At 43.5% G+C, this 144,179-nt stretch overlaps 1 protein-coding gene across 1 annotated transcript; it reads left to right on the forward strand.

Moving 5' to 3' along the window:
- Positions 1 to 35,571: 35,571 nt before the first annotated feature.
- LOC126426505 (GA-binding protein subunit beta-1-like) lies at positions 35,572 to 102,921 on the forward strand. The gene is made up of 3 exons (XM_050088412.1): positions 35,572 to 35,735; positions 85,922 to 86,092; positions 102,540 to 102,921. The coding sequence occupies exons 1-3, from the start codon at positions 35,572 to 35,574 to the stop codon at positions 102,919 to 102,921; spliced, it is 717 nt and encodes a 238-aa protein (XP_049944369.1).
- Positions 102,922 to 144,179: the final 41,258 nt, after the last annotated feature.

A 144,179-nucleotide genomic window follows, 5' to 3' on the forward strand; every position in this document is an offset into this window, starting at 1 on the left:
GACAATGTCGTAGAATTACCGTACTTCTTGAAATCTATAATGGAATATAGATGCATCAGGAATTGGTCCCAGAATGGAAGACACAGATCATAGTCCCTATATATGAAAAAGGGAAAGATGCATTACTAGCCACTTCCTATAGATGAATTGCATTGTCTTTCATGTGTTGCTAAAATATAGTAAAGACTAACAAAGAGGCAATTCGAATCATGGGTAGAACCTTCGTCCTTACTAGCTGGGTCGCTGTTTGGGCTCCGTGAAGGAAGAAGTCACATGGAATACATGTCAAAATTTGTCTCCTCCGTATCGGCTGGTCCTGGTGAGAGCAAACATACAGCGGATATTGCGACAGTATATGATAATACTCAGACAAGTATACTATTAGGTACGTTACTACTTTTAGAAGCTCCACCTCAGTTTGTAGAAGGTATGTCGTCATTAATTATGTTAGAAAGGATACTGGACTCAAGGTCCCACACTTGATGGACCACGGCTTACCACAACGATTGGTACTCAGCCCACTAGTGCGTGCATATATACCTATGAAACGGTAGCGCCAATAGCTCAACAAGTTCGAATTATACAGTTTCAAGGCGACAATTGTGTATATACTTCCCATGTTGTATTACAGGAGGTGATGAACAATCTTACATCATCGATAAGGAACCTGAATCGATGGTTTTGTGAAAATGGCCTGATGATGACACCTGGGAAATCTTCAGTAGTCACGTTCACCAGGAATGGTTATATACCAAGAAACTGTTTAATACATGCAGATGATAAAATAGTACAAGTTAAAGCACTTGTTCGGATCTTCGGAATGGCATTGGGCAGCAAGCTTACTTGGATGACACATATTAAAATCTTAATTGAAATCAGTGAGCAAATGCTTAATATTATTCGATCACTTACTACAGCTCCCACCAATTTGGACTTAAACCCAGATTGGATTACGGATGTATATACTACAAGTACACGACATGCAGAATGTTAGAGAAACTGGGCCGATTGCAGTGCCAGAGTGTACGCACCTGCTTAGGAGTAGTGAAATACACACCAACAAATGCACTCCTGGTGGAAGCGCAGGAGATGCCCCTCCATACAAGGAGGAAGACCTTCGTGGAACGTTATGTCGTAGAGAAATTATAACGCTCACAGCATGCAATCGGTAAGATTTTACGACTGTACCGTCCTTCTCCAGGAAATTGGGGTAGAAAACCTTTTGATTTCATTCCGGCTTATAATTATTTGGCAGATGACTGCAAAGCTATTGCCACAAGTGCATGGAGGCCTGTTTACCAATATCACAATTTCATAATAAGGGATCACATCTCATTCCAAACGATAGAGGGAAAGTCTGACTTCTTGCAGACAATTACGGCACTGCAAAGATAAATAGAGGACAGAAGGCAATGGGTAATCCACACACATCCAGGTGGGTCAAAGACAGTGGTAGAGGACAACACAGGATGTGCTATATTTAATCCACAACTGCAGATGTTCCAAAAATATAAATTACCAGCAACAACTTCTACCCATATGGCAGAAACAATCGCACTGTTAAAGGCTATACAGTGGTGATAAATGAGAAATACACATTCTATGGAATATTATCAGACTCGAAAAGTGTACTTCAAGCAATATCAAATATAAAAATCTCAAAAACCACCATTGAGTACCTACATCAAGCTCGTTATTGGTATTATGAATGGCTAAGAAAGTGGAAACAAGTTGCCTTTATGTGGGTGTAAGCCCACTGTGGAATCCCAGGCAATGAAAATACAGGTGAGTTAGCAAAGCAAATGAGTTAGAAAAGCAGGCTACGAGAAACTGAACAGCACTAAACATCAAGCTTCCCTGTAACGAGAGTGGACAACTGATTCGGAACAGGGCACTCCAGTCTTGGCAGGAAGAATGGACGCAGAGTTCGCGATACAAAGGAGGCGACTATGTGCAAATACAACCACGAATTACGAAACCATCTTGGTTTGAATACGTTTGTGGACCCCACTAAGCCACGTCCACATTAAATAGAATAAGGCTTAACCATGGGACATTTTCAGAGCATTTATACCGACTGTATACAAACAAAACACCAGCTTGTGACTGTGACGATACTACACAGGGAGACAAACCAAACAACAAACAACTATAACTGAATTACGATTGAAGTTCAGTAAATATTAGAAGAAGTTTTAATCAGAATTTCATTTGACATATATAAAAAGGAATAATAACGTTCATAATTAAAAGATTATTTTAAAGTTTTAAAAAGATAAAGATAATAAAAGCGTAAGAAGAAAGTGAGATCAGAGATCATCGAAGTTAATATTATCGCAGAGGTACCTATCGCTATATCGATGGTTTATAGTAAAATTATAACTTTGATTGCTACGATCGGAATTCCCGTAAAAAGAGGCGAGTTGGTATTTAAGTTATAAGGGATTTTATTACATCGATAATTACCATAAGTGAGATTAGGCGTAGCTACGGTAAAATATTGGGTACGTGCGTTGATGTGCATTGCGCTTTTCCTACTAATTTCACGCGCTCGGCTGTAGAGCAAGTTACCCATCGATAGCTGTAGTTATCTCACATGGTGGAGTTACTAAATGTCTTAAAGAGGTGGAAATAGGGTCAACTGAAGGATGGGATGCAACCTGTCGGCTTTGACCAATGACCTCACAGTTAATTCACATATTAATGTACTTTCGAGCTGTAGATAATAAATCAGTTATCTTCCATGGCATAGCGTCACCATCGTACATTGAAGGAACTGAATGTGTTTTTAAAAGACAGGGGTAGGCACTGTATGATTTTTGTCGCTTGTATTAAGTTATTTGTTCGTTCCAATTGATTCGGTACTTACAGGGCTATTACAAATGATTGAAGCGATTTCATAAATTCACTGTAGCTCCATTCATTGACATATGGTCACGACACACTACAGATACGTAGAAAAACTCATAAAGTTTTGTTCGGCTGAAGCCGCAAATCAGGTTTCTGTCGCCAGAGCGCTAGAGAGCGCAGTGAGACATAATGGTGACAGGAGCCGAGAAAGCGTATGTCGTGCTTGAAATACACTCACATCAGTCAGTCATAACAGTGCAACGACACTTCAGGACGAAGTTCAACAAAGATCCACCAACTGCTAATTCCATTCGGCGATGGTATGCGCAGTTTAAAGCTTCTGGATGCCTCTGTAAGGGGAAATCAACGGGTCGGCCGGCAGTGAGCGAAGAAACGGTTGAACGCGTGCGGGCAAGTTTCACGCGTAGCCCGCGGAAGTCGACGAATAAAGCAAGCAGGGAGCTAAACGTACCACAACCGACGGTTTGGAAAATCTTACGGAGAAGGCTAAAGCAGAAGCCTTACCGTTTACAATTGCTACAAGCCCTGACACCCGATGACAAAAGTCAAACGCTTTGAATTTTCGGCGCGGTTGCAACAGCTCATGGAAGAGGATGCGTTCAGTGCGAAACTTGTTTTCAGTGATTAAGCAACATTTTTTCTTAATGGTGAAGTGAACAGACACAATGTAAGAATCTGGGCGGTAGAGAATCCTCACGCATTCGTGCAGGAAATTCGCAATTCACCAAAAGTTAACGTGTTTTGTGCAATCTCACGGTTTAAAGTTTACGGCCCCTTTTTCTTCTGCGAAAAAAATGTTACAGGACACGTGTATCTGGACATGCTGGAAAATTGGCTCAGGCCACAACTGGAGACCGACAGCGCCGACTTCATCTTTCAACAGGATGGTGCTCCACCACACTTCCATCATGATGTTCGGCATTTCTTAAACAGGAGATTGGAAAACCGATGGATCGGTCGTGGTGGAGTTCATGATCAGCAATTCATGTCATGGCCTCCACGCTCTCCCGACTTAACCCCATGCGATTTCTTTCTGTGGGGTTATGTGAAAGATTCAGTGTTTAAACCTCCTCTACCAAGAAACGTGCCAGAACTGCGAGCTCGCATCAACGATGCTTTCGAACTCATTGATGGGGACATGCTGCGCTGAGTGTGGGTGAAACGTCCCCTTTCAACAATTCTACACGACTGTGCTTAAACTGACACACAATATTTTGTTAGCGCAACGCAATCTGACTTTCAAAATTCCCTACAAAAGAATGGCCCTGACTAACATTAAACTATACCTTTCACAAATCACTTACCTCACAAAAATCTTCGCTGCTCAAGCTACTGCAATACAGCGAGAGCCACTACTGCCAGCTAAATAAAAGATTCAAACTACTGAAGGCACTAACTACTGATAGGGATAGTTAGCAAATGAAAGATATTAATAGAGAACAAACAATGTATTTACCTTAATATCATCACAAGTCATAATATATATATCAGTTCATGGCAAATTACAAACCTCCGCCATCTCTCTCCCCACATCCACCACTGCTGGCGGCTCACCTCCAACTGCGCAACGCTACGCGCTGTTCACATCCAGCTGCCGCTGCCCAACACTACAATGGCAGACAACAATGCAAACTAGCCACAGACTGCACACAGCACAGCCAGTGATTTTCATATTGAGCGCTACATAACGTTGCCAATAAGAAAACATAAACAGCCTACTTACATAGAGAAAACATAAACAGCCTACTTACATAGAGAAAACATAAACAGCCTACTTACATAGCCCCCATGCTCCCCCACAAAAATTTTTACAAATGGTGTTGGGCACTGGCCAATACAGATTTGACAAAAATTTTTCACAATTACAGTAACAAAGATATAAAATGCACACACTTATTAATATTATGTTGGTCAAAAGATCAAAATTTCTCACAGTCCATAAAGACAGTCCTAATCGTACATAACAGTAGAATAGCAGTGTTTTTTCTCAAAGTCTGAGCAGTAAAAGAAAATGCACACGGAAGTAGTGGATTTCCATGCAGTCTTGAAGAAGTAGTGTTGTCCTTCCAATGGAAAGACAGTGCTGACTCTCGACATGCAGACAGGTAATGGGCCACAACAGAGCAAACCCACAGCAGAGTCAGTCGAAATTTTGAAGAGTATTGGTAGGTAGGTCATCACAGAGCAGACCCACTGTAGTCCTGGTAGAGATTACGGTATTGGTGGGCCACCAGAGGTGCAGACCCACTGCAGTCCTTGTAGAAATGGCCAGCAGCCATCTGTTGCGACTGTGCAGGTGCACAATCACCATCGAAGAGTCTTGCGGACAATATAGCAAGTCCATAAACCACCACTTGTGCACTCACAAAGTTTCTGGAATTGTCCTTAGATCCAGCAATGCTGTTATCCAGTCCCTTGCTGAATTAGTTACACTCGTGCAAACACTAACAGTCCCTACTTCTCACATATTGTCCACATACTATGAGCAACAGAAACGTGTGCAGTGAAATGTAACTAACAAGTTAATAATATCATGAACTGGTGACAATTACAATTTTATAACATGAGAATACAATTACAAAGGTACACAATACATCATTAAAAACATAACAATATACATAACATTTGTAGTAATAGGGGCTTTACAAAAGAATAGAAATAACATATACGTCAGTGTTACAGGAATTATGACATAAGTACATACATAAAAGATCAGAGTAACTTTCGAAACATCAACTTCACACATGAGCATTAAACAGAACAGAATAATGTCTAACATCTTTACAAAGTAAATAACATATTATTAATGCCAATTATATTTGAGGATAACAGTATTCCTCATCATAGTGAATGTAGCTTAATATTAAAAGAAGAAAAAATTCTATGAAACTACACAGAGACAGGAAGAAAACAAATACACAAGGGTACACAAACACGTACTGGGATAACACAAAAGGAAAGGACAGGGTTCGTTTTCAGTGTAACATTTGGTACTGCAGTCCATCCCAAAACTTCACACTATAGATCTTTCGTCTTATTTCAACCTTTACTTCCACCAAAAAAATCTTATCCAAGCATGCTTTCTGTATTCTGTTCATATTTCTTTCAAAATAATTATTTCTGATTGTACAATACTCATTTGGGCCCAAATCCTTTTTATATAACTTCGCAATGCATTCTTTACCTATTCTCCATAGTCAGTTTCTCATATAGTCTACCCCCTCTTAAGCTAACTTAAATCTACTGAGCTCAGATGCTAAACTAAGGGACGAGGCAATGCAGCAGCACATAAAACAATTATTATAAACAGCAATGAAAAAAATGGAAATAAATTAGCAAAAGTCAAATTCAATAACACTATGCCTGGCAAACAGCAGCAACTTATACCTAAACATGACATAGCGCAAGCAGAAAAAATATTACACTAAAATGGCCATGTCTAATACCTATGTCACATCTTAACATTAGAGTGATGCATCACAATTTATTCTACAAAAGAAATTACCAAGTACTTGAAAAGAAAATTATGTGTTACTGTTATTAGTTCCTTCTTATTGTTCTTTCCTTTCCAAGTGCTCCTTTTTTTAAAGAATGTGGATCATAAAATAATTATTTAATAGATCTGTTGACAGAAAGTGTTCACATTAGCAAATGCATTTCATTTTATAAAAGCAATGCTGCAACACAGCTGAAAAACAGGTATCAAATGAAATAAGCAATTACGCAAACCAAAGCATAAAAATATCATTCAATAGTCATGTGACATTTCATAAGTTAGTAGAAATTCTCTCAACTCTCGTAGAAAGACGCTTGTCGTAATCAGGTGTGCAGATGTACGAATATTTCCCATCAATTCATAAGCATTTCAGTAATTAGCACAAAGTGCGAGTAATCATATGTTTTCAAGTAACGAGGGTGTCGCATTAGCGATGAAAGGCACACCCTAATGGCTTGTTCTCCAGGTGTTTGACACAGCTGTGTGCCCACAACGCATTACAAAAATCATATGTGGTTAATGGCGTCCCCTTTTTTTTCTACCTGTGCCGCTGAAAAGGGCTCGCAATAATGGCTTTTTCTCCAGGCGTCTGACACAGCTGGGTGCCCGCGACGCATTACGTGCAGGTGGTCACTTAACTTTCGTACGGAAATATTTACGACAGCACTACCGTGGTAGTCTCATATAAAAATATTTCACAGGTCAAGAATTAGCGTTGCAAATCTGTAGAAACAAAATCCTATGAATATAACAGTGTCCAAAAAAAATTTTCAGTGGCATTGTGATACATTCACACATGACTCACACATTTCATAACTCTTAAAGTACGATTCTTGGTTTCCAACAACCTTTTCCACAAATCAGAGTCCCTAAACACTACTCATTATTCCTTACCTTATTCGTCGACACTTCTTCAGTATTGCATCATAACAGATAAGTATCATAATCAAATAACTCATATAGCATCAGCCTATTAATCATAAACATACCTCAGCAGCATAATACACATCGTCGTCGTAAAAATAACATCATAACACCTCAGTCAAATCTCAAAATCGTCGTAGCTTCCTCCAATAATTAAAAAAATTCTCTGCTCATGTCAAAAGTGTCAGCTGCCTCAAACGTACTTTAAAAATCATGATCTCATACCAAATACATCATTCAAAGCTCTCATAGTATCACAATGATTCCGAAAAAATATGAACAGTTTACAAAGTACAGACAAAATACAGTTTCATAAGTGTGAAGTTATCCAACTGTGTAATTACGTAAACATCTGTCACTGATATAGTAAAAATAAATGTTTGTCTCTCTCAGTTAAATGATCAGATAGCTGTGTAAATTGTGTGTTAGAGAAATATGGTACCGATGTGTAAAGTTGGATAAGCAAATACCATATTAGCTAGGGCTCCTTGTGGTTGCCACACACATGGTACACAAAGTAAGCGTGTACCCCCCTGAGGATTAATGTAATTATACCCTCAGGTGTTACAGATTACAGCAATGGAATGAAATGTATCATGGAAAACTTTCTTTGTAATTCAAAAATCGTTAAAAATAAATGTTTTAAGTATAAGATTAATCACTCAAATGCGTGTCCTGTAGCGCTAAATGCGCGTCTTGCTGTAAGATAATTCTGTGGAACTGTCGTAGTTATCGTCCTCTGTAAGCAAAGTTCTGCTAAAGTCAATGTACTTACCTCATAATACACAAAAGTGAAATGGTTTGCGTATAGATATCTTAGTTATTACGCTTATTGCCGTGATGAGGAAAGTACTGTACAGTAACGTATTGTTATGCCACGAAAAAGGCTGTCTCATTGTTGCTATACCACCAAAGTTACTACTAAAACATGTTTTTCTTCCTAGAAGAATTCAGAAAACTGTGCAGATATAAAACAGAAACACCGCAAAAGCAACATTGTAAATTGTCACTCATTAGTAGCGTCGTGATAAAAATCGTGTAGCTGTCACATAAACCAACCACTCTGTCGTCTGGTATCTCACAGAAAGTACTTTAAACCCAGAATGTATTTTCAAGTAAACCAAAATGTTGCATTAAAATCTCATTAGCAGTACTGGTAAATGTTCTAAGTATGTGAGCCTTATAGTCGTTACGTAATCGTGCAACAAACAAGCAAGAATGTACACACACAATACCACTGTGACGTCTGTTCACTATAACAATGCATTCGTCATTTCTGTTTAAATAAGTTCTCTTGGTTCTTGATTGGATATTTAACTTCAAACATTGTTGTATGTTAACAGATTCTAAGTCTGACAAAGCGTATTAGTAATGTGGAGCGAAAAATTTTATGACAAAGACTAAGTTAAAAAGCAGATTATCTTTCAGTAAGCGGTTTTACATGTGAAGTGTGGTGCAATCCTTTACTCTTCCTAGTACGCAGACTTTCAACTTCAAAGCAATTATCATGTTGTTTACATCGGTAAAGACTGCTAAATCTTTTCTCAAGGCTAGCGTCTTTGTTATTTTTCCCTGAGCCAGCGGCCGCACGCAGCTGCCTGCTGTGCGAGTCATTGTCTGTCTCTTTGTTGGCGCGCGTCGTTATTGGGATTAGGAGGCCTAACTTCCACAAATTCGTCTCTCCGAGAGGGCCCAGCTCTGTGAGAATCCCGCCAGTTCTGATGAAATTCACGTCTGTCGTTTTGTCGGTAGTTTACATAGTTTCTTGTTTGTCGGTCATGTGGTGGAGAATTTCTCCCTGAATCGTAACTCTGCGCCGAACTGTTGCGTCTGAAGTTATTCTGCCTCCCTTGATAATACTTGTTTTGGTTCCCATATTGTCTGTTCCTCTGATTGTCTCTGTGATAGTCATTACTGCGGAAATGCGATCTTTCTCTGTAACTATTATTACTCTGCCAACGGTTGTCGTACGGGTGGTGTCTATTTTGGTCACGATTTGCGTTGTAAGAATAGACCAGTCGTGTCCGGTTATTGTTTCTGTCGTCACGGAATTGTGACGGATGTGACCTGTAATTGTTGTGTCCTTGTTTTCGCGTTCCGCGATTGTCAGTGTCACTTTCCAGTTCTTGTAACAGTCCCTGAAAAGCTTCAATGTCGTCTTTGCAACGTCCTGCCAAAATAATATGTCGTAAATGTTCAGGCAATTTGAGTAAGCAAATGCGGATGAGTTCTGAGGGGCTGTATGGGTTTGAAAGATATTGATTCTTATGCAACATGTCTTCAAAATATTTGACAAGACTGGAAAATTCAGATTGTTCAAAGTGTTTCATCATCATGATGCTATGTTTTACACGGTCTTGTGTCGCTTGAGACCAATACGCTGAGAGGAAGGCATGATAAAAATCTCCTTCACTGTGACAATCGTGAATGACCGATCGCATTCTTACACCTGGTTCATTCTCTAAGTAGCCACACATAAATTCTAACCTGTGCTCCAATGACCAGTTGGGAGGGAAACAATGAGAGAATTGATGGAGCCACGCTTGTGGATGAATGTCGTTGGCAGAATTCTTAAACGTTTTGAATTTACGTGTAGTAATGAACAGCTTATAGTCAAAATCATCGTGTCGGCGAGTAGCATCTCGGTCATAGTTACGTCGTGTCGGCGGTTCCATCTCAAAATTCGGTGTACCTTGCCAATTTCTTTCATAATTACCGAAATGCCCTGTGTTATTATTTTGTGGCTTTTGCGTATTTCTAAGTTCCTCTTCCCGTGTTGGAGCGCGAGTGTCTTCTTAAATACGTAATTCTTGTATTACCTGTGTCAGCTGATCTTGTACTTCCCGGATTTCTCTTTGGTGTTGCGTATCAATTTGATTCAGATTTTGTTTCAGTTTCCTAATTTGTTCGCTCTGTTCTGTGTCATTAAAGACTACCGGTTTTGCGTCATTCAGATTATCATCTACCTTCGTAGATAAATTATTTAGCTGATCCGAAAGTTCAACTACTTTCTCTGATAATGAACACATTTCCTCAGTGTGTTTTTCTGAACCAAGTTTCAGAGTGTCCATTTGTGTTGAAATCGAATCTACTGTGTCCTTTAAGTTATCCTGAGTTTTTGCAAGTTGCGTAACCGAATCGGTAGATGCAACTGAGTCAAATTTAGCTTGCAAGGTGTCGTGATTTTCATGAACAATAATTTGCAGTTCTTTTATGGCTGCTTCGTGATTCTGTAATGCATTTTCATGCCGCGAAAAAATAGGTTGAAAATGCTCACAAATTTGTGTTTTTACGTCATTACAGACTTTTTGACATTTCGATTCAATGTTATGTAACTCAGTAGTTAAGTCTTCACGTGTTTGTTCAAGAGTTTGTTCCAATGAGTCTAATTTTTTAAGATTTTGTTCCACTGTGTCTAACTTTCGAAGATTTTGTTCCATTGTGTCTAACTTTTGAAGCTTTTGCTGTGTTTGTCCCATTTGCTGTATTAATTGTAATAACAATGCACTGGTGTCTGGAACATGTTCCTCAGTGCTTTTCGGCAGTGAATTTGCACCGGCAACATTCACATTTTGACAAGCAGAAAATGTGTCTTGACTTATTTGAGAAAACGGTGAGGAACCAAAACCTGAATCTACAGTATTTGCGAGATTGTTTCCTGTCATTTCGGATTCCTGAGGCGAGCTGTTGCCGACCGATCGTTCGATAATGCGTCCCTCTTCACTAATTGTTTCACTGTCCACGCCATTGTTTGCCGCCCGCTCCATTTCCCTATGCACAGTTACCAAATTACTACTTTGAACATCAGTTAATTCATTACTCGGTGGCGCTAACACACTGCTTTCATTTTCACTGTCATTTCTCAGTTTACTTTGGAGCCTAGTATTACGTTTTTCACACGCCATTATTGTCACAATATTTCACACGACAACACAGAAAAGCACAATTTGAAGAGCAAAAATAAGAGAACACATTAACATAACACTGAAAAAATATCTAGTTAATTGCACGCGCTGCTGAGAAATACTTGGTGTAAAACTGCATGCATGCTACAACTGTTTTACTGTACCACAATGAAAGACTGCAACTACAAAGGAGATTCTCTCTACAGTTACGCGCTAGCAATAAACAAAATCTACACTAATTACATAAACTACAAGAAAAAAATCAGAAGATTCCAGTGAGGTATCCTCGGCTAAGGGTCGACATATGAAACGTCCCCTTTCAACAATTCTACACGACTGTGCTTAAACTGACACACAATATTTTGTTAGCGCAACGCAATCTGACTTTCAAAATTCCCTACAAAAGAATGGCCCTGACTAACATTAAACTATACCTTTCACAAATCACTTACCTCACAAAAATCTTCGCTGCTCAAGCTACTGCAATACAGCGAGAGCCACTACTGCCAGCTAAATAAAAGATTCAAACTACTGAAGGCACTAACTACTGATAGGGATAGTTAGCAAATGAAAGATATTAATAGAGAACAAACAATGTATTTACCTTAATATCATCACAAGTCATAATATATATATCAGTTCATGGCAAATTACAAACCTCCGCCATCTCTCTCCCCACATCCACCACTGCTGGCGGCTCACCTCCAACTGCGCAACGCTACGCGCTGTTCACATCCAGCTGCCGCTGCCCAACACTACAATGGCAGACAACAATGCAAACTAGCCACAGACTGCACACAGCACAGCCAGTGATTTTCATATTGAGCGCTACATAACGTTGCCAATAAGAAAACATAAACAGCCTACTTACATAGAGAAAACACAAACAGCCTACTTACATAGAGAAAACATAAACAGCCTACTTACATGGGAGGAACTTGATTATCGGCTTGATGTCTGACGAATCACTAAAGGGGCACATATCGAACATTTGTGAATGCCTAAAAAAACTTTTTGAGTGTTTGTATGTGTGTGCAAAGCATTGTGAAAATATCTCAAATAATAAAGTTATTGTAGAGCTGTGAAATCGCTTCAATCATTTGTAATAACCCTGTATTTTCATTTTTAGTGAGCTTGAGATATTTTGGAAGAATTGTTTTTCATTTAGGACGACTTGAAAGGAGGATATAAGATGAACATCAACAAAAACAAAACGAGGATAATGGAATGTAGTCGAATTAAATCGGGTCATGCTGAGGGAAGTAGATTAGGAAATGAGATACTTAAAGTAATAAATGAGTTTTGCTATTTGGGGAGCAAAGTAACTGCTTATGGTCGAAGTAGAGAGGATATAAAATGTAGACAGGCAATGGCAAGGAATGCGTTTCGGAAGAAGAGAAATTTGTTAACATCAAGTAAAGATTAAAGTGTCAGGAAGTCGTTTCTGAAAGTATTTGTATGGAGTGTAGCCATGTATGGAAGTGAAACATGAACGATAAATAGGTTAGGTAAGAAGAGAATAGAAGCTTTCGAAATGTGGTGCTACAGAAGAATGCTGAAAATTTGGTGGGTAGATCACATAACTAATGAGGAGGTACTGAATAGAATTGGGGAAAAGAGAGATTTGTGACACAACTTGAGTAGAAAAAGGGATCAGTTGGTAGGACATGTTCTGAGGCATCAACGGATCACCATTTAGTATTGAAGGGCAGTGTGGAGGGTAAAAATCATAGAGGGAGGCTGAGACATGAATACACTGAGTAGATTCAGAAGGATCTAGGTTGAATTAGGTACTGGGAGATGAAGAAGCTTGCACAGGATAGAGTAGCATGGAGAGCTGCATCAAACCAGTCTCTGGACTGAAGACCACAACAACAACACAGTAAAAAAACAATTTCAACACTAGAAAGCCATTCAAATTATCATTAAAATAATAACAATTTAAAAAGTCGAGAGTGATGACGTGCATCCAAAAGGCAAGTAGCTGCATAAAGGTGCTTTATTCGCAACTACCGGTTTCATGTCAGCATAGACGCATTTTTTTTTTTTTTTTTTTTTTTTTTGGTCATCAGTCTACTGACTGGTTTGATGCGGTCCGCCACGAATTCCTTTCCTGTGCTAACCTCTTCATCTCAGAGTAGCACTTGCACAACCTACGTCCTCAATCATTTGCTTGATGTATTCCAATCTCTGTCTTCCTCTACAGTTTTTGCCCTCTACAGCTCCCTCTAGTACCATGGAAGTCATTCCCTCATGTCTTAGCAGATGTCCTATCATCCTGTCCCTTCTCCTTGTCAGTGTTTTCCACATATTCCTTTCCTCTCCGATTCTGCGTAGAACCACCTCATTCCTTACCTTATCAGTCCACCTAATTTTCAACATTCGTCTATAGCACCACATCTCATATGCTTCGATTCTCTTCTGTTCCGGTTTTCCCACAGTCCATGTTTCACTATCATACAATGCTATGCTGCAGACGTACATCCTCAGAATCTTCTTCCTCAAATTAAGGTCGGTATTTGATATTAGTAGACTTCTCTTGGCCAGAAGTGCCTTTTTTGCCATAGCGAGTCTGCTTTTGATGTCCTCCTTGCTCCGTCCGTCATTGGTTATTTTACTGCCTAGGTAGCAGAATTCCTTAACTTCATTGACTTCGTGACCATCAATCCTGATGTTAAGTTTCTCGCTGTTCTCATTTCTACTACTTCTCATTACCTTCGTCTTTCTCTGATTTACTCTCGAACCATACTGTGTACCCATTAGACTGTTCTTTCTGTTCAGCAGATCATTTAATTCTTCTTCGCTTTCACTCACGATAGCAATGTGATCAGCGAATCGTATCATTGATATCCTTTCACCTTGTATTTTAATTCCACTCCTGAACCTTTCTTTTATTTCCATCATTGCTTCCTCGATGTACAGATTGAAGGGTAGGGGCGAAAGGCTACAGCCTTGTCTTACACCCTTCTTAATACGTGCACTTCGTTCTTGATCGTCCACTCTTATTATTCCCTCTGGGTTGTTGTACATATTGTATATGACCCGTCTCTCCCTATAGCTTACGCCTACTTTTTTCAGAATCTCGAACAGCTTGCACCATTTTATATTGTCGAACGCTTTTTCCAGGTCGACAAATCCTGTGAAAGTGTCTTGATTTTTCTTTAGCCTTGCTTCCATTATTAGCCGTAACGTCAGAATTGCCTCTCTCGTCCCTTTACTTTTCCTAAAGCCAAACTGATCGTCACCTAGCGCATTCTCAATTTTCTTTTCCATTCCTCTGTATATTATTCTTGTAAGCAGCTTCGATGCATGAGCTGTTAAGCTGATTGTGCGATAATTCTCGCACTTGTCAGCTCTTGCCGTCTTCGGAATTGTGTGGATGATGCTTTCCGAAAGTCAGATGGTATATCGCCAGACTCATATATTCTACACACCAACGTGAATAGTCGTTTTGTTGCCACTTCCCCCAATGATTTTAGAAATTCTGATGGAATGTTATCTATCCCTTCTGCCGTATTTGACCGTAAGTCCTCCAAAGCTCTTTTAAATTACGATTCTAATACTGGATCCCCTATCTCTTCTAAATCGACTCCTGTTTCTTCTTCTATCACATAAGACAAATCTTCACCGTCATAGAGGCTTTCAATGTATTCTTTCCACCTATCTGCCCTCTCCTCTGCATTTAACAGTGGAATTCCCGTTGCACTCTTAATGTTACCACCATTGCTTTTAATGTCACCAAAGGTTGTTTTGACTTTCCTGTATGCTGAGTCTGTCCTTCCGACACTCATATCTTTTTCGATGTCTTCACATTTTTCCTGCAGCCATTTCGTCTTAGCTTCCCTGCACTTCCTATTTATTTCATTCCTCAGCGACTTGTACTTCTGTATTCCTGATTTTCCCGGAACATGTTTGTACTTCCTCCTTTCACCAATCAATTGAAGTATTTCTTCTGTTACCCATGGTTTCTTCGCAGCTACCTTCTTTGTACCTATGTTTTCCTTCCCAACTTCTGTGATGGCCCTTTTTAGAGATGTCCATTCCTCTTCAACTGTACTGCCTACTGCGCTATTCCTTATTGCTGTATCTATAGCGTTAGAGAACTTCAAACGTATCTCGTCATTCCTTAGTACTTCCGTATCCCACTTCTTTGCGTATTGATTCTTCCTGACTAATGTCTTGAACTTCAGCCTACTCTTCATCACTACTATATTGTGGTCTGAGTCTATATCTGCTCCTGGGTACGCCTTACAATCCAGTATCTGACTTCGGAATCTCTGTCTGACCATGATGTAATCTAATTGAAAGCTTCCCGTATCTCCCGGCCTTTTCCAAGTATACCTCCTCCTCTTGTGATTCTTGAACGGGGTATTCGCTATTACTAGCTGAAACTTGTTACAGAACTCAATTAGTCTTTCTCCTCTTTCATTCCTTGTCCCAAGGCCATATTCTCCTGTAACCTTTTCTTCTACTATTTCCCCTACAACTGCATTCCACTCGCCCATGACTATTAGATTTTCTTCCCCCTTTACATACTGCATTACCCTTTCAATATCCTCATACACTTTCTCTATCTGTTCATCTTCAGCTATAGACGCATATTCAGGTTTAAATAGTTATATTTTCATAATGTACATCGACAGTAACGGAGTCCCAGCATTCAGGGAGTTATCCACGTTACGAGTCAAAGAACACTGTGAATTGTCGTAATAAAATTGGGCGCACCTCAAAAGATCGTTCTCAGAATGTACAAAGAATAACTTTTGAATGAGCCAGGCCAGATAGTGCCTCATACATTATATTACATGGTTTGGTAGACACCAGCTGTATAAAAAGCAATGTAAGTAAAATCCTGTGGGGTGTGAGCAACCTGTTGAGGCTAGCAGTATGTATACTGCGTTTCTTACCTATGGTTTCCCTCTCCATACAATTGTCAGTTACGGCTATTATAACCGTGAACCCATCGGTAGGAGCAGAATCGAATGCCCCGACCGACCTGATGAGAATATTCCTGTGCACTCGGTGAAGAACCGCATACAGCCTGACCGGTCTGAGTCTGTCAGCGAACAGGTCATCGACCTGGGCACGGTTGAGTACGATCCTCTGGATCTGGTGGACGAACGGAGGAAGCAGAGATTAGCGAGTCCTCTGTTTACATTGTTCACCTCAGGGACGACCGGTAGGCAAGAGGAGCGCAGCCTGCACCTCGCCTAGACTCGTCTGGCTGCCACACAGTCCTGCAGTGAAGGGAGGGAGCGAGGGAGGGGGGGGGGGAGGCAGGGCAGCGTGGCGTAGACTGCAGGGTCGCTAGAGGTGCAGGAGGGCCTCGGATTTGATAAGCTTTGAATGGAGATCTGCTGTCTCCTTTTCAAAGGAAGCATCCCAGCGTTCATCTCAAGTGATTTAAGAAAACCACAAACAGCTATGCCTGGATGGCCAGATGGGGATCTTAACTGCCATCCTCGTGAACGTAAGTCCATTGGGCCCCCTCCCCTCTCCTCCCCTCCACACTCCCCTCCGACCACTCCCACCACACACATGGTGGCCACAGTGCTGACAGAGGAGAGACACGCAGCTGGCAGGACCGTGCATGGGCTGGGAGGGGAGGAGTTGGTTCCACCTCCAGCTTTGACACAAGTGACGTCCAAGGAACGAGTCACTCGCTGCGACCACAATGCTCTGTACCAGCTGGCTCAGAAAGCTCTGGGCTCTTCGAAATAGCAATATATTGGCAAACAAGCAGCCAAATATTTGTGGCAAGTAAGAATATGCACTGATGAGCGAAAACTCCTCATGACAATCTGCTTGTTTGTCCGTCTTTGGAACGGAAATTGTCAGTGATTCCGCATATCAGAGAGCCAACACTTTGTTCGTAGGTTTGTGAGGGTATGTGATATTAGATGACTTCACACAGGTCCTGTAATTCGGGTAAATAACGGGCCACTGATCTGCGAACGCGGTGAGGGCGATCGATAGCGACCCTGATGGATTTACATCAGGCGAATTTCGTCTCCAAGAAATCAGCCGCAGTTCACTATAAAGCTCCTGAAACCACCGTAGCACGGTTCTGGCTCCGAGATACGGACAGCTACACTGCTGAAAGATGATAACGCCACAGGGCAACACTTCAAGCACGAACGGTTGCAGGTGGATTTGAGCTGTCAGCGTGTCTTGGATCACTATCACAGGTCCCATGCAAGCGCAGGAGTGAATGCCTGCCGTAGCATAATACTGCCCCCACCAGCCTGTGCCAGTGGCGCGCCGCACGTTCCGAGCCGCCGCGCCGTCCACCTCGATGACGACGTTTGTGGAGACTACCAGCGACCTAGTGTAGGAAAAGTGTGATCCACCCAAAGAGCTAACGGGTTTCCGTTGATCGACGACCGAATCGCGATTGTCCCGTGCCCACTGCAGCCATATTGACGATGGCGTCAGGTCAACATGCGAACACGTAGAGGTTGTCTGTTGCGGACCTCCATGTTCGACAATGTACGATGGACTGTGTGCTCCGAAACACTTGTGCGTGCGCGAAGATTGCGCTCTTTTGTCGGAGATGCTGCAGATCACCATCTACCCTACTTTACAGAGCAGACCGGCCTGCGAAGTTTACGTTCTGTGAAGTGTCGAGGACGTCCAACCATTTAGCGCGTAGTGCTAGTTTCACCATCCTTACACCTCTTTCCAGTAGATGCTCAGGACAGTAGCAGGTGAACATTCGATCAGCCTTACTCGTTCACAGGCCCTGCGTAATATTAATGTGCCCTTTGTCAGAGTCGCTTACCTCAACGGATTTCCCCATGTGAGGCCCACGTCTTCGCTAGGACGATGCCCCACCCGTGTCTGCTCTGCTGACATACGTTTGTTGCCCCGTCACGTTCCCACAACGCCGCCAGGCGGCATCCATCGCCCCGCTGTGCAGTGGCCGCAATGGTTAGGCTTGTCAGTGTAAACCACATCCTTGGAAGTCACGATAAATTCAGAAACAGGCAAATGTTTGTCACAAGTAATAATGTAGTTGCTGTTGCTGCTGGTTTCACTCCCACCGATTTAATCTTTCGTTTTTTTAATCATACTAGTCACAAAATATAAAAGAAGAACTCATTCCAGAGAGAGAAATGTCTTTCGTGTAAGCAACAGCGAATATTGCAAACATACTTCAGTCACACGAATAGGAAAGTTGCACATGGTGTTGGAAATGCGAATGTACTCCTTCAGACAGCATAACTTACGTCCGTAACCACTACCCCACAGCGAAGACACAGAACGTGCAACAACAGTGTCACTCATCTTAAGATATACTGAAGACTTTCACGATCGATGTGTAATTAACTCACATTTAATTATAACAGAATATTATCAAGTATTATGTGTTTCCGCCAGATATTCAGATCACCATTCCCTGGAAACGGCATACTGTCCTAACACTCTACGAAATGTGCTGAAACCCAGTACGGCGTCTCTGCAGCTCTCCGTTTCTCGAGTACCGTGGCAGCCCTGAGCGAGGCGCCGTTTTGCCTCGACTGCCGCGCAGGCCGGTGATTGGCTGACAGCTCGCGGAGCCGCGTGTTTACCTGAGCTTCGTCCGCTAGCGCCATGCCTGTGCTGACGCGGCACCTGCACCTACGTCTGCGTGGCTGCTTTGCCAATCACACTTAAGTGCCTGGCAGAGGGTTCATCGAACCGCCTTCACAGTAATTCTCCATTATTCCACTCTCGAACAACGCGCGGAAGAAACAACACCTGTATCTTTCTGTTCGAGCTCTGATTTCCCTTCCCTTATTTTATTACGATCATCTTTACTATCTCTGTAGATCGGCGTCCACAAAAAATTTTCGATTTCGGAGGAGGAAGTTGGTGATTGAAATTTGGCGAGAAAATCTCTCCCAAACAGAAAACGGCTTTGTTTTAATGGTGTCTATCCCAAATCCAATATCATGTCTGTGACACTCTCTCCCCTATTTCGCGATAATACCAGGATGCTTTGAAAAGTTCTCGGAATTGAATAGAAAAAAAGTAATTACATCACTGAAACTTTTTTATTTTTCAGTGTAGTCTCCTTGTAGATTAATGTACTTGGTCGGACGATGTTCCAGTGGCTTGATCCCACCTCGAAAATGAGTTTCCTCCAGGCCTACGAACAGTTGTCAACTCTGGCCATCAAGTCTTCGTTTGAAGTGAATCTTCGTGTACCAAGAAAAATTTTCAGTTTTGGGAAGAGATGGAAGTCTGACGGAGCCATATCAAGTGAGTAAGGCGGGTGTGGCAACTGTTGATGCCTTACGGTGCGTTCGAAATCAGCGGCGGCTGTCGTCAGTTGAGCGCAGTGGCCAGCGCGTGCTGGGCTGGCCGGCCTGCGGCACTTCCCAGACCGCCGGCTCACAGCACGCCACCCTCGCACACCTTACCGGCTGGCTCGCCGCCTTCTTGACGAACTGCGTAGCATTTCGCTAATGCTCCCAGTTATTGCGATACTTCGATATTAGTAAACTACTGCAAGAAACTCTTCAAGTTTGCAGTGGAAAGTCAGAGCCGCTATGGATTTGCGTTGCGTGCATGTAATTTCATATGGTTGCTTCGTACGAAATGTAGAAAACATACTGAATTATTCTTTAAACTGGAGGGGATCCGTCTGCAGTCTCGAGAAAGTGGAAAGTACCTAAACCACTCCGTCATGAAAGCATGCGCCAGCGAAAAAGCCAGAAAGAAAGTAAAAAATCCCAAATATCTCATAAATTGTTCCGGGTAGCGAATCAAGATTTTGGCAAATGATAGCACACAAAGAGCAGAGTATTTTGGTATATTATTAGTATGCGAAACTTTCGTACCTGCCGTGATAATCAAGCAATTACAGTTTTTTTCAATTCAATCATGTAATTTTTAAGGACCATCGATAGCTGGTGAAACGAGAATTGCTGTGGATTTTGTGAAAATATAAGTGAAGAGGTTGCACTTTTATTTTATTCTGAGAATGGGGGTGTTTCATAAACTATTGACCTGACTTGCCCACATTTACTTGCCACACACTATTCTACATCTACATCTACATCTACATCCATACTCCGCAAGCCACCTGACGGTGTGTGGCGGAGGGTACCTTGAGTACCTCTATCGATTCTCCCTGCTATTCGAGTCTCGTATTGTTCGTGGAAAGAAGGATTGTCGGTATGCTTCTGTGTCGGCTCTAATCTCTCTGATTTTATCCTCACGGTCTCTTCGCGAGATATCCGTAGGAGGGAGCAATATACTGCTTGACTCTTCGGTGAAGGTATGTTCTCGAAACTTTAACAAAAGCCCGTACCGAGCTACTGAGCGTGTCTCCTGCAGAGTATTCCACTGGAATTTACCTATCATCTCCGTAACGCTTTCGCGATTACTAAATGATCCTGTAACGAAGCGTGCTGCTCTCCGTTGGATCTTCTGTATCTCTTCTATCAACCCTATGTGGTACGGATCCCACACTGCTGAGCAGTATTCGAGCAGTGGGCGAACAAGTGTACTGTAGCCTACTTCCTCTGTTTTCGGACTGCATTTCCTTAGGATTTTTCCAATGAATCTCAGTCTGGCATCTGCTTTACCGACGATCAACTTTGTATGATCATTCCATTTTAAATCACTCCTAATGCGTACTCCCAGATAATTTATGGACTTAACTGCTTCCAGTTGCTGACCTGCTATTTTGTAGTTAAATGATAAGGGATCTATCTTTCTATGTAATCGCAGCACATTACACTTGTCTACATTGAGATTCAATTGCCATTCCCTGCACCATGCGTCAATTCGCTGCACATCCTCCTGCATTTCAGTACAATTTCCCATTGTTACAACCGCTTGATACACCACAGCATCATCTGCAAAAAGCCTCAGTGAACTTCCGATGTCATCCACCAGGTCATTTATGTAGATTGTGAATAGCAACGGTCCTACGACACTCCCCTGCGGCACACCTGAAATCACTCTTACTTCGGAAGACTTCTCTCCATTGAGAATGACATGCTGCGTTCTGTTATCTAGGAACTCTTCAGTCCAATCACACAATTGGTCTGATAGTCCATATGCTCTTACTTTGTTCATTAAACGACTGTGGGGAACTGTATCGAATGCCTTGCGGAGGTCAAGAAACACATCTACCTGGGAACCCGTGTCTATGGCCCTCTGAGTCTCGTGGGCGAATAGCGCGAGCTGCGTTTCACACGACCGTCTTTTTCGAAACCCATGCTGACTCCTACAGAGTAGATTTCTAATCTCCAGAAAACTCATTATACTCGAACATAATACGTGTTCCAAAATTCTACAACTGATCGACGTTAGAGATATAGGTCTATAGTTCTGCACATCTGTTCGATGTCCCTTCTTGAAAACGGGGATTACCTGTGCCATATTCCATGATTATGTCGAAATTTCAGCTGCATCATAATGTTAATGAGATGAATATTTGTAATGCTCTGTTTTGACACAAGTAGGAGATTTTAACACGGCAACAAGAGAAGTTACGTATTAATCAATACTCGCCATACTCCTTTGTGAATTCATCTCTCGTCAACTCCCTTCTTGGTCTGGCTGACAACTCGAAACCTGTCCTGTGGTGTGACATTTCCAACGGCTTCTTCTTTCAGAAATTTAGATTCACTGCGCATATTCTCAGTCGGATTTAAATCAGCGTGATACGAACCAAGTCTGATTGAACTATGTCCTTTAGTGTCGGCAAGTTTGTCTACCTGGTACCGTGGGGTTTTTCTTTTGTACAGCGCTTCAATCTCCAATAACTTGGCCTTATACATGCTACGTTCAGCTTTATTCGCTGGAACCTTTTTGTACCCAGAGGCGAATGTCCACTTCCATCCACCGCATTATACATCACAACAGAGTGGTGTGGCGCAATTTCCATTATTATTGTCGAATTAGGAGGAATATTTTGTAGCATAATACAATTTTCACAGCCGATGAATCTGTTCCTCAACCTCCACTTTGATTGTCAATCTTGTGTTTCAAGAGGTGCTGCACTGTTATTATTACCGCAGCGCCCACGCGAAACACTCGTTCACAGCACCCGACTACTGCAGAACACTTCAACGCCAGAAAATTTCGCTTCTCAACGAGGGCGAATGAACGCAGACGCCTCTGACGCCCGACACCACGACGCTCTGTCTACCCACGGCGCGGCGACAGCGTCGCTTTACCAGCCGAACCGCTGGCGGCCTGGGAGGGAGAGCCGGCTCGCCACAGGTGTTACCTGGGCGCCGGCCTCACGTGCCCTGCCGTGGGCCACACGTCGAAAGCGGCGACTAATTTTAAACGCACTATAGTTCGTGTAATTTTGCAATGGCGGCGGCAAATGTGTGCGAGCGTGCGTCAGGAGTCGCGGCACGCATCTTGCAGACAAGTTTTCCATTTCTAATTCTTCAGTTAAAATATGATATACCCTTTCAGATGACATCTGGCAACCGCGAGCAATTTCACGCACTTTCAATGGCCTATCCTCCGTGACCGGTTTGTGCACTTTTGCAACGATTTCTGGAGTAGAGGCACATCTTGGCCGACCACTGCGCATATCTTCAGCTAATGCCTCTCGACCAAATTAAATTCATTTGTCCACTTGGCAGCAGTTGAATACGAAGGAGTAGAGTCCCCCAATTTATTCTGGAAATCGGCGTGAATGTCCTTTGCTTCCATACATTTCTTTATGAAGTACTTAATCACTGCTCGAATCTCGATTTTTTCCATCTGCGCAAATCTCTACACGGGAACGACAACAGAGCCACGTCACCTCCCGCCACAGCTCTCTTCCGAGAGCACTGACGTGGCACGTGTTTGCAGGCAACAGTAACGCTAGCGCTGACCTCTCGTGGTGGTGACGAGAACTTTTCAAACCACCCTCGTGCAAAAACGTGCTGCTCTCCTTTGAACTTTATCGATTTACTCCATTAGTCCTGCCCGGTAAGGATCCCAGTCAGCGCAGTAGTACTCCAGAAGAGAAGAGACAAACATAGTGTAGCCAGCCTCTTCACTAGATCCGTCGCATTTTCTAAGTGCTCTGCCAATGAATCGCTGATTTGCCTTCTCCACAACATTTTCTGTGCGTCCTTTCCAGTTGATATTGTTCGTAATCGTAATTCATAGGTACTTAGTTGAAATTACGGCCCTTGAATTAGATTGATTTATCGTGTAACTGAAGCTTAACATAGATTTTTTAGCACTCATGTTGATGAACTCACACTTCTCATTATTTAGGGTCAATTGCGAATTTTCACACCATTCAGAAATCTTTTCTAGATCCTTTTGCCATTTGTTTTGATGTTCAGATGCGTTTATTAGACCATAAATGACAGCATCATCTGCAAACAACCTAAGACAGCTGCTCAGGTTTTCTCCTAAATCGTTTACAAGCATGTAGGTAAGGAACAGCAGACGGCCTATGACACTACCTTGGGGAACGCCAGAAACCACTTCTGTTCTACTGGATGGCTTTCCGTCAGTTACCACTAACTGTGACCTGTCTGACAGGAAATCACGAATCCAGGCACATAAATGAGACGATATTCAATAAGCACGCAATTTCGCTACAAGCCGCTTGTGTGGCACAGTGTCAAAAGCCTTTTGGTAATCTAGAAGTACGGAATCAATTTGAAAACCCCTTGTCAATAGCACTCAACACTTCGTCTGTGGAAAGGTTTAGTTGTGTTAGACGTTTTCTACATGCGTGTTGAATGTGTGTCAATAGACTGTTCCCTTCGATGTAATTAATAATGTTTGAGCGCAAAATATGCTCCCAAATCCTGCTACATATCGACGTTAATGATATGGGCCTGTAATTTACTGGATTACTCCTACTACCTTCCTTGAATATTGGTGTGATCTCTGCAACTTTCCAGTCTTTGGGTACGGATCTTTCGCCGAGCGAGCCGTTGTCTATGATCGTAAAGTTTGAATCTATTGCATCAGCATACTCTGAAAGGTACGTAATTGGTATACAGTCTGCACCAGAAGACTTGCTCTTATTAAGTGATTAAGTTGCTTCACTACTCCGAGGGTATCTACTACTAAGTTACTCATGTTCGCAGCCGTTAATGTTTCGAATTCTGGAATATTTACTTCGTGCTACTTGGTGAAGGAATTTCGGAAGGATGTGTTTAGTAACTCTGCTTTCGCAGCACTGTCGTCGATAGTACTTCCATCGCTTGACTCTGCCTTACCGCTAGCATACTTTACATACGCCCAAAATCTCTTTGGTTTTCTACCAGGTTTCGAGATAAAGTTTCGTTGTGGAAACTATCATAAGTATCTCACATTGAAGCGCACGCAAAATTTCAAGCTTCTGTAAGAGATCGCCAATCTAGGGGATTTTGCATTCATTTGAATTTGGCATGCTTTTTTCGTTGGTTGTGCAACAGTGTTATGACTCGTTTTGTGCGACAAGGGGGATCAGCTGCGTATTTTGCTATATTATTTGGTATTAATCTCTCAATTGCTGTCGATACTATTTCTTTGAATTTAAGCCACATCTGTTCTACAATTACGTTGTTAATTTGAAAGGCGAGGAAATTGTCTCTCAGGAAAATGTTAAGTGACTACAGAAAAGCTCAGAATGCCAATTACGTAGTAGATAATTTGTGTACGGTGACGCGACGTGTTTCGTTCTGCTACTGCTTGTCATTTGTCATTCCACTTTAAATAACTTAAGAGCGATGAACCGGGTCTCTGGCAATAGTTTCCGAGTCGTATCTTCACTGCAGTGTTTTTAGGCCAGACATTTACTGAAGGTCATTCACTCGTTCTCAGTGGAGCCGCTTACGCAATTCTGAATGTCAATCTAGAATCTAGACAAATTGTAGGCGTCGGCGCCGTTGTCTGTAAAAGAATAAGCGGAAATGTGTCAACTAAACAAGTGTTCAGGAAATGGAAGTCAAGGGGGTAGACAGGAATAGCAAAGCCGTCTTGGGGAATGTAACAGACAGTTCCTTTGTGTGCAAATATTACGTCCTGCGGTACGGCTTTAGTTACGTACATCAGTATTATTTCGTGGCATCCACTGTTAAGAGAGACAGTGTTGGAACGAAAAACTTGTATTTCGGTAACGCGAGAACAAGAAATACAGGGCGACACAGAATGTTTGTAGTGTGTAGTGGCAGCCATGGGCAGGTGGCAGCACTGCGGGTTCGTGACAGTTGGCGAGTAAACAGTCCGCCATCTCAGTAGTCATGGATCTGTGGAAAGGACGACAGCGTGCGTTAGGCATAGAAATGTTTGATAAAAACAATGATAGTTCGGTAGCGGACCTGAGTGAGTTTCGACGTTTTTATAATTTAGGACGCATGATGCCATTCCGTCGAAACACGCGATAAAATGTTGGATTAATAATTGAGGGACCGGATCCGCCCTCAAGAAGAAACCAACAGGACGACCAGGGAGTGGGCGTTCTCCAGCGGACGTTGATGTTGTGCGCGAGTCTGTGACACGGAGCCCACGGCGTTCAATTCGAAAGCAAGCAGCAGTGGTCGGAATGTCCCAGGATAGTGTTCGCAGAATTCTTCATGTCGATTTAAAATTTCATCTGTACAAACTACAGATGGTGCAACAATTGAAGGACAACGATTACGGATTACGATTAGGATTCTGTCAACAAATGACAACAAAAATAAACAATGACGATAAATTTCTAAACAAATTGTGGGTGTCATCTCACAGGTTATGTGAATAAACAGAACTACCGTTACTGGGAAAACACAAATGCTAATGACATTTATGAGAGCCCCTTGTACGCTATTAAAGTGACAGTATGGTGTGGTGTTTGATCACATAGGATTATCCGACCGTATTTTTTCACAAATGAACAGGGAAGCACAATAATTGTAACTGCCGATCGTTTCGTGGAGACGTTACGAAGTTTAGTTACACCTGCATTGAACAACTTTCCAAACGTTTCAGAAGCCTGGTTTCAACAGGACGGAGCGACATCACACACTGCACGGTAATCGACGGCATGTGCGCGATAACTGTTTGGTAACCGTGTGATGTCACGACTCAGTAACATACCCTGGCCCCCTAGCTCTCCAGATTTATCCGTTTGTGAATTTTTCTTGTGGGGTTACCTCAAGAGTAAAGTTTGCACGACTTGACCAAGAACCCTGGATGAGTTCAAACAGAGAATTCGGGATGCAGTTCACAGTATCCCAGTGGTCAAGGAGGAATCTCAACGGCAGATTTCGCGAATGGGTTCGTTCAGAAGGACGCCATCCAAAGGACGTAATTTTTTTTTATAAAAATGATAAATGCCGTCAATGTTTCGTAAATGGCAAAATTTTAAGGTTTCAATTACTTCTAGTTTTATTGGATTGCGGAAATTTTCCCGTTTTCCTGTGTCACACTGTACCATATTGTTATCGCCAGACAGTCATCATAATGCAATCTTACTTTGTTTTACCCAGATAGTTATGCAGTAAGCTAACGTAATCTTGCTTACTCCATGACGGACTGCAGGTACCTGAAAATTAGCTCTGTATTGCTGGATAGAGTTGTCAGACTACACTTATATCTTTGTTTTTGTTCTGTTGGTCATCATATACAGGGTAGGTCTCGGCTGGAAGGACCCACATGTTTCCCACAAGCCTGGGATAGGGATAGGTGGGATACTATCCGATAATAATAATATGTACAACATATTAACTTTCAGTGATACAATGTATTACTAGGTAAATATAGTTCCAATTACTTATAATATAACAAATCAGAAGCTAGCCAACCAAAAACTGTTTTTAAAAGAGTAGAAGCTTCAGTTAAGCTGTCAGTAACTCGATCACGAAAGCTTCCACTCACGTAATCCCTGATTAGATCCGATGCTCTTTTCAGATAATCAACGAATCCAACAGTTCTCGTCGCACTAATGACCTAAATCTCGTCTTAACGCGCTCCAGTGCACAGAAAATGGTCTCTCACAAGTCACTTGCGTGACCGACATTGTCAGGATCAGAACGTACCGATGTGCTGTGTTATACTGTGACGAAAGTACTCACGCACATCGTATGCAACTTCGCCAGGCGTCCGAACCGCTTCGGGAAAAACAAATGACATCCTTTGCAGTTCGGTCCGAGACATCTTCGTTAGTTCGCCGTCTTTTGCCCCACTCTGAGAATACGCGCCATTCACGTCTTGTTGCCTCAGTGGAATGTGTACTTCACGAAGAGTTTTAGACAATTCATTAAAGCTTTTTGGGAAAGTTTCTAATTCTATTGATAGAAATTCTCGATCGACGTTTGCAACTCATGAGAGAAAATTTAATGCGGCATTAGAAATCCAATTTTTTTAAATTTCATCGAAGTTTTTCGGGTCCAAACAAGATCCTTCTTTAAATGTTCGTTGCAATTGAATTTTGCACCTGTTTTAACTAAAGTTGCTTTAATAATGACTTTGTAGACGGAAATAGAACAGATTCCCTTTCGGTCCGCAGATACTAATGTCACTTCGTTTTGGCATAGCTAACAATGTTTTTCGTTTTTTTTTTTAAGATATTCTTCGTAATGGCAGCGTGGCGTGTATGTCGATACCAATATCTTCAGCTTGCATTAGTCATAGAAGTTGGGATATAAACGGAACTGTAACTCTGAAAAGTCTTCAAAATTACCTGATTCCTTTCGCTAAACATTTGATACGACACCAAGCTTTACGATAGTCTAATGAAGGAATTTGGAGATATTGGCTTGCCGGGGTTGATAGGTCAAAACGTTTTGAACGAGAAGGCTGTTAGAACAGTTTTGTGTTTCAAAAAGGGATCCATCAGCCCACCATCCCGTATTTCCGATGTTCTGCAATCGTTTCAGTTTGTCTTGATCAGCTGTTATTTCCGAAATTTTGACCACGCGTCAGTATATGTGCTTAAATGATTCGTGCATAAATACACTGGTAGACACCAAGGACCGAAGCAAACTCTTCGCTTCAGTGAGACTTGAAGTCGCGCCTACCAGCACTAAATTTAAAACATGCGCGTGACAACGCGCAAGAATTAATTCTGGTGCTCCCTCCTTCAATGCTGCTGAAGACCAATATACTTGCTGTCATCTTCCCAGCGCCATCAAAATATGCGCCAATTAGGCCATGCAAATTTAAGCCTAACCGGGCTAATTCGTAAGTTACAAGAGCTCGGTAAGCTTCTCAAATCGATTTCCGAACAGGGAACATATTGATCGCTCGTTCTTGTGGGATTCCATTGCTAACATAGCGCACGCAATTTACAGCATGATCAACAACGCCAACATCTTGGCAATAATCTGCATTGAAACTGAAAGATTTCGCTGTCTGGATTTGTTTGGAGATCTCTTCTTTAACTTGAAGTACACATATATTTATTAATTTATTTATAATGAGTTTTGACCAAAAGGTAATAAGACTATCTCTACCCTTACGTTTTCCTTACTTTTTTCTTTTCTTTTTGCTTTCAATAACTGCCTCGAACATGTGGCTTTTAGGAACTGGATCTGACTTCAATAATAGGAGAAGTACACTTAGAAACTCACAAAGGAGTTGCAGATATTGTCTGCGAGTGGGCATTGACTAAAATCAATGTGGGATGTTGAAAATTTGTGCCGGACAGAGATACGAACCCAAGTCTGCTGCTTGCCGGGACATATTGTCCTTTAGAACAGACACCACATGTTCGCAGTTAAGGCGAAAACGGCCAGGGATCTCTTCAGTTCGAATGCACACCAGCCTCGAACTCATACGGTAGTCTGCAAGATGTGTAGCCCCTTTCGCATTTTCGTCGGTTGTAGGTGACATATTTTAATCTGACTTTATTGTTTTTTTAGCAATTAAAAGAAACATTTAGGTTCATTACTATTTAAATACAAAGTGATCTCCAAGAGTAGCAAGTAAAGGGAAAAAAAGAATGTTGTTTTGTAGATTGTTTCGGTCTACACAGGCTGCTGTACGACATTGTTAGCTCTCTTCTGTTTCTCGCTTGCTGCTTGTTGCTTTTGTTGCCATTTACGGTTACTGATTTGATCTCTGCCGTTTTTATTGAGATTGAAGTAAAATTTTTATTAATTTGTGCTGTGTAAAAGAAGTATTAAAAATACAACAAAGATTATGTTAAACAGTGTAAGACCTATAACCAGAGATAGCCCTGCGGCAAGTCGGTGCTAATTACATCCTACGAAATAATTACTTCTTAATTCTGAAACTTGGATACAGGGAGAGAAATATTAACTGTTCCTTAAATGAGAATTCATTAAGAAGTGACTTTTTACTAAATAGGCAGCGAGAATTTTAAAAGTGATTTTAATCAGAAATTTTTAGAGTGAACAGTTTGCTACGAACCACAAAGATATTAACAGTGTCAGTCGTATGTTATCTTTAAACTTCAATAGGACGCAGAGAATAAAATCTCCGGTCTAGCCGGAACTTTTTCTTGTAATTCGTTAAATCACATTTTTGGCCCCTGCATGTTAGGAAAGATTAGAAAGTTTAACGTAACAAAATTATTTAACTGTACCTTAACACAGGTCGTCTTAAATAATCGATGTAGTCCGTTACATAGCGTGTGAATAAACAGTGCATAATTTACGTATCCCAAGCAGTGCGTATTAAAAGCTATTTAAAATATATATAACAAGGAACTGTATTGCTCTGGGGCAGAGGTGTATCTTGCCAATGTCTAAATACGACCAGAGAAAAATATTTCCAAGACAGCATCGTCGTTACCAAGTGGGTCGTAAGCCAGGGGGCAGGCGTAGTATGGGGGCCGCGCAGGCTGGGACCCGGCTGCCAAACGCCACCCCCACTACATGGCCTGTCCGACCCTGATTATGCACATACGTACATTGCTTCTGTCCCTCGTTGCCTTCGGCTATGCATGAGTGTGCCATAGAAGTGCACCAAGATTTCAGTTATTCGAAATGTAGCTACAAACAAAACGATTTCTCAAGTACTCCAGTACAACGAAGAGGTGCTGGAACTTGAGGGATTATCACACTATGTCATCGCAATTAAGCGGACATCTGGCTGAAAGTGACCTGTAAGTTCGTGGCGCCCTCCATTGGTAATGGTGGCATTCAGTACGGTGTTGGCCCACCCTTAGCCTTGATGACAGCTACCACTCTTCCAGGCATACTTTCAGTTAGGTGCTGGAACGTTTTTTGGCGAATGGTACCCCATTCTTCACGGAGTGCTCCACTGAAGGGAGGTGTCGATGTCGGTCGGTGAGTCCTGGCACGAAGTCGGCGTTTCAAAACATCCCAAAGTTGCTGTTGGTGCAGGCCAGTCCATTACAGGGATGTTATGGTCGTGTACCCACTCCGCCACAGGCCGTGCATTATGAAAAGGTGGTCTATCGTGTTGAAAGATGCAGTCGCCATCCCCAAATTGCTCTTCAACAGTGGGAGGAAAGAAGGTGCTTAAAACATCAATGCCGGCCGAAGTGGCCGTGCGGTTAAAGGCGCTGCAATCTGGAACCGCAAGACCGCTACGGTCGCAGGTTCGAATCCTGCCTCGGGCATGGATGTTTCTGATGTCCTTAGGTTAGTTAGGTTTAACTAGTTCTAAGTTCTTGGGGACTAATGACCTCAGCCGTTGAGTCCCATAGTGCTCAGAGCCATTTGAACCCTTTGAGCCAAAACATCAATGTAGGCTTGTGATAATGCCCCAAAAAACAAGTGTTGCAAGCCCCCTCCATGAAAAACATAACCACACGGCAACACCACCGCCTCCGAATTTTACTGTTGCCACTACAGACGCTCTCAGATGACGTCCTCCAGGCATTCGCCATACCTACACCCAGCCATCGGATCGCCACCTTGTGTACCGTGATTCGTCGCTCCACACAACGTTTCTCCACCGTTCAATCGTGCAACGTCTACGCTCCTTACACTGAGCGAAGCGTCGTTTGGCATTTAATAGCGTGATGTGTGGCTCACGAGCAGCTGGTCGACATGAAATCCTAGTCTTCTCACCTCCCGCCTAACTGTCATAGTACTTGCAGAGTTTGGAATCGCTGTGAGATGGCCTGGATTCATGTCTGCCTGTTACAGATTACGACGCTCTTAGTTGGCGTTGTCTGTCAGTCAACAAACCAGGTCGGCCTGTACGCTTTTGTGCTGTACGTGTCCGTTCACTTTTCCACTTCACTGTCACATCGGAAACAATGGACCTAGGGATGTTTATGAGTGTGAAAATCTCGCGTACCGACGTATTACACAGGTGACACCGAATCACCTGACCACGTTCGAAGTCCGTTAGTTCCGCGGAGCGCCCCATTCTGCTCTCTCACGATGTCTAATGACTACTGAGGTCGCTGACATTGAGTACCTGGCAGTAGGTGGCAGCACAATGGACCTAATATGAAAAACCGTATGTTCTTGGGGATGTGCAGATACTTTTGTTCACATAGTGTATATCGATCATATACAGTGCGTGAATATGAAAAGATTTTGAAAGGTTGTTGGTTGTGATTAACTACAATGGTGAATATCGATGTAGAAAAAATAAAATCGTTCTCGTCTCTCTGAAATGAAACAAAACACACATTTTCTTCCTGTACCGTTTTCGTTGCTTGCAAGACATCGAAGTATGTGAATTATCTTTCATTAGTTCTGCCGATAGTTGGATACAGACATGGTTTTGCACGAGACTGTTGTTTCCTATTACGTGATTTACATATGCAACCTTATATTAATGGCGTTCGTTTTGCGCTATTAAAACACAATGCAAGCGTCCCTTTAGCGGGACTTATGAAATCCACAGCCTGGCAAAAGCACTGCAGCCGATTTCTTTATTGTGGCCGTCATTCGCTGCTGATGTATATAAAGTGTAGTAGTTTATATGGTGTTTTTCGTTGTTACATACTGCTTATAGACTTAAAACAGCTCACGGAAATTTTTCTGCTGAGCGAGTGTTTTGTAAGCCACCTTTCTCGTGGGTGAATTATCTTTTCTCCTTATTTTTATCCCACTCAGCCTGGTAACTATTTTCGCCGCAGACTCTTTTATGCCGTCATTCCATCTCAGATTTATCCGGACGGCTACTCCAGGCTACAGATAAGACTTGGGACAGCGTGCTGAACAGCGGTCAGTCGGTGAGCGCGAGGGGCGCCGTCTGCGTCAGTGTCGTTACTGCCGGCGGGGCAACACGTCGCCTCTGCCGCCGGCACGCCTCGCTCACAGCCGCGTGAGACTGACTGCTCTGGCCAGTTCACTTAATAGCTGTGCGACAGTTTCAAATGAATTGTGTGTACGATTTTGTTATATGTTCCCCACTCGTAATTCATGTCCTTTGTGCCAGTTGTTAATTCCGTTCATTTGTGTTTGTACGACGTTGAGAAGAAAATTCAGGTGAAAGGGGGAGGGTGTGACTGGTTTGGACGCCAGCAAGTAGCGTAGAGTTGTCCCGCTGGGACGTCGTACTTCGGTGACGATGCGGGAACACAATCTGAATGGGCATTATTCGCGCACTCACTTCAAAATTCTCGCATCTTACCCGGAACTAAGGGAAACTGGCCAGCTCGAAGGCCAGTTCCCGTCAACGTTCTGGTAGCACAAGCTGAATCGGCGTTATTCGCGCAGTCCACTTCAGTTTCTCCTCAGCGCAAGCAGAGCTCTTCTTAGGCGACACTCCCCACAACACAGTGTCAGAGGGCGGTCACGGGTCAAGCCGGAGGGAAGCTGAGACAGACAAGAAGTGGCCCAGCTGGATAATGACATGAGTAAGGCACGGGGATTTGCCCAGTTGGAAGATAATGACCTAGTGATTTTCTATCAACGGAGCGTGAAGCCTCATCCATCCTGCTCACTTTAATATTTCATAAAGAAGGTCAAATATTATTCTAGAGCACTACTCCTCAGATCTGGACGTCTAAAGACAGCCGGGAGACCAGTTCACACTGATGTTTTGGGAACGGAGTCTGAATGGGAATTACTCGAGCTACCCACTTCATTACTCCCACAACACGCCCAGAGGTCATCTTATGCCATGTCGCGTGCAACGTGATACCAGAAGGTGGCCTCGCATATCACTACAGGGGACCTGCGAAAGATAAGGAAAGGCTGAACTGAATAACTGCTTAAGGAACGGGTCCCTGTCCAGCTACAAGATTATGACCTAAAAATGTTGTGTACTGTGTGAACGAAACACAAACAAGACTTAATCGTGCTACTCACATTAATGTTCCCTTAAAAATCCCGTATGTTATTTTACAGCACTTCCCTCTCAAAATAATACCACAAGGCCACCTTCTATGTGACTCTACGTAGCCTCTGAAAGCTAAGGAATGGCCCTGATAAATGTGTCCATAAGTTAGGGAAGTGATTTTGTCTACCTCTTATACTGCGTCTGATAACGTGTAGGAACGGAATCTGAATAAGCGTTATTCAGGCTGCTCACTTCAATGTTACCTCGCAATATCCAAGTAAACATTTTACACTACCATTACTTACAACATGATTCAGAAAGGAGATCCAGTATGTCACCACCAGAGAACTGAAGAACACAGGGAAATGATCAGGTGGGTAACGTAGTAGGTTGGTTGGTTGGTTTGGGGAAGGAGACCAGACAGCGTGGTCATCGGTCTCATCGGATTAGGGAAGGATGGGGAAGGAAGTCGGCCGTGCCCTTTCAGAGAAACCATCCCGGCATTTGCCTGGAGTGATTTAGGGAAATCACGGAAAACCTAAAGCAGGATGGCCGGACGCGGGATTGAACCGTCGTCCTTCCGAATGCGAGTCCAGTGTCTAACCACTGAGCCACCTCGCTCGGTAACGTAGTAGGGGAGGAAGAATGTGTTCTGCAGCTGGAAAACCGATTCCCACTGATGTCGTAGGACCGACATCACTCATGCTGTCCACATCAATATTCTCTCAACACATCCAGATCATTCTTGGCCACTTTACTTACAACATGATCCCAGAAAGTGACCTTCCGTTTTACTGCAGATAAGTTGGAGGGGATGCGGAATGAGTGAGCTCAATCAATTTTTCTCGACTCCTTGTGTTGCCATTGTCCGGTATCTACGCGGGGTCGGCGCGGTTATTCTTGGGAAGCGGCCTTGTTGATCTGACTGGTGGCGGGATGCCTTTGCTGTCGCCACCTCGTTCTCCCCCCAAAGGGGCATCTGCGTACCCAGCTGCCTGCACGTTAGAAAGTAAACGAATGTTCCTTACGTAGCGTTAACTTGGGTACTGTCCTGGCATTCACCCAGTCGGATGTGGAAAACCGCCTAAAAACTATATCCAGGCTGGCCAGAAAGCCGACCCCCTTCGTTAATCCTCCAGGCTGATTCGAACTGGGGCCAATGCGCACTCCATCCTGGAAGCGGTCACAGCTATTTGGGCAGGCAACGGTTGAGGTGAATAAAACTTACAAAACGCTTTGGGTAAAATCCGGCTGGAAGGTCACGTCTCGATAATATTGTAGGAATGGAATCTCAATGGGCCATTCTCCACGCTACAGTTTTCAACGTTCTCCCAACAACCCCAGAAGTTATTAGGTTGGTGCGTCGGTTCGTAGTGTTTTTGTTTTGCATGTTTGTATTCCAGTTGCTATGGGCTTATTTCACGATTTGCAGCTTTTATTTGTAGTTCACTTTTGGTATTCGAATTTACATACTGTCATGTTTTGTAATTTGGAGATAGTGACTGGAGCTGTGGGCGCTACGGAATATAAAGTCGAGTGGAGAAATCGGAACATATCCGACATATTCTTCTGTTTGAGTCCAACAGAAGGGTGAGGGCAGGGGAGGCGGCCAGAAACATTTGCGCCGTGTCTGCGGATGACGATACTGGACAGAGCACGGCAATAAAATGGTTGCCTCGCTCCAAGGAGGATCGTTTCGACATTAGTGACACTCCATACCCAGGAAGATCTTCGGGGTTTGATGAAAATAGTTTAGGCGCATTAATCCAAATGATCAGCGCCATTGCACTCGAGAACTGGTTGTTTTGACTTTCCTGCCTGCTAAACCAGTCATTCCGACAATTGTATTGTTTCCGATTTCTTTGCACATTTTCATTGTCATTTAGTCTTGGTTTCTTTGCGCTTCCTATATACTGCATTCCAAAACGACTTCTATTGCCGTATTCCTGTCCTTTCCTGAACAGTTTTGTAGTTTCTTCTTTCGTCGCTCGTTAGAAATAATTCTTGTATTTCATGCCTTTATACATAAAGAGCCATAATTACGTCTGTCGCCTTTACTTTAGGCACAGAAAGTCTCCAGAGACACCACCCATATATCAAGTGACAGTTTAGTGTTGTATTTACTAGCGTGGTCCTACTATTTGCTTTATTTGCAAATAGTATTTGTTTTTGGTTCAAGTTAGTATCGAAAACCTTGGATTACTGATTTGTTATGTCACCTTGACAAGGCGTGGGGGGCATGAGGGGGTGGGGGGTGCGGGGGATATGGGGGCCGTGGGGGGCATGAGGATCGTGGGGGCCGTGGGGGCCATGGGGGGCGTGTGGGGCGCCGCCCCTGGGACCGACCCCCATCCTGATGCCTTCCTCCCGGATTTTGCCCCGACATCGAAATTAACGAGACTGGCTAAAGAGTCCAGAAAGTTACCTGGGTGAGCCCATTCCTGTTCTGAACAAGAAATAAACTTTCTTTTAGGACCTTATAATTGAAAGGCCCCCAAAGAATGGCCACACAGCCTCTATCCTGTCTAGCTCCCTTCTCCATCCGTACTGAATTAAATTCATCTTTATTTTGAAGTAGCACTGAATTACTGCATACGTGCTATTCAATTTCGTGTCGTTCGTACATCTTTGTGATATGCTTCTCAGTTTCTTACCACTCTCCAAGATGTTCCTCAGCTTTTATGGTTCTGACGTACAATACTAAGATATGTCTTTACCATGTTATGGTGAATGTGAGAGCATGCATGATACACTCAAGCCATTTCGGTATTGTTCTGACGACATTATCAGCACATATCTTCCAGTAGGACAACGCTCTGTTACTGCGCCATTAAGCTCCTCTCCTGCTCTCATTTTACAGTGGCGCACCGGAACAGCTTCAGTTATGGTATGGTGGCGAACTGAATTGTAAAATAAACAGTGTGTGCCGAGTGGACGGTTATGGCAGACTCGTGGCTGCAGGGAACGCGTTCCCCGTTGTGCAGCCGACCTGTCGTAAGGGCGGGATTTCTTTGAAACGGGCATCGCCTCACTCGTCACTACAGCACTGCTTCCTGTGGCGCTCGCCCAGAAACTTTGCGTCTGCTGGACAGGGTAACCGTGCTGAGCTGCCGCAGCAGTGTCCAGGGGTCGTCCAACACGGTCTGCCACCTCGTGTACAGCACGACAGATGTTTGACCTCAGGGTGCAGGCAGAGTGTCGTTACTCACCACGAGTGTTACACAGCTCCATCCCTCCATGAGGAGCCCGGCTTCGTTATCAGCAGCATACTGAACGTTACCCATTTTGTCGTTCATGTTTAGGGGAGTTTTCGTTTGTTGAGGATAAACTGAAATGTGGAGGATGTACCCAACCCAGTCTTCTATTGCCTCTGCAACTCTGTAATTACGTTACGTACCAGCAAGACCACGTGCATCACACACTGTCTTATACAGCTCCACTACCGCTGACGTACCTCACCTCACCTCACCTCACCTCACCTGGCCATGACACACAGGGGCACACTTCTATGTCACGTTGTGTCAAACTGCAGCCCAAGATACCCCCACCTGTTCCGTAATGGAGCAATAAATCTTGCTAGATAATTCACCTGGGAAGTGCCTGGCAGAGGGTTCATTGAACCACATTCACACTAATACCCTATTACTCCACTCTCGCACAGAGCGCCGAAAAAACTATCACTTATATCTCTCCGTGCGATCTCTGATTTCCCTTATTTTATTGTGATGATCGTTTCTCCCTAAGTAGGTCGGCGTCAACAGAATATTTTCGTATTCGGCGTAGACAGTTGGTGAATGAAATTACGTGAGAAGGTCTCGCCGCAACGAGAAACGCCCTTTCTTTTAATGTCTCCCACTCCAAATCCTGTATCACACGCACGACACTCTTTGCCCTTTCTCTCGGCAGTACAAAACGTGCTTGTCTTCTTTGAACTTTCTCTACGTCCTCCGTTAATCCTACCTGGTAACGGTCCCACACTGTGCAGCAGTACTCCAAAAGAGGACGCACAACCGTAGTGTGGGCAGTCTCCTTAGTAGATCTGTTGCATCTTCCAAGTATTCCGCCAATAAAACACACTCTTTGGTGTGCCTTCCCCGCAACGTTTTTTGTGTGTACGTAATTGTAAGTCTTACGTATGTAGTTAAATTTACGGGCTTCACATCTTACACTGAAGTCCGTGCTACATTTCGAGCTTCTGCAAAAGATCGCCAATCTTGCCAATTTTGCGTTCGTTTAAATTTGCAAAAACATACATAATGTCTTATGGGATAACAGCAATCAGTGATTTTATAATGTTGCATAAAATCCGTCTTGATTGCAAAAACATTTTTTTTTGTTTTATTATTCATATGACCGGTTTCGGTTCATTCGGAACCATCTTCAGATCTGTAAAAATAATTATACTAATTTACCATTCCACGGAAGCAAATGTTTTTCATCCTATCTAATCAACATCAAATGCACCAGAACGTACCTGATATTTCACTTACAGGAGTAACCCGTCCAAATCCAGCAACTTTCACATGTTACGTCACATAAAATTGGTTGGCAGAGTGCACGTCATTTATATTAATTGTAGCACTATTACCGACAGGTGGCGTCTGGTACATTTGTTACATTCCATTTATACATACTGTATTCAGCAGATCTTTTTTATATTAAAAATATTGGGATAAAATATGTAGATGTCAAAGTTAAAATCTGTACTTGTCAGGATTAAAAAACAGTAAAATTATCATTTTTATACGATCTAAAAGCATAGGGCGATTTATATATCTATGGTGCTGATGTGAACTTGTTTTCCTCTACGGTCTGCTTCCGTGGTTCCCGCCATTTTGGTGTTGTTCCGCGGTGCGCTCAGTCGTCTGATGTCCATCGCCGCGGGCAAGAGGGCCGCACAGGAGGGCCCCGTCAACGACGCCAGGCGCTGCACGCGTCTTCCGGCTTCTCCACCGCGCACCATCTCTCATCCCTCGGCCTGGATCTCCACACGCAACGGTTGTCATCTTAGTAGGTCGGCATAAATGCTAAAATAGGCGTTATGATTGAATTCGTTTTGTTCATTGAGGATTAAATCCGGATCTTTATTTTTTGTGGGTGTATATTTCGATCTCTTCAAAAATGTTAAGAAAACGCCCCTTATGAGCTCTATGCAGGATTTCTAAATTATTTTCAATATTCGTGACTGAGTGCTTTATCGCAGCCATATGCGCCCCAAAAGCTGTTTTGTTTTGAGAGTAGGTGTGCTCCCTGAATCTGGTTTCAAAGTTCCTACCAGTCTGTCCTATATATTGTTTACAGCAGTCATTACATTTGATCTTATATACACCTGAATCCTGAAATTTATTCCTACTATTACATATTCTATGCCGGAGCTTCAATTTTAACGTGTTATTTGCTCGGAACCCTATTTTAACGTCAGATTTACGAAAGCATCTTTCAATTTTGTCTGCAATTCTTCCATTGTAAGTGAGAGCTACATATTTTTTCTTGTGAAGTGCCCAGACGTTGCTCAGCTTGCAGGGCAGTCACAGCACCCACGTACAGTCTTAACCTAAACGTTACTGCCCTCGGGGAACTGTACAGTGAGTGGAATACACCCACTTCTTCTGAGGCCGGCAGCACTTCATTAACTCGGCGTGTTCTCCCAGGTGGACAACGCCCACTTTGTCTCTGGCCGGGTTACACAGCGCCACACTCTTATGCACGCCCCAGTTCTCCTGTGCAGCGACAAGCATCACCAGTTGGGTACCATGTTTCGGCGAAACGTAAGCTGTGGAAACATCTAGTGTTTGATGAGGCAACGGTGAACCGTGGAAAATTAATCCTGCTGTTTCTGCAGCGCTTCTTAGAAGTTCAATGGGACATTTTCTTCTGTTCTTCCAGCACGGCAATGCACCTTAATTCATTACTGCGTCACAGAGATGCAGAAACCCAGATTCACTTCAGCGGCATAATCTGCGACATAGGACATCACGTCACTCTGTTTTTCATTGTTAGCAGCCCCTTGGCAGCTCCTCTCAGAGGTCCAAATGCAGAACCAATCCGGATGTCGACACAGATATCGGCATGACGCTTTTTCAATTATTCGTTCCTTGTTCGGAGGGCGCCAGTGTCTTACTCATCTCTGCTGTCAGTAAAAGCAGTAAGCGGTGCGACATTTGCAGTTTAAAGGCACGCACTGTTTTCTTACACACCACTGGACCACCTCTACTGTTCTAGTGCCTCTCGCAAGAGGAGTGTTGGGTGGTGTTTTGTACGCAGCATCTTCGTGTTTCAGAAGACTACCTCCGCAAGATCGCTTCGGAAGTGGCCACACCCTGAGTTCACGTCATCGTCCTGCAGTGTGTTTTGTGTTAAGATATCTGCCATATTTCTGCTGCACGTGAACAAGTAAACAAGAGATAAAATCCATCAGTATGAAGATCCATAGCGATTAACACTTTGATCTCGGGCCTGAAATGTTATCGTTTAGTACTCGAGGTACAAGATTAAACTGAAACACAGTTGGGTAATCAGTTAGGCGTGTCATACCTTACGGCGGAGCGGTGCAGTAGCGAGGGTGCTGTTGACGCAGCCACGATACAATAACAGCGTCAATTCATTTATTCTCATTTCGTGTAAACATCCCCTCTACACCAGAGCGGCAGAGAGTCTTCGTCACCGCGAGCTGCTGGATGCTTGTCTGGACACGGCCACAGGGGCAGAGGGGCGCAGCTTAGGTGGACACGTAGTGTACGTACAGGGAGAAAGAACCACCTGGGACTGAACCACATACACTGTGTTCAGTTCCAACAAAAAGGCGTTCCATCCAGTTTCCTCCGATAACCTTCATCATTAAAATTCTGCAACCAGCATCACTCCACAAACTCCAAAACATGACCGAATAATTGATTTCATCTTACTTTAGAACTGAGTGTTGTCATGGGATACCATTTAAAGCACAAAAAAATAGTGAAAATCATGTTAATGCTGGAAAACATGGAAAATACTCAGGCCAATGGCACGGTAAGGTCAGTAAGCCCCTGGACACAGTAGTTTGGTTTCTGCAGCTCTCAGAAGATGGCGTCACCACTAAATGTGAAGGCCTTGTCGTACAGAAGACAGTACACTCACGTCACGGGGTGGCAGTCTGACGTCATGAGTGGCCTTCACGTTCTTCGTGGATGTCACGCTCTCGACAGCGAACTTCTGGAAGCGATTTAGGTCACTTCATGAAGCTGGCAGCATGTCGACCAAAACGATTCCCGTCAAACCAGTAAGGAGACACTCCTCATTGCTGTGTAGGCCGTGCTCTCCGAAAAGCTTTATTTAATGCCGAACAGCATTATCATTTGTTAAGCCACCTTCAAATGTCATACGTGTCGCGGCTAAAATTATTTGATGGACGTAAACAGTCTTACAAATAAACGTCGAGAACACAATTTATTCTTTGGGCTAACGAAATCTTCCGTTAATAAGGATGACGAAGTTTTCGTCTCACGGTTACATAAATACTTATATTTCCAGACATATCCTACGACGACTTTTACTGCGGATTTGTTCATACAAAATAGCAGTTTCTGTGGCGGGAGCATTTGGCACTGTTTCCTGCTGTCTTTCATGCAATTGTCAAAAATGGTTCAAATGGCTCTGAGCACTATGGGACTTGACATCTAAGGTCATCAGTCCCCTAGAACTTAGAACTACTTAAACCTAACTAACCTAAGTACATCACACACATCCGTGCCCGAGGCAGGATTCGAACCTGTGACCGTAGCGGTCACGCGGTTCCAGACTGAAGCGCCTGGAATCGCTCGGCCACAATGCAACTGTCAAATCTTCTAGCGGAGCGTCAGTTTGTCGTTGTGGCCGTACAGCTGACACAGTTCGTAGTTTCTCTCCTAATGCTTACACTCGTACGGTACTGGTCAGATGACACGTGGCCACTGCAGACTATCCACAAAACGCGAGTGTCGTGTTTGGCCAGCCCTACTGTCCAGTCTCCAACTCTCTCTCAGCAGACGTCAGCCACCTGCCACCAGACTTCAGAGTACCCGTGGTACACCAGCACAACTGTGTGGCAGTCTGTCGCCACAGTCCTCCGTTTGTCCATTCAGCACGTCGTCAAACCGCCTGCTCTGGTTCGCAGTCTTTTAATTCCTCCTACATCCGCTGCTTGCACCTTTTACGTTCCACCCTTAAATCTATTAAACTTTTTTTCGGTTCCTCGGAGAGGATGGTTGTGTACGCGTGTTTAGCGACGTATAACTTCTCGTAATTAGAGAGCTCCTTGAAGCTTGTCGTGTATGTTTTAAAAGGTTCACCCAGGGTCTGGAACGTACTCAGCATCGAATTTTAATATTACTGGCATTTAAAAAAGAATGCAATATTAAATTTATTGCTTTTACTGGTGGAAAGCTTCTAAAATGATAAAATGATGCATAGAAAATTTTTACTTGTGGATAACAAAATTATACATTCCGCCAACCAGCATCAGACCGACGAGAACGTAGGCCGACGGCATTGTTTAGAGGCCAGTGATCGATCTAAAAATTAGGCAGTTTGCGTAAGTACGCTGCTCGGATACTGATAAGAAAGACCGGTAAAAGAGATCTCAGGGATGCTGAAATAAAAATTTTCTAAAGTAGTAGCCAACTGAACACAAATTTCTAAAATGTGGCATAATAATTTGATAAGTGGAATTAATGATAAAGGAAAGTACATTCTTAATTAAAACATGGCTTTTGAAATTAAATTAGCGTAATTATTTGCCAAACGTCACAGAGCAACACTTACATTTTCGAAACAGCCATTGAAAACCAACGAGAGAGAGAGAGAGAAAGAGGGCTCACAGATCCTGCTTTTATGTTCAAATGTGTGTCAAATCTTATGGGACTTAACTGCTAAGGTCATCAGTCCCTAAGCTTACACACTACTTACACACTACTTAACCTAAATTATCCTAAGGACAAACACACACACCCATGCCCGTGGGAGGAGTCGAACCTCCGCCGGGACCAGCCGCACAGTCCATGACTGCAGCGCCTCAGACCGCTCGGCTAATCCCGCGCGGCCCTGCTTTCATGTAATCCAAAAACCAATTACGGCGAGTGCCTTCAACTTGCTTTACAGTTTCGATAGATAAACATTTCTCTGGAACTTTGCCTACCAGAACAGCAAAAAAATACATCCCTTACATCAAATCGTGACCTTTTTTTTACTTTACAGATTTACTTACGCAGAAAAATATAAATGTTGTGTCTAGACAAGACAGCCTAGACACATGAGAGGAAGCCGAAAGGCACGCGCTTAAACTCACGCAGGCTGGCGTGAGGTCTGAAACAGGATACGTAATGAATGCTATAAAGAAAAGTACGTACCTGCTGGAATACTTAACTTTAATCCATAATTGTAGAACATCGCTCTTGATGATACATGCTTCACAATATTAATTATCAAAGCTATGGCGCCTTGCTAGGTCGTAGCAAATGTAGCTGAAGGCTATGCTAACTATCGTCTCGGCAAATGAGAGCTTATTTGTCAGTGAACCATTGCTATGAACGTCGGCTGTACAACTGGGGCGAGTGCTAGCACGTCTCTCTAGACCTGCCGTGTGGTGGCGCTCGGTCTGCTATCACTGACAGTGGCGACACGTGGGTCCGTCGTATACTAGCGGACCGCGGCCGATTTAAAAGCTAGCAAGTGTGGTGTCTGGCGGTGACACCACAATAAATTCTTAGTGTATTATAGCCTTAATTAAAAAATTGGGGCACAGTCTATTAAGTATTCAAAAAAGCAACATTTCAGAAAGCACTACAGTTCTCGATTTTCTCCAGGCACTGAAGCCCCGGCCACTATCTTGCTCTCCAGTGTTTAGATCAACACACCCATCGATATTACTAATCTCATCCTCAACTGGAAATTCTCTCTCCAGTGCGACGCGCCGCATTACTTAACGACATTATGTTGTCATCGGCCGCATGTAATAACAACGTATTTTCGTCCACATAACTAATTTATTCATTAGGTTGAATATAAGCGCAAATAGCTTTCCTCCATCCCATAAACTTAGATCTGTATAACCCTCAATATATTGGACCACATGAACAGTCCCCCTCATTTAAATGTGAAATCAGCTATTACAAGCAATTCATTAAAATTTATAACTACCTCTAGCACCTCGGCAAATCTGGTGGTTTCACACAAGTTCGAGAAAGTTTACTTTTTTAATTTCATTCCTTTCTGTGTGAAGCAAATATTACGTCCCACGGTAGGGCTTCAGTTACGTGCATGAGTATTATTTCATAGCATCCACTGTTATAAAACCTTCTCAGGGTCGGAAAGTAAAACTTGTGCGTCGCTAACGTGAGATCAAGAAATACCGTACTGCTATTGCCACACAATCATCGCAATGCAATCTCACTTAGTGGTGCACAGACGGTTATACGGTAATGTAGTCTTGATTACTGCATGGCGCACTGCAGTTACCAGAAAAGTAGCTCTGTATTGCTGGATAATGACTTACAGACCACATTTAGATCTTTCTTTTTGTCTTGTTGGTCATCACATCCTGGGCTGGAAGGACCCGGGTGATTCCCCGCAAGCCTGGGATAAGGGTAGGTGCGATACTATGGGATAATAATAACATGTGCAAAATATTAACTTTCAGTGATTTATTTGTATTATTAGGTAAATATAGTTCCAATATCACTTCTAACAACTCAAAAGCTAACTAATGAAAAAAATTTTTTTAAAGAGCAGAAGTTTCAGCTAAGCTGTCAACAACTCGATCCTGAAAGATTCGGTTCCCATTATCCTTGATCAGGTCTAATTTAAATAATCAACGAATTCAGCAGTTCTCCCCCCCAGTAAAGACCTAAATCTCGTCTTAAAGCGCTACAGTGGACTGAAAATCGACTTTCAGAAGTCACTTGCGTCAACGAAATTGTCAGTATTACACAGTAAAGAAACGTACAGGTTGGACAACGTACCGCTGTGCTGTGTCATACTGTGGCAAAAGTTTACATGCACGTCGTACGCAACTTCGCCAGGCGTCAGAACCGCTTCGGGAAAAGCAAATGACGTCCTTTGCAGTTTGGTCCAAGCCGTTTTCGATCGGCGTCTTGTTCCTCTGAGAATATGAACCATTCACGTCTTGTTTCCTCGGTGGAACGTGTTGATCCCAAAGAGTTTCAGACGGTTCATTAAAACTTTTGTCGAAATATTGTAATTCTTTTCACAGAAATTCTCGATAGGCATTTGCAGCAGATGTGAGAGACTTTAATGCGGCAGTAGGAAACCCATTTTTGCTAATTTCATCGAAGTTTTTCGGGTACAAAAAAGCGAGCGTCTTCATTAAATGTTAGTTGCAATTTACAACCTGATCAACAACGCCAACATCTTGGCAAGAATCCGCATTGAAGCTGAAAGATTTCGCCGTCTGGATATATTTCACGATATCTACTTTAACTTGAAGTGCATATATATTTATTAATTTATTGATAATGAGTTTTGACCAAAAGGTAATACTTTTCCTTTTTTTCTTTTTACTTTGAATAATTGCTTTTAACAACTGGATCTTACTTCAATAATAGGACAACTACATTTAGAAACAAATGAACTGCAAGTACTGTCTGCGAGAGGGCATTGATTTAAATCAATGTAGAATGTTCAAAATTTTTGCCGGGCAGATATTCGAACCAAAGTCTCCTGCTTGCCAGCACACGTTTTCCGAAAGAACAGACACCACATATACGAAGTTAAGGCGAAACGGCCAGTGATGTCTTCAGTTCGAATACACACCAGGCTGGAACTCCTACGGGAACCTGCAAGATGTGTAGTCCCTCTCGTTTTCCGTCAGTTGTAGGTGACATATTTTAAAGTGCCTTTATTATTTTTTAGGTTCAACATTATTTAAACACAAAGTGATCTCTAAGAGTAGCAAGTAAAGGAATAAAAGAATGATGTGCTGTAGATTATTTCGGTCTATGTAGTCTACTACACTACATTGTTAGATCTCTTTTGTTGCTCGCTTGCTGGTTGCTGCTTTTGTTGCAAATTTACGCTTACTGATTTGATTTCTGCCGTTATCACTAAAACTGCAGTTAAAGTTTTATTTATTTGTGCTGTGTAAAGAAAGTATTAAAAATACAACAAAGTTTATTTTAAACAGTGTAAGTCCTTTAACCGGAGATATTCCTGGTCAAGTCGGCGATAATTACATCCTACGAAATAAGTGCTGCTGAAATAATTACTTCTCGAGGCTGAAACTGTTTCTGACAAGCGCTGCCCTGCACAGTCTAACACTGCCCTTCAGCAGGACGGCTGCCGCCCTTTTATAGTCCCGCTTCGATCCTCCGTGAAAAATTCAACTTGTACATCACGTAACGAGCTTCGCAGTCCCGCCAGCCTAATTTACATCTTTTGATACTTAAATAACACTTCAATTCTGAGTACATCATTCTCATCCTCTTCGTGCCGTCAAATATTACAACAATTGCAGATACATACACGCCTGTGCGGTTAAGAAGAGCGAATGTTCCTTCGGAGATGTACGTACGTCCAAAAGAACGTTGCATCGTTCTCCTCGAAAACACAGCCGCTGCAGGATCGCATTCACACGCCAATACCAGGCAGCGACTTTCGATTGAAACGTGCCCCTCCCCTGCTGTATGGGAAACTTACGCAATGTGTCTACCAGCACAGGTTGTGGCGCAGGAACGACGACGTGTGATACGGAAGATCGGGTGTGGCCGTGCGCAGCGCATGGGCGGCCAAAGCGGCGGCGCTGGTGTAAAGCTGGGGACCCGGGTTCGAGTCCCGGCGCTGCAGATATCCTCACTGTCGTCAGTCTATTACACAGCTGACGAGTGTTCCGTACCGGCAGCTGCGAGTACACTCCGTGTATCTCATTACGCCTCCGCTGTGGCCGTTCGTCTGGAGTCGCGCGCATCTCCGAAGCAATGTTGCGTCATACGTCTCAACAGCACTGTGGTGTTGAACCTTGTGTTTCAGGAAGAGAACGAGGTAATCGAAGCAGCAACGCGAATTGAAACAGCTTAACGAATACAGCCACATGGAACCACCAAAACATAACAGAGATAAAAGTGTAACATTCTGTGCGTTGGCAGAGTCAATATATGCGGTGCTTATTTGGCATCCTAAACTAAACATGCACAAATATGTCAGAACAATATCTTAAAACTACGTCGAACAACAACAACAAAAAAATAGCTCTGAGCACTATGGGACTCAACTGCTGAGGTCATTAGTCCCCTAGAACTTAGAACTAGTTAAACCTAACCAACCTAAGGACATCACACACATCCATGCCCGAGGCAGGATTCGAACCTGCGACCGTAGCGGTCTCGCGGTTCCAGACTGCAGCGCCAGAACCGCACGGCCACTTCGGCCGGCTTCGAACAACATATTTACGAATTAAAGACATATTAAATAGACTAGACTACTTTCGCATCTCAGATTGAAGTAGTCTTTTGAAGTAGTCCACAATTCGTACTCCTTCATAGATTCACTTAAATTGAATGCACATTTCCACACCACACCATGATATCAAGTGCCACCCCCATCTACGGTGAAATAATCCATAGGATTGATTTCAGTAAAATTTTACATAATAAGCACACGTACGAATAAAAGCTTCAACAACTTCTACCCATATACGAACTGGCTACCAGCTTCTCACCAGCAAGTGAATCTTTCAAACGCATGTGCTTCTTATTTGCGCCAGCGTTCAATACCTGCAACGGTCGTTACCCTAATCTTCATCTTTCCACAAAGGTAGCAGCGGGCCTTGACTTATCGTGGTGTTTCTTCAACGGACATAACATTTCTTTTGTATGTGAAAAACCTTAAGGATTCGTTTACAATCCTAGGTAGGCATATGATTTTAGCTCTTGAGAGTAGACGGAGCTCCAGTAATCCCAAACTCAGACGTTTTCAGAATTCTCAGTGACACCTGGACGTGGAAAACTGTATGTGATCTGGCCACTGATTCCTGCTGTGTTCAATATCTGGAAAAAAAATGAGGGCCATCTTCTGGTTCTTCTGGAAATGGAATAATTACTGGCTTACTGGACAACTGTGTCCACGGCACCTTTGGCGGTATTAAAAAAATTTATTAAGTCCGACGTCTGCGTGTTTCTCGATCCAAAATACATCACTCTACATTGTTGATAGCAGCAAATCCCACTTCCCATTCTTTGGTAAACAGGATGCAACAACAATAACATTTCGAAATCCAAAAGCAGAGAACCGGACGGCTTTGCTTGCTCTTATTCATAGATCCTTTGAATGTCAGTTTCTGCTTCAGCAAACAATCAGCACTAGAGTAAAAGATTTCACAAGCGAAATATCTGTTTTTCGTATTACGTTTTCCAACTATGCATGTACAGCTTATGGGGGTGTACCTGGCTTAATGTACTGTCCTGACTGCATACGCAATAACTTCGCACGTTACCTGTGTAAAAGGATTTTGCGTCACGGAAAGCAAACACCTTCAGGGCACACTTGGCAGGCGAGTTCGGCCGGTACTGAATGAACCCACAGTTTTCTCTGAACTTCACTTGGACGATACGATTCTTTGCAGTTATTCACAAATTGCTCTACAACAAATCGAACTGCTGCGAGTTCGCCAAAACATTTTCTGCCATTTCTCGTTTCCTTTTCATCAACTCTGGTGCAGGTCACAATAAACAGAAGAAATCGTGTAGCTCATACAAGCTCGAAATATTTCTATTCCAGTGTCATGAGTGGCCCGTAGCTCGACCAAGTGTTGCGTTTTTGCCTGTGTTCAACACTCGGCTCGTTTAAAGTACAAAAAATACGACGCTCTTCGCAGGACTTGCCACGCATTTACCTAGTACACGTCACATCTCTGGAGCGTTTGTACGTGACTTGTATCAGCTCTCTGTGGCAACCAGAACAACTTTATCGGGCCATCGATCAAGTATGTCGAGTACGCGGAAGGTGGAATTTTATCTTAAGGGACCTTTGCTCGCGCCACAAGGACAGCAGTACGTGGAAAAGTTTGCCGAAGCTTCTGTGCGCTGTAAACTCTTTAGCTGTGTAAGCGTGTTTGATTGTAATTTTTTTTTTGTGTAGCAAATGACGTTGAATGAGTATGAGGCGCGATTTTAAACAAATCAAAATCAAACGAAAAACTAAAATTTTTAACGTCGTGAATAAGGTCGCTGAAGTGTCAGTACTAGCTCTTTGAAGTTAATATACCTCCTACGTGTAACTGGAAGAAACGGGAAAAAGAATAACGAGGTAACAAGTGGCCACAGTGGGATTCAAACCGGGGACCGCTCCCTGAGAAGCGACCGCACCTCACAGCTACTGGCCGTTTGCTGCTTCTGTAACCAGCAGCCGGCAGGTCACTGCCGATAAATGGCGCAGGTGGTTTTATCGGAACCAAAGTCGGGGTCGGAGGTTGCTTAAGAATTCTGATGGAAAGCAGTAAACGTAATTATCACCTATGATTAACGAAGCCCAGTATAGGAAATACTCTGGTTATTTATTTGAATAAAAATTTGGTTTTATTCTAAGCTATTTATGTAACTGACGACTGTAAGGTATAATGCAAAACAAAAACGAATGGCATACTGCAAAGTGATAGCACGGCGTCATTAATTTATTAAGCGTTACAAGCCGACATCTTTCGCGAAATTAATGGCAGTCAGTTCAGTAATAAGATAGTCAATGTCTTTCGATTTACGTTCATCGTATACTGCTGTTCGTTTCTTACCGAAAAATGTAATCAAATTACCAGTTCTTTAGTTCCCCTTAGCGTAGCTGAGCTGGATGACGGGGAAGCGTGACTTCATGCTTGACCTGTCTGGTTCTCTGTATCCAGCAGTGTCTACATATTTTGCGTGGCGTGTCAAAGTAGTAGTTGTACTTCCTGTGGCTGAATAGATTTTTTTGGAGAATTTTACACCTTTTCAGTATTGCCGTGACCTTCACTCGAGTGTTTCCAAATGGCACTCGCCGTATAGTTGGTCGCTGCGCTTACTTTGCAGCCTGGCCAGCGGCTGCCGAGCCGCAGGCAGCCTGACACAGGGTGCAGCTGAGCGACACGGGGGATGCAAAGTTCACCGGACTTGGATACGATGTGACGTCATTATGACTTATACACGCTACATCGAAAACGATAGAAACCGTATATCGACTTTTGTGAACTTTCGAGAGGTTGTGACGGGGTAGCGCTGTGCTCTGCGCCATTCGTTTAAATGTGTTTTGCGTTCCTTACGTTTAAATCGTGTATTGTACTGTGTTTGTGTCCTGTGCGATGTTTTTCATTTCTTCGTCTCTAATTATTGTGGCTATCCGCTCATGTTGTGATGCAATTCGTATTTTGCATAATCTTGTCTTAGCAAATTATACTGCTGACATAAACCACATTGACATGGCCAGGTACATGCTAAAACTATTGTGGCTGTATACATGACATAATATACAGTACATCTGGTTTATCATACCACCGTGGAATGCTTTGACACTGCATTCAATCATTTCATACGTCAATCAGTACTAGACACTAACCTTTGGTTAAGATTACATTGAGAAATCCACTTCCCCTCGTATTTCATCTCCGGTCGACGATTTTTCTTCAACAATGCCTCATATTTTTCTTTTTAAGTTCGAAATTCAATCATTCTACACACCAGTCATTACTGGACACTAAGGTACCTGTCTCTGCGGTCCAAGTGTAAAATTACTTGGAATTATGGTTGATAAAAGACTCTCTTGGGATGGGCATGTAAATTACTTAGCTAACAAACTTGCACGAGTTCTCTTTCAGCTATATAAATTAAGAAAAAAAAGTCAGCAAGAGTATGCTGCTAGAATCTAATATGTACTGACAAGACCAATTGTATGAAACCATACTAAAATGTTGATGATAAATAAGTATTATTTTCGGCGTAAGCGTTCAGTACAACAATCACACAATCTAATCTGGTCGGGACATAAGAAGACTTCACTTTTTTACGAAACGTGTTGTCCATGGTGTTTTCAAGGCCACGGTCAGGGAATATTTCTATTAATATCCAGCTCTTTTAATTTTATTTTGGCGGAACACATATACGCTGCCACACTGAGCTGTTTTCAGAATCGCACGTGTCAAAACAAACCACTAGCTGACGACAGTTTAGAATCTGGAACGTTCGTAAAAGTCGATAGGTGTGTTAATCGACTAAAGCGTATATACGTCATAATGACGTCACATCGTATCCAGGTTGCGTGAACTTAGCATCCCCCCTGAGCGATACGGGGGGGGGGGGGGGGCTGCCCCCCGCGTGCCCCACGGGGGGACTCTCCTGGCCCGTAGCCGGCAGCCGCCAGCTCCCAGCTGGGCCGCTCACACTTCCCACTCACCGAACGCTCTTCTCCGTTGCAGGCGGTACGCACATACTGGGACTGCTATATATACAGAGTGATCCATTGATATAGTGACCGGGCCCAATACCTTACGCAGTAAGCATCAAACGAAAAAACTACAAAGAATGAAACTCCTCTAGCTTGAAGTGGGAAACCAGAAGGCGCTATGGTTGGCCCGCTAGATGGCGCTGGCATAGGTCAAACGGATATCAACTGCGTATGGGAACCCCCATTTTTATTACATATTCGTGTAGTACATAAACAAATATGAATGTTTTAGTTGGACCACTTTTTTCGCTTTGTCATAGGTGGCGCTGTAATAGTCACAAACATATGGCTCACAATTTTAGACGAACAGTTGGTAACAGGTAGGCTTTTTAAATTAAAATACCGGACGTAAGTACGTTTGAACATTTTATTTCGGTTGTTCCTATGTGATACATGTACCTTTGTGATCATTTCTGAGAACGCATGATGTTACAGCTTGATTACTTTTAAATACCACATTAATGCAATAGATTCTCAAAATGATGTCCGTCAACCTCAATGCATTTGGCAATACGTGTAACGACATTCCTCGCAACAGCGAGTAGTTATCCTTCCGTAATGTTCGCACATGCATTGACAATGCCCTGACGCATGTTGTCAGACGTTTTCGGTGGATCACGATAGCAAATATCCTTCAACTTCCCCCACAAAATGAAATTCGGGGACGTCAGATCCGGTGAACGTGCGGGCCATGGTATGGTGCTTCGACGACCAACCGACCTGTCATGAAATATGCTATTCAGTACCGCTTCAACCGCACGCGAGCTATGTGCCGGACATACATCAAGTTGGCAGTACATCGCCATTCTGTCACACAGTGAAACATCTTGTAGTAACATCGGTAGAACATTACATAGGAAATCAGCATACACTGCACCATTTAGATTGCCATCGATAAAATGGCGTCCAATTATCCTTCCTCCCATAATGCTGCACCAGACATTAATCCGCCAAGGTCGCTGTCGTTCCACTTGTCGCAGCCATCGTGTATTTTGCGTTGCCCAATAGTGCATATTATGCCGGTTTACGTTACCGCTGTCGGTAAATGACGCTTCGTCGCTAAATAGGACACATGCAAAATATCTGTCATCGTCCCGTAATTTCTCTTGTGCCCAGTGGCAGAACTGTACACGACGTTCAAAGTCGTCGCCATGCCATTCCTGGTGCATAGAAATATGGTACGGGTGCAATCGATGTTGATGTAGCATTCTCAACGCCGACGTTTTTGAGATTCCCGATTCTCGCGCAATTTGTCTGCTACTGATGTGCGGATTAGCCGCGACAGCAGCTAAAACACCTACTTGGGCATCATCATTTGTTCCAGGTGATGGTTGACGTTTCACATGTGGCTGAACACTTCCTGTTTCCTTAAATAACGTAACTATCCGGTGAAATGGTCCGGACACCTGGATGATGTCGTCCAGGATACCGAGCAGCATACATAGCACACGCCCGTTGGGCATTTTGATCACAATAGCCATAGATCAACACCGTATTACCCTTTTCCGCAATTGATAAACGGTCCATTTTAACACGGGTAATGTATGACGAAGCAAATACCGTACGCACTGGCGGAATATGACGTGATACTACGTACTTATACGTTTGTGACTATTAGAGCGCTACCTATCACAGAGCGAAAAAAGTGGTTCAACTAAAACATTCATATTTCTTTACGTACTACACGAAGATGTAATAAAAAAGGGGGTTCCTATTTTCAAAAACGCAGTTGATATCCGTTTGACATATGGCAGCGGCATCTAGCGGGCCAACCATAGCACCAACTGGTTTCCGCCTTCAAGCTAGACGAGTTTCCTTCTTCGTAGTTTTTTCGTTTGATGCGTATTTCGTGAGATATTTGGCGCGGTCACTATCATTGGACCACCCTGTATACTTACGCGAAATTTCTCGAAATGGTTTAATTTGTAATAAATGTACGGCCCGCTGAGGTACGTTTATATTTGACAGTTCTTGCATGATATATACAAATGTGTCCTGCCTCGCACGACTGTTTCATTCGGCGTGCCGTGTCGAAAACATCGAAACCCAGACTCGCGGCCTGTGCAGTTACTGTGAAGACGTCAGAAAAGAAGACAAAAACCCTCTGTCTGGGTTTTCGCGACTGGATTTTGAGACGTGAAGACTTCAGTACCCACAGTCAATGTCGCAAATAGGACACTTGTGTACTGCTGGAGGCTTTGGGATCCCTACCAGGTCGGACTGAAAGAAGACATGGAAGCAATTCAGAGGCGGGCTGCTAGGTTTGTCACCGCTAGGTTCGAACTACACGTGTTACGGAGATGCTCCGGGGACACAAATGGGAATCCCAGGAGGGAAAGCGACGTTATTTTCGAGAAATACTATTTGGAGAACCGGTATTTGAAGCTGACTGCCTATCGAATCTAGAGCCACCACTACACACTGCACGTAAGGACCACAAAGATAAATTGCGAGAAGTCAGGGCTCACAGGCAGTCGTGTTTCCCTCGCTCTCTGTGCGAGTGGAACTGGAAAGGAAACGACAAGTAGTGGTACATAGTACCCTCCGCCACGCACCGTACGTTGGCTTGCGGAGTATCTGTGTAGATGTAGGTGTACGCTGTGAACTACATAGCGGACAGACACGGGAAACCATAGCACTTTCAAGCATTTCTCATTCCGAATTTTGCCTCTCGATCACTTCGAGGAGCGAATTTAAAGTGATTAGAGAAAATGGTTCAAATGGCTGTGAGCACCATGGGACTTAACTTCTGAGGTCATCAGTCCCCTAGAACTTAGAACTACTTAAACCTAACTAACCTAAGGACATCACACACGTCCATGCCCGAGGCAGGATTCGAACCTGCGACCGTAGCTGCCTCGCGGTTCCAGACCGTAGCGCCTAGAACCGCTCGGTCAGTCCGGCCGGCGCGTATTCAGTCTCACACCTCCAACGTGTGAACGGCCAGTGAAAGCATTCCGACATTTCGCATTCCTAGAAACGAGAGGTGGTCTAGGGCTGCGATACGTGGGTGGGATGACATGCGACAATAAATTGGTAAATACTTAAGATTTCGATCTTAGTGTGAAAACGTTCTACATTATTTATACGTAAAGAGAGTCGCATTCTTTGCAGGTCGCAGAGACCTTGATCTCAAGCTGAGCGGCCGGCACTTATCTGGAAACGTGAATGGGCACCTGGCAGTCAACACTCCAGACCTGTGATGAGCTGATAAGCGAGTCGCCGTTATCGGGTGTCGACACTTGCGCAATGGGGCCAGTGATTTGCGATTCTGCGCCGTTCGGAAATAGTGAGGGCCCAACTGCAGAGAAACGGCTCCATTTCGGGAGGTTTGGAGACGGAGCAGCTGAGAGGTGTGTGCGTGCAGGAGGGCTGCGTGTGGAGCAGCCTGGCTTTGGGGGGCGGGAGGGGGTGGGATATGCGGGCTGGGGGGAGGCTCTGCAGGGGAGTCTGCAGTCTGACGTGGAGACCCTCCGGCGGGACTAAATCCCTCTCTGAAACATGGCAAACGTCAACAGAGTAACAGTCACGTGAGACATCGTCCCCTTGTACCACACACGACGGGTGGCTAATAACACACGCAGGTCAACGTGTACACCTTGTTACACTACAGAAATGTATTAGCTAGGGTAGCTCATTGTAGGTTGTTTATTATCAGAAAGTAATACGGTGTATTTTCTCAGGCATGGGCCTGGCTCAGAGAATTTTCGACTTGCTGAACACAGCACGATGTGCTGAAGGCGAAAACTCTATAGAAACTACAGTGTCCACGTGTCCTCCCCAAGAAGGCACAATAGGACGCTGATATCGTCGACACACTAAACACTCTAGCGGAGAACACCGGCTGCATTCTCAGACGATGAAGTGACCTACAGGGAAGGGCAACTTCACGATGACTGCAAGGAAACCTGGAACAAATCTGACGGTATTTTTTTGCTTCATTTGCAAACAGAAACCTCTCTTTAAATAGGTATCAATGCAATAAAAATATCTAGTAATTAGATAAAGAGTGTCATGTTGGCCTGTTGCTGAATTCCACATTTGCATGAGATGCGAAAGTATGTGTAGAGATACATTATAAAACTACGCGTACATCACTAGTTGGCAAGCCACGTGACTCCGTGCGCTGGAGAGAGTTTCTGGGCGCACGAACTGACCCGCCCCTCCCCTCTTCCAGTCGCGGATGCCGCATGGGAAGAGCGGTCGTGGCTAAGACATGCACTGGCTCTGATTTCCAGAATTTTCGGATGCGCTGACATCGCGAAATGTACGTGACAGGCAGTGAGGCATTGTCCGACTCTTCCCAGAAACTACTCTCTCGACATGTCAGTAGTAAACCTCTGCGAGATAGACAACACCTCTCCTGTAGCGTCTGCCCCTGGAGTCTGTTGATGATATCTGTAGCTCTCTTGCGCCGACTAAACGATCACGTGGCGAAACACACCGCTGCTCGTTGCATACTCTCTCTCTCGTCTCTCAGACCTACCTCGTAAGCGCAGCAGACTAACAACACTCAACAATGGGCCAAACAAGCGCCTTATAAGCCTGGTTCTTCGTGTATGAGTTACACTTCCTTAAGATTCTTCCTTTCAATCTGCCGTCTGCTGTTCAAAAAATGTTCAAAAGTGTGTGAAATCTTATGTGACTTAACTGCTAAAGTCATCAGTCCCTAAGCTTACACTCTACTTAACCTAAATTATCCTAAGGTCAAACACACACACCCATGCCCGAGGGAGGACTCGAACCTCCGCCGGGATCAGCCGCACAGTCCATGACTGCAGCGCCTCTGGCCGCTCGGCTAATCCCACGTGGCTTGGTGTCTGCTTTTCCTGCTATTTGTTTCGTGCGGTCGTTCCACTCAAGGCCGTTCTGAATAGTTACGCCTACATGCTGCTCACAGTAGCTGTACAGTAGTGCACTTGGTCTCCTACGTACGCGCGATGTCGTACATTTATTTACGTTCAGGGTCAACCGCCAGAGCCTGCACCATTCATCAGTGCTCTGCAGGTCGTTGTGGAAATAGACACTGCGTTGCTACTTTCTTACAGACAACTGCACTACCTGCGAACAGTGTCAAAGAGCTTCCGTCGCTTTCTACTAGATCATTCATGTACACTGCAAACAGTTACGAAACTAACACTCTTCCTCAGTGTATTGCTTACATTACCTATACATCTCAGGATTATGTTCCATTGAGAGTGATAACTTGAGCTCTGAGAAACTCTGGAATTCACTCGCAAATGTAGTCTCGATACTCGACGATCCGGTATTTTTTCCACTAGGCCGCAGTGCAGAACAGTGTCAGATGCCTTCCTTAAGTCGGGGAACGCTGCACCAACCTGAGCCCCGTTGCCTACAGTGCTATGGAGCTGACGGAAGAACAGGACGAGCTTGGGAGTAACACTGTGCATTGGTTCACATGGCTCTGAGCACAATGGGACTTAACTGCTGAGGTCATCAGTCCCCTAGAACTTAGAACTACTTAAACCTAACTAACCTAATGACATCACACACATCCGTGCCCGAGGCAGGATTCGAACCTGCGACCGTAGCCGTCGCGCGGTTCCAGACTGTAGCGCCTAGAACCGCTCGGCCACCCCGGCCACTATGGAGTATTATACGCCGATTTTTTTATCACAGTATATATATATATATATATATATATATATATATATATATATATATATATATACTCCTGGAAATGGAAAAAAGAACACATTGACACCGGTGTGTCAGACCCACCATACTTGCTCCGGACACTGCGAGAGGGCTGTACAAGCAATGATCACACGCACGGCACAGCGGACACACCAGGAACCGCGGTATTGGCCGTCGAATGGCGCTAGCTGCGCAGCATTTGTGCACCGCCGCCGTCAGTGTCAGCCAGTTTGCCGTGGCATACGGAGCTCCATCGCAGTCTTTAACACTGGTAGCATGCCGCGACAGCGTGGACGTGAACCGTATGTGCAGTTGACGGACTTTGAGCGAGGGCGTATAGTGGGCATGCGGGAGGCCGGGTGGACGTACCGCCGAATTGCTCAACACGTGGGGCGTGAGGTCTCCACAGTACATCGATGTTGTCGCCAGTGGTCGGCGGAAGGTGCACGTGCCCGTCGACCTGGGACCGGACCGCAGCGACGCACGGATGCACGCCAAGACCGTAGGATCCTACGCAGTGCCGTAGGGGACCGCACCGCCACTTCCCAGCAAATTAGGGACACTGTTGCTCCTGGGGTATCGGCGAGGACCATTCGCAACCGTCTCCATGAAGCTGGGCTACGGTCCCGCACACCGTTAGGCCGTCTTCCGCTCACGCCCCAACATCGTGCAGCCCGCCTCCAGTGGTGTCGCGACAGGCGTGAATGGAGGGACGAATGGAGACGTGTCGTCTTCAGCGATGAGAGTCGCTTCTGCCTTGGTGCCAATGATGGTCGTATGCGTGTTTGGCGCCGTGCAGGTGAGCGCCACAATCAGGACTGCATACGACCGATGCACACAGGGCCAACACTCGGCATCATGGTGTGGAGAGCGATCTCCTACACTGGCCGTACACCACTGGTGATCGTCGAGGGGACACTGAATAGTGCACGGTACATCCAAACCGTCATCGAACCCATCGTTCTACCATTCCTAGACCGGCAAGGGAACTTGCTGTTCCAACAGGACAATGCACGTCCGCATGTATCCCGTGCCACCCAACGTGCTCTAGAAGGTGTAAGTCAACTACCCTGGCCAGCTAGATCTCCGGATCTGTCCCCCATTGAGCATGTTTGGAACTGGATGAAGCGTCGTCTCACGCGGTCTGCACGTCCAGCACGAACGCTGGTCCAACTGAGGCGCCAGGTGGAAATGGCATGGCAAGCCGTTCCACAGGACTACATCCAGCATCTCTACGATCGTCTCCATGGGAGAATAGCAGCCTGCATTGCTGCGAAAGGTGGATATACACTGTACTAGTGCCGACATTGTGCATGCTCTGTTGCCTGTGTCTATGTGCCTGTGGTTCTGTCAGTGTGATCATGTGATGTATCTGACCCCAGGAATGTGTCAATAAAGTTTCCCCTTCCTGGGACAATGAATTCACGGTGTTCTTATTTCAATTTCCAGGAGTGTATATATACATATACATGTAGTGTTGTTATTGTTGGAGAATTCTCTTCAGAAATTGAAAACGTTGAGTAAATAACTCGATTAATTATTCTTTGAGTTCTTCTTTTTCTTCCAATACGCATTCATTCTTTCCGAGAAGACCTGTTTACGCACAACCGATCGCTTTGGTCTGTACTGTTTTTCTTTTGGTTTCTCTGATATAACTTCCTATTTGTCTTCTTTGAGTCTGAAAGTGTCTCTTTCTTGAAGTCAGCTAGTCTTATGTTTGCATTATTTAGGTCCTTTCAAATTTCGTCCAGCCAAGCTGTGGAATACCTTAGTGTGGCTGCATAATCTATTATTCTCCTCGTCAATCGATTTTCTGGTAGTCGGCTGAGATGACCAAAAACTTTCACTCTCCTTTTGCTGATATCATTTTCGAGGTTTGAAAACTTTTCTGTTGTATTAATCGATTGTAGCATGTAACCACCTTTGTTACGTCTTCCTGCTAGAATTTTGCTGATTATCTTTCTCTTTTCTTTTCTGGTGTCTTCAAGTTGTTGTTTCCTGATAAGAGTTAGTGTTTCGCTTGCATAGCGGATTGCTGGTTTTATGACAGTATTGTAGTGTCGAATTTTTGTCCCTCTTGACATTGATTTTTAGTTGCAGAGGTTTTGGATTAACCCTAATCCTTTTTTAATTTTGTTGAGGCGATGTTGATGTGAACTGTTTCAACACCTGTCGGTTCAATGAATTCTCTAAGGTATTTAAAATGTCGGGCCCCGTTAAATTTTACAAAATTTTGTTTTCAAGCTTGCAATTTCTGTTTTTCAACAAAAGAATTCAGTTTTCTCAAATGAAACTTGTAAACCTACTTTTTCTGCACATTCTTTGAGTATTTCCAGCTGTTTCACTGCACTCTGCTCATTCTTTGTTAGTGTTGCCAGGTATTCCGCAAATGCGAGACCTAGTATGTAGATATTGTCTTTGGCAACGCCCAGTCGTATTGGCTTCCAAACCCCACATTTCTTGAGTTCTTTCTCGCATTCTTCCATAACTTTGTCCAGAAATACGTTGAACAGAACAGGAGAGAGTCTCTCACCTTGTCTCACACCTGTTTGAATGTCGAAGGGTTCTGAGATCTCCTCCATATACGTTACTTTAGATTTCGTGCCAATGAGTGTTTGTTTTATGATTTCTCGTGTTTTGGGATCTAATCACCTCTCTTGTAAAATCTGGAGTAGTGAGGGCGTGTCTCCTGAATTGTATGCTGTTTGAAATGTACAAATGTGCTTACTACACTTTTTGTCTGAGACCTCGCTTTTTCAGCATGATTTTGAGGTTGAAAATTTGCTCCAGACATGATCTGTTTGATCTAAATCCTGCTTGATATTCTGATACTTTGAGTTGTAATTGCTGTTGTGTTCTGTTCAAGAGACAGAGGATCGACACTTGCTTGCAGGGAGCGGCCATTGACCCTCAAGATAAGCAGATGTAATTTATTACGCATAAATAGGCATAATGACTGACTACTGGATGATTGTAGGATTGCAGAACAACCAGTGGAAGCAATTACATCCATAAAATATCTACATGTGTGTGTACAGAGCGATCTGAAACTAATGGCAGGTAAAAGCCATGCATGGTAATTGGAAGGACTGTCTGGAAGTGTAGTCCACCCACAAAGGAGGCAGCTCACAAAACACTCGTTCGACCAATACTTGACTATTGGTCGTCAGTCTGGCATCCGGAGCAGATAGGATTGATAGAGGAATTAACGGAGATCCAAAGAAGAGCAGCGCGTTCCGTTAAGGCCGGTTCCCACTAGAGCGCGGCAGCGCGGCGTGAGGAAACGGCAGCGGCAAGCGTTTTCCGCGCGGAATTGGCGTTCCCATCTGAAAGCGGCAGACGTTAGCGGTAGCCAATGACGGAAAGCCACTGAGGTACGGGGCAGGACCTACTGAAACGCGCGGTGCGTTTGATTAACTATATCTTACAGCTACATGAAGGAAAGACGAAGTTGGGTGAAGACATACCAATTTTTCATTTTCTGTACAATATACTCTTTCACATATTTCATTATTCATGTTTTCTCATTTCACCATAAACAGATTTCATGACTACCATTCACGATTGTTCACTATCTCCTAACACATTGAAACAATGTACAACAAGAGAGATTATTCAGATAGTTAAGCGAGACAAAAATTTAAAATGTGGTACGGTAGCAGGTACACGAAAACAGTAAGAACACAAAGGCTAGGTGGAAGGGATGAAAGTGGAAGCCACCTCATAGAATTTCCCACAGAGCATAATGTAATCATCGCCAGCACCTTGCTTAAGAATCACGAAAGAATAATATATATTTGGAACAGTTTCCGAAACCAGATTTTAAATTGTAAGGCATTTCCTTGTGCAGACGCAAACCTGACTGAAGACTGTCAATAGCAAGAAAAGCGTTCTGAAAAAGAAAATTTGTTCACACCGAATATAAATGCTAATGGTTGGATACTATTTTACAAAGGTATTTGTGTGGAGTGCAGCCTTGTATGTAAGTGAAACGTGGACGATGAACAGTTCTGTCAAGAAGACAATGGACGCTTTCAAAACGTGGTGATTCATAAGAATGCTGAACATTAGATACGAGGATCGCGTGACTAAAGAAGAGGTACGGAATTAAATAGAGGAGGAAGAGGAAATTACGGCACAACTTTGACAACAATAGGGGTTAGTTGACAGGATGTATTATGGGGCGTCAAAGAGTGAGGACAAAGGGGTTGGGTGATAGTATTCTGATAATAATCATCTGTTGAAATACTATTCTACTATTTTATCTATTAATGTAAGCAGTGAATTTACACTTCCATGCACTCTTTAAAACATTTAAACCAAAACTGAAATCAGCTGAACACCAAATCTTTCAACCACTGTCTAACAACTACTGGATTCACTTTCAACTTTCTATAACTATCACTGGCTAGCCACACACACATACAGATATAAGGAGAACAAAAATAAACAAACATTAGTTTTCAGCATATAATTCTGCAGGTTGGCAACATGGAAACAAACAAACCAGACAGAAAGAGACATGAGGTGAACACACTGTAGTTACGACTTTAAATCAGAGTTTTCGGTAAAACGTCTACTGCTAGTGACAGAAGAAAAAAGAGCGAACATGAAGATGTGCTTATGTTCCATAATCTAAGTTTTAGTTCAACCTCCAGCATGTGACCAGGTGAGGGAAAACGTATATGTCCGCCAAAAACTCAATTCACTGTTAGTAATCAGTCATTCACGTAAAAAAAGATGTGAACTGTTTTATAATCTGCAAGTATCACAGATCAAAACAAAACTGTGTCATTCTAGATTCCACCAAAGATGCCTTAAAGTAAAAGGCGAAACGCGTCTTGAATCAGTAAAGTACACTGGATAGAAAAAAAAGAAAGGAAATAATCAATAGCTCTACATATTTAGTAAATTACATCTTATGACATACCAGCAAATTAGTTTCGGTTTAACTTCTCATTCGACATGCTATTAATGCCATTTAAAAATATTCATCTATCCCTTCTGAAAAACTGTAGTTACTTTCATATCTCGGTAGATAAACAGATTTAGGATATTTATCATGCGACGAAATACATGACTTTTCACAAGTTATCGTTCGCAAAAAAACACGTTTCTTGAACCGTTTACGAAATTTGCGGTTGATACAACCACATGGTTTACGACAAGCAGGACGAAGTACCGGTCGCGTCGAGAGCAACTCGCGCGCGGTCACGGCACAGCCCGTCCGCCGACGTATCAGTCAATATCTCGAGAACGGTGATAGCTATCGATCTGCTCTCAGCTTTAAAAACAATTTCGATATGTTGACTAAATTTCATACGCAATAATGTATTACCTAAAATGAACTGTAGGCAAAGTCCACGCATTGCGTTTTTACCCCTGCACACTCATTAAAATTTCGTGTAAAGGTTTACATAAATGCGATACAGCAAGTAACCACCACGAATAACGAAAAGAAATTCGGTTCTTTATCGAGAGAAGATATCAGGCTGTAACATGCCCAAGAATAAAATTTTTCTACCGAATAGTTTCCTTGGAATCGGATTATAAGTATTTCATAGCTGCCGCCGCGTCCGCGCCAGCGGTTCGGCGAAAGTTCGCGTGGCCCGGCGTTCCGTACCTGACGTCACACTCAGCGCGGTCTGTGATTGGCGGCGCGCACCTGGGGCGCGTCACGCGGCAGCGGAAGCGGTTCGACGTGGTCAAACCGCGACGCAGAGCCCGCCGCGCCGTGCCGCTGACGCCGTTTCCATGGCAACCACGCCGCTGACGCGCGGCAGCCCTAGTGGGAACCGGCCTTTACGCAAGCATCACGGAGACGCTCAGGCAGGTGTGCTGGCAGACGCTGCAGGAGACGCACTCCACAGCACTGTGTGGTTTACTGTCGAAGTCCCTAGAATGTACAAACAGTCATCTCGCAAAAGACTGTGAAGGCAGAATCGGAGAGTCGAACATGCATGGAGGCCTACTCACAGCCATTGCTCCCTTGAAGCATTCTCGAGTGGAACAGGAAGAGGGGAATGGTCAGTGATGGACAATGTATCGTCCACCAGGTACCATAATGTTGCTGTGAGGCTGGGACGCCACCACCTGGCAGCCACTGCGGCGGCCTCTGGCTCACAGCTGCAGCACCGTGGAGGCAAGTGCTGCACCTGTCGCCTGAGCAGGGTTCAGCTTGCTGGCCAGCCACAGTAGAGCGACTGCTGACGGCAGAGGTGGCAGCTCCGTGTACTGAATGTGGCGCCCTGCACACCCCAAATCACCTACAAACTTTAATCGTATATCCTCGTTATCACGCAGTAGATCAACAAGAAGTGTCCTTAATCGCTATTCTTGCAGCTGCAGAAATTCCATTACCAGGCAGTGCCAAAGTATTCAGTCTCGTGTCAAAAAAACTATAATAGATTTCGGGAGTTCGTTTCGTGGCATGATACTCACTGGAATGAGGCAGAGCGGACTGACAATCATTTCTGATACAATCGCGGCCGGCCATTCTACATCTAGTCTCCGGCCGGAATGGCTGAGTGGTTCTAGACGCTACAGTCAGGAACTGCGCGACTCCTCCGGTCGCAGGTTCGAATCCTGCCTCGGGCATGGATGTGTGTGATGTCCTTAGGTCGGTCAGGTTTAAGTAGTTCAAAGTTCTAGTGGACTGATGACCTCAGAAGTTAAGTCCCATAGTGGTCAGAGCCATTTGAACCATTTTCTACATCGAGTGGCGAACGGTTCTGTTTGACGACGTTCAAACTGAAATCGAAACAAAATTTTCAGTCTCGAGGGTGTCTAGTTTAATCCAGTTGTCGAGTGTATTGCGACATATCACACCCCGTGGGAATGGAGCGTGCCTCTGGGATCCGAAGGGCGGATTGCGCAAGCGTGCTCCCGCGGCAGATAAGCCGGCCGGCGTGACGTCACGCGGCAGGTGTATAAGAGCGGCTGCCGCCAGCTGCGCTGCCTCGCCTCGCGTCGCTCTGCTCCGCTCCGCCTGCAGGGTGAGTAGCGGCGCTGCTGCCGCCTGCCAGCGGGTCGCGCGTCTGCAGAAATGTCCAAATGTGTGTCAAATCTTACGTGACTTAACGGCTAAGGTCGTCAGTCCATAAGCTTACACTCTACTTCACCTAAGTTATCCTAAGGACAAACACACACACCCACGCCCGAGGGAGACTTCGAACATCCGCCGGGACCAGCCGCACAGTCCACGACTGCAGCGTCCCAGACCGCTCGGCTAATCCCGCGCGGCGGTGCGCCTGCCGGTGTGCGGACGTTTGCCACGGCGGACATTTGCCACGATTTTACCTGCTCCGAAGGTTTTGGTCTCTTGTCTCCCTCTCCTCCTCCTCCCCATCGCTTACTGACCCTTTCCACTGGTTTACTTAACATAGAACCAGAATCTGTCGGCAATTTCCGCCACATTTCTAGAGAGAGTTTCGTTGTGCAAACTATTAAATGCCTCTCGCATTGAAATGGACACCGAATTTCGAGCCTCAGTAAAACTTCGCCAATCTTGTAGATTTTCCGTTCGTCTAAATTATACTTGCCTTTTTCGGTGCTCCTGGAGCAGCATTCTGTCGTGTTTTGTGTACCATGTGGGATCAATTCCGTCTCTTATTAATTTATTTGGTATGAATCTCTCGAGTGCTGTTGATAATATTTTTTCCAACTTCAGCCATATATGGTCTTCACTTACATAGTTTGGAAGGATTGGAGACTGTCTCTAAGAAGTCAACCGAATGTTTAGTGGCTTTTATAAATAGATATATCTCGCGTTTTGTTTTGGTGAATTTCTTTGTTACGGAATTGAGCCTCGCTACGACTGTGTGTTCACTAATTCCTGTATCCGTCGTGATGCTCGGGATTATTTGTAGCTAAGAGTTCAAGTGTGTTTTCGTAACCATTTACAATTTGAATGGCCTCGTGAACTAATTGTTCAAAATAATTTTAAAAAAGCATTTAGAACAGTTACGGAAGTTGTTTTATATCTACAATGTGGTCTGGAAATGTATTTTTGTCAACATACGGAAGGTAGATTGAAGTCACTGCCAACTATAATTGTATGATATGAGTAGCGTACCTGTTTGTGATGAGACTCAAGTTTTCTTCGAACTCTTCAGCAACTGTTTCATCTGTGACCGGCGGTCAGTAAAAGGAGCCAGTTACTAATTTATTCCGGTTCTCGAATATAACCTCTGTCCATACTAAGTCACAGGAACTACTGCTTCAATGTCACTTGTGAGCTGGAACGTACATTACATTATTTTTCCTTAAGTTGTGCTTCTTGTTTCTGTTGTAGTGGAGATCATTACAATTACGGCTTTTCCCTCCAAAACCTAGGATGCTTTCTCTGTGACCCTGTAAATACCAGAGCTAAAGAATGTAGAACAACAATGTACGTTACAAGCATAGCGTTCTGTATTACTTCATTTCCTTCAAAAATGGTTCAAATGGCTCTGAGCACTATGGGACTTAACATCTGAGGTCATCAGTCCCCTAGAACTTAGAACTACTTAAACCTAACCAACCTGAGGACATCACACACATCCATGCCCGAGGCAGGATTCGAACCTGCGACCGGAGGAGTCGCGCAGTTCCAGACCGACGCGCCTAGAACTGCTCGGCCACACCGGCCGGCTCATTTCCTTATTTCTAACATTTTAAAAATGTACGTCGGCTTTAGATGACATGTCAATCATAGACTTTCTTATCTCTATTTAATGAACGTATTTTCAGTCATGTTTTGAACTTTGTCCCCCTACACTTTATTAACTAATGTTTCACCGCAAGGGATATCGCATTTTAGAGAGTAAATTAATATGGAGTATGTCGTTCTACTTTTCCCACATTCACATACCCATTTCTTCTTTACTTATTGTCTTTTGGGCATGCAGTTGTAGTAATGAAAGTAGGCACAAATGCAGTGATAAAAAAGAAATGATTAGCATAAATTCGCATTCTCTTTACATCGTTCCTTTCTTGTTGCTCGCCTGCCGATGGACTGTTTCTATCGCGATCAGTAAGCGTGAAAGGAACCTACCGTACAGGCAGAGGAATCTATATTTATACTAGGCACAACTAATTACATACTGGCATAATCGTCGGTATTGCTTTCGTTTCCCTAAAGTTTTAAATATTTCGATTTCGGAAAAGGAGCTCTGTATTCCGCCAAGATGTCGAAGAAGAAGGTCCCTTACGTGCTGGTTGTATCGAGTAAGATGTGGAGGCGGCGGTTTGAAAGCGGACAGAAGAGGGACGAGGAAGGGCGTCCCTTACCTGAGGGGTCGCTACCTGGCGAAGCGGCAAGTGTGGCAAATGGCCGGCGTGGCAAATGTCAGGCATTCGCGCCTCCCAGCGCCGCGCTGGAGCCCTCTACACGGGAGAGTACCGCCAACCTGCCGGCCGCCGCCATTTTAGGTCTACTGCGCAAGGGCAGCCCTGTCGACGGAACTGTAAAATTCACCTCAATACGATAGTACGTTAAGTCAACAAATAACTATCGTTATTAATCGTTACATCCTTGATAACTCGGCGTCTACTGAGAAAATTAGTGAAAGTTCCCTACTCTGTCACTGACAAGGGAACCTCCCCATCATACCCCACTCAGATTTAGTCATAAGTTGGCACAGTGGATAGGCCTTGAAAAATTGAACACACATCAATCGAGAAAACAGGAAGAAGTTTGTGGAACTATGAAAAAATAAGCAAAATATACAAACTGAGTAGTCCATGCGCCAGATAGGCAACATCAAGGAGATTGTGAGCTCAGGCGCGCAGTGGTCCCGTGGTTAGCGTCAGCAAATGCGGAACGAGAGGTCCTTGGTTCAAGTCTTCCCTCGAGTGAAAACTTTAATTTTTTATTTTCTGACAATTATCAGAGTACAGGCACTCACACATAATCAAATTCGCTCTCCAAAATTCCAGGACATGTTCAGATTTGCTTGGACATATGCAGGATTTGACGGCCTACACACGGAAAAATTTGAAAACGTTAAAAACATATGTTTTGACAGAGCACAGAGAAAACTGTGCGACTGTGAAACTATTGCATTCATTTGTTGCAGCTTATGTGACAAACCCTTATGTTTTCATCACTTTTTTCGAAGTGATTATCACATCCACATGAAAACCTAAATCGGGCAAGGTAGAAGAATCTTTTTACCCGTTCGCCAAGTGTGCAAGTTAGGTGGGTCGACAACATATTCCTGTCATGTGACGCACATGCCGTCACCAGTGTCGTATAGAATATATCAGACGTGTTTTTCTGTGGAGGAATCGGTTGACTTATGACCTTGCGATCAAATGTTTTCGGTTCCCATTGGAGAGGCACGTCCTTTCGTCTACTAATCGCACGGTTTTGCGGTGCGGTCGCAACACACAGACACTAAACTTATTACAGTCAACAGAGACGTAAATGAACGAACGGACAGATCATAACTTTGCGAAAATAAAGAAAGTAAACTTTTCACTCGAGGGAAGACTTGAACTAAGAAACTCTCGTTCCGCTGCTGCTCACGCTAACCACAGGACCACGGCGCTCCGGGGCTCGCATTATCCTTGATGTTGCCTACCTTGCTTGCCCATGCACTACTCAGTTTGTATATTGTGCTTATTTTTTTCATAGTTCCACACAACTTCTTCCTGTTTTCTCGATTGATCTGTGTTCAGTTTTTCAAGGCCTAGCCACTGTGCCAAATTATAGCTAAATCTGAGGGGGGTGCGATGGGAAGGTTCCCTTGTGAGATATAGACGCTTATAAATATAGCTAGCAGTAATTTCTTTCTCACGATGACCTTTGTGAAAAGTATTACATGCTTAAACGATAGAGTCCAGTCAAGGTCTTTGAGGTACACACATGACTTACAGTACATATTAAATTACAAATGCATACTTCGATTTGCATATTTCCTTTTTTAATGCTTGTTTGTTACAAATGATGGTAGTTATTTGTAATTAAAAATAAAAAAATCACAAAATTACAAATTACCAGTGCATCAATTTAGCTAAAACATGTGAAAGACAATGAATTTCTTCTTCTTAAAATACCTTTGCTGCATATCTCATACCAATATTTCTACTACTGCTCTTTGCTGTGGCTTCCTTCAGTACCTGGCAGTTATATTTCCTCCGAAGAACGTAAATTCGAGTCTTCAAAAATTCATCTACAGCTCTGTCCACAACACTGTGAGGAGAAGGAATATTCTGAATGAGTTCCTCGAATGACTTCTGTGCAACTGCCTCCAGTGCTTGGAGGGACAACTTAGCTTACAGGAACAGTTTTTCATCCACACGAAAGACTTTATCTGTCATCTCAATAATGCGAAATATATCTTGGGAAATGCATTCCAAGCTGTCTTCAGTTGTGTAATTTTTTAGTTCAGTGAGTCTTCGAACTGCTTCACATTCAGACTTCTCCTTTGGTGAAAGTGGTTCTCGGCACGCTTCACAAAGCAAATACTTTTTCTGCACTTGCTTTGTTGTTCTGCCTGCTAAATAATGTAGAGACTGTGCTTCCTCAGGTGGCATTTCTTCAACATCGCTTACGTCTGAATTCGCACTTGAAGCAAGCCTGCATCGTCTGTGCCTTCTGCTTCGTCGTACGTCCGTCTGTGTTCCAAGTAGTCGACAAGAAATTCACCATCTTCTGTCTGATAACTTCCATGGCGACTGGGACGAAAATACTGTGACACAGCAATAAGCCGCAGTATCATCTTCAAACTCAGACAATCTGGAACAGGATTACTGGCTCGAACCATACTGAAAAGGTTTTCCAGAGCATCCTGTGATAGCCTGCACAACAGAACACACTGGAAACCTGTTTCGTTCAGAAGATAATCCTGGACATTAATAGCTGTGCATGTTGCTAGAATAACTCCAGATTGTACAGGTTTCCAGGTACCCCTGTTTCCAATTTTCAAATTTTCAAACAGCGAGATGACACTCTTAAGGAACTGTACAACATCATTGTGTATGTCCTCAACGGTTCTACTCATGGCAGTTTTCCTGTTCCTTGAGGTCATTAATTTAAACCAACGGAAAATTGTGGCTATGAAAAACGCTGTTGACGTGGCAGAATCTTCAAGTACATGTTCCTCTATTGCATAATGTAACACTGCTTCAAGGCTGTGATTTAAAAGTGCGTAAGCAGGACCAACCTTAATTTTATCATAATGGTCTGGCCTTATGACATTATCTTTTAAATCCCAAGCAATATTTAATTTCTTTTCCTTGTCAAACTCGTACAGTTTCTTGATAGGCTCAATCGAGACTACCGGTCCCATCAAATTATTGTCTGCAATTGCTTGCCGTGGTAGGATAAATTGGTCGGAATTAGTTAGGTGTTCCTCACATTCTTCAAGATATGAGCTACGTCAGGCATGAAGTACAGATTCCGCTCTGGAGTAAATGGATGTTGGCAGAAATTCTTTGTTTCATTATGACGACCAGCAATAACACCACATTCACCCCACAGTGGCTGATTTTGTCCACCCATATCTGATACAATAACTTCTACCATCAGACCAATCGCTTCACACTTTAGTTCTTTACCTGAAATTGAGTTTCTGGTGAAATGGTAACCAATTATTTGTTTCCACCGCGTACTTAGACCACCAAGCATAAATACCAAGGCGTGACAAGCATGTTTTCCATACGAACCATTATCTGCTGGAAGTATTGGATAGCCAATTACGAATTTCGATGAAATGTCGTAATTTAGGCCTGGCGTGAGACTCATCTCATCCATCATTATTGCAACATGTCTTTCAAAAGGATTCGTGGTGTCTACCTTCACTTTAAGAGCGGATACGAAATCCTCCAAAATACCTGGGCTGATTGCCAGAGACTCAGGTTTCCTTTGTAGAGTTCATTCGCTTGGTAATGGTTGTCGCAGTTCTCTTACCAGATTGTATTCAACGCTTCCACAAGCTAATCGAATTTTCAAAGCCTTCTTAATAGTTTCTGGTGAGCACTTTGTCCCTCGCATAGTTTTTTTTCTGCAGTGCCAAGATCTGATCGTCGTATAAAAAAGGTTTCACAGATGCAGCCATCATATCAATTTTACCATTTGCACTGTGTAGTTGTTCTGCAATAAGTGGATTTTCCTTTTCAGTGTCATTCTCAGGAGGCAATCCCACGTCAGAACTGTGAACATCCGGCAAAACGTCTTCAGGAAGTACGCAAACTTGATCATTACCTGAAAAGAAATAATATTAATAATAATAACATAAAAATGTTTTCAAATGGTTCAAATGGCTCTGAGCACTATGGGACTCAACTGCTGAGGTCATTAGTCCCCTAGAACTTAGAACTAGTTAAACCTAACTAACCTAAGGACATCACAAACATCCATGCCCGAGGCAGGATTCGAACCTGCGACCGTAGCGGATAAAAATGTTTTGTCGAACTACAATGCGACAAATATAAATTTCATAAAAAGTTAGTAGTGAATAAGATAGATAAGTTACTCTTTAGTTACATGTATTTAAACTGTACCTGGCTCTGTCTGTGTAGTGAAAGTGCACTCAAGTTCCCTTTGCACACCCCTGTCCTTTGGTGGCTTTCGTCCCTTAATTTGAGAACGATGGCTAAATATATTGGGTACCGCATTAGGTTTCAGTTTTTAACACCATCTTTACAATTTCCTTCAAACTGATCAGGTGTGAAGTGAAGCTAAAAATGACAATCCAAATTACACTGTTAAATAAAGTTCAAAACTAATACCAGTAAAGAAGTAAAGATGGCATTATGAATAACTAACAAAATAAAGCTTTTCAAATTTCATATACATGAAGTACATCTGTATTTGAAGATTTGATTTTCAGGTTCTGTCTCTTATTCAATGGTGATCGTAGGCATTATTGTAAAAATGATGTGGATGTAGCTTTATTAATACTATCAATAACTTTGTTAATGCATTTAGAGTTATTTCTACATAAATACTACTAGAAAAATGTATAAAGTGAAAAAATCTTTTTTGGTTTTCAGGTGGAACTGAACCCAGGACCCACATATCATAAATCAAACGCTATACCGACTTTTTTTGTTAGATCTCTTTTTTCTTTTGTTCGTCTTCGTTCGGTGCATCTGTTCGGGGTGGACGTCCTAAAACACCCGTTTATGTTCGTCGTTGATCCATTAACTCAGTTTTTTCTTATTACAGAGGGGAGCTAACCCTCTGACCGAACACACTGAGTTACCATGCCGGCGACTGAGGTATACTTGCACTCTTCCATTGTGCTTTGCAATATGTAATTCACATAATTATCTGCTGCAAAGATAAGTTTCCTTATCTCACACAATTTAGCTGTTTCGTATGGAAATGTATCTTTTCTTCCAATACGGTGTAGCCACAGTTCGCCTCTTTTCGCATTCCTTTCGAGCCCTGTGGAATGCAGAAAAGCTTGCTACCTCGGACTGGTTTCGTATAACAATTTACAGGTCAGGACTGCGGCATTTTCACTATAGAACAGTGGAACTTGCCACGTTAAGCTCTTAATTTAATACACAAAGAGTATATATATATTTCCAACACCTGTAAATACTTAAAAAATATCGGCTAGTTGATTCAGATTTGCCACTTATGCTCACGTATTGGTTAGGCTCAAACGGCTGCCTCCCTCCGCTCGCCTCACCCGACCAATAGCAGCCGCCGATTGTCGGCAATCCGCACATAAAAGGTTGGTGGCGCTCTCTCGCATACCCAAGGTGGCTTCCGCCGACTCCCCCTCCCTGATGATGCCTTCCACCCCTCCATCTACCCCCCCTCCTACCAACTTTGAAAATCCCCATCCTCCCCCCACCCCCGCCCGCCGGGGTGGCCGAGCGGTTCTAGGCGCTTCAGTCCGGAACCCCTCACTGTTATGGTCGCAGGTTCGAATGCTCCCTCAGGCATGGATGTGTGTGATGTCCTTAGGTTAGTTAGGTTTAAGTAGTTCTAAGTTCTAGGGGCTGATGACCTCAGATGTTAAGTCCCATAGTGCTCAGAGCCCGTCCCCCCCCCCCTACCCCGCTTTTTCCCCAAGGGCACACTCTCTCCCTTCCCTCAGTACTCCCTTCCTCCCTCCCTCCTCTACCCCGGGCCTCCCCTCCCCTCTACCTTGTTTCCTCCCCCTCCCATCTCCTCTGCACTGGCATCTACACTCTCCCCTCTCCCTCCTCCCCCGCCTTTTCCCCTTTCTGGCAGCTCCCCAGACCCGTACATGTATAGAGAACTTTCGCTGGCCGGAGATCGTCGCCTAGTGTTTATGTGTGCTGTCGTGTTTGTGTTTCATCGTTTGTGCTCCATAGTTCGTGTGTGTCATCTCTGTCTCCTCTGTGTGTGTCCACGTTTCTGAACATTTTTATTTTGGACACTGTGGCCGTGTACGGCTCCATGTGTTTTAATTTTGTATGCCTACGTTTTTTATATCCACCATGTCTGTTCTGCAATTGTCTCCTTCTGTATCATTAGTCATGTGTGTGGCCGAAGAGCGGCGTAGTATGCCGCTGCTGGCCTACCTGTATCAGGTGTCAAAATAACAATAAAGGGAAAAAAAAAACCACTCTCATACAGGGCTCTATCCAACGCTCACGAGGGCGGCTCGCCTGCCCGTCGACACCGACTCCCTCCACATTTAAAGTCTGTGCGGGGCTCGGCCGCAAGTGAAAGTGACATAAATAGGGGCTGCAGACGCCAAGCGTTTAGCAAACGTTAGGTTTTATGGCGCGGGTCGGACGACCAAAATTATGTCAGCAAAATTCCCAGAAAGCAATTGGCGCAGCAGAAAGAGGCCAGAGAGATAATCCGAAGGTCCTGTTGTCGAGTCTCTACGTCCAATCTTTTTAGTTTTGTTCATTTTGTATGTCGCTTACACTGCAAATAGACCGGGATAATACTCCAGACATTGTATTTATTAATATATTAATAAAACGCATGAAAACGAATGGGAAAGTAAAATTTGAAATTGCGAATATTAGTGCTAGCCGCAAGCCGGTCCCAAGCCCGGGCCCATCTAAAAACAAGAGGATGGGGAAGTGTGGAGGGGGAGGAGTAACAACCTCGTAAAAAAACCAGGGTCCGTCCGGCTCCAGATGGTAGCACCCTGTCATAGGGCCCCTGCCTAGGGTTACTAGGTGAAACCCAGCCAACGGTCTCAATGGCGGAAGAGGAACAATTTCCCAACGGCAGAGAGAGCGGAAGAGCTAACTCCAGGGCTTACTACCTTGGTTTTAATTTCGGATTCGGGGCAACCCGATCCCCCAATTTATTATCCAACAATTACTGCTAAGCATGATGGGAACGTCGTCAAAGATAGACACTACTCCAAGAGGTAGACCGAATGGCAAATCCTCCGTTGTTCGTAGAAACAATGCAAGGGGGTCAAAGGATTTTGGAGGACCCCAACCAACATGTATGCAGCCCTCAACACTGAAATTTAAGAAAGCAACTATGTTTGCAACCCTAAATGTAAACTCTCTAATTAAAGTAGGAAAATTGAAATTATTGATTGAAAAGCTGAACCAGAAAGAAATTTTAATATGTGCATTACAAGAAACAAGGTTTTTAGATGAAACTGCTTTAGATTTTGAAAACTATCGTTTATTTAAAGGAAAACCAGGTAAAATCTTAATGAAACAAATGCCATACCTGGGAACAGCATTTCTGGTACATCACTCAATTTTAGATTCAGTTACTAACTTCTACTCGAGTTCTGAGAGACTATCCATTCTTGAGATTAAATGTAAAAACAAAGGATACTCTATAATCAACTGCCATGCACCCATAAACCAGGACAACAAAAATAACCCGGAGAAAGTTGAAGAATTTTGGGAGATACTTGAAATGGAACTGGATAGATGCTCAAAGAAGAACATAAAAATGTTAGTAGGCGATTTTAACGCACAAATAGGAAGGGAGAAAAAATACCATGGAACAGTAGGCCTCTTCCCAGGTCACAAAAGAACTTCAAAAAATGGAGAAAGGCTTATAGAGGTATGTAGGCATTTCAACTTGAAAATAATGACAACACATTTCAAAAAGCTGAGCCGAAAAACTAAAACATGGAGATCACCAAATCCACTTCTCGGAGAATTCCAAATTGACCATGTGGCTATCTCACTTCATTGTCAAGAAGAAATTCAAAACACTAAAGTGCTGAAAAGCCTTGATGTTGATTCAGACCACTATTTGACTACGATTAAATTCAGACCACTCCCATTTCGAAAAGAGAAGAAAACCTTTTACAAAATTCCAAAATATAACACAGAAACGTTAAAAAATGAAGAAATTAAACAACGGTTTCAAAGAGCATTGCAAAAAGATAGCGATGGCATATCCACAATAAATAAGGAAGCGGGATGGGAGGAGATCAAAAACGAAATAGTTGAAATAGCAAAAGAAAATTGTCTCGTGAAAAGAGTAAGAAGACATCCATGGTGGGACAATGAATGTGATGAGAACCTGGAGAAGAGACAGAAATTGTGGCAGAAATGGAACTCCACAAAAGATCCTCAAGATCTTGACAATTTTAAAATCCAGAGAAGAGAAACAGCTAAGCTTTTCCGTAATAAAAAAAGAAGACAATTTCAGGATAACCTAGAACAGATTGAGGAAGACTTTAAAAGAAATAATTCTAGAGATTTCTACAAAACTTTTAGAAAACAGCTAACCAAATACCAATCCCCAAATTTATGTTTTAAAGATGAAGAGAACAAGCTAGGTTTGACAAACAAGACTAATTGTGAAATATTAGCAAAATATTTCGAGAATCTACTAAATTGTGAACCACCAAAAGATAAAATGAGTTTTGAAAACCACCGAAATACTAATACCGAGTCAAAACCTCCAGACGCTGAAGAAATAAAACACATAATACACAGTCTAAAAAACAATAAAGCCCCAGGTGAAGACTCCATAGTACCAGAAATCCTAAAAATAATGGATACCAACCTCCCACAAGTTTTGGAACATATGTTTAAGAAGATCTGGGACGAAGAAAGAATTCCTGAAGACTGGCAGTGTGCCCTGATACACCCACTACACAAAAAGGGGGATAAGATGAATGTTAATAATTATAGAGGGATCTCGCTACTACCAGTAGGATACAAAATTTTGTCAAGGAAATTACTTCAAATCGTGGAGCCAGTTCTGGATAAAAAAATAGGTGAATATCAAGCAGGTTTTAGACAAGGTAGATCCTGTGTTGAACAAATATTTAACCTGAAAACACTAATTCGTTACAGAATCTCAAGAGGCCAGAGATTTGCAATAGTATTTGTAGATTTCAAAAAAGCATACGATTCGGTAGATAGAGAAACATTACTGAAAGTATTGGAAGAATTTGGGGTCGATACGAAAACAATTCAAATTATCAAACAGACGCTAACAAACAGTAAGGCCAAAGTTAAATTTATGGGTGAAATTTCAAGGAAGTTCGAAATTAAAACAGGTGTTAGACAAGGTGATGGTTTATCCCCAATCCTCTTCAACTGCGTACTGGAAAAGATATTGAGAATATGGAAAGAAGAACTCAAAGGCACCAAGAATGACATCAGAATTGGAACAAAAAAAGAAAAAATAGAAGTGGACTGTTTAGCTTTTGCAGACGATCTGGCAATAATTACAGAAAACGAAGAAATAGCTCAGAACTACCTGGAGAAACTACAAGAAGTTTCGGCCAGAGCTGGACTGCAGATTTCATTTGAAAAAACCGTGTATATGTCTAATCATAGAAATAACAAGAAAAATCTTATTACTAAATACGGCAATATTAAGAGAGTAGAAAAATTTAAGTATTTAGGTGAAATAATTCAAGTGAATGGTTTAGACAAGAGTGCAAACCAGGCGAGAGCAAGAAAAATGGAATTTGCTTTTCAAAAAACCAAAGACATATATAACAAAAAAAACATTTCGATTCAAGCTAAATTAAGACATTATAAAACTGTCATTAGACCAGAATGCCTGTATGCATCGGAGTGCCTAACTCTTAACAAAAAGGGGGAAATAGAAAACATGGAAAAGAAAGAAAGGAAAATTTTGAGAAAAATATTAGGACCGAGAAAGATTGGAGAAGAGTACAAGCTAAAGAGTAATAAGGAAATATACAAAACTATTGAGAAAGTGAGTGAGGCAATGCGTAAACGCAGACTAACGTTTTATGGTCACCTGTTGAGGATGGATGGAAACAGACTAACAAGAAAAGTGTTTGAACATAGTAACAGGAACGAAAAAACCAACAATAAATGGATACAGATGGTGAAAAAGGATTTGGCCTATTTTAATGTCACCCGTGAGTCAATCAGGGACAGGGAAAAGTTTAGACAAATAGTGAACGAAATTAAGTGTTTTCCAGAAGAAACGAAACTAAAGAATAATAACAGGAAATGGTCGGAAGAGCGGAGGAGGAACCACTCGAAAATGATGAGGAAATATTGGGAAGAGAGAAAAAAAGATCAAAAAGCCAGGCAAGTGAATTGTTGAACGTGGTCCAAAGATGGCCGAAATCGAAAGAAGAAGAAGAAGAAGTGCTAGCGAAAGGTAATGCATCTGAATTTTTATTTATCTGAAAACTATTAAAGCGCTTTAAGTAAATCAAAACTTTATTAACATTCTACATATCTACATACATGTCTACGTATCTATTGGTCAACACGGCCGCCCTTGTGACGAATACATTTCTCCCAACAAGAGACCAGTTTCTCGATGCCGTCACTGTAGAATGTTTGAGTTTCTTGACGAACCCACAACCTCACCTCTCCACGCACTGCTTCACCACTATCAGAGTCCGCACCTTGTGGTCTAGTGGCTAGCGTTGCTGCCTCTGGATCACGGGGACCCGGGCTCGATTCCCGACCGGGTTGGGAATTTCCTCTGCCTGGGGACTTTGTATTCGTGTTGTCCTCGTCACTTCATAATCAACATCAGTCGTGACAGTGGCTGAGTAAAGGAATTGGACTGTGTGAAATGTTGGGACTTTGCAAGGGCGCTGATGACCGAGCAGTTGAGGGCCCAACACAACCCAACCTCAACACCAAACGCCGTTTCTTTAAATTTCGCCAACAGCTGAAAATCGGATGGCGCCAAGTCGGGACTGTACGGAGTAAACTCGTGGCGTCGGCTGGTCGCAAACGTCGCAGCGCCCGTGTGAGGTCTGGCGTCGCCACTCTGCAGGAGAGCTCGCTCCGCGTGTGGGCAGACTCTTCTGCAGTCAGACACTGAACCACAGCACACCGTCTCTCACGCACTGCGCCGTGTCACACGCTGCAAGTCAGAGCCCTCTACCGCTAGAGGCCTGTAACATTCAGTGAATATAAAGAATCCGCCTCGATTGCAAACAGACACCGGATTCTATTTGCCTTCGAGGCGCATTTTTTATAATCATTAAATTATTCACGATTGCTGACGCGCTGCAGTGTTAAAAGTTCGAAAGTTGTCACGTTGCTCAGCGAGGTGGGAAAGTCGACCGAGGGACATCTTTGTCGTGTCATACCTCAGCCGATGTTGAAAACAGATGAAAAAATTCGGAGGTGTTGCTTTTCAGCACGGTCTCAAAAATTATCTGGAATTGATTGTAAGGCATGCGCGAGAAATTTTTATATAAAATTACATACCTTTATCGTTTTACAGTTGATGATTTATACGGGCTGGGGTGATATTAATCAGTGATAGTCTCAGCGTCTTACAAATGCTGCAAACACAGAACTTTTTCAATTGCATAATTGTTTTAAGGATTCCCGAGAAAAACAAGCTTGATTTAGATACTGTGCCTTACACACATTGTCGAAATAAGTCTGGACTGTAGAATGACTCACACTGTAGAACAGTCGAAAAGTGACACCAAATCGATAAGACAGCTCACAATCACTCTGTCAGTTTACCCACTTGCAAACATTCCAGTGTTCCAGATACATATGTGGGTTGTCTTGGTGTAATCACAATCCTAGATCGAAGCATTAACTGTGCAAGTGTAGAAAAAAAAGAAAATGTCGAACATAAACAAACCCCTCAGGTAACATGACTTTGACTCTGTGAAGGAAGTCACACGAGATGGACAGCAATGTTATAAACTGGTACAATACCTGCTAGTCATCTCTCAGAACTACTTTCGTTTGTGTGTAATGTCTATGTGACACAATTATCTTAATTGGAAATTAGTACAACATGGCATTAAACGCCAACGTCCTGTGCTAATAGAGCTAATGGTACCTCCAGTAAACTAAACCGCACGTTCTAACGTCCAGTCGATCAACTGGGTCCTTCGTTACAGCAGTAGTGTTGCTGAACAGGCATAGCCCGTCACTGGAAACTATGAGATATTGAGTCAGAAAATTATCATTGGTCGCAAGTTTGCGAGTTCCTTATGAGTGTCTTGAAGAACATGTGATCTGACACTGAGACAGAAACAGTTTCCTATGTTTATAATTTTTTTGCTGTTATGTTAATTACCCATATGGAGAACAAGAAAGCAGCGTCCATTTAATATATATATATATATATATATATATATATATATATATATATATATATGTGTGTGTGTGTGTGTGTGTGTGTGTGTTATGTGCAGTCCAGAGATTGTTTGACAGTGGATCTCCAGTCTACATGTCTCTCTCATTCCAACCGCTGTGTTTCTCTGGTTCTTTCCCCATTGACAGATTCGCCAGTTATGGTTTCCAGGAGCCCTTTATGTCTCAACAGATAAGAGAACTAACATTCCTCCTGAGATTCTGTTTTGTTTGCAGCTATAGGAGGTGGTTACCAGGTCGACGATTTAAACCTAAGGCACAAAGACAAGCAGTTGCGTGGGTAAAATTCACACACTTGTCTTTCCAGTGATCGTGTAGTCAAGTTGGCAGAGCTACCGACGTAAGGTATTTATCGTCATCCCCTGTCAAGTTGACATTTGCTCATCTACCTGAACAAATCAGCAGATTGACAGCCTCATAGCTTCTTGTACCCTGATGATGTGGTGCCTTTGTGGGGCTTCGACGGCAGTCTTCCTGCATTTGTCGCACCTCCTCTGTCTAGTTTTCCGCGTCCGTCGACGTTTAAACAGTCACGGATGAACACTTTCGGCTGTGTTAAGGGCGTGGCCGCTTCTGGCGACCCCTGTTTGCGTACGTGGCAGCTGCTGTTCTCCAGTCTGGAGGTACTCTGCTGTCGCTGGAGCAGTGTGATGGCAGCGTGGTGTGTGTGTGTGTGTGTGTGTGTGTGTGTGTCTGTGTGTGTGTGTGTGTGTGTGTGTGTGTGTGTGTGTGTGTGCTCCATGTAACCACCACCAGCCCCACACTTTTTTATAAATCCAGACTGAGTTTCTTAAAATGTGGCTTGGCCTTTTTGAGGAAATGAAGTTAATATTTCCGCTGGACAACTACCTTAAATGTTCATTACTTTCTCTCTTTTTAAGTCATTCTTCTATTGATGGAAATTCAAATGTCTGTTTTAAGATTTGTGGACAGTTTCCCTCGTTCACTTGTACAACACATAAGAGTATCGAGCCAAACTTTCACATTCATTGCTCCCACAGAAGATCAGCAAAAACATTGTCGGTACCTGGCTCATGTTAATTCTCGACTTCTACAAAACTATTTCGAATTGCTGTTTTAAAATCGATTCTTCAGCGACTGTTACTAATGAAACAACGTAAATCCAATAAGCAGATAGGGATATCCCATTTTATTCAAATGTCCAGTCTCGGGATCTAATGCACACAGTCTACACAGTCAGTGTAAGGACGAACTGAGAAATTCTTCAGCGAAAATTAGACCTCGTTGTCCAGAAACTGTATCATCGAGTGGTTATCTACTATTATCAGTACCATCTGCAATGCGGAGGTTCAGTGACCTCTGCTACAAAATGATAGTATACGTGTTAGTTGAAAACAAATGGTTCAAATGGCTCTGAGCACTATGGGATGTAATATCTGAGGTCATCAGTCCCCTAGAACTTAAAACTACTTAAACCTAAAGACATCACACAAATCCATGCCCGAGGCAGGATTCGAACCTGCGACTGTAGCAGTCGCGCGGTTCCGGACTGTAGCGCCTAGAACCGCTCGGCCACCGCGGCCGGCTGTTAGTTGAAGGGAAAGTATATTCTCTGCGGCTGGCTCTGACATATCGTGCTGTGTGTGGTTGTCGGATGTCGTCCTGTTGGACTATTTGAGAAGTGTTGAGAATGAGTTGCACGCTGAGTAGGCCTGGTTCCCAATGTTTCGCAGAAATACCCTCTAGGTTGTAATAGATGGTGGATTCCCTGTGTGAAACAACTCCTGCAAGGCTACATGCACAACTATTGGTTAAATGACGAATAATATAGATTCCTGCAATATAATAATGTTGTTTTCTTGAAGAACAGAAGTGAAGAGAATATCTAGTTGAATAATGTACTGCTCACAGTTCTTCACAACCTTCTTGACATCTGGGTAGATGTCCACTTCGAACGATTGCCGGTTCAAGTAAAATCGCCGTGTAGAAAAAATTATGGAAATGAAGCCTCCCCCCCTTCTGGAGCTTATCGCGCAAATAAAATGTGCTGAAAGAAAACCGTAACTATTTAAAAAGGTATTATTAAAGATATGCAGGTATTCACCAATGGCATCAGTCTAACACAGCAAAGATGTAACGATACTGCCACTGGCTGGTGATGGACCACTTTTTATGAACCGTCACTCGAGAAGTATCAGTAAGCAACCAATTGTAAGCAACCAGTTTGTAGACATTTATCTGTCGAACTACACGTGTAGGAAAAGTTGTTCTTTAGGTTTTGGCATCAAGTGTCAGGAGAATAGGATACATTCACTGTGTGAATGCAGCATCACGCATTCTGCTGTGCACACAAAGCTGTATTGCCCAACCCGGCCTCAAACACAGTGATGTGTGTAGTTTGCAGCCGTCAGCTCTTATGGGTCGCTGTGAGCCTGTTCGCATAGAGCAGCGTTTAAAGTTGTTCAGTGCCTCTGTGGCTGATGCCAATGAGACACCTCTGAATAGTGTCACGCTGCATGAAGATGACGACCAAGTACGTCACTTCTGGCCGACACCTCGAGCAAGGAAGCGTACTGCACAACGGTTCGAGGAGGGCGGCAACATATTTACAGTTTTCGACAGCTGATGTTGATCTGCGGAATTTTCTTCGTGTAGTAAAGGAGAATATCAGAGTAATCGCTGTTCACACCTCAGTACTACAGCTTTGTTCTCTGTCACTTTCTTTCTTCATGCAAGCCATATGCCAGTAACCTCCCCAACATAATTCTTTGTTCTCTCCAAATCTAGGCAGTACATGGAAGATTTTGAATTGCTCTAAAGGAACATTATATGACAGAATAATGGTTCGCTGTCAGGTCTTGTATGGAACATGATCAGAAAACCTGGTGAAGTAAGCATCGGTGCTCCAGTGTACGGCTGCTCACACCTCTCGCAGCCTGGGACCACCTCACAGGAACACAAACCAGTCCTCGTGGTGGTTCCAGTTCGTTCCATAAAACTGAGACTTCCCACCTCATTTCCTTCTCCTCTCTATTCAGCCACTATATGAAGCTCACACAGTACTTGGATACATTCCCTTCTGTGTCATGCTTTACTGAGTCTTTGATGAATCGGTACCCCACGCCTCTCTGCCTGTTTCAGTTGCTCTATGGATTTCTATAGCCACCCAGTGAACACCATAGACTTGCATTCCACTGTGGCACTACCTATGATATTATCTACCCCAACTATTACTGTTGCTATTCCACCTTTCATAGTCTGAACATGAAAGAGTTTCTGAGACCAACAATCCCTTTTTTCTGCACCATCTTACAGTTACATGTGTCCATACAAGTCTAGTAGCCATTAACACTGATAAACTGTCATTTATTTTTCAGCTAGATTCTAGTACTTAGGTAATATTTTGTGTGGTATTTGACACACTGGTAACCTTGTGTTTGAGATGACGCTACTTGCATTCCCTCAACCAACTCCAATGAACTTATAGCCTGTACTGTAAAACATTCAGTGTGTTTATCTTTTGTTCAATAGACATCAACATGAAAATTCATGTTTGAAACATCGATCATGTTACAGTCATTAATTACGTTCTTGAAAAAAAAAATTTAACACATCGCAGCTAAATATATTTTTCTACATTACTCCAAACTGCTCCTGCACACTATGGGAAATGACAGGAGGTCTATAAAGTTTTTATTAACAGTAATCTTTTTAGTAACAGTAATCTTTGTGTACAGTGTCTGATGATCGATGTGTCCTGTTAATTAAGTTAAAATGTCCTTCACAACCAGAAGAGTGCCGTGCCTGTCCAGTTGGTTTGCTGCACCACTAGCGAGATATGCTCGTCTCTGAACTAGAAGTTATGCGAGGAAAAGTTCTGTGCTGACTGGGATTCTAACAACGTACTTACTGTCACCGCTGATGACTACACATGAATTGACGTTCACTGTGAAATAGTTTTTCACCAGTAATTAGAAGTGCAATTTATAAACCGCAAATGATATTATAAAAACTTCTGTGCCTGATTGAGAGTCAAAACCGGTACGAATCGTTATTGTTGACAATGAATGTAGAAATGTAAAAAAATTATTATTGCCTTTCACCGATGATTTGCAGTGCAAATGCTACGACTTGAAGTCACCTGATGAAAATTTTTGCACCCACCCACTATTTAAAACCACACCTGCGTCTTTCATGGAAACGCTGAAGAATTTGTATAGCTGGGGAAACAACAAAAGGACGGAACTGTATAGTCCAGAAAGGGTCAAAAACAGCGGAAAGGGATACCTGAGTTGAACTCCCTGCTCATCACCAACACTCTCCAACATCTCAAGCTGAAATACGTACGCTGTGACGTTACATGGCGATTGGTCCACTAGTGAAATGCGTACTTTCGACTTGATTTTGTAATCGCTGAAATGAAATCACATAACAGTCAGCTACACTATTGACATTATGGAATGATGCAGAAATTTCAGGAATGTTGGCCCCTAGATGAGCAGCTGTGATTTTGTACGAGTCTATGGTTACACTAATACTGGATCATACAAAATAAACTCGGCGACAGGTATCAATCAAATTTCCAGAAAGTTCTCCGGGTAGTGTTGTCGCATTTATTGCTGCAGTAGTGTGTCATTGTGTCAAGACCAGTTAATTATTTTGTACTGCTTAATTATTGCGCTAGAGGTTTATATCTTTACTAAAAGAAGAGATGTATTTGGTTTATGAGGATGTCATTCATGTTGTTTGTTGTGGTCTTCAGTCCTGAGACTGGTTTGACGCAGCTCTCCATGCTACTCTATCCTGTGCAAGCTTCATCATCTCCCAGTATCTACTGCAGCCTACATCCTTCTGAATCTGCTTAGTGTATTCATCTCTTGGTCTCCCTCTACAATTTTTACCCTCCACGCTGCCCTCCAATACTAAATTGGTGATCCCTCGATGTCTCAGAACATGTCCTATCAACCGTTCCCTTCTTCTAGTCAAGTTGTGCCTCAAGCTCCTTTTCTCTCCAATTCTATTCAATACCTCCTCATCAGTTACATGATCTACCCATCTAATCTTCAGCATTCTTCTGTAGCACCACATTTCGGAAGCTTCTATTCTCTTCTTGTCTAAACTATTTATCGTCCACGTTTCACTTCCATACATGGCTACACTCCATATAAATACTTTCAGAAACGACTTCCTGACATTTAAATCTATACTCGATGTTAGCAAATTTTTCTTCTTCAGAAACGCTTTCCTTGCCATTGCCAGTCTGCATTTTATATCCTCTCAACTTCGACCATCATCAGTTATTTTGCTACCCAAATAGCAGAACTCCTTTACTACTTTAAGTGTCTCATTTCCTATTCTAATTCCCTCAGCATCACCCGACTTAACTCGACTACATTCCATTATCCTCGTTTTGCTTTTGTTCGCGTTCATCTCATACCCTCCTTTCAAGACACTGTCCATTCCGTTCAACTGTTCTTCCAAGTCCTTTGCTGTCATTCTTAGACAGTCATTTATAGACAGTCATTATTATGTTCAGACACTGGGCCCATTTTTATGCTGGAAGTATCGTTCTTTTACTGCAATTTCAAAAGTAATGTATTTTTTTTACCATGAGGTGATATTAAGCTACAAAGCAGCTTTGTTTATCCAATAAAATTGTTTTTTGAGGAGGTCATTCGTTGTTATTCTGTTATTATTCACACCATTGATCTTGGCAAAGACGAGGCATGTCTTCAGTAAATGCAGCACAGGGGATCCCCCTGGATAAATTCCGTGTGGAAAAATTTACCAAAGGCTGTAGGGGAGTGGAAGGAGGCCTAAAAAAAAGTGTCACTCAACTGCGTAAGGAAGTGCATACTTTTTCCTCGTGTTGCAGTCAACATTGATGCATATAGCCTGAAAGGGCATTATTAACTGAAACAAGTAGAGTCATGTATAAGGTCGTAGAGATTTTGTTTGATGTGTTGTGATACAGGCTGCTATAAGTACATTTATCAGTCGTCATTCCTTATTTGAATTTATAAACTGTTTTTGCAGTGATGTATTGAATGTTGTACATTTGAAGGTTACAAGGATGATTGTTTCAACATTCAAAAACGGTGCATTAAACATTTTGTGAGTGTATGTGGTTTTTGCAGTGGTGTATTGAATGTTGTACATTTGAAGGTTACAAGGATGATGGTTTCAACATTCAAAAACGGTGCATTAAACATTTTGTGAGTGTATGTGGTAAGTGCAGCGAAGAATTCACATCAGAAAACAGTTTTCTCATTTCGAATAGTATTCCTCTGATGTGACAGTTTACCAGTACGGTCCAATCGATTACTGGCAAATGTATTGAAATACGACCGTTTAACCTTCGTGCAATACTTGAATTTAATAGGAAATGTTGAGGAAGAAAAAAGAGATTAACTTAGGGTCAAACGTCCCATCGACTGCAAGACCATTAGAGTCAAAGCAGAATCTACAGCTCCCAAATGCGGGGAAGGAAATCTACAGTTCCCTTTCAAAGGAAAGGTCTCAGCATTTGCGTTCATCGATTTAAGGAAATAAAGCAGAACGCAAATTAGGATGGTCAGATGGACATTTCAACCACTGGGCTTTAACTTCATAAAAGTAAATTTTGTGGCCCTGAGGAAAAATGTACAATCAAAGGTTAATCTGTGTCCTCAGAATGTAACATCATGCATACGGTGTGACGAAAGTGTTCTGTAGTAAGAAATCCTTCCAAGCAGTATGCCCTTAGTAATTAGCATCTTTCGTAATCGTGGCTGGCTGCAAAGATTTTCATCGAGTCATTTAAACTGCTAGTACGTGCACATCAAACCAAAAGAGAAAAGTAATTGTGATTTTATCGTCTGCGTATGTCTTGTCATCAAAGACGGTTGGTGTTCGTTTCGACTTGATCACTTACCAAAGTTTTCAAGGCATCATTTCAGGTTAAAAATGTCACTCCTAGCAACCGTCGAAACAGAATTCGATAATCACGTCTCCTTATTTGCAGTAAGCAACGATGCTGCGAGCGGGCTTACATTCCCGCCCCTCACAGAACTTTTCGTCGCGTTATTTCCAGTTCAGAGATGTGCACATGTCGCTACAGGTCAACTAAGCAGATGCTTAACGTGTGTTTGTGGCTAGGAAACAATGATACGTACTTGATTCAAATCCCAGTAAAGGAACAAAATTACTTGCCTCACCGTTTCAGGTTGTCATCTCGCTAACAACGAAAAATTTGATATATAACGTGTTATTGTGCCTAGTTAACAATCCTATTAAGTGCTGGGTTCAAATTGCCATCCAACCCAAAACTTAGTGAAACTTCAAGATTTCAGCGCTTAGATACGTGCACGCTAGCTTACCTGTGACTGAAACGATATCTAAGACCTTTGGTATTTAGTTAACAGAGACAACGGTTGTTCGATTTGAGTCCTGGATGTCAGTGTGAACAAACGTTTTCGTCACGTAATTTCAAGGTGAAAGTTAGTTTCTAAAATGTCATTTATTGCAGTAAACTTGAGTTTTGCAGGCGCTAAAGACTGTCATCTAATAATAACTCTTTTTCTGGTATTGACATTATTGAGATATTAGTCTGATTGTGGACTGACAGCCTTACAGATCAGTTTTCTCAAGTGGTCTCTTGCAGTAACCATTTTGAACAGTGAAACGCCCATACCAGAAAAGAGAGCAGAGGGATGGCAAGACAGTAACACTAAGTAGGTGCATACAAATCAGGTGGAGTGGAATTCAGGCTGTTTGGATAATTTGGAGGGTGATAGTACATGAGCTGACCTGTCCACTAATTCTGTATGTATCTTAATCCTGCACTTGATTTTGAACTACCTGTTGTATGGTGTTGTCATCAACTGCTGTAGGGAGCTCAGGCGTGCATCTGAATGTCATTAACTCAACGGCAATTTATCTGTATAAACTGTACCGCTATCGCAGCATTCGGCACCTGTCGTCTGCCAGTTGCCAGTGTGTGCACGGCCCCTCAGCAGGGCTGGCTGTAGTGAGCCACCCCCACATCCTCACATGGATACGCCAGCTAGCTCACACTCTGCTCTATGTGCAGCACACCAGCCGTCACCGCCACTACCGCCATTGCCACCACCGCCACCACCGCCACTACCGCCACCATGGCCACCGCCACCACCACCACTGCCAACGCACCCCGCCAGACACCTGCTGCAGCTGCACTTCCCACATCTCCTCCACCTGGAGAAGCCACTGTCTCTCGTATGCAGTGAGTTCCCTCACTACACACACACGCACACACACATTGGCACTACATTGTACAGAAGGTAGAAAAACAGAGAAAGGAAATGTAAAGGATCAGTCTACATTCAGTGAGGGTTAGCAAAATGAAATGGAAAGAAAATCATAACATATGGTCAGATGAATAATGGGCAGTATCCACAGAATGAGGAAGTTGTATTATGAAAGAAAGGTCAAATAAAATGGTTTGGTAGGGAAAGCAGTGATCTATTGTGAACATTTCAGTGATATATTCCCATCAGAACCAGTAAACCAATCCAACAATAACTCTGGCATGTAAGGCGACGTCACACACGGAAAATCCAGTCACAGAGAGGGATTATAAGAGCACTTGATGCATAACACTGTATTTAAAGAGACATAAACATCTAAAAATCATGGTGTATTGGAAACTGTAGCAGGGGACAAGTAAAGACAGATTTATTTAAGAGAAAATTTAGGGTCGTTGGTAGAAACAAAGGAGGAGAAAGGATCCTAGACCCCTCTATTAAGCTTGTGCTAACAACAAGAATTACTCTGATCAAGAATCAAAACAAAAGCAGTAGTTGGCAGAGGTGGTCTCTTAAGCCTAAGCTCCTCAGGGTTTGGACCAACATGATTGTACCATTTTATTTTGCTATAACAGGTAGTCAAAGTAACAACAGACATGCAAAGCAGAAACTGTCTACTGTAGATCATATTTCTGTCTGTCAACACACTTAGAGTGCTGAGATCCCATCATTTATTTCTGGGAAGAGGGGGTGCAGGGTCGGACTCTTCACCACAGAGCAGCATTTTCATCCAAAGTCTCCAGTTATTTGTTGGATGTAGTACAATCTTGGTCTTTGTCTACAGTTTTTACTCTCTGCTGCTTCCACCAGTACCATGGCAGTTATTCCCTGATGTCTTCAGATATATCCCACTTTCCACAGTTCCTTTCTTATCAATTCACCTAATTCTCAACATCCTTTTATTGCATCCCAATTTGAATGCTCCAAGTCACTTCTCTTCCTGTTATCTCCCATAATCCATTATTTATTTTCATACAATACTGTGCTCCAAATGTACATTTTCAGATATTCTATCACAAAATTGAGGCCTATCTTTGGCTGCAGTAGCGTTGTTTTGCCTGGAATGATCTGTTTTCCTCTGTTACATTACTTCATATAACAATCTCGCTCTGTCCCTCAGTGTACATTGGCTTCCCAGGTAGCAGAATCACTCAAATTCATTTACTTTGTGGTCCCTAATTTTGATGTTAAGTTTGACACTGATGTTATTTCTGTTACTCCCCAATATTTCCGTCTTTCTTTAGTTTAAATCATAATGCTGTGCTCATCCAACTGTTTATTGTATTCAACCACTTGGGTACTTCTTTCTCACTTTCAGTGAACATGGTAATAACACCAGTGAATTTTATCAATGAAATACATTCACCCTCAATTTTAATTAAATTCCTGGAGGTTTATTCAATTCCACGAACGATTCGTTGATGTTCAAACTGAACCCTTGGCGATACTAATTCGGTCCTTGTTTTGCACCTTTTTAATGACAGTATTCCTTGCTTCAGTTTTTGCTGTTCCGTGTTGATTATTGTACATATAGTAATTTATATAATCTGCTTGTATTCTATATCTCACTCGTTTTTTCGAGATTTCACACATGTCGCATTACTTTACATTGTCAATCTTTTTAAAGGTGGCCTAATGCAATGAAGGCTGCATGATTTTCTTTAAACTTTGCTTCCCTTTTGAAGTGTATGATTAGATCTATCTCTCTGGTGCTTTTACCTTTGTTAAATCCAAACTTACTTTCTTGTACATATTAATCGTGTCAGCAATTAGTATTCATAAGCTGTTAAGCTCATTGTGCGAAATCGTTCGTATTTAATGGTCCTTACTCGCATGTGGAGTGTGTAGATGATATTTTTCTGTAAATTTGTTGCTATGTCTATAGTCCCATAGATTCTACAGATGAATTTGAATAGTTGAAACTTCCTGGCAGATTAAAACTGTGTGCCCGACCGAGACTCGTACTCGGCACCTTTGCCTTTTGCGGGCAAGTGCTCTACCATCTGAGCTACCGAAGCACGACTCACGCCCGGTACTGACAGCTTCACTTCTGCCATTCTGGAATTTGAATAGTTGTTTCATTGCAGCCTCCTGCAAGCATCATATAAACTGCAAGGGAATGTTATTTAACCATTCGCTTTGTTTTTGCACAAATCGTCCAGAGCTTTGTTAAACTCTATGTCTAATGACCAGTCCGCTATGTTTTCCAGCTCGACTTTCAGTTTCCCTTCCATCATGTCATTCAATAGTCCCTCACCTCATGGAGGTGCTCAGTGTACTTTTGTCAGCCATTTCTTTCACTCCCCCCCTTCCCTCCCTCTCTCTCTCTCTCTCTCTCTCCTTCTTTCTCCCCCCTCCCTGTACTTAGCAGCGGAATTCTTTTCGAACTCTTACACCCAAACCTGCAGATGTCAGACACTCAGATCAGTACCAAAAGTTGCAGGTCGATAGCTTATCAACAAAAACTGCGATTTAGTTCAAGCTGTCTGCTGTTGTCCAGCAGAGAGTACATAAACGTTAATTAAAAGTAACACCAGGACTACAGAGCACTTCACAAGCCTAACAGTGAGTATGTAAAGTATGGTGCTTTCATGTGGAAGTTGATAGAGCCTAAGATTCCTGTATCAAAGATCATGGGTTCACAACCCAACGACCCTAAATTTTTACCGTATTATGTGTGAAAGTGCTATATGGGACGACGCGCTTTTTTTTTGGGTCATCAATCTTCTAACTGGTTTGATGCGGTCCATCACTAATTCCTCTCTTGTGCCAACAACCTCTTCATGACAGAGTAGCACTTGCAATCCATGTCCTCAATTGTTCGCTGTATGTATCCCAATCTCTGTCTTTCTCTGCAGTCCTTAGCCTCTGTAACTCCCTTTGCTACCATGGAAGTCATTCGCCGATTTCTTAGCAGATGTGCTATCATCCTGTCCCTTCAACTTGTCAGTATATTCCACATATTCCTTTCCTCTCCGATTCTACACAGAATCACTTCATTGCTTACCTCGTCAGTCCACCTAGTTTTCAACATTCGCCTGTAGCACCACATCTGAAATGCTTAGATTCTCTATTCCAGTTTTGCCACAGTCAATGTTTCACTACCATGCAGTCCTGTACTCCATATGTACATTCTTACAAGTTTCTTCCTCAAATTAAGGCCTATGTTTTATATCAGTAGAATTCTCTTGGTCAGGGCTAGTCTGCTTTTGATGTCCTCCTTCGTCCATCCGTCTTTGGTTATTTTGCTGCCCAGGTAGCAGAATTCTTTAACTTCATCTGCTTCATGACCATCAATTCTGATGCTAATTCAGTTTCACTCAGGATAGGAATGTCAGCAGCATATCATATCCTTGATATCCTTTCATCTTGAATTTTAATTCCACTCCTGATCCTTTCCTTTATTTCATTCCTTCTTTGTACAGATTGAACAGTAGGGTGGAAGACTACATCCCCACCTTACACTCTTTTTAATCCAAGCACTTTGTTCTTGGTCGTTCACTCTTATTATTCCTTCTTGGCTCTTGTACATATTGTATACCACACATCTCTAGCTATAGCTTAGCCCTATTTTTCTCAGAATTTCGAACACCTTGCACCACTTTACATTGTCGAACACTTTGTCCAAGTCATCAAATCCTATGAACGTGTCTTGATTTTTCTTTAGTCTTGCTTCCATTGTCAACCATAATGTCAAAATTGCCTCTCTAGTGCCTCTACCTTTTCTAAAGCCAAACTAAGTGTCATCTACCACATCCTCAATTTTCTTTTCCATTCTTCTGTATATTATTCTTGTCAGGAACTTGGATGCATGAGCTGCTGAGCTGATTGTGCGGTAATTCTCGCACTTGTCAGCTCTAACAGTCTTTGTATTGGGTTGATGGTATTTTTCCGAAGTCCTAAGACACATACATTCTATGCACCAACGTGAATAGTCGTTTTGTTGCCATTTCTCCCAATAATTTTAGAAATTATGATGGAATTTTATCTATATGATCTGCCTTATTGGATCTTAAGCCTTCCAAAGCTCTCTTATATTATGATTCTAATACTGGACGTGCTCATGACATGTAAAATGGCTGTTTGGAGTTCACAGCAATGTTCTCTTGGTGGTCCGCTTTCGGTTCGTTTCACTGAAAGCAGTAAAGCTGTAGAGTGCTTTAGTAGTTTCACAGAATATACAACCAGAACAGAAAAATAAAGAAACAGTTGCATCGCACATGTGGAAATAACAGCAATAACAATAATCAATAATACACAACATAATAAGATCAATGATAAGTACATGATGTTCAACTAACGAAGCAAAAGAAGCAGACTGTCAAAAGAACATTGTTTCAAACTCCGAAAAGTCTTTGTACATGTCAGGAAAATCTCGTTCCATGTAACAGCTTCGCCCCAACACAGTTAAAAAAAATGTTGTCACCAGTGGGATTTGAACGTTATACCTCCTCATCCATGCGAGATCTAGGATGCAGTTACTCACAGATGCGCTTTTCCCATGCTTAGTAGCTCTCGTGATACTTTTAATTACCCTTTACACGTCCTGTTTTGGTTCATACTCCATCGACATAACGGCTTTTGGCACCGATCTGAGAGTCTGACATCTGGAAGGTTGGGTGTTGGTGTTGTCATCCTTGCATTTAATTTCACAGAAGGATCTTTAGGCTTTTCCATGTGCTGATTGCGTGCATCCTACGATCACTTTTTATTTATTTACCTGAAACTTATTGCAGTCATTCTACTTCATCGTCCCTCGAACTTAGAATTACATTCTTTAGCGACCTGTAATACTTTATTCCTGGCTTTCCCTGACTATTTTAGTACTTCTGTCTTTCATCAAACATTTTATGTATTTTTTCGTTTGCTCAGATTTCTTCAGAGTTGCCTTCCTTGCTCCAACATTTCTCTGTTCAATTTTCGTGTTTCGCGTTGTCAGTGACACCAGCTGCTGAAATTCCAGCTGAGACATTCATTATCGCGTTACCTACAGTCTCACAGAAGTTGAAAAACCCATTTCATTCGTCAGCTCTTCAGTATCCCATTTATCTACACATTGATTGCTCCTAACAGTTCTTTTCAGTTTGTTCACCACCATAACTAACTGACCCTAGGTCTGCTCGTGCGTACCTCTTACAGTTCATCGGATTCTCTATCTGGGAATGATATAATACAGCTGGAACCTTCCAATTCTTCCAGGTCTGTCTTATACACCAAATATACACCACCACCTTCCTCCTTAACATTCTTGATAGCCAGGGACGCTGAGGCGCTGAAGCAATCATACAAATATCACAGAACAGAGAGTGTAGACTTGCAGTAATTCCGCCACACAGAGCAGGGGGTCTCTCACACAGGGAGCGGTGTGGACAGAGCCAGCTGCGAACTGATGAGCAAGTCCCACAGAGGACAGTTCAGTAATGACTGCACATGGTAAGACAAACGTCTTGAAATTTTTCTGGAGCTGCTGTCCTACAGGTCATACATATTTCAAAAGTGGTTGTTAAATAACGAAATTGAGAAGTAGCTCAAAGTGTTAATCACGTTTTTTTTTCAAAGTTTGGAAGGGCGACTTCTCCTTAACATTTGACTGTCTGTTACCATTATAACAGCTACAAAGACAGACAGACGTACAAATGCCTCTACCTGAAGCACATACTTTGGTCTGTACTGGTCTCAGATGCCACACTTCAGGGATTAGTACCCAACCAGTCCTACGACGTTTATTATGTATAGTAAAACGACAATATCTAAAAGGGTGCACATGAAATGCGAGGTAGTTAAGTTATGTGGGTCACGTACAAAGAGGCACAATCCAGTTCAGATCATTCGGATACCTTTGAGAACGATAGTACCAGAGCTGGCCTGTACAGTGGCTCTGTAATTAAGTTTCGTGTAAGTGTCAGGCACTGTATGTACGTTTTCTTCATGCTTGATTTTGAACTACCTGTTGTGTGGTATGGTGAGCAACTGCTGTGGGGAACTCAGGTGGTGCAACTAAATGTGATTACCGCACTGGTAATTAATTTGTATTTACTGGACCGCTACTCCTGTTGTCGGCGTGTATGAGTGTGTGTGTGCGCTGCAGTGGGCCGTCCCCAGGACCCCACGAGGACACGCCTGCTCACACTGTGCCTCTCTCTCTGTGTGTGCAGCCCACCACCCGCTACACAGATGAGGCCCACCACCACCACCACCGCCGCCGTCGCCACCGCCGCCACCACCTCCACCACCTCCACCACGACCACTGTCACCACCACCACTGCCGGCACAACCCGCCAGATTCCTGCTGCTGCTGCTGCTGCTGCTGCACTGCCCACGACTCCTGCACCTGATGACGCCACTGTCTCTCGCTTGCGGTGAGTTCCCTCACCACACACGCACACACGCATACACACACACACACACACACACACACACACACACACACACACACGAGTATTATGTGGTAGATAAGATATAAATACCGAAAAGCGAAGTGTAAATGCTGAGTCTACATTTAATGACCGTCAGCAAAGCGAACTAGGAATAAAATCAGAACAATACAGTCACATGAATAACGGGGCTGTATCGACATGATAGGAGGTTGTATCGTGAGAGAGAGAGTCATTAAGAATAGGTTGGTAGGGAAAATAGTGAGTTACTGTCAACAGTTCAGTGATTTATTCTCATGCAACGAATGTCAGCGATAATTCAGGCACATACGCCAACGTCATACACAGAAAATCTGGTGGCAGGGAGCGACTGTGACTGCCCTGAATGTGTGACTCTTTTGTCAAAAGAGATAAACGTCCAGTACTCTTGGCATATTGGAATGGTCTAGCAGGGGTCAGATAAACACATGTTTGTGAGACCATCTGGGGTGGTTGGCAGGACTGAGACAGGACAAATAGAAAAACAATTATTTGCCATAAAATTTCCGCTAATAACAACAAATATGCTCGTCAAGCAGCAAAGAGTAGCAAATGTCGGCAGAGCGTCAGCTCGTCAGGGTGTGGACGACTTTGGTCGACCCGCCGCAGTATGGAGTAACAGCCAGTCCCAGTAACAACACACATGCGAAGCAGAAACTCTGCCTGCTGTTGACCATGTTTCTGTCTGTGTGAACAACAAGTTTAGAGTGCTGTGGGCACCCAGAGTCCACAATTATTTGTGCTGTGCACTCCTATCTCTGTCCTGCCCTACAGGTTTTACCCTCTACAGCTACCTCTAGCACCATGGCACTTGTTCTCTGATGACTTCACATGCAACCCATTATGCTGACCCTTGTACACGTCACGGTTTTCCAAATATTGTTATCCTCACCTATTCTGGAGGGACGTTTCAGGGTTCCTCTGGTATGAGTTCATCTAATTTCAGCATCCTCCAATAGCACCGATGTAGGATGCTTCGATTTCCTTCTCGTTTTTTCCCGTAATCCACGATTCATTTTCATACAGTACTTTGTTACAAACATACATTCACAGGTTTCTTCCCCAGTTAAGGACTATCTTTTGTACCAGTAGCCTTGTTTTGCGAGGAATGTCCTGTTTTCGTGTGCTAGATAACTTTTTATAACAACCTCGCCTTGTCCCTAAGTGTAAATACGCTTCGCACATAGCAGAATCCCTGCAATTTGTCAGCTTCGTGGTCCTTAATTCTGATGTAAACTTTGCCATCAATGTTATTTCCGCCACTCCCCAATACTTTCCTCTTTCTTCTGTTCATTAATCTTAATTCAGTGATCATTCGACTATTTATTACATTCACCAACTCCAGTGATTCTTTCTCACTTTCAGTGAAAGAAATATCGCCAGGAAATTTTATCAATGAAATGCTATTTACCCTCAGTTTTAATTAAATTCCTGGAAGTTTCTTCAGTTCCACCAACGATTCTTTAGTCTTCAGACTGAATATTTGTGGAGACTACCAGCATCGCTGTCTTCCACCATCTTTAATCAAAGCACCAATCCTTCCTGATTACTGTACATATTCTGTGTTATTTGCTGTTCCCTATGTCTTATACCTATTTTTTTAAAAGTTTCGTATACTTTCACTATTTCACATTGTCAAACGTCATTTAAAGATCTGCAAATCCAATAAAGATCTCCATTTTTCTTACACATTTCTTCCACTATCAGGTCGAAGGTCTGATAGGCCTCTCTCGAACCTTTACTCCAAATTTAGTGTGCTCAAACAGATCCTCAGTTTTATCTTCGATTCTTCTGTGTGTTATAATTATTCTTGTTAGTAATTTGGATTAATGAGCTGTTTAGCTCACTGGGCGAAAGCTATCGCAATATCGACCCTTGCTCGCCTCTGTAGTGTCTGGATGGTGTGTTTCTGGCAGTCTGTTGTTATGACTCCTGTCTCATGGATCCTACAGACAAAATTGAATTGTCGTCTGATTTTCACCTTCCCAAATGATCATGTAAGTTTCGAGGGAATGTTAACTAACCGTTCCACCTTGTTTGTGTGCAAGTTTTCCAGAGCTTTGTGAAATTATAAGTGTAATGGCCAGTCCCCCACGTTTTCCAATTCGGCTTCCATCTCTTCTTCTGTCACATCATCTGATAGTTCCTCCCACTCATAGAGGTCTCTTGCGCGTTTAACACACTCTTTGTGTAGTCATCCTTGCATTTAATTTCACTGAAGGTTGTTCCGACTGTTGCGTGTGCTGAATGTGTCCTTTCTATGTTCCTTTCCTTTTCGATTTCTTCTAATTCTTCCTGCAGTCATCCTACTTTTCCTTCCCTCAAATTTCCGACTGATTTAATTTCAACACTGTGACCTCAGACTTAGTTCCTGGAGTGGCAGAGAATCGTCCTGACGCATTTACTTGATATTTTCCTGTCGTTACCATTGAACATTCTGAATGGTCGTTAAATAAGGGATGGTATAGATTAGAAGATTTATGTTTCCGAGTGCAGAAAGCTCGTTCCAAGCTGAAACTACAGCCACTTTAACCTTTTACACCGAAAATTATCCAACTTGACCCCCACAGGGTCAAGGAGCGAGCTACATGTGATGGTTGTCCGATAGCTCGGGGGTCAAGCATTAACCCTTCAAAGGGCTGACTGTGTTAGATGTAGGCTGAAATCTCGCTGGAAAGAATTTTTTATTTCTTCTGTAACAAAGTTATCCTCAGGCAGACCCACAAGCAGTTAAGAAGCTCTTAGAAAACGTCTCCACATAAGTTTTTTCCTAAATTGATTCAGTGCACTGTAGGTCTAAAAGTGAAAAAACTTATGGATTTGGAAACGTAGTTGCTGCTGTTTCGTCTTCTCCAGAGATAATTTCTAGTTTTTTTTTAATGCAGAAACAAGTGTAGTCACTCAATTGGGGCACTGAATGACTTGTTAACTTGAGTTCGTTATATGTGTGCACACACTGCTACTTTTCCACACATACTTTCGTGGTAGTCCTGTGACACAACTTCATTATGACTGTGGGGTGCACATTGTCAAAGCCTCTTTTTGTGCAGGAAGGGCACAACATCTCGCCAACTCACGACTATTTATGGGCGTTTGTGTTATGGGAACATTGTTTTACTCTAGAATATTTTTCTTGTAAGGTTAACATGGTAAGTTGCAATACGTTCGCGTTACTACAGCGTATACCTCATTGTTTTCTTTTCTAGGTTTACTGAATACTACAGCTAAATGTAAGAAATAGCATTAGGAATGTAATCTCCCAAATTATCTAACGTTATCGAACTTGCATAGTATTCATTAGATTGTTTCATTTTCTTAACACATTTTTAATGCTTTTTCTTTGGTCATTGATAAGATTTCCTTGTACTGTTTGTTTTTCTGATTGGAAACATTGTGTTATTCGCACTTTATGAAAAATCTTTAGTAATCGGTGTTACACTGTCTTTGGTGATGCCAAGGAACGTATCTGTAAGGGAAAGCGCTTTAAGTGAATAGTATTAAAAATAAAGTTATTAAGTCATAATGTAAATAGTGTCTACATCTACATCTACATCCATACTCCGCAAGCCACCTGACGGTGTGTGACGGAGGGTACCTCAAGTCCCTCTATCGGTTCTCAATTCTATTCCAGTCTCGTATTGTTCGTGTAAAGAAAGATTTTCAGTATGCCTCTGTGTGGGCTCTAATCTCTCTGATTTTATCCTCATGGTCTCTTCGCGAAATATATGTGGGAGGGAGCAATATACTGCTTGACTCTTCGGTGAAGGTTATGTTCTCGAAACTCCAACAAAAGCCTGTACCGAGCTACTGAGCGTCTCTCTTGCAGAGTCTTCCACTGGAGTTTATCTGTCATTTCCGTAACGCTTTCGCGATTACTAAATGATCCTGTAACGAAGCGCGCTGCTCTCCGTTGGATCCTCTCTATATCTTCTATCAACGCTATCTGGTACGGATCCCACACCAGTTAGCAGTATTCAAGCAGTGGGCGAACTAGCGTACTGTAACCTACTTCCTTTGTTTTCGGATTGCATTTCCTTAGGATTCTTCCAATGAATCTCAGTCTGGCATCTGCTCCACCGGCGATTACTTTTATATGGTCATTCCATTTTAAATCACTCCTAATGCATACTCCCAGATAATTTATGGAATTAACTGCTTCCAGTTGCTGACCTGCTATATTGTAGCTAAATGATAAGGGATCTTTCTTTCTACGTATTCGCAGCACATTACACTTGTCTACATTGAGATTCAATTGCCATTCCCTGCACCATGCGTCAATTCATTGTACTAAAAAAGCGAGTCACTCCTGGTGAATGAGCTGCATCTCCACAGCACAAGTTTTACCCATACCACGTGAAACAGCAGCAAGATTTCCGTCAGCTACGAGTCATTTTCTAACTCGTGGTAATATTTTTAAGATAAAGTTTGACACGTTGACCATCTCAGGCGGAAACTGGGGGGGGGGGGGGGGGGATTAAACCTCACCTACTTTGGGAGAAAGTGAGAAACTATATTCGTGTGTTCCACACACGACATGCTGAAGAAGACACACACGGCCCTCACGCCGCACTTACCAGACGAAATTACTCCCACTGTCTCGAATCCACCCACAGATGTACGGCACGTCGCCAATGGCTTTTATCATTTTTAACAATTCTGATTCGAACTCAGTTATACTCAAACCAGAGCTGTCTGCTGAATATGGTAAAAATCAAGAACATGTACGTGGAATTAATGAGAAGCAAAAGCGGAAATGTTACTGAACAAAAATAGCCACACTACAGCTCGAGGTCCATTTGGATAAACATCAGCACCCCACAGCTACCAACAAGTGTGAAAACTACTCAGTAGAGGGCAGTAAACAGGAAAGTAGCAACCAAAGCGAAACTTGAGGCAGTCCACCTGGGTGGTCGGCAGGACGTGAGAGAATTACGACCTGATAGCAGGCGAGGTTCGTACGCGCTCAAGTGAAGGACATCTGGTGAGTTATCACATAATTGTTAGCCGCAATAACACGAACTCTACTCCCAGTACCTTGCCTTGCAGTTTTTTTGAATCGTAGCGACGTGTCGTGTGAATAAAGGAATGCTGTAAACTGGCTAAGAGGACAAACAACGTTCCACCTGCCAGCAGAGGCAAACGAGATGGGCGGACGCTGGGTGGGTCGCCGCACGCACGCCGGGCACAAGCGGACCACGGGGCGGCGTGTGCGTCGCTGAGGCGGGAAACTGCGAGAGGAATTTCGCAACATGTTTCAGTACATACAGTTACGTGGTACAGTGTGCAAAGTGAATAGAAAAAGGCATAAAAGCTATAACATCATAATAAATCGTCCTTAAGCTCTTTTGTGTTAAACGGTGTTTCTTACTGACTTATTTATTTTTAAGGAAACAGAAATCTAATTTGAAATACGTAGGTCAGAAGCACTCTATATTATGTTGAAGGAATCTCGGAGCAAAAGCTGGTCCTCACGACAGAACACATGGTACTTTTTAGTACACTTTATTTCACTTCATTCTGTATGTTAAAACTCCTTTTAACCAGAAGCGACTGCACTGATTTCTGCTGTTCTGCGTTACATTCATCGTCACCCGCTGTATCAGGAATCGCAACACGGAGCTTCCAGCGCGTGCAGTACTCAGGGATGGCAGAAGACCAACTTTCCAAACGAGCCTCGACAACCGAGGCATTGGGCGAGTTACAAGATGTTGAGAAATAAATCGGAAAGCAAACCATCGTGAACACAGAAGTTGGAAGGCGTCGCTCTCAGCTGAGTTAGTTTGTGTGCAAACATGGTCTTTCAGATGAAGTGCTAAAAATAAAAAAAATTAGAAATAAAAAAAATAAAAAAATTATGCGCGAAAATAGCGCAGCGACTCTGTGACAGGTATGGGGGAGGCATCGTGGCCAGACCTCGGAATGGTTAAAAAATTAAATGAAAGAAAAGGGGTTAAGGGCGCGAGTTACTAGTCTGCAAGTACTGGATTCGAATACCGCAACTTGGATGAATTTTAATTCGTGGTAATAGTTGCTAGTTAAGAAAAAGTTGAAATGATTCTTGCTACATATGCTGAAGGTCTGGGTTCGTTTCTCACATCCGGCAATCATTTTTAACAAGCATAAGCAGCATCTCTCCCACCTCTGGTAGCCTGGAGGAGAGTCGCTACAGGTTGGGCCCTGACAGAGGCGGAAGTGATGCCGGGTCGAAACTCTGTCACCAGTCACCTTTCTTAAGCGATATTTTTTTAAATCAATGAGCCAATTGCTGTACAAGGCCGCAGCGCACTTGACTCTTACTGTATTCGAGCCTGATACGTGGAAAATATTGACGATGGACTGGAATTTGAACTCAGATCTCCCTTTTCGTCACGTTTGATCACTTTCAGATGATGCATTTCCACTGCTTCATTGTCTCCACTTGTCTGCAAAGTCATAAAAACATTCACAAGAGACACATCCCTGGGTTCGAATCCTGGCATGTCACTTTAAGTTGCAGCATGAGCTCAGCAAAATACATGTGAGAAATTATTCTGATTTTACCGATTCTCTGGGCTTTGTTAACAATAATGGTGGTACTGGTTTCGAGTCCCAAGTCAGATGGGCAGCTTTTCGTCCTGTCATGTCAGTTTGAAACATGCCACTCCTAGCTACTAGTGAAAGAGAATATAGTACAGTCAACGTATCTTTGTATGTAGTCAACAAGGATGTGTCTAGGGTTCCATTCCTAGTCGGCACAAAATTTTCATCATGGTATTTAAAATTATGACATGTCCACATTTCGCTGCTCAACGTCTACGCGTGACTAGAAGTCAGTGTGGATAGGTGTTGGTTTCGAATGCCCATTACGCAAAACACTTTCGTCTCCTGGTTTCAGTTTGTCATCTCATTGCTGGTTAAAAATGACGGTTTCTGACGTTTCATTGTGCTTAGTTAACCATCCAATCAAGTGCTGCGTTCAAATATCCGGGAAACACAAAACTTTATGGCAGATCATTTCGAGTTTCAACTTGCACACTCTTTGTTACTTGTGACTGAAACCGTACTTGAGATATTCCTTCTTTACTTGTTAGATTGCATTCCCGGATAGTAGCGCAGTAAGAAAAGTTTCGTCGTGTCTAAATGACGCTGCTTTGTGAGGTTTCATTTACTGGAATAAATTTGAATATGCAAGCGTAATGGCTGTGTAGCGTCCAATAACACGTTTCCTGGTATTTGCATCATCGAAGTGTCAGTTTCCATCTAAACTGATGGTCGCACAGAGCAGTTGTCTCTTGTGGCCTCATGCAGTGAACATTTTGTACCGGCAAAGACTGTACCGAAAACAGAGCAGAGGAACAATGTTATGAGGACGCATTACAAATCAGGCGAAACACAATTCAGATCGTTCCATAAAGATTCTGGCGTGCAGCCGCATAAATTCAGCCTCTTCTGCTAATATTTCGGCCGAACACCGTCCCGCCATCCCCAGAGCGAGCCGAAGTGACTGACGCTGGCGCACTTGGTCCGTCCTTTTAAACCCGAGGACCGAACCACTGAATTTATGCGGCTGCACGCCAGAAACTTCATGGAACAGTCCTTACGCCGCAAAAACATCAAGAAGGACGACAACTGAGGTCGTTCAGATGATTTTGAGCATGATAGCACATGTTAAATACACTCCTGGAAATGGAAAAAAGAACACATTGACACCGGTGTGTCAGACCCACCATACTTGCTCCGGACACCGCGAGAGGGCTGTACAAGCAATGATCACACGCACGGCACAGCGGACACACCAGGAACCGCGGTGTTGGCCGTCGAATGGCGCTAGCTGCGCAGCATTTGTGCACCGCCGCCGTCAGTGTCAGCCAGTTTGCCGTGGCATACGGAGCTCCATCGCAGTCTTTAACACTGGTAGCTTGCCGCGACAGCGTGGACGTGAACCGTATGTGCAGTTGACGGACTTTGAGCGAGGGCATATAGTGGGCATGCGGGAGGCCGGGTGGACGTACCGCCGAATTGCTCAACACGTGGGGCGTGAGGTCTCCACGTTACATCGATGTTGTCGCCAGTGGTCGGCGGAAGGTGCACGTGCCCGTCGACCTGGGACCGGACCGCAGCGACGCACGGATGCACGCCAAGACCGTAGGATCCTACGCAGTGCCGTAGGGGACCGCACCGCCACTTCCCAGCAAATTAGGGACACTGTTGCTCCTGGGGTATCGGCGAGGACCATTCGCAACCGTCTCCATGAAGCTGGGCTACGGTCCCGCACACCGTTAGGCCGTCTTCCGCTCACGCCCCAACATCGTGCAGCCCGCCTCCAGTGGTGTCGCGACAGGCGTGAATGGAGGGACGAATGGAGACGTGTCGTCTTCAGCGATGAGAGTCGCTTCTGCCTTGGTGCCAATGATGGTCGTATGCGTGTTTGGCGCCGTGCAGGTGAGCGCCACAATCAGGACTGCATACGACCGAGGCACACAGGGCCAACACCCGGCATCATGGTGTGGGGAGCGATCTCCTACACTGGCCGTACACCACTGGTGATCGTCGAGGGGACACTGAATAGTGCACAGTACATCCAAACCGTCATCGAACCCATCGTTCTACCATTCCTAGACCGGCAAGGGAACTTGCTGTTCCAACAGGACAATGCACGTCCGCATGTATCCCGTGCCACCCAACGTGCTCTAGAAGGTGTAAGTCAACTACCCTGGCCAGCAAGATCTCCGGATCTGTCCCCCCATTGAGCATGTTTGGGACTGGATGAAGCGTCGTCTCACGCGGTCTGCACGTCCAGCACGAACGCTGGTCCAACTGAGGCGCCAGGCGGAAATGGCATGGCAAGCCGTTCCACAGGACTACATCCAGCATCTCTACGATCGTCTCCATGGGAGAATAGCAGCCTGCATTGCTGCGAAAGGTGGATATACACTGTACTAGTGCCGACATTGTGCATGCTCTGTTGCCTGTGTCTATGTGCCTGTGGTTCTGTCAGTGTGATCATGTGATGTATCTGACCCCAGGAATGTGTCAATAAAGTTTCCCCTTCCTGGGACAATGAATTCACGGTGTTCTTATTTCAATTTCCAGGAGTGTACATGTGCGTATGCTATGAGGCCACAAAATGTCACACACACACACACACACACACAGTTTTTTTATAGGGGTGGTGTTGCCGAGTTGGTGTTTATCTCTCACATGTTTTGAATAAATTGTTGTCTATGTGTCAGAAAGTTTGTGTCTGGTGAGGCTGAATGAAGAAAACTGCCGGTAACTGCAGTGAAATTTTTTTGCCTGCATAGCAGGAAAGTGTCTGTTTGAAAACCAGGAGATGGGATTCTTCTTGTGTGTGACGTCTGGCAGTGAAGCTGCAGACAGAGACCAGTATCAGCTGCAAGAAGCCTGTTCTGTAGTGGAGGTGAGCGACTGGTTAGGTGTTGCGTCCCGAGAGCAAAATAGCTGACTTGCAGGAATGAGTGTGACAAAATGTGGTAATGAAATTCTTTCAGAGGTTGTATAATGCTATTTGTAATGGACGATGAATGAAGATTTTCTTATGAGGGGGAGAGAACAGATTTGCTGTAATTTAATACATACACACAACTGCGCACTGTTTTGTACTGTGGGAGGGGGAATAAAGTAGGTTTGTTTCAGGACAGATTTGCCCGCATCTCGTAGTCGTGCGGTAGCGTTCTCGCTTCCCACGCCCGGGTTCCCGGGTTCGATTCCCGGCGGGGTCAGGGATTTTCTCCGCCTCGTGATGGCTGGGTGTTGTGTGATGTCCTTAGGTTAGTTAGGTTTAAGTAGTTCTAAGTTCTAGGGGACTGATGACCATAGATGTTAAGTCCCATAGTGCTCAGATCCAGGACAGATTTGTATTCGCAACAGTTGTTTCCTCGTGTGGCTGTTTTCCCCATTCTGTGTGTTGTGTGTTTGTAGCAGAGAGTGGCAGTTTGTGTGTTTTGTGGAGGAGCCTCTCTGTAGAGGAGAGGGGCTGGAGGCTGCTCCTGGCGGCTGACGACGGGGCAGTGGGGGAGCTGAGGGCGCTGATCGCCGCAGGGGCCGACGTGGCGTCGAGGGGCTGGGGTGGGCAGACCGCCCTGCACTGGGCAGCGTACAGGGGAGACGTCGAGGCGGTGAGGCTGCTGGTGGGGGCGGGGGCGGCGGCGGACGCCAGGAGTGACGCTGGGTGGACGCCGCTGCACTGGGCGGCATTCAATGGCCACGCAGAAGTGGCGGCTGCGCTGCTCGTCGCGGGGGCCGACAGGGGGGCCACAACTGTTGGTGGGCAGACAGCGCTGGACCTCGCCAGGCAGTGGAACAGGTGGCGGCTGGTGGAGATGCTGTCATGAGGCAGACAGTCCAGCGAAGTCTGTGCAAAAAAACAGGAACTGAAACAATTTGTAGAAAAGCAGTTGTCATATTTTTTAAAATAAAGAAGCAAAAAACTCAATCCTATTGTGACTCACTAATTTCAGCCCTCCTCAAGTAACATAAACAACACAAATACTTTAAGCAATGCTGTAGCAAAACCCAGACAACGCCAGATAAAAGTAAAATAATTCATATAACAATGGACAATCCTCCTCTCAACAAAAATGTCTCGAGTACACTTCCAGACTAAACTTGGTAAAAGTCAACAGTTCATTGTGAACAAACACAACTGCTGTATAATATCTGATCGCTGAAAAGTATTTCACACCAGTCAGCAAGGTGCTACATCAGACTATTCTAATTTGCAACATACAGAGATTAACGCTATATCACTTCTATCACCAGAATTTTCGCTCCTGATATCAGACTCAATTTACTTCTCCACATTCAGCAAACATTCTACTCTACCGTACCTGCTGTGTTCAATAACAATGACATAGTAGTAGCAGTATTCACACCACATAATGCGACTATCATCTGGAACCATACAGTCAGTCTACATTGAACTAAACACAATGAGACCACAACGTGACACGCATACAAAATGTCAAGGAAATCCTCTCTATCTGGTACTGTTGTCTCTACTTGACGTAAAAGATTGCAACAAACAAAGTAATTCTAGCTGTATTCGAGACAGAACACCGAGGCCCGAGTTTCAGCTGACGAAAGCAATTTCGCAACGACGCACACGAGTCTCGACACTCATCGGTCACAACGGCACAGCTGAGACGGTGACGCAAGTCGTGGAGCTACAGGTAATGAAATTACACTTACTTTGACTGGCACATCGAGTAAATAAGTGTAGTGGAGAGTGTACGCCTGTCAGCTCAGCTGCTGTCACCTCACTTCATTCCCTGTGGCCGTGCTGCGGCCGCAGCTGACGCAGCTCGCCGCTCCCTGCCAGTCCGTGGCTCCTGCCACAACTGTCAGCGGCCTCTCTGCTTGTGAGGCGCCAGCAGGCAAGCGGCAGAACAGTCCGTGAGGCCGTCACTCAAACTTCACTCACAAGGTGCAGAAGAAATGCTCAGACACAACATTGCCTTCACGAATCCTTTCAACAGTAAAATTTCTTCTCCCAGACCTTCGTTATTAACGTCTACACTGTAGCAAGATTCGTCGTTTCCCACAAGCTCTTGGACCGGAGAATCGTGTTCGCTTACGTAGTTCCACGGGAAACGGAATGTCTCTGTGTTGCGTGTGGCTACACGCGGTACAGTCAAGTTCCCGTGGCAAACATTTAGCTGAAAACTGTTCCTGGAGCTATGGTTTAAATCGTCCCCTGCTGCTTCATCAACAAAGCGTTTTCTTCTGCCGTGTCGTTTCTCTCCGTCATCAATCATTACATTCAGTCACACCAATATTTTCTGCTACTTTGCAACTTCCTGCGTAAATAGTATCCCAACATTTCTCAGCTGATTTAATTCTTCCGTGAGACTCTTATTACTACTACTTGAAACATACGTTTCTCCAGTTTGAAGTACAACTTTACGTATGTTTATTGCAGCTAATAATTTAAAATACTTCTGAATGCTCCTTAGTTCAATGTGTTGCTCCCGCAGTCCAGGTTATTAGCAAGTTCAATAGTCAAATTTAATCCTGGCAAATCCTCGGCAAATGGATGCGTGGCACCTACCCACACAGACCCTCTCGTTGCCGATATTTTCTTTTAAAACTTTCCATAGCTGCCACTTTCGTTTTAAATGAGTTTCTTAGAAACAGCAGTTGTACTGGAGACAGAGGAGAAACGTCATGGGGAAGTATCGCAGTTAACTCGAGTGCTTCTTTTTGCCGCGTCTTCCCCACATGTGGCACATGTAAGCTGACGTTTCGTTGCTCTGTGTGCAACTATGACTTCCACATCAGACACAATCTTACACGCCTCCGCCGTGATATTAAACGCTCTTTGTGGAGGTAACAGAGAGCCATGTTATGCATCTCGCCGAAAGGTCGGGACGCGCCTGACGCCCTCCACCTGGCGTTGCCTGCTACTGCGGCTCACTGGAACGGCACAGCACGCTACAGCAGAGGGGAAACAGCCCAGAACTCCGTCCCCTTTCCTCGCATCGTCAAACACGCCGGAATTCACTGCTCATATCACTCAATAACCGGACGCCAAATAGTCTGAAACGTGTTCCTGTTTCAACTCGTGTATGTAAATGTCTGGTTGGTATCTGAGAAACTGGTAAAATTTATGTTGATATGTAAATGGGTTAATCTCAGAGCAGGGCAGCAGAACTGTTTAAAAATTAAATGTTGATCGGAAGTATGTGAAGCACGCTACACGATGCGAAATCACCATGCAGGAACTGGAGAATTTATTGTGATTTCGCACGCTGCGTTGATAGCTACAGTGCTGTGCTATAATGCAAAACACATTGTCCACCTTGGCACCATGATTGTTACATCGTTTCATATTTGAAATATTTTGTGGTATGTTATTAGTTTTGGGGTAATTTCTACATTTCGTGTTTTTACTGATATGTCTGTGGCTGACAGACTCCAGCTGTTCCAGCACAATATCTCTCCAGAACTGAGTCTGAATGCAGCGCTGCACGGCCCAGACCGTACATGAGAAAATCATTACGAAATATTATCTGCGCTGTACATGTTTACTTACAGCTGCACAGTAAAGGCTGATATTAGGAAAAATACTTTGTTTTTCTCGCATCTCCAGTTATAGAACAGTTCTTACAGGTAGCGACAATCTGTAGGAGACTAGAGAACAATCAGGTGAAGAAAGGTTCAACCGTAATTTCGAAAATGTAATTCAAATGACGCAACGGATATCTAATTGTGCAAAAAATGTCTTAGAGCTGAAGTGGAAAAATAAACGTAATCGATGTTGAGCGCACCGCCATCGAAGAAAATGGAAAAATTTACAAAGTAATAGAGCTAAATAACTACAAATATTCCAAAGTTTAGTTTTAGACCTCTTTCCTTTGGCAGATTCTTAAAATACAACGTTGTATGTATGTCTGTTTTCACCCCTGCAACTGAATGTAGCCCAGTCAACTGGTTGTTGTCCCATAACGAAACTGCAGAAGATCTTTTAATTACGTGTTTTGGCCTACTAAATAATAATTTCGTGGTTGCTGCCTTGTAGCAGACTGGCTTCACAACGAGAGATCCAGAAAGCCTCAAAATTTTCACTCTCTTCTCAGATTTTCGTTCGTTTCACGAAGACTATGCATTTCTCGGAGTTGAAAACCCTGAACAAAATTACAGTAGCCAAACTCTTCTACAAAACGCACCAATCAGGTCTGATTTTGTGACAATAGAGCGCGCTGAAAAACGGCGACTGCCGAAAATTCGGAACGCTCCTTTAACGGCCTTCGTCTGTTGTTCTCTGATATTACGGCGCACTGCAACGGTACGGCACGCTTCAGCAGAGGGGAAACAGCCCAGAACTCCGTTGCGTTCTTCCCATCACCAAACACAACGGCATTCACCGTATATATCTGGCGATGAAACTAAAGTGATATCTTTTGAAACGTGTTCGTATTTATTTATACTCGTCGTTTAAAGTGTCTGTCTGGTGTCTGAGAAATTATTGAAATTTATTTTGATACCGAAATATGTAAATCTCAGTGCAGAGCATCAGAAATGTGTAAAAATAAAATTTTGAACAGAAGTATGTGAAGAACACGCTACACGATGCGAAACCCAGGCTAGCCAGTACATGAAACAATTCGCCTGCGAGAGCGCAGGCGGTTTTCGATGTAATTTATATACGTTAATTGTCTACAAAACAAATGACTCAGATTAAAATGTTGGCCCTGGACACTGTTAATCTTTATCTTTAGACTTGCAAACAATAACTGTACCAAAAGTGTTTTTGTATTTATAGTCCAAGTGAACACAAAATTTAACAGATCTGAGTTTGTGTCAAACGGCTTAAAAAATTGACAAATAACACCTTTCTGAAACAATTTACCGATCTGAAACGTCTCAAATGATGTGATATCTTCACAGATGGATTCTGGTGTGTGACGGAGGATACTCTGAGTACCACAGGAGTTTCAGCCTTTTCCTGTTCCAGTCGCCAATGTGTTGTACTCTCTTAAAAAAAAGTTTGAAATCGAGTGAAAAACTTCACGTCCACAAGAGTAAACAGCTTTCATAAGTTTTAGCTCAAAGTATCAGTTCCCATTACGATTAGCAGAAGTGCCGAGCGTATCCTTCACGTACTTCCGTTCAAAATTTAATTTTTATACAGTTCTGTTGAACTGTATTGACATTATGAAATTGCATTGTCCTCCTTTTCCTAAAAGCTCCTTCACAACTGTAGTGGACAAGGTTCATTCTGACGCTAGGCTTACTGTAACTGAGGAACCAATCGAGAACGGAGCTGAAATTCTGCCGTTTCTACTGACATGCTTTCCAAGTGTGAATGATTTTGGAACGGAGGACTCTAGAATATTCGGTTAGTAAAAGGCCGTGCCAGGTTAGTCCTCAGGGACGGTGCGAGAAATATCTTTGGACTAGTCGTCTGTTAAGAGCTCTGTCTGGTTTTTCGTCCTTTGGCGACAGACCGACGTTGGGCGGCCATTGCTCCCAGAATCCACTCAACTCGTGACGTGTTTATTACAATCGGTCCAGCGCCGTCACGCATGCAGCACGCTATAATCTGGAGAACTTGGTCTTGAATTGTTCCCACTGTCTCAACGTGGTATTAGTTAACTGCAGGAGCGTCTACGGAAAGTTCTCAGAACTAATCTCGCTTATAAGAAGTAACAATGGTCACACAGCAGTAGGGACGGAAAGCTGGGTGAAACGCGAAGTCAGTAGCAACGAGAATCTAAATTCCGGTCGAAACGTAGGTCTTAAAGAGAGGTCGACCGCTGGTGTTTAAAGCAGTGAAAAGTAGGATTACATTAGAGAGATCAGTGGAGATCCCGAATGTAAAATGATTTGTGTCAAGACAAGCGTTAAAACTGGATCAAACGTGGTGATCGGACGCTTCTATAGTCTCAGCAGCAACAGCGGCGCAACAGTTTGAGGGGAACCTGGAGAATATTTCGCGCGAATTTGCTGGCAATGTTACGGTTTTAGGTGGAAACTTTATCCTGCCATCTATACAGGGAGACTGACGTGGCTAAGAATGGTGGTAGGGCCACAGAATCATAATAAATTGATCCAAGTGCTTTACCCAAAAACTACCTCGAGCCATTAATCTGAGAAGCGACTGGTGAAGATAACATCTTAGGCCTGCCGGTAACAAAGAGACCCGAACTTTTCGAATGTGTTAGGGTAGAACTGGGAATCGGCGATCACAAGGCCGTTATAGCATCACTGAAGACGACTGTAAACAGGAATACAAAGAAAGGTGTGAAGGTCGTTGTGCTCAGCAAGAGCGACGAGAAACAGGCTTCAGACTACCTGAGCAGTCAGCACCAAAATTTCCTCTGCAGTACTAAAAGCGTGGGTGTCAGTGGAAGAAGTTGAAGAGTATCGTACAGTACGCTGTAGGATCACAGCGATGAGTATAAGGCACTGATTTCCATACAAGTGCGCCTCGGCGCACGCCGGAACACGAGAGAACAGTACAGAAATGACAGCGATCCGAATGTCAACAATGGAACTCGAGCCAAAGAAAGTGTTCTTTGTGGGAAGCGATCCACACCTGTAACATGCTGCGTTACTCTCTACGTGACGAAAACCTGCGTAAACATTCGGTCTGGTGGTTTAGGCAAAAATGCTTACGGCACTTTTATCCACGTACAAGTAGCTTCAGGGGGCGACATTTACGCCGCGGGGAAAGTCGTAGGTGGGGGCGCGACGCGGAATGTGGGCAGCGAATCCGGCCGAGGGCCGCGCATGCGCAGAAGCGGCGGGCGGGGCGGGAACAGGCGGTAGGGGCGCTGCGAGCAGAGAGAGAGAGAGAGAGAGAGAGAGAGAGAGAGAGAGAGACCGGCCACGCGACGGGAAGGCCGAAACTAAATCGGGATTATCACTTAGCATATAAAATCTGCAACAGTGTTTGGCGATTCGAGCTCCAGTTCTACTCAACAATTCAAAATTCAGCCGTGATCGCAGACACCAGCGTCCGGCTCGATGTTAATGTCACGATATTACAAAGATATTTTCCCCCGATCTACCAATAATTTCGCAGTTGTATCTCAGCAGGTTACATCTACCTAATGGCCGTATACGGTGTACTAACACTAAACGCTATTTTGATAACAGTTGTTTCACTTACGAGACAAAACGTTATGTTGCAATATGAAATTTCTTCTGCAAACGTCAGCCATACGCAGTGTCATAACAATAACAAACTACACAGTTACAAGTATGTGACATACGGACATGTTTTCATTACTCGAAGTATGTCGGTACAAAATCCCCCTGATCTCTAACGCTGTGTCCAGCACACGGCAGGCCAGCTTCCAGTCGAGTACACAGCCAGACCGCCCGACACACACAGTGCCTGCTGCTGCCGTGAAAGGAAGCAACACCTGTGCTGTCGGCAACAGACCTACAACGAATATGATTACAACGATACTACAGAAGTTGAGTGCAATTGTCAAATTCACGACTTCGTTCAGATTTGTGGCCCAGACTTCTAGAAAATTGACACAGAAAATAGGACACCCCGTTTCCATTTCTGATTTAAGTGCCAACACGAGATATTTCTGCATTATGGGCATTTTCCAATAAGCGTGAGCGTCCAGTTTAGTGGCAGTATCAACTCCTGAATCCAATCGGGGGTGGAACCGAGTGGAGTACAGTAGAAACAGACCAACACTTCACCACCACTTGCACACGTAATTTCATTGCCGCATCCTACACAATGCAGGGCGGCCATCCCTGCATAAAATATTGCCCGGTTTCGGCCGACAGTTGTGAATTCTGTATGTCTGGAGAGACGCCCACACGGCCGTACCTCTTTGAATACACCGATTCTCGTCCGCCCACCCAAGTTAAGCTACTCTGGATGGCGAGCGCCAGTTGGCTTTAGTTTTGTTTTTTCGCGTCCTCTGCTATTTCTACCCAACATTGCGGTAGGAACTGCATTACACATTTAGCATCATGTCGCACGCAATCTTCCACACCGTCGCCGTGGTGCTGAACACCATGTGTAGAGGTGACACAGCGCACTCCTGTACCCAGTTGCTGGTTGTAGCGAGGTGTGAGAGGTTACGGCAAAACACACACCGTGTTCTCCAGAACTCAAAGTAGTGCCGTTAAGTCGATCTCGTGTCGTACACAATTCGAGCCACGCTCACTGCTTACACATTACGTTATTTATCCATAGCCACAGCTACACTACGCCCAGCAAAGAATAAATCCTTACCATCACCTCATGAGCGTAATTCATGTTAAAAAAATTCTTCGCATTCAGTCTCGACACACAGGTCATGGGTAGCGCTGTGGAAGTTTCACGGCTTGCTACGGAGACTTAGTCTAGACGCCAACTGAATGCATCAAAATGAAACACGCATCAATGGTAAACACCTGTAAGGACTGTGTGAAGAACAAAATTGTTGTTAACATCCCAGATGAGCGTTTAAGTGGTGCAGTTTGTGGTTCGTTGGGACTGAAATGCTCGATAAAACAGACTGCTGGTTCTCCGAAGTGAAGAAATCGCAGGCAGTTACTCTCATAAAGAAACGGCCAACGATAGTGACGTACATGACCAGCAAATGTTTCCGAAATAAATTTAAGAGTTAAAATTTCCATGGCGCAAGTACAGCAAGTGTTGGTGTATGAGATGAAAGAACGTGTTGAGAAGTGTGTGGTAATGAATGCTTACTTATTGGTAGCCCTGATGGAAAGCAATCCGTTGAATAGGAAGATGCAGAATAACGTGAAATCCGGCCGTTAATAATCACGACGTTTAATGTACACACTTTGGACCTATTTCTATGAAGCAATAGAAAAGTCAATCAGTGACAGAAACACCATCTTGCAGGACATGGTTTCCGATATTGCTAACGATATAAGGAGCGAAAGAATTTGTGCTTCACCAAGTTGGACTACCCGCTTCGAAAACATCGCAGAAAATCAGGTCTAGAAAGATAATAAAGAAGTTAGCGAGAAGAAGGTCTTAAAAGTATATAATTCATGTTTAGGTGTTGGTACATTTTGTCTGATATGTAAAGAATAGGACCGCTGTTCACAGTGACTCTACCGTGAACAATGAAATCAGTCTCTGAATTTGCGATAAAAGGACGCTTTCATTGAGAGGCGTGAAGAGGCGGATTTGCAGTCAGTATCTGCACCCACATTTCTATACAGGGTAATACACATTATCGCTCTGGGTGGCTCAATGTCCATTGTTACCTGTGTCAATCGGCTGGAAAGTGCAGGACTTGTGGAAAGGTCAACGTTACCCACAGACAAAGTAGTGACAGACTCATCGACATCTGGAAAAATGGCAACATGAGTGTTGTCACAGTTGTAATGCGTCACGCTTTCCTTCCGTTTTCAGGAAGCAAATCCCTCTTCTTTCTAGATTTGTGTTCAGCTGAACGGAATGAAACTAAAAGGCTACAGTCTTTCCCAACCGGAATTAACCATCGAAGTGTTGCCAGAAAACAGTTCCACTCTTCCGCTAAACAGCTACTTTGTACAATCCGCGTCCTACGCTGATAACAATTAAATTAAGTTCAGCCTGTGTCACATCTGTAACGAAAAAAGTGTTTTCTATTTCTGGCGACAATTCTTTGGGGCCTTTCGTCTTGCTACGGCTGCTTACGTCCGTCTGAGCAGCTGCCAGGGAGCGCCAGGAAACAGGCGTCACTGCGCACGCGCGGCGGCGACTGCGTAGGAAGCCCGAGGTTCCTGTGAGCAGTTGCCAGCGCGTTCGTGCGCATGCGCAGAGCTGAATTCGCGTATGAGCAGTGCCTTCTCCCGCTCCTGACCACTTGAGACGCGGCTGTTAGCCGTATGAGCAGCAGCAGCGAGTAGCCAGATGGTACCCAGAAATTTTTTTTAATAATGTCAGATTCGCCCATGCGCAGAGCAAGCTGAGTTACAGTGGGGGGTCATTCTCCACTTGACCCGTGTGTATGTTTCGTGATATTGCCGGTCTCTCTTCCTTTACAGCTCCCACGTCAAATGAAAACAAAACACATTTCTGTGGCTGAGAGCCATAAAGTGAATTAACATGCATTCTCATAATCATGAAAGGATAAAATACGATAGTAGTTTCAATGTTCTGATTTTCTATTATTTCCACGTTATTAACAATCAACCATTAATGTCTTAATGAAGCTATTTCTGTCAGTTCTGTGCAGAACTTTGCTTCTATTAATTTTTTTTCCGTTGAGGCAGTTAGTTTATTCGAAACGAAGTCTTTCGTTCCGCACTATTGGCAATAACAGGTGTGAAGCTGACTAAGCAGGCAAATTTGGTCAGTAGTTTTGAACTAAATGTTTTGTTTCAAATACACACATCAAAAAAAGTTTTGCGTCACCCCGGTTCCCAGATCTCCTGAAGACAGACGTCGACTGTGGATATTGTATCACAGACACGGTCCCTTTGACTGTTCAGAGACGTCACTAAACCGTCCCAAACATGTAAACAACGATGCATGAGCAGCGCCAATTAGATGGAGCGGGTCCTACAGCTGATCAGTTTGTAATGTCTCTTGCAGCGGTCTCTCCGCGATATTTTCAGAAATTTTATAAATTATGTAACTCAGTACATATCTCGAAATATCTCTTCTTATCTTACCGATTCCTAAACTCTAATATACGATGATTATCAAAGCAAAGTAGTTTCAAGTGCATTTGGAGCGTGCATTTACTCCACGGAATAGCTCCTCTGCTGTCTACGTTTTCTCTTATGAAAAGGAGGATTCAGATCTTGCCCATCAGCCCTGAAAGAACGAAGATGTATATGTATGTATTGTTGAGCTAGTCGCCATCTTGATGAGATTCTGTATGAGAAGGAATTTAATACACGAGCTAAACTAAAGTAAGTGTGTTCGCGTGTTATTTAACTGATTATTATTGACAGCGTCTGCTTACTACGCTGTGTTGCACGGGATCAGTGGGGAACGTCTGAGTTACACTGGACGAACCTGCCGTTTTGTACGCTCAAGATATCCAGTTTATTACTTTCAATAAATGGGCTAACACCGTCTTACCAGCAGATCTCCGGTCTTCCCCATGTGGTCACCGAAAGTTAATAATTATTACAAATGTTTTCAGGAGATCGACTGACAATTTTCTTCGCACCGAGACTTCGAAATTGCTTCCCTGCGTTATACAATTTAAGTTAAGCTCAATTTAATCAGGATAGAACAGTATTGAAATGTGTGAATGTGATAAGCCTGCTTTGTGAATGAAAATTCCCTTAATATACGCATGTTTTTTACTATCCTGGTCAGTGAAGCTAAATCAGGCCGGTGTGAGAGAGGTTCTTAAATTTCAGATCCCACAAAAAATACACTCCTGGAAATGGAAAAAAGAACACATTGACACCGGTGTGTCAGACCCACCATACTTGCTCCGGACACTGCGAGAGGGCTGTACAAGCAATGATCACACGCACGGCGCAGCGGACACACCAGGAACCGCGGTGTTGGCCGTCGAATGGCGCCAGCTGCGCAGCATTTATGCACCGCCGCCGTCAGTGTCAGCCAGTTTGCCGTGGCATACGGAGCTCCATCGCAGTCTTTAACACTGGTAGCATGCCGCGACAGCGTGGACGTGAACCGTATGTGCAGTTGACGGACTTTGAGCGAGGGCGTATAGTGGGCATGCGGGAGGCCGGGTGGACGTACCGCCGAATTGCTCAACACGTGGGGCGTGAGGTCTCCACAGTACATCGATGTTGTCGCCAGTGGTCGGCGGAAGGTGCACGTGCCCGTCGACCTGGGACCGGACCGCAGCGACGCACGGATGCACGCCAAGACCGTAGGATCCTACGCAGTGCCGTAGGGGACCGCACCGCCACTTCCCAGCAAATTAGGGACACTGTTGCTCCTGGGGTATCGGCGAGGACCATTCGCAACCGTCTCCATGAAGCGGGGCTACGGTCCCGCACACCGTTAGGCCGTCTTCCGCTCACGCCCCAACATCGTGCAGCCCGCCTCCAGTGGTGTCGCGACAGGCGTGAATGGAGGGACGAATGGAGACGTGTCGTCTTCAGCGATGAGAGTCGCTTCTGCCTTGGTGCCAATGATGGTCGTATGCGTGTTTGGCGCCGTGCAGGTGAGCGCCACAATCAGGACTGCATACGACCGAGGCACACAGGGCCAACACCCGGCATCATGGTGTGGGGAGCGATCTCCTACACTGGCCGTACACCACTGGTGATCGTCGAGGGGACACTGAATAGTGCACGGTACATCCAAACCGTCATCGAACCCATCGTTCTACCATTCCTAGACCGGCAAGGGAACTTGCTGTTCCAACAGGACAATGCACGTCCGCATGTATCCCGTGCCACCCAACGTGCTCTAGAAGGTATAAGTCAACTACCTTGGCCGGCAAGATCTCCGGATCTGTCCCCCATTGAGCATGTTTGGGACTGGATGAAGCGTCGTCTCACGCGGTCTGCACGTCCAGCACGAACGCTGGTCCAACTGAGGCGCCAGGTGGAAATGGCATGGCAAGCCGTTCCACAGGACTACATCCAGCATCTCTACGATCGTCTCCATGGGAGAATAGCAGCCAGCATTGCTGCGAAAGGTGGATATACACTGTACTAGTGCCGACATTGTGCATTCTCTATTGCCTGTGTCTATGTGCCTGTGGTTCTGTCAGTGTGATCATGTGATGTATCTGACCCCAGGAATGTGTCAATAAAGTTTCCCCTTCCTGGGACAATGAATTCACGGTGTTCTTATTTCAATTTCCAGGAGTGTATTAAAAGTTCCAGTCATTCCACCAGCAAGGAGGTACACGGCTCGTGTTGTCTGTAGTTCAACCACGCCTAGACGGTCAGTACCGCGGTTCGATCGCGTCCGCATTGTTACTTTGTGCCAGGAAGGGCTCTCAACAAGGTAAGTGTCAAGGCGTCTCGGAGTGAACCAAAGCGATGTTGTTCTGACATGGAGGAGATACAGAGAGACAGGAGCTGTCGATGACATGCCTCGCTCAGGCCGCGCAAGGGCTACTACTGCAGTGGAAGACCGCTGTCTATGAATTTTGGCTCTGAGGAAACCCTGACAGCAATGCCACCATGGTGAATAATGCTTTTCGTGCAGCCACAGGACGTTGTGTTACGACTCAAACTGTGCGCAATAGGCTGCATGATGCGAAACTTCTGTCCCGACTTCCCTGGCGATGTCCATCTTTGCAACCACGATACCATGCAGCGCGGTACAGATGGGCCCGACAACATGCCGAATGGACCGCTCAGGATTGGCAACACGTTCTCTTCACCGATGAGTGTCGCATATGCCTTTAATCAGACAATCGTCTGAGAGGTGTTTGGAGGCAACCCAGTCAGGCTGAACGCCTTAGACACACTGTCCAGCGAGTGCAGCAAGGTGGAGGTTCCCTGCTGTTTTGGGGTGGCATTATGTGGGGCCGACGTACGCCACTGATTGTCACGGAAGACGTCGTAACGGATGTACGAAACGTGAATGCCGTCCTCCGACCGACAGTGCAACAATATCGGCGGCATATTGGCGAGGCATTCGTCTTCATGGACGACAATTCGCGCCCCCGTCGTGCACATCTTGTGAATGCCTTCCTTCAGCATAACGACATCACTCGACTAGAGTGGCCAGCGTGTTCTCCAGACATGAACCCTATCGGACATACCTGGCATAGATTGAAAAGGTTCTTTATGGACGACGTGACCCACCAACCACTCTGAGGGATCTACGCCGAATTGCCGTTGAGGAGTGCGACAATCTGGACCAACACCTCTGCAGGTCTCGCTGTATGGTGGTACAACATGCAATATGTGGTTTTCGTGAGCAATAGAAAGGGCGGAAATGTACAGTTTCCGGAACTCTCGGAACCGAGGTGATGCTTTCAATATATAGAACGTAATAGTAAATATGTTAACCAGATGTAATTACTTACCGAATGAAAGAAGGAGGTACTGATTTCTGTGTGTTTAAAAGCGTTCTTTCGGGCAGAGCATCTTCATTTTGCAAATAAAACGCAGTTGTGGACAGAAAAAATAGTGGCAGCGAGAAGAAATTCATAAATGTGCTGAAAAACAACAGGAGAACAATGCTATTAGTGCAGTTCATGAAGGAATCTGTAGACAGCATTGGAAATAGCAGAATGTAATGTTAAAAATGTAGCCAGTTGTAATTACTTACCAGAGTAAAAAAGGCCCTAATCAGTTCTCTACATCTGAAAGCCAGCTTTACAGCAGCGCGTCTTCCCTTTGCAAATAAAACGCAGTCGATGGCAGAGTAAGTGGCGGCACCCATAAGATGCTCATTAACCTGCTGATAAAAAGAAGGCGAACAAACCCATTGCTACATTTCATATAGGACTCTGTAGACAGCATTCGAGGTTCCAGGATGTAATATTAAAATCGTTAATAAGATGTAATCGCTTAGCAGATGAAAGACGGAAGTACTTATTTGGCCATATGTCAACACCAGTTTTCCAGTAGCTCATCTTTATTTGGAGTTAAAACCCAGCAGGTGGCAGAGTAAATGGTGGCAGCCAGAATACACAGCTTAACCTGCCGAGAAAGAGCAGGAGAACAAACCTGACACTGAACAGGTCTACTGGGAGTCTGTTATTTGCACTTCTGGGTTTTGTACGTACTACGTGTGTCTCGGACGCTGAGAGACACTTCTGAATCGCTTATTATTCGCTCGCAGTCTTTGCTCAGAGCAACTGTGTCGCTGGAAGGTGTGCTCGTTTTTGTCATCGCTGCTGGGATAAAGGAAACATTTTTTTTATTTTGTGGCACTGCAGTCGCGCGTAGTTAGAATCATTGTTGAATTAGACAGCCATGTGAAGGGAATTGAGATTTTTCATTAAAGATTGTTTAATTTTCACTGTAAGGGTTTTTTCATGTCTGTCAATTATTTTTCTAACAATTGTGAGAGTAAGCATTTGACGTAAATGTTGTCCTTTTTCAATGTTAGTGCATGTTGTAACATAAATTTCATACAATTAATAATATATCAGATAATGTAGAAACAGTTTGTTAAAGGCATATTTCACCTAAGAGCATTGTGCACATCCTCGGTCCAAGTCATTTTTGTTCAAAGGAGTCTCTCACTCAGTGGTCTGTATAACACAGTTTACTTGCTGTCTGGAGCATCGGCAGTAAGCTCTCAGCAGCTGCAGTCAGAAATTCGCAACTGGCGCGCGGAGAGCAGCAAGCACTGCGTTTCCAAGCAACTACATTACCAGCAAAACAGTTTTTAGCATGGATAGGGACTGCAACTGCTGTGTTCGGATGCAGGCTGAGTTGGCATCCCTTCGCTCCCAGCTTCAGGCAGTGTTGGCTTCGGTCACACAGCTTGAGGCTGTTGCCAATGGGCATCACTGTGGGGGTCGGGATGGGGGTTTGTCGGGGACGGCCAGCTCGTCCCACGCATCCCCTGATCGGACTACGACTGTGGTTGCCCGGGATACTGCCCGCATTGAGGCTGATCCCTCACCTGTGGTAGAGTGGGAGGTCGTTTCAAGGTGTGGCAGGGGGCGAAAGACATTTCGGAGAGCTGAACGGAAAGCCTCTCCAGTTTGTCTGACGAACCGGTTTCAGGCTCTGTCTCAGGCTGATACTGATCTTCGGCCTGACATGGCTGCTTGTCCTGTTCCAGAGGTTGCCCCTCAGTCTGCAAGATCCGGGCAGTCGCAGAGGGTGGGCTTACTGGTAGTTGGGAGCTCCAACGTCAGGCGCGTAATGGGGCCCCTTAGGGAAATGGCAGCAAGAGAGGGGAAGAAAACCAATGTGCACTCCGTGTGCATACCGGGGGGAGTCATTCCAGATGTGGAAAGGGTCCTTCCGGATGCCATGAAGGGTACAGGGTGCACCCATCTGCAGGTGGTCGCTCATGTCGGCACCAATGATGTGTGTCGCTATGGATCGGAGGAAATCCTTTCTGGCTTCCGGCGGCTATCTGATTTGGTGAAGACTGCCAGTCTCGCTAGCGGGATGAAAGCAGAGCTCACCATCTGCAGCATCGTCGACAGGACTGACTGCGGACCTTTGGTACAGAGCCGAGTGGAGGGTCTGAATCAGAGGCTGAGACGGTTCTGCGACCGTGTGGGCTGCAGATTCCTCGACTTGCGCCATAGGGTGGTGGGGTTTCGGGTTCCGCTGGATAGGTCAGGAGTCCACTACACGCAACAAGCGGCTACACGGGTAGCAGGGGTTGTGTGGCGTGGGCTGGGCGGTTTTTTAGGTTAGATGGCCTTGGGCAAGTACAGAAAGGGCAACAGCCTCAACGGGTGCGGGGCAAAGTCAGGACATGCGGGGACCAAGCAGCAATCGGTATTGTAATTGTCAACTGTCGAAGCTGCGTTGGTAAAGTACCGGAACTTCAAGCGCTGATAGAAAGCACCGAAGCTGAAATCGTTATAGGTACAGAAAGCTGGCTTAAGCCAGAGATAAATTCTGCCGAAATTTTTACAAAGGTACAGACGGTGTTTAGAAAGGATAGATTGCATGCAACCGGTGGTGGAGTGTTCATCGCTGTTAGTAGTAGTTTATCCTGTAGTGAAGTAGAAGTGGATAGTTCCTGTGAATTATTATGGGTGGAGGTTACACTAAACAACCGAACTAGGTTAATAATTGGCTCCTTTTACCGACCTCCCGACTCAGCAGCATTAGTGGCAGAACAACTGAGAGAAAATTTGGAATACATTTCACATAAATTTTCTCAGCATGTTATAGTCTTAGGTGGAGATTTCAATTTACCAGATATAGACTGGGACACTCAGATGTTTAGGACGGGTGGTAGGGACAGAGCATCGAGTGACATTATACTGAGTGCACTATCCGAAAATTACCTCGAGCAATTAAACAGAGAACCGACTCGTGGAGATAACATATTGGACCTACTGATAACAAACAGACCCGAACTTTTCGAATCTGTATGTACAGAACAGGGAATCAGTGATCATAAGGCCGTTGCAGCATCCCTGAATATGGAAGTTAATAGGAATATAAAAAAAGGGAGGAAGGTTTATCTGTTTAGCAAGAGTAATAGAAGGCAGATTTCAGACTACCTAACAGATCAAAACGAAAATTTCTGTTCCGACACTGACAATGTTGAGTGTTTATGGAAAAAGTTCAAGGCAATCGTAATATGCGTTTTAGACAGGTACGTGCCGAGTAAAACTGTGAGGGACGGGAAAAACCCACCGTGGTACAACAACAAAGTTAGGAAACTACTGCGAAAGCAAAGAGAGCTCCACTCCAAGTTTAAACGCAGCCAAAACCTCTCAGACAAACAGAAGCTAAACGATGTCAAAGTTAGCGTAAGGAGGGCTATGCGTGAAGCGTTCATTGAATTCGAAAGTAAAATTCTATGTACCGACTTGACAGAAAATCCTAGGAAGTTCTGGTCTTACGTTAAATCAGTAAGTGGCTCGAAACAGCATATCCAGACACTACGGGATGATGATGGCATTGAAACAGAGGATGACACGCGTAAAGCTGAAATACTAAACACCTTTTTCCAAAGCTGTTTCTCAGAGGAAGACCGCACTGCAGTTCCTTCTCTAAATCCTCGCACAAACGAAAAAATGGCTGACATCGAAATAAGTGTCCAAGGAATAGAAAAGCAACTGGAATCACTCAATAGAGGAAAGTCCACAGGACCTGACGGGATACCAATTCGATTCTACACAGAGTACGCGAAAGAACTTGCCCCCCTTCTAACAGCCGTGTACCGCAAGTCTCTAGAGGAACGGAGGGTTCCAAATGATTGGAAAAGAGCACAGATAGTCCCAGTCTTCAAGAAGGGTCGTCGAGCAGATGCGCAGAACTATAGACCTATATCTCTTACGTCGATCTCTTGTAGAATTTTAGAACATGTTTTTTGCTCGCGTATCATGTCATTTCTGGAAACCCAGAATCTACTATGTAGGAATCAACATGGATTCCGGAAACAGCGATCGTGTGAGACCCAACTCGCCTTATTTGTTCATGAGACCCAGAAAATATTAGATACAGTCTCCCAGGTAGATGCTATTTTTCTTGACTTCCGGAAGGCGTTCGATACAGTTCCGCACTGTCGCCTGATAAACAAAGTAAGAGCCTACGGAATATCAGACCAGCTGTGTGGCTGGATTGAAGAGTTTTTAGCCAACAGAACACAGCATGTTGTTATCAATGGAGAGACGTCTACAGACGTTAAAGTAACCTCTGGCGTGCCACAGGGGAGTGTTATGGGACCATTGCTTTTCACAATATATATAAATGACTTAGTAGATAGTGTCGGAAGTTCCATGCGGCTTTTCGCGGATGATGCTGTAGTATACAGAGAAGTTGCTGCATTAGAAAATTGTAGCGAAATACAGGAAGATCTGCAGCGGATAGGCACTTGGTGCAGGGAGTGGCAACTGACCCTTAACATAGACAAATGTAATGTATTGCGAATACATAGAAAGAAGGATCCTTTATTGTATGATTATATGATAGCGGAACAAACACTGGTAGCAGTTACTTCTGTAAAATATCTGGGAGTATGCGTACGGAACGATTTGAAGTGGAATGATCATATAAAACTAATTGTTGGTAAGGCGGGTACCAGGTTGAGATTCATTGGGAGAGTGCTTAGAAAATGTAGTCCATCAACAAAGGAGGTGGCTTACAAAACACTCGTTCGACCTATACTTGAGTATTGCTCATCAGTGTGGGATCCGTACCAGGTCGGGTTGACGGAGGAGATAGAGAAGATCCAAAGAAGAGCGGCGCGTTTCGTCACTGGGTTATTTGGTAACCGTGATAGCGTTACGGAGATGTTTAATAAACTCAAGTGGCAGACTCTGCAAGAGAGGCGCTCTGCATCGCGGTGTAGCTTGCTCGCCAGGTTTCGAGAGGGTGCGTTTCTGGATGAGGTATCGAATATATTGCTTCCCCCTACTTATACTTCCCGAGGAGATCACGAATGTAAAATTAGAGAGATTAGAGCGCGCACGGAGGCTTTCAGACAGTCGTTCTTCCCGCGAACCATACGCGACTGGAACAGGAAAGGGAGGTAATGACAGTGGCACGTAAAGTGCCCTCCGCCACACACCGTTGGGTGGCTTGCGGAGTATCAATGTAGATGTAGATGTAGATGTAGGTGAGACATTTTCATTTCACGATCTGTTTGCTACGAAAATGATCAGCGCACAGGGGCAATTTCATGTACAACATTATTTGGCAGACCATTGAAGCACAGGGACAACTTTGTTTAATTCAAGAGATTAACAGTAAAGTTCAGGATTTAATCAGTTTGCACATTTTTACAATATGAACAAAGTAACAGAGCGCATCTCGTTGGAAGACATAAGAGACACGCTATTGCAGGACAAAGAAACAGCAACAAATGAATGCATACCATCCGGTTATAAACGTACCAACTGACTCACATAATTTCACCGCAGCAACTGACTGTGGCTCTGCAGTTACACTATTTTGTGATGCAGCATGTAATAAACGCAATGCCAATAATTCTTGCTCTACGATCCCGTTACAAAGGACTAAAGTTAGAGGACCAGTTTCAGGAACAGGAGTAGATGTAAATCTACAGAGACACTTAAAATTTACTCTTCATGGCCACACATTTTATGCAGGGTTTTTGATCATCCCACATTTAATAACGGAAGTTATGCTGGGTATGGATTTCTTGATAGAACATGAAGCGATTTTGGGCTTTAAAGACTCTTCTATTCTACTATGCAACAATAACGAGCAAGTTGCATTAGAGTTTGAGAAGAGCATTTCCATCGAGGAACAGGAAATTAACAGATTGGAGCCTTTTTCGCACACAAACAATACACAATGGTGTACACAATTTTTCACTGACACATCTTTTGTTCTCGCCAAAACAGGTGAAGAATCAAAGCGGCAACAGACGAACCAAACAACGCACTGAATGGGACAGATATTTCAGCATGCCATCAATTCATTTCCTAATGATTCAACTTAGCTCTCGGCACATTTAGTTTCGAAGAACAAAAATCCGCCAGACAAAGTAAAAGATCTTGTTTCATCCCCCAAGTCACAGTGCTTACTTCCTCGTGAACTGACTGACACTGCAGTTACTAATACAAAAAAGGCAGTTGAGAAAAAGAACATGCTACAAAATAAGGTAAGTCACAGTATAAAATTCGAAGCTGGACAAAAAGTTTTAGTTGGAGCACACCCATTGTCTTGTAAATCAAAAAACAGGTGTCAGAAATTTGTATTCCTGTATAGCGGACCATTTCGGAAGATAAACACTTCCTTTCAAAAATATGGATTTTTTTTGTCTGTGAATAGCAACGTGAAGGATTGTCATTTGCTTAGTTTGATGAATTTGTGACTTTGCTTGCGCTAATGGATTTTCTTCTCATTCACAGGATAATGTAATTTCTCACTATTTTTCGTCTATAGTTAATCGACTTTATCAGAAAGAGATAATTTCTTAATTATTTTTATTCTGCACGTTGACTTTACTTGTTCATAGATATTAAATACTCTTCCTGATAGCACTTAAATTTTGCATCTAGGGCAGCTATAAGTAATTGGCACGTGCATAGGTTAAGGTTTCGTGAACACATTTTCATTTGCTTTATGTTTTGTGACTCAGAGGCAAAACACAGATGTAATAATTTCTTTTTTTTCTGCAGAAGTAAAATATTGTTCACATTCCAGTCCTTTCCCTCCCTTTAGCCTGTATCCTTATGGGCATCTACTCGAGTATATGAAAACATACACGCTGCAGAAACCAGTATTGTACGCTTGCATATCAACACGAGTGGCAGATGCATGCTCGTGTGAGAAGTAGGAAGACAGACTGCAATGTTTGCCTGTTGATACTCTCACAACGCATTGTACATGTAGTGGTTACTATATTTTAATGTTTCTATTCTCTCTCAGCGGAAACCAATTTTGATTATGATTATTCTGTCTGACATGTCACTGCCGACACAGCAGTGTATATTGTAATTTGAATATTCGTAAGAAATGCTTGTTATTCTTTATCTTTTAATCTGAGAATTCACCATATGTAGTTTTAGATAAATGTAAAAGATTTATTTTCTTTCACTGTGTTGTAACAGGATACACGTACTTTGCGAAAACAGCGCATTGATGGACTCGAGTAAAGTTATTCTCTGCACTGTGAGACAGTAGGACGTATTATGGACGTTTTCTTTGCGACGGCATGCCAAATCGATTATCGTGATTTTAGATGGCTTCACAGACAATTTGTTAAAGTGACGTGGAAGTACCTTTTGTGAGCGGTCTGGCTCTGAGTTGTCACTGGGTTTATTATGGACAGGCACAGCATCCACCGAGTCCGCCCTCAGCCGCCTCCCACACAGTCAGGGTACGCCGCTCTCACCTGGTCAGATATTACAGCGTTGTGAGTGCTGGAAGACACTTCAGCATGATCTGCATAGTGCACTGTGTACACTCGTGCCAACAGCTTCGTGTATGAAAACAACGAAAAGACATAGCTTCCATACACATTTGCTACGACAAAAAGACGACGTAATCACAGCCAGTTTCACCAGACTTTGCGCAGAGTAACTGCAAAGAAAAATGCCGTGAACGTCATTTTTTCCCACAGTTAATGACTTTACAACTAGTACACACTAATGTAGTGGACAATTTTCTTTAACTTGAGTACACTGCTTTCAAACGGAATGTAGCGCATTCTAAATACACCTGAGCACCAGTGTAATCAGCATTATATTTGGAGTGCAGCTGAGCGCGAAATGTACGATGATTTTTGCAAATTAATTTACGAGCGACAGAGCGCTGCTGCTTACAAAACTTCTTTATAGTGCATATACGCACTTAACATGTATATATTGCATATTCTGTTATCGCTATATATTTCTTTATAGTATACTATACCACTTCCTAGCTTACGACTATTTTCGTGTAATATTACGTAGACGAAGTTTTCAGTACAATCTTTGGCATGTGTAAGAATCCTCCTGCAAAATTCTGGCCAGAGAGGCTGTGAGATAGTGAAATAGATAGTGAAATAGATGTACTATGAGTTTCTTCTTCTTCTTCTTCTTCTTCTTCTTCTTCTTTAGAATAACCAATTTGGAGGGTACGATCAATCAACTTTGGCTACTCTTCATTTTATTAGATTTCCTTAGTTTTCAAATTTCCTTCCTCCTTTCAGAGTGTTGTTCCCTTTCTTGTTGAGTCCACTCTCGTCTAGTTGTTTTCTTTCCCTCCTGAAATTCTGCCTTTTGTACTGACTTTCTGAAATGTGTTCTCTGTTGTGTGTATAGTAATTCCAGCGTTTTCCATGTCCTTTTCACTATCTATGAACCATGCGGGTTTGGATTTGTAGCTACAGAGTAATGTGAATCTACGTTTGGTTAGTCTGTTCTTATCCATTCCGAATATACCTCCAAAAAACTGTAGTCTTCTCTTCCACACTACATCAGTTAGTTTTTCAGTTTTCAAGTACAGCACTCTGGTCTTAACCTATATTCAGCATTATCGTTTCTTTTAGCTCCATGTATTTTCCTTAAAATTCTTCTTCCGACCTTCTGTGAGCTCGTCATTTGCATTTCAGTATTTTATACGTTCTATGTGTGTCTGAGACGCCAAACGACAATCTTCGGTCTCTCATACTTCACGGACAGTTGTGTCGTGAGAGGAGCGCGGGAGTTGTGACGTCAGAGGCGTAGCGAGGCAGGCGCCGAGCAGGGGACTCTTGGCAGAGCAGGCGTGGAGATGGCCGTGGGCGCGTCTGAGTTAAAGTGAACTGTGTCTGGATATTGCGAGACAGGGGGGGAAGACCTGACTAGTGATTTGTAATGAAATGAGAGCAGGAAAGAGTTTGAGGGGGAATGAAGGCAACATTACTTATTTCGTGACACCGCAGTCGCACGTAGCTAGATTCACTGCTGAATGACACATCCACATCAGGGAACTTCAGATTTTTCATTAATAATTCTGTGATTTTCACTGTGAGGTATTTTTCATGTTTATTGATTATCTGTCTAACGTTTGTGAAAGTTGGAGTTTGGTATCGGTGTCGTCCTTTGTCACCGTTAATAAATGTTGTAATATGAGCTGCACACGAGTAATAATATATCAGATAATTTTTAAAAAATGGTGGTTAAAAGGACATTTCATCTACGAGCATTGTCCACAACCTCGATCCAAGTCGTTTTCATTTAAGGACTGCCTCTCAGTGATGTGTGTGAAATAGTTTACTTGCTGTCTGGAGCATCGGCAGTAAGCTCTCAGCAACTGTAGTCAGAAATTCGCAACTGGCTTGCAGAGAGCAGCAAGCACTGCGTTTCCAAGCAGTTACATTATCAGGTGACATATTTTCATTTGACGATCTGTTTGCTACGAAACTTATCAGCACACAGAGACATTTTCATAAACAGCATTATTTGGCAGATCATTCACGCATAGGAACAACTTTATTTAATTAAAGAGATTAATAGTAAAGTTCACATTTTTAGAACGATTATGCAACATGTCGCATTCTGGCAGACAATTATAATACGTTTCTCTCGCTGTTGGAAATACAGCCAAGGCTAAACAACAGGAAACTAGAACGAAATCTCAAATAGAATGAAAGGAATTATTTTAAAGGAAACTTTCAATATTACATTTCATATAGGAATCTGTACATATTATTTAACGTAGCAGAATGTGATATTAAAAATTTTAACCAGATCTAATTACTTAACAGCCGATAGAAGGAAGTACTCATTTTTCTACATTTGAAAGCCAGATTTCGTGTAACACATTTCATCTTCGCAAGAAAAAGGCTGTCGATTGCAGAGTAAATATTGGCAGTCAAAAGGAGGTCGTTAACCTGCTGGTAAAGAAGAGGAGAACAACCCTATTACTACGTTTCGTACAGGAATCTGTAGATTGCATTAATGCAATCTTATAAATGCTAATCAGGCGTAATTACTTACCAAACGAATCAAGCAAGTACTCATTTCCCTGCCTCCCAAAGCTATCTTTTGAGTAGGTTTCCAAATAAAACGTACTCGATATAATAGTTCTTTTGGAGAAACACTATTGAGAAAATTTAGAAAACGGGGATTTGACGCTGACAGCCGAACGATTCTAGTGCCACCAACATGCATTGTGCGTGAGGTCCACGAAGAGAAGATACGAGAAATTAGGGCTCATACAGAAGCATATGGAGAGTGGTTTTTGCCTCGCTCTGTCTGCGAGTGATAACAGGAGAGGAACTGACAAGTAGTGGTACAGGGTACCCTCAGCCACGCACCATACGGTGGCTTCAGGGGTACCTATATAGATGTACTACATTTCTTATAGGAGTCCGTAGATATCTTTTTTATCAAATGAAAGAATGAAGTACTCATTTCTCTACCCCTCGAAGCCAGCTTTCGAGGGTCACATGTTCTGTTTGCAGACAAAAAGCAGCCGATGGGAGAGTAAATGGCGGCAGCCAGAGGACGCTTGGTAACCTGCTGTGATAAATCACTGGAGGACAACTCTGTTACTACATTCATGTATGAATCAGTAGAGAGCATTTGAGGTAGCAGAATATAATATCCCCAACAGCCAAAGAAACCGGTACACCTGCGTAATGTCGTGTAGGGCGCCCGCGAGCACGCAGAAGTGCCGCAACACGACGTGGCGTGGGCTCGACTAATGTCTGGAGTAGTACTGGAGGGAACTGACACCATGGATCCTCCAGGGCTGGCCATAAACCCGTTAGAGTACGAGGGGGTGGAGATCTCTTCTGAACAGCACGTTGCAAGGCATCCCAGATATGCTCAATAGTGTTCATGTCTGGGTGTTTGTTGGCCAGTGGAAGTGTTTAGACTCAGAAGTGTGTTCCTGCAACCGCTCCGTAGCAATATTGGGCGTGTAGGGTGTCGCACTGTCATGCTGGAATTGCACAAGTCCGTCGAAATGCACAATGGATATGAATGGATGCAGATGATAAGTCAGGATGCTTATGTATGTGTCACCTGTCAGAGTCATATGTAGACGTATCAGGGGTTCCATGTTACTCCAACTGCATACGCCGCACACCAATGCAGAGCCTCCACCAGCTTCAATAGTCCACTGCTGACACGCGCGTCCATACCTGTACACGGTAACCCACTCGATCAGTTTAAAAGAGACTCGTCGGACCAGGCAACATGTTTCGAGTCATCAGCAGTCCAATGTCGGTGTTGACGGGCCCAGGCCAGGCGTAAAGGTTTGTGGGCCTTCGGCTCCAAATGTCCATATTACGATGACGAACTGAGAAGGTTGTTAAGGTCGAAGCCGGGGAAATATGTTATGTTGTGGCAAATCTCATCCTACGTGTTTGCTGCCAACATGAGAATTGCAATGAAATGTTTTCAGAAGACTGGTGTTTGGCCAACGAGCCTCGACGTCTTTTCAGGCGGTGACTTGCCACCAGCCGCGACGACTGGTATTCCGCAGCCACTGAGAAGCCTTCAGCCGACCGTTCAGCAAAACCCACACACTGATGCTCCCACTGACTCCCCAGACGCACCTCGTGGACTCGTGCAAGCTGACTGCAGCGCCAGATTACAAACTACTGAGGTGGAACAAAGACGTCAGTGTTCTTTGAGGCCTGACGCTCCAAATTCGTCCATAAGTAACTCCACTGGGTCAACCGTCCTTGGTTTTACCCCGGAAAATGTCACGCCAGTATCCAGAGCAGCTCAGAGTGACGAGAAAGACGGGTCGAACCGCTATTGTCGCATCATCTGCCTACGAGAATGAGGTCAAGGAACCACTTAAACTAAAGAATCTGAACAGAACAGAGCAGAGATCAGGCTGGTGGCTGGAGAAGAGAAGAAAGGAAAAGAAACATATCTTCCCTTACAGAAGAGGAACACAAAAGAAAAACAAATTGACTCTACAGAGAATGAAACATTCGAAGACGACGAAGATGCGGCATGCACATATCGCAAGGAATTGTATTGGACTCCAACTGAGGGACGGATTGCGTGACAGAAGAGCAAACAGTGGGCTGGTGACTCGTCTGCTGGCACAGGCAGCGAGGACGATGGATGCCAGCTCACCTCTAAGACGTGTCATCGAAGAAACTTAAAAAAAGAAAAGGTCGAGGTCCATTCCACCCTGTCTGGGGAGCGGAACGGCCTTGAAAACACTTTCCTAGTTGGTTGGTACAACAAAGTAATGTGCATTATTCTACTTTACTTTCGTTTGCGGAGTATACTACAAAAACGTACCGCCCCTAAGTTTCCGCATCTTGCTCCATACGTATGGCGCCCCCCCCCCCCCCCCCCCTGCCGCTGGAGCAGCGACCCGGCTCGCCCCCCGCGGTCTCAGCCACGCCGTGCTCGCCGTACGAAAGCTTTCCTCACGAAGCAGCGCAGTACACCGGCGGCGCACAGCTGCGCACGAGGCGAACTTCGGTCCAAAGCTTCCAGTTCGGCGGCCGCCGCAGCCGGCTGCTTCGTTCTCCATTCCTTGTCTTAATGTCGTCGTGTTGTGCACGCTACCTACACGCGTTCCTCACCCTTAAAAACCCTCGTATGCCTCGAATGTAGAAGAAAGAGCACAGAACGTCGTTCGCTGTAATCCAGTAAACTCAACAATATTACTTTTCTTGTCTGTAAACACAAATCTACGACCTACCCATTTTCATTGAGGACATCTTGAAGATGGAAAACTCCTGAGAGAGAAAGAGTCTGTTGCCGCGTGGGATTAGTCGAGCGGTCTAGGCGCTGCAGTCATGGACTGTGCGGCTGGTCCCGGCGGAGGTTCGAGTCCTCCCTCGGGCATGGGTGTGTGTGTTTGTCCTTAGCATAATTTAGGTTAAGCAGTGTGTAAGCTTAGGGACTGATGACCTTAGCAGTTAAGTCCCATAAGATTTCACACACATTTGAACATTTGAAAGAGTCTGTTGTCATTGTGTTTTGCGGTAGTGCTCGTCTCTCCTACATCTCTTTCACCAACACGGAGTATTTCGCCACTGCCCATTTCGTACAGGGTTCCATTCGTAGTGCCGCTCTGTTAAGCTTCGTACAGAACACACTGCTCTGAAACCTAAGATACTTTGCCTCACTTTTATCAACTCCGAATATAGCACAGAGACGGACAAGGCGTGACACAATCACTGTAACGTAATATCAAGTACCCATCTAACACAGGGGTTTCCAAACGTTTCCTCTGACGGAACTCTTCGAGAATGCTGGTACTTTTACGGAACGCCTTTTTTGTTTTGAATGTTAATGAAACTTTAAAAAATGAGAAGGATTAGTTTCATTCAGTGATTACTTCAATTTAACTCATGACTAATAACACAGTAATCATAATAAAATAGAGTGAAAATTAATATCGTCAAGGCGTTCACGAAAAAACTGGCCATGTTATAAACATTTTTTCGTGGAGCACATTTTCTGTCCTCGCGGAGCACCAATGTTCCACAGGCCACAGATTGGGCAATCCTGCTCTAAGAAAATGCTCTGTGTTGAGTGCAGGGCGAAAGAGCACCGGTTAGTTTGAGACACACTGCGAATCTGGTTGTCATCCTCAGCAAACTAACAAAACACAGTTGCACAGGTGCGTCTAATTTTGGCTTCCAGAAAGAGATTTTCACTCTGCAGTGGAGTCAGCGCTGATATAAAACTTCCTGGCAGACTAAAACTGTGTGCCGGACCGAGTTCGAGTCTCGGCGCACAGTTTTAATCTCCCAGGAGGTTTAATTTTGGCTTACTGAAAAAGACGCACCGTCCAAAATACAGGGGCGAAAAATTCATTAACTGGATAAAATTGGAGTGAGATTTTTGCCAATACGTATACTGGGTAACGTGGGACTAGTACCATCGACGTAGTTGTTTTCAAATCGACAGTTCACTTAACTTTTTTGTTATGACTGACAGTAAACATTGAATGACGTTCGCTACGAGACTGTTTTTCCCGTCCTGGGCTACTTATCGTTACAACGCAGGAGCACTGTAATAGTGTGTGTGGGTGGGGGGAGGGAGGGAGGGAGGTTTTGGTGCTCGGTTCCTGTCTGAGCTGGCTGCGTAGGGTTAACTGCCTTTGGTTTACTTCGAACCGGCGGCCATTTGTGTAGCAATTCGACATCTGCCTTACTGCCGCTACGTTACAGTGTACTGTATTAAGCGAGGTTCGAACGACGACCCCGAGCTGGCGCCCAGGCAAGTTGTGCAATGCCATTAATTCGTTTAGCAAAAGATTTTAATTGGGATGAAACTAATGCACAGATAATGACACCATTTGTAGTTGCACCGATAGCATTTTGCGTGCAACAGCATTCAGAAAAAACGTTTTTTCGGGAATTTTTTGAAACGTGCAGCTTCTGTACTTTTAACTTGCATAAATGGGTTCAAATTTTGGACGAATGTTGGTAAACGGATAACGTCAAAACGAGACAAGATACTAGGTACATCTGGTTTGAATTTCCATTTCTACATGAGCCAGTTGCTACGACGTGCTATTTTGGGCGCCCACACGCGCATCTTTACATGTGTAAGACAACGTGCGCGACTGATACGTGTGCATTTAAACCCCACTTAATGTACCACTCTGTACCTCCCGAGGTCTTTAGCAAACTAAAGAGAGACAAATACGGCGTAGTTTTATAGTTAATGCCGATTTCACTGCACTACATACCCTGCCTCTTGTGAAAACTGTGATGTAAGTCATCACACACCTCTACTACCAGCTCTCATCCCTTATCGTCTTCAGGAGTGCAGGTTACTGTCCGCTTGGGGCGCTGCCGTCGCTGTGCATAAGGAAAACGGGCACCAGTGTGGTGAGAGTAACCTGTTAGTCCACACTGTGGTTAGACAACACGCAGCCACTGCGACGCGATATACACAAATACACGTCAGGTGTGCCGTAGGATCCTCAGTGCCTTCTGATCTTCCAGCAAACGGCCTCGCCGCAGTGGTAACAGCGGTTCCCATCAGTTCACCTAAGTTAAGGGCTGTCGGGCTTGGATGGGTCACTGTCCGGGTCTGCAGAGTGCTGTTGGCAAGCGGGGCGCACTCAGCCCTTGTGAGGCAAACTGAGGAGCTACTTGAGTGAGAAGCATCGACATAGGTCACCAAAACTGGCAACAGGTTCGAGAGCGGTGTGGTCGCCACATGCCCATCCGTACCTGCATCCAGTAATGCCTGCGAGCCTCGGATGACACGGCGGGCCGTCGGAACCGTTGTGCCTTCAAAGTGTGTTCGGGCGGAGTCCTTTTTGTTCCCGTGGTCCGCAGATAAAACATCTTGACCACAAAAAATTTATCGCCAAACCATTTCGTGGAATAGCTGAATTCGTGGGAAATCACTCATCATTATTACACGCATAATAATAAAAAGATGTCTTGTATGAACATAATGTGTTCGCTTTTCTGCATCTACGAAAAATGGTCAGATGCAGGGGTGTCACGTAAGTTGGTGTGCCAAAGAGTCGGAAAGGTCGACAAACGCGGCTCTAACAAATAGTAAATCTTATTTATTCCTTTTCAGCATTTGTCATGGTTGTTCTGTAATAGACACCTGCATAAAAAGAGAATTCGAAGGTACTAGCTTTCTTTTAAAGAAATCGGTAACACGAGATTTGAATTTCAGTTCTCAGTGTGGACAAGGAAGTTTCCTCGGCGCAAAGGTAAGAATAATTCACCAGTCAGCAGGAGAGCGGAGACAGCTGTGATGGTAACCAGTTGCAGGTGCGAATTTTTGCGGTGTGAGTTACTCGCCTCCAGATCAGCTGGGGAATGTGCTGAAATGTTCGTACGTAGTCAGTGACATTTGTCTTATGCCAGTTAACATGTATGAATCACATATGTGCTCGAAAAGCAGATAGTTTTTAGCTTTCTGTCTGTCTTTGTGTCTACCTTTTGCACAATAGTCGGTATACATTACAACCTTCATAGGCAGAACCGATACAGTAACTATTGATTGTCTTTCACAACAAATAGAAAACTTAGATGTGTTGTCGCCAATGCCATAACAGCATGCCTTTCTAGTCATATCGAATGCCTTTTGTGGCTTGGGTTTTTCCGATATGCGAATCAGGAAATACGTCGTACGAATTTGATGGCACCTACTTTGATGCTGACGACATATTTATCTTCATCATACCTTGTGTGGCACAAGAATGATCTGAATTCGAAAACGCTGTACTGAACGAATCGATAGCTGTGGTGCTGTGGTGTCGGGTCGGTGACAACCAGTTGGTGCAGCAGTGCCGCCAACTATATTGTGAAGCCTGAAATGACTCTGCTGGGTTACTGTTTGTGTTGGATCTTTGCGCTACAATATCCTGACACACACAAGCGCACAGGGTGTTTCAGCAGGAGTGTTCCTTATTTAGGGATATTCTAGCAACAGTCATTCGAAGCAAAAAAGCCTTAGCAAACGTGTGCTCTAAAGCACATACCTTAAGAGCTGTGATCTCTTCTTCATCTTCGACACCGTGAAGCAAATCGCTTCTACAGCCAGCTCTTTAAGCTCTTTACTTTCCGTATTTTGAGAGGAGGTGTAAATAGCGATCTAAAAATTTCAGTATGAGGGTGTTGCTGCAAAGAATATGAAAGCCAGCATGACTCCGATGCTTGTATATAATCACCGACGTGTAAGGAAGGGCGTAGTGTGTTGATACAAACAAATGTATTATAGTGATAAATGGATGTTTCGTTATGCTTCCTTTCGAACTGTTACCCAATAATTGTAATGTGTTACGTCTCAATCGAGCCGGTAGGTTAGAAAATTTAAAAAGGTAAATGGAATTCGTGAAGTTCGGTGGCAGGAGGAACAAGACTTCTGGTCAGGTGAATACAGGGTTATAAGTACAAAATCAAATAGGGACCAGGATTAATAATGAATAACAAAATAGGAGGGCGGGGAAGTACAATGAGCATATTATTGTAGCAAAGATAGACTCTAAGCCCACACCTATCACAGTAGTACAAGTTTATATGCCGACTAGCTCCGAAGATGACGAACAGATTGATGAAATGTATGATGAGATAGAAGAAATTATTCCGATAGTGAAGGGAGTCGAAAATTTAATAGTCATAGGTGACTGGAATTCGATAGTAGGAAAAGGAAGAGAAGGGTAAGTAGTAGGTGAATATGGAATAGGGGTAAGGAATGAAAGAGGACCCCGTCTGGTAGAATTTTGCAGAGAGGATATCTTAATCATAGCTAACACTTGGTTCAAGAATCGTGAAAGAAAGTTGTATATATGGAAGAGGCCTGGAGACACTGGACTGCTTCAGGTAGATTATATGATGGCAAGACAGAGATTTAGGAACCAGGTTTTAAATTGTAAGACATTTCCAGGGGCAGATGTGAACTCTGACCACAATCTATTGGTTATGAACTATAGATTAAAACTAAAGAAACTGCTAAAGGGTGGGCATTTAAGGAGATGGGACCTGGATAACCTGAAATAATCAGAGGTTGTAGAGGGTTTCAGAGAGAGCGTTAGGTAACAATTGACAACAACGGGAGAGAGAAATACAGTAGAAGAAGAATGGGTAGCTTTGAGAGTTGAAATAGTAAAGGCAGCAGAGGATCAAGTAGATAAAAAGACGAGGGCTAGTAGAAATCCTTGGATAACAGAAGAAATAGTGAATTTAACTGATGAAAGGAGAAAATACAAAAATACAGTAAATGAAACAGGCAAAAAGAAATACAAATATCTCAAAAATGAGATCGACAGGAAGTGCAAAATGGCTAAGCAGGTATGGCTAGAGGGCAAATGTAATGATGTAGAGGCTTATCTCACTAGTGGTAAGATAGATACTACCTACAGTAAAATTAAAGAGAACTTTGGAGAAAAGAGAACCACTTGTATGAATATCAAGAGGTCAGATCGAAAATCAGTTCTAAGCAAAGAAGGGGATGCAGAAAGGTGGAAGGAGTATATAGAGGGTCAATACAAAGGTGATGTACTTGAGGACAATATTACGGAAATGGAAAAGGTCGTAGATGAAGATGAAGAGGGAGACATGATACTGCGTGAAGAGTTTGACAGAGAACTAAAAGACCTAAGTCGAAACAAGGCCTGGGAGTAGACAACATTCCATTAGAGCTATTGATAGCCTAGGGAGAGCAAGCCCTGACAAAACTCTACCATCTAGTGAGCAAGATGTATGAGACAGGCCTTCAAGACTTCAGACTTCAAGAAAAATATAATAATTCCAATCCCAAAAGAAGAATGTGTTGTCAGATGTGAAAATTACCGATCAGCTTAATAAGTCATGGCTGCAAAATACTAACACGAATTATTTACAGACGAATGGAAAAACCGGTAGAAGCTGACCTCAGGGAAGATCAGTTTGGATTCCATAGAAATGTTGGAACACATGAGGCAATTCTGACCCTACGACTTACCTGAGAAGATAGATTAAGGAAAGGCAAACCTACATTTCTAGCATTTGTAGACATAGTGAAAGCTTTTGACTATGTTGATTGGAATACTCCCTTTTAAATTCTGAAGGTGGCTGGGGTCGAATACAGGAAGCGAAAGGCTATTTACAGTTTGTACAGAAACCAGATGGCAGTTATAAGAGTCATGGAGAATGAAACGGAAGCTGTGGGTGTAAAGGGAGTGAGACAGGATTGTAGCCTATCCCTGATGTTATTCAATCTGTATATATGTATATTGTGCAAGCAGTAAAGGAATCAAAAGAAAAATTTGCTGTAGGAATTAAAATCCATGGAGAAGAAATAAAAGCTTTGAGGTTTTCCGATGACATCGTAATTCTGTCAGAGACAGCAAAGGACCTGGAAGAGCAGTTGAACGGTATGGACAGTGTCTTGAAAGGAGGATATAAGATGAACACCAACAAAAGCAAAACGAGGACAATGGAACGTAGTCGAATTAAATTGGGTGATGCTGAGGGAATTAGATTAGGAAATGAGACAGTTAAAGTAGTAAAGGAGATTTGCTATTTGGAGAGCAAAATAACTGATGATGGTCGAAGTAGAGAGGATATAAAGTGTAGACTGGCAATGGCAAGGAAAGCGTTTCTGAAGAAGAGAAATTTGTTAACATCAAGTACAGATTTAAGTGTCGGGAAGTCGTTTCTGAAAGTATTTGTATGGAGTGTTGCCATGTATGGAAGTGAAACATGGACGATAAATAGTTTGGACAAGAAGAGAACAGAAGCTTTCGAAATGTGGTGCTACAGAAGAACGCTGAAGATCAGATGGGTAGATCACATAACTAATGAGGAGGTATTGAACTGGGGAGAAGAGTAGTTTGTGGCACAACTTGACTAGAAGAAGTGATCTTTTGGTAGGACATGTTCTGAGGCATCAAGGGATCACGAATTTAGTATTGGAGGGCTGCGTGGAGGGTAAAAATTGCAGAGGAAGAAGAAGACATGAATACACTAAGCAGATTCAGAAGGATGTAGGTTGCAGTAGGTACTGGGAGATGAAGAAGCTTGCATGGGATAGTGTAGCATGGAGGGCTGCATCAAACCAGTCTCTGGACTGAAGACCACAACAACAATGCATAATTCAATTCCTTAAGCAGAACTGGGAGAATTCAACAGCTGAACTCAAACCGTACGTTTTCGGCCATAGGTTTTTGTGCAAAATATTATGTACCCACTCCTATCTACAAGCCCTAGAAGTTTGGAACAGGAATTGCAGAACACCGCGTAGCTCAATGCAATTACTAATCCACGATCGCATTTATTCCGGTAGTTCCAGATTTTTAGTATGTTAAGCTGTAAAGTCTAAGGTCTCGACATTAGAGCGGACGTGTACATGTGCACATTCGAAAAACCAGCCGAAATCGCGACAAAATCTTTTTCCCTATATGTCTACGTTCCAGTGAAAATTTTGGTAAACGCAGCGTCAATAAATTGTGTAGAGCATTTTTCTACAAACTTGCATATATGATTTTTTCTCTCCCTTATGGGTTCCTAGATATTATGCCTTAAAAATACGTATGAGTTAGGAGAAACACGCATATTTCACGAATAGGTTTGATTTGTCCTGAGTAGTTCCTTCCAGGGAAATTTTGAGAAAAATTAAGTGACAACAATGTAGTACAGCATAAAATATCCATAACACTTATAAGTTGCAATGTGTTAATCCCGAGCCTTTGTTAGAAATGCTGAGATAAGGGAAAAGGGAGAAGAGCAGATTGTTTGTCTGAACACCATTTTAGTTGACATGTTACAATTATCGGTCGGTAACATCCCAAAACAACGTTACTACATTTCAACTCTTGTTTTTCTGCGAGTATTAATTGAGACACGACGTTTTGTTAATCACTGCAGACAATTTTCGGTAGCTGTTGTTCCAGAGTTATGGGCGTTCAAATTACTGATTAAAACTGCTGTATGAATCGCTGGTGTGTTTTGTGACCAATTACTAGCAACAATTGCTAGTGACATTGCCAACGAGGTATTGCTCACGTGTAGCCTGCTAGATGAACTCGTCTTCGGTGAGCCTATCAGATAACAGGATACACAAGTGTGTAAGTGGTCACGGGTAAGTGATGCTCACTGCTGTACGTTACATATCAACAAAATGAAACACAGCATTAATCAACAACGATCACAGCTTTTCAATGATATTTCCGACTTCTGACTGTACAAACGTTCTTATTCTATATTGATGTCATTATTTTGGCCGTAATTCATTATCAGGTTCTACAGTGTTGGGTATAGGTAGACATCGTTAAGTGAAGTCATTGTCAAGATCTATTGAAATGGATGTCTCAGCGTATAAATAAGTGCAAAATCGTCTGGATATATGATAGACAGTCATTAAACAACAGAACCACAAAACGAACATCAGTAAAGTAGTTACATATGTAGTGAATTTGGTCTGAAAATATATTATGGAAGATACTGGTTGACTACTGGCCAAAGATAAATAGCAGTGGCGGTAAGCCGATGTTGGATAACCCATGTTCATGGGAAGATCATAGGTACATAAAATCATAAATGTTTGGAAGAACTATGTTTTCTGTGAATACACTTACAAATACATCTTTGGAAGAACAGTGTTATCTGTCACCACAAGATGTAAACAATATGTTTACAGCATGAAAATATGACATCTTGCAGAAAGGAATACCCACATCATATATAGGTTTAAATGAGAAACATGTCCATGTGTCATACATGCCATAGTACAGAAAATTGCGAAATTTTGCCTTTAAGATATTTTGCGTTGTAGCCAATATGTTGCAGGCCACTATAGTGTGAGGCTTATGGCCTGAATGCCAAAGTCGACAGCGAAATTAATCAACATATCAGCAGCTCGAATTCGCGCAGTCTGTTACTATTTCAGTTCTAGGGAGATGAGAAGCCAAGATAATGTGGTTAACGATGTGAATTACATTGGCACAAGCACAATATAGACACTTTATTTAATGATACACAAACAGAAAAAAGCAATGAATACATTCTAGTGTCCGATTTCACCCTCGACTTTGGCCACAGAGTGAGCATTCAGATGTACAGAATTGATTTTCTGTTGTCGACACACATTGCCACAGTGGGCACGTGATGTGGGGGTGGCGTACGTTTGTCCGTAAAACGTCCCATAAATTTTGAATGTCACCATATCGTTAATACACATAGATTCACTTCGTATGTGCTGTGTATGAGGGAGAGGCGTTTTGTAGACGCCATAACAATTTACATCTGATACCTGGAAGAAATTGTTCTCTTAGCTGTGATGAGCAATATGAGCGGGCATCACGTCACAGAACCGTCACGTCAGCGTGTGTTCACATTGTGGAAATACAGAAGCGTCCGATCTTACCCGTCGGCTTTGACCCATGACGTCACAAATGTAGCGGAAACGACTATAAACGACAATTCCAATACGGCGGATATAAAAACATCGCATACGTATTATCCAATATGGCGGATATAAAAACATCGCATACGTATTATAAACACTGAAATACACAAGTTTCACAAAAAGCCTAATGACTCTAACGGGACAAGCGTGGGAAATTGGGAGTTTTTGGGTGGGGACAAACTAAATATACACAAATGTAGCCACCGACCGCCATACAAAACCACGCAAAACAACGAAATAAATCAACATCACAAAACTGACCAAATACCAATAAACACATTCCTATCCAGAATCGGACACTTCCCTTGACCTATGTAGCTCAACAGAACCTACCGATCACATCCTCCAATACAAAAAAAAAAAACGAACACTTCCCTTACACCTACATACATCTACAACAGCTCCCAATCACATAAATTACGATCGAACACTTCCGTTGACCTATATAGCTCAACAGAACCTACCGATCACATCCCCCAACACCAACCTAAAAAACCAACACTTCCCTTACACCTACATACATCTACAACAACTCCCAATCACATAAATTACGATCGAACAAAGATAATAATAAACAAGTGGTACTCGAGGCCAGGCAGGGGGGGGGCTGCGCCCCCCCCCCTCACCCCCCCACCCCCCCGCCAAAAAAAAACCTCCCAACCTAACCTCGTATTCAGGGCTACGCTACAGATCAATGTGTAGGTCCCTAACGTCACGGGTCAAAGCCGACGCGTGAGATTGGATGTTTCTGTTGACACAAAACACACATCAAAAACAAAAAAAAACGGAACTTACCTCAAAAAAGTTCCAGCCCCACAAACTAGATTGGCCACCACAATCACACACAAATGCACCCTAACTAACCACTTTCGGCCTATACATTTTACCCACAGCCCTTAAAAAAACCCGAAAAATGCAATAGGCCTCTGGGACACTCTTCCGCCAACAGTACTCATCTAAATGAGACTGAAGGTTGGAAGAGCGCCTCTTCCCCCTCCCAAGAACTGACTTAACCGCCCCCCACATCCCCTCAATTGTGTTAGTGCAAGCCCCAGTATCATAATTCTTAAATTCTAGACTGTGGTTCACTACTAAATGATTAAATCCCCTGTCACCCAACCCCCTATAAGAAGAAAAAGCATCAGAAACTATTGTGGACCCGGCTCTACATACTCCTCAATTAACCCCACTAATTCAGCCTTCGACCTCCCCTCCACAACCCTAAAAACACATTCAGTACCCCCACCCCCGTGAACAACAGCCCCCCACACCCAAAGACCAGCCACAGACTTCCCCCTCCCATACTTCCTTTTACCAAACTGCGACTCGTCCACCTCCACAAGCACCCCATGCCCACCCAACTTACCCCTGTACTTAATAAATTCCGAACACACTTCACGACAAAAGGAATACCAGTCTAAAACAGTCCTCTCACTCACACCAGTCTCAAACGCGCAAAAACTCTGTGGGCATCTATAACAAAAATAATATGTAATAAGCACAATCTCACGCATGCCCAATCTAGACTTCTCGAACCAGGTACCACGCCTTATAGAACGCCATACGCCATCTTTCCGGCAACACCACATGTATCCGTCGCTGGTCCGAGAGGCCGGAACTTTAACCAATTTCATCGCCTCAAGGCAAAGAGAACACTTAACAACTTCGGCGATTAAACCGAATAGTTGTAAGAACTTGATAAGTTGTAACGCTGTCTCACCCATCATCGCCCTCAACCGAACACTATTAAGGCGGTCTTTCATATCCATTCCTAAACAAAAAACCACAACCAAATACACTCAATAACAAACTCACCCGACATACAGCAATGAGCATTAAATTAAAACAAACGAAAACCATGAACACACCACCAGAGAGCACCACAAACAAAAACAAGACTAAACTCCTCGCCGTAATGACGTCACACACCACAACACGCTTACGTCACGGGTCAAAGCAGACGAGTAAGATCGGAGGTTTCTGTTGACCCCACATTGTCTGTCACGTCATGTAACGTCAATTCACTTAGCCCGTGTCAGAGTATAGTATTGCAATTGAGGAACTGAGGTTATTAGTGGCCAAAGCAACATTCATAACGTATGTTCTCGATCAGTTCTGTTTGTTGAAGTGATAAGACGTGAAACAACATTTCAAAACATCGACATTTCAGTGCTATGGGAAAGTGGGCGTCTGTTCTGTTATTGTCAAACCTAAATAATTTTTGGCGTTCAGATATCTCACATTCCTTGTGTAAGAACATCCACTGAAAAAGCATCCAAGTCGTCATGGAACAATTACAATTTGCCACAAAAACAAAGTACAATAATGAAATAAAGGTTAAGAAGACACGAAAGCACAATATGCACTACTATAGAACTAGTGAGCGCGGAAAAATGGGTTAACTTACGATGTCAGCAGACGATGATACCGCTGAAACTTTCTTCCCAGGAAACCTTGACCTGCCGTGACGAGACGTGAGTGTCTGTTGTCGACTTGTCTGAATGTCGCCATTTGAAATACATTGTGGAACGTTTTGACTTGACGTGACGGGACTTGACGGCCAAGGCGAACTGGTCTTAAAAAGAATCATGTCGAGATCACGTGACAATTTCAGCTTAATTTTGATAACATGCGCAGCACGCAGTGCACACTCCAGAGACTTTTCTACTCTATGGCTTTGACCGACGTCATATGTAAGTCACAGACGCTACATCTGAAGGCAATGAGGTTTATTCCTAAACCAAAGAATGTATCACAGAAAATGAAGATAATACACATACATACAATAAAATTTCATAGCAGCTCATGCGATTAGTTAAATAGCCATAAGTTATATCGCAAAGAAATTGAGGTACAAAAAAGAAAGTAACAACCGAAAAAAACATACATCCATCAAATAAATTATCATCACAGTTAATGCGAGTAAGTGAAAGAACCATAGATGGCCTTTAAAGTCCACTACAATATCACTCGTAGTAAACCCTTAATCTACATCTACATCTACACGGATACTTTGCAAATCACACTTATGTGCCTGGCAAAGGGTTCCTCGAACCACCTTCACAATAATCCTCTAGGTTCTGCCAAAACGAAACATGTCTTTTTTTTAATGATGTCCGCCCCAAATCCTGTATCGTGTCAGTGACACTGTCTTCCCTGTTTCTCGATAATGCAACATGTGCTGCTCTTCTTTGAACTTTCTCGATGTAGTCCGTTTATTCTGTCTGGTACGGATCCCACACTGTACAGCAGCGCTCCAGAAGAGGACGGACAAGCGTGGTGTAGGCAGTCTCTCTAGTAGATCTGTGGCATCTTCAGCCAATAAAACGCAGTCTTTGGTTCACCTACCCACAACATTTCCTATGTATGGTTTCCAATTAATGTTGTTCTTAATTGTGATTCTTAGGTGTTCAGTTGAATTTACAGCCTTTAAATTTGACTGATTTATCGTCTAACCGAAGTTTCACAGATTACGTTTAGCACTCATGTGGAGAACCTCACACTTTTCATTATTTAGGGTCAACTGCCAATTTTCGCAACATACAGATATCTTTTCTAAATCGTTTTGCAAATTGGTTTTGATATTCTGATGACTTTATTAGATGGTAAATGACAGCATTATCTACAAACAAGCCCGCCGGAGTGGCCGAAAGGTTCTAGGCGCTTCAGTCTGGAAGCACACGAGCGCTACAGTCGCAGGTTCGAATCCTGCCTTCGGCATGGATGTGTGTGATGTCCTTAGGTTAGTTAGGTTTAAGTAGTTCTAAGTTCTAGGGGACTGATGACCTCTGAAGTTAAGTCCCATAGTGCTCAGAGCCCATCTACAAACAACCTCAGACGATTCATCAATTGTCTCCGAAATCGTTTATATAGATAAGGAAAAGCATTACCTTGGAAAAAGGTGGAAATCTTTTCCGTTTCAATCGATGAATTAACTCCAATTACTACGAACTGTGGCCTCTGTGACAGGAAATGACGAATCCAGTCACAGTCCAGCCTGTGAGGATATTCCATAAGCACCCAATTTGACTAGAGGCCGCTTGTGAGGAACAGTGTCAAATGCCTTGTTGTTGTTGTCGTCTTCAGTCCTGAGACTGGTTTGATGCAGCTCTCCATGCTACTCTATCGTGTGCAAGCTTCTTCATCTCCCAGTACTTACCGCAACCTACATCCTTTTGAATCTGCTTGGTGTATTCATCTCTTGGTCTCCCTCTACGATTTTTGCCCTCCACGCTGCCCTCCTGTACTAAGTTGGTGATCCCTTGATGCTTCAGAACATGTCCTACCAACCGATCTCTTCTTCTAGTCAAGTTGTGCCACAAACTCCTCCCCAATTCTGTTCAATACCTCCTCATTAGTTGTGTGATCTACCCATCTAATCTTCAGCATTCTTCTGTAGCACCACATTTCGAAAGCTTCTATTCTTTCTTGTCTAAACTATTTATCGTCCATGTTTCACTTCCATACATGGCTACACTCCATACAAATACTTTGAGAAACGACTTCCTGACACTTAAATCTATACTCGATGTTAACAAATTTCTCTTCTCCACAGACGCTCTCCTTGCCATTGCCAGTCTGCATTTTATATCCTCTCTACTTCGACCATCATCAGTTATTTTGCTACCCAAATAGCAAAACTCCTTTATCACTTTAAGTGTCTCATTTCCTAATCTAATTCCCTCAGCATCACCCGACTTAATTCTACTACATTCCATTATCTTCGTTTTACTTTTGTTGATGTTCATCTTATACCCTCCTTTGAAGACACTGTCCATTCCGTTCAACGGCTCTTACATGTCCCTTGCTGTCTCTGACAGAATTACAATGTCATCGGGGAACCTCAAAGTTTTTACTTCTTGTCCATGGATTTTAATGCCTACTTCGAACTTTTCTATTGTTTCCTTTACTGCTTGCTTAATATACAGATTGAATAACATCAGAGAGAGGCTACACCCCTGTCTCACTCCCTTCCCAACCACTGCTTCCCTTTAATACCCCTCGACTCGTATAACTGCCATCTGGTTTCCGTACAAATTGTAAATAGACTTTCGCTCCCTGTATTTTACCCCTGCCACCTTGAGAATTTGAAAGAGAGTATTCCAGTCAACATTGTCAAAAGCTTTCTCTAAGTCTACAAATGCTAGAAACGTAGTTTTGCCTTTCCTTAATCTTTCTTCTAAGATAAGTCTGTAACAATATAATGCTGTAACAATGAAAAGACTTTGCTATTAGATTCAGACGCATCCGACCCACCTTACATTTCAAGGCGGTGGGTGACTCTGTACTGTTGATGAAATGAAATAAAATGAAATGATCGATTTACTAAGCAATGCGAGAAGTATAATGTATATCAATTGTTGAGGAACAGGTAATGTGACAACTCGTAGGCCTGTGAGGCAGGGCTGTCTGCTTTCAGTGCTCGTGTATGTTTGAGCCTTGTTCTTCTTCTTCAGAAGGGTTCAAAAGTCAGTAAATGGAATTTCAGTAGAAACAAGGAAAGTAACGTGCACAGCATTCGCTGATGATGTGGGCCTCTCTTTAAAAGACGTATCTGACTTTCGTCCAGTGCAACCTTTATTCTCTACTGCAACAGGCGACAGGCGCGACGACAAACTGCAGCCACAGGTTTCCGCTGCCCACTGTGTGCTGCACTCCGTACCGCCAGTCGCCTCGGAGCTGCGCCGCCAACACATTCAGAGTGCTCGGTGTGCAGATGCCATACACGGTGGCACTGAACTGGCTGTGAATACTGACTACTGTCAGGGCTGTGACGAACAGACACGCAATACGCGAGCTGAACCTAATTCAGAAATCAGAGCTACCCAGCGTCTTTCTGGTGTCGAGGGCCTGGTACGTCGCCCACGTGTTGAACGTGTCGAAACAAATGGACAGGGCGGTTAACCAGGCTGTAGTCTGAGTTTTGTGGGGGCTGAATTTCGATGCTGTTCGACCACTCAAGTCTGACTTTCAAATGCTTTCACCAGCCTGCCAGTTATCCAGCACTCGCTTTGACTTATTTCCTCCACAACAGTTCGTCCGTAAGCTCCAGGAGATAGATATTAACTACAGCTTTCGTTGTTTATATCGAAGCACTGGTCTGAACGAAACAGTCGATCCACAGACCTGCCGTCGTGTGTCGCTGAGCAACTCAGGGCCACTTATTTAGCCGAGTGTCTGTCTTAACCTCTGTGGATGTTCAAAATGGTTCAAATGGCTCTGAGCACTATGCGACTTACCTTCTGAGGTCATCAGTCCCCTAGAACTTAGAACTAATTAAACCTAACTATCCTAAGGACATCACACACATCCATGCCCGAGGCAGG

The sequence above is a fragment of the Schistocerca serialis genome, chromosome 11 (genome assembly GCF_023864345.2).
Source record: "Schistocerca serialis cubense isolate TAMUIC-IGC-003099 chromosome 11, iqSchSeri2.2, whole genome shotgun sequence".
NCBI classification, from domain to species: domain Eukaryota; kingdom Metazoa; phylum Arthropoda; class Insecta; order Orthoptera; family Acrididae; genus Schistocerca; species Schistocerca serialis.

What these genes read in the sequence shown, in the direction of transcription:
- LOC126426505 (XM_050088412.1), top strand. Translation starts at nt 35,572, where the DNA reads ATGGGGGCCGTGGGGGGCATGAGGATCGTGGGGGCCGTGGGGGCCATG. An exon ending in GAGTCCAGAAAGTTACCTGG is followed by an intron (nt 35,736 to 85,921) that starts GTGAGCCCATTC and finishes CTCTATGTGCAG; the next exon opens with CACACCAGCCGTCACCGCCA. An exon ending in GCCACTGTCTCTCGTATGCA is followed by an intron (nt 86,093 to 102,539) that starts GTGAGTTCCCTC and finishes TGTTTTGTGGAG; the next exon opens with GAGCCTCTCTGTAGAGGAGA.